This window comes from Aquarana catesbeiana, linkage group LG05 (assembly GCF_042186555.1).
Source record: "Aquarana catesbeiana isolate 2022-GZ linkage group LG05, ASM4218655v1, whole genome shotgun sequence".
NCBI classification, from domain to species: Eukaryota; Metazoa; Chordata; class Amphibia; order Anura; family Ranidae; genus Aquarana; species Aquarana catesbeiana.
In genome coordinates, this window is record NC_133328.1 from 294,388,410 (window position 1) to 294,532,588 (window position 144,179).

The 144,179-nt window shown below is 44.2% G+C and overlaps 1 protein-coding gene across 1 annotated transcript; it reads left to right on the forward strand.

Moving 5' to 3' along the window:
* Positions 1-23,550: 23,550 nt before the first annotated feature.
* Positions 23,551-78,973, forward strand: INO80C (INO80 complex subunit C). Its single transcript, XM_073630781.1, has 4 exons — positions 23,551-23,748; positions 41,349-41,460; positions 64,859-64,926; positions 78,727-78,973. The coding sequence occupies exons 1-4, from the start codon at positions 23,656-23,658 to the stop codon at positions 78,856-78,858; spliced, it is 405 nt and encodes a 134-aa protein (XP_073486882.1). The 5' UTR covers positions 23,551-23,655; the 3' UTR covers positions 78,859-78,973.
* The last annotated feature ends 65,206 nt before the right edge of the window (positions 78,974-144,179 follow it).

The window sequence follows — 144,179 nt, forward strand, 5'->3', positions numbered from 1 at the left end:
CTCCCCTCCCCCTGTTCCTTTCTGTCCCACACTCTGCTTTTCACTTCACCCTCTTACCCCTTTCCTTCTCTCCCTTTTTCCCCTTTTTCTGTTTCTTCCCCTTTTTCACACAATTCATTCTATTCATTTTCTCCACCACTCCTTTTTGGTGGATTTTCCCCTTCCCCCGTTCTCTCCCCCCTTCCCCCACTCTCATTCCTCCTTGTCCATTCACTGGAGGTTTGTCAGCGCTTTTACCTATTGCTCTTTGCATATACTTTTCACGGTACATGGGAACTAATTGGCAGTAGGGCATTTGCTATTTTCCATTCGTTCTAGCTTCACTCACACTGCGTTGGGTTACTTCTTTTTTCTATCACTCCTCTTCACTTCCCTTCTCATCTCTCTGTCTTTTCCCCTTTCCTATTCCCTTTCTCACACCTTCTCAACATCTTTTCTTCCTCTTTTCCCCTTTTTCCCCTTCCCCCAGCTATGCCCTCTGCACACCTATGTACCCACCATCCAACATCTTTATAAATCTCCATAGCTGGGAATCCTTCCAATCTGTGTGGATTAATCTAGTGACTCTCTGCTTTTTAGCATTTAACACTTAAATACCTTTCTATTTTTATTTCTGGCAATAACGTATACCCCTTTTAGGTGCCTTTCGGGTTGTTCGCTGCCCCTCCCTCCTTAAACTTCCCCGTCCTATACGGGGGTTGTTAGATGTGATCCCTCGCAAGACACACTTGGCCCACCGCCCGCTCTCCCGGGAGCTGCTCCGACACGGGGGAGACAGGGGAACTAAAGAGAAACTGCACCACCTAAAAATATAACAACTTACAATGCTTAAACTGCACGCGGAAACGTCATAATTTCTATAATAGGTAACTATATGATTTAGACAACTTCAATAGATGGTGCATATACATAGGTTTGGTACTGTTGGTTTTGATGCTATGTCTGACACATGTTGACTTTTTCACAGTGGGCAACCATCCTCTGAAGAGGACCCGGGAAGGGTTGAAACGCGTCAGGATTTACGTATACAACTTCTGTTGCCCCACACACATGTATGGTATCACAGGCAATATCTGTTGCTACCGCTTTTAAGAATTTTACTTTTAAGATAACGTTGGTCGCCATTTAATGCATTGTGCCTAGTGCCTGGTTTAATTGTATGCCTTGTTTATTGTAATGGTATGCCGTACTCAGATCATGTCGTGACTCGAATAGTTAGTACCTACCTTCAGTGATTTTTATATTATGCTACTTATATACTTTTTGTACTAATAAAACTGAATTTTTTCAACCATCATCACTGCATTTTTCTGGCTGCTTTAAAGCCCCGTTAGGGGGTTCTCGTACAGTTTTTTGCACTTTTGGGGTGTGCGGCCTACCTGTCTACACTCATGTGAGTGCCTTTGTTATTTGTCTTAGTTTTTTGAAACTATTGATGCCCCCTGCTGAGACCACCGCCTGTGGAAGGGAACTCTACATCCTTGCCGCTCTTACAGTAAAGAACCCTCTACGTAGTTTAAGGTTAAACCTCTTTTCTTCTAATTTTAATGAGTGGCCACGTGTCTTGTTAAACTCTTTTCCACAAAAAAGTTTTATCCCTATTGTTGGGTCACCAGTAGGGATGAGCCTGATGTTCGAGTTGAACGTAACATGGGTTCGACTTGAACACGAAGCTCATCCCTACTTATATGCATGGTATTGTCATAAAAAAGTGTTTGACAACCTGGGTCCTGCCCCAGGGGACATGTATCAATGCAAAAAATGGACGTTTTTTCCGGAGCAGTGATTTTAATAATGCTTAAAGTGAAACAATAAAAGTAAAATATTCCCTTAAATGTTGTACCTGGGGGGTGTCTATAGTATGCCTGTAAAGTGGCGCATGTTTCCTGTGTTTCGAACAGTCAGAGAGCAAAATGACATCTCTAAAGGAAAAAAAGTCATTTAAAAGTACTCGCAGCTGTAATTAATTGTCGGTCCCGGCAATACACATAAAAGTTCATTGATAAAAACGGCATGGGATTCCCCCACAGGGGAACCCCAAACCAAAATTAAAAAAAAAATGCGTGGGGGTCCCCCCAAATTCCATACCAGGCCCTTCAGGTCTGGTATGGATATTAAGGGGAACCCCGTGCCAAAATGAAAAAAAAAATGGCATGGGAGTCCCCTTCAAAATCCATACCAGACCCTTCAGGTCTGGTATGGATTTTAAGGGAAACCCTGCGCCAAAATAAAAAAAAATCCATACCAGACCCTTATCCGAGCACGCGACCTGGCAGGCAGCAGGAAAATAGGGGGGGACGAGAGTGCCCCCCCTCCTGAACCGTACCAGGCCACATGCCCCCAACACGGGGGGGCTTTGGGGTAGCCCCCCAAAGCACCTTGTCCCCATGTTGATGGGGAGAAGAGCCTCATCCCCACAACCCTTGCCCAGTGGTTGTGGGGGTCTGTGGGCAGGGGGGCTTATTGGAATCTGGAAGCCCCCTTTAACAAGGGGACCCCCAGAGCCCAGCCCCCCCATGTGAAATGGTAACGGGGTAATGTACATGTAAATATACCCCTACCATTTCACAAAAAAGTGTGAAAAAGGTAAAATAAACACAAGACACAGCTTGGGACAAGTCATTTATTAAGAAAATAAAAAAATAAAACTGTCCCACGAAGTCTTCTTCTTCTTCTCTCGCTCCGACGGACCGAAAGAAAAAAAAAAGCCACACGCCGCCTACGATCTGCCTCCATGGGAGGCACCCGCCGTAATGACTGGCCTCTCAGGTGACAGATCTTTTATAACAGAGGGCGGGGCAACATGATGACATCGCCCGGTGACCCCTCCCCCCTCTGACGCACGGGGACATCCCCATGGCTTCCCTGTAGCGTCAAAGGGGAGCGGGGCCACCCGCTCTGCCCCCTCTGAAGCACGGGGACATCCCTATGGCCTTCCCAAAGCGTCAGAGGGTGCGGGGTCACTCGGTTACATAACCGGGTGGCCCCGCCCCCTCTGATGTTACGGGAAAGCCATAGGGATGTCCCCGTGCGTCAGAGGGGGCGGGGACACCCGACAACATCATCGTATGGCCCTGCCCTCAGTTATAAAAGAGCTGTCACCTGAGAGGCCGGTCATTATGGCGGGTGTTTTTTTTTTCTTTTCGGTCCGTCGGAGCGAGAGAAGAAGTAGATGAAGAATTTGTTGGACAGTTTTATTTTTTTAATAAAGGATTTGTCCCAAGCCGTGTCTTGTGTTTTTTTTACCATTTTCACACATTTTTTGTGAAATGGTAGGAGTACATTTGTACCCCGTTACCATTTTTACACGGGGGGCGGGATCTGGGGGTCCCCTTGTTAAAGGGGGCTTTCAGATTCCGATAAGCCCCCTGCCCGCAGACCCCCACAACCACTGGGCAAGGGTTGTGGGGATGAGGCCCTTCTCCCCATCAACATGAGGACAAGGTGCTTTGGGGGCTACCCCAAAGCACCCTCCCCATGTTGAGGGCATGTGGCCTGGTACGGTTCAGGAGGGGGGGGCGCTCTCTCGCCCCCCCTCTTTTCCTGCGGCCTGCCAGGTTGTGTGCTCGGATAATGGTCTGGTATGGATTTTTGGGGGGGCCCTTTTTTTTTTAATTTTGGCGCAGGGTTCCTCTTAACATCCATACCAGACCTGAAGGGCCTGGTATGGAATTTGGGGGGACCCCCACGCATTTTTAAAAAAATTTTGGTTCGGGTTCCCGTGTGCGGGAATCCCATGGCATTTTTATCAAAGAACTTTTATGTGTATTGCCGGGACTGACAATACATTATAGCCCCGAGTACTTTTAAATGACTTTTTTTCCTTTAGAAATGTAATTTTGCTCTCGGACTGTTCTAAACACCGGAAACATGCGCCACTTTACAGGAACACTATAGACACCCCCCAGCTACAAAATTTAAAGGAATATTTCACTTTTATTGTTTCACTTTAAGCATTATTAAAAACATTGCTCACAAAAAAATGGCCATTTAAAAAAATTTTTTTTGCATTGATACATGTCCCCTGGGGCAGGACCCAGGTCCCTAAACACTTTTTAAGACAATAACTTGCATATAAGCCTTTAAAATTAGCACTTTTTATTTTTCATGCTCATGTCCCATAGACTTTAATGATGTTAGCGTGTTCAAACAATTTTTTTGCCTGTTCGCATGTTCTGCTGCGAACCAAACCGGGGGGGTGTTCAGCTCATCCCTAGTCACCAGTACAGTATTTGTAAATTAAAATCATATCCCCTCTCAAGCATCTCTTCTCCAGAGAGAATAAGTTCAGTGCTCGCAACCTTTCCTCATAACTAATATATTCCAGACCCGTTATTAGCTTTGTTGCCCTTCTTTGTACTTGCTCCATTTCCAGTACATCCTTCCTGAGGACTGGTGCCCAGAACTGGACAGCATACTCCAGGTATACACCGCTCCCGCACTGCCCCAAAGATGCTGCTTGCAGGACTTTTTTTCCTGTCCTGCAAGCGCACCGCCCCAGTGTGAAAGCACTCAGGCTTTCACACTGGGGTGGCTTGAGAGGCGCTTTCCAGGCGCTATTTTTAATGCTAAAATGCCTGAAAAGTAGGGTTGTCCCGATACCGATACTAGTATCGGCATCGGCACCGATACCGAGCATTCGCCCAAGTACTTGTACTCGGACAAATGCCCCCGATGCTTCCCCCGATACCTTGAGAGTCAGCAGTGATCGGCGCGTGGAGGAATTACAAGCTTCTCCCCCAGCGGCTTTCAGCTGCTTTAGTAGATATATATATAGTGTAGCGCTATGTGTATGGGTAGATCAAGGTGAGATGTTGAAATCGGGCCAACTGACAATGGCCAGAAAACAAGCAAAAAAATTAATTTAAAAAGGTGAGTTGAAAAAGAATTTGGTTGCACAAATACAAATTTATGTACGGAGCATAATAAAAAACGCCTGTGGAAAAGTGAAAACAACAAACACAATATAAATCAACATTAAATAAAGTCCATGTAAATAAATTGTGTCCTTAATGGAAATCGAAAAAAGGCCACCACCAACAGTCTCTGAGGGTAGGTTGATGAGAGCAGCGACAGGGTGTTACTGGTGGGTGAAACGGAGGAACACCAAATCCAATGTGACATCTATGTATGTGTCAGAACCACCACCATAACATCTGAGGAGGCTTACCGGACGTAGAGGACTTGGAAAGACATACGTCTTGCAAGTCACAAAAAGCTTATTTAGCAACCGGGGCTAGCAGGGTGAAAACATCAGTATCCAAAGCTTCAATAGGTAAGGAGGAAAGATCTGTAGGCAGCTTCGACCGTCCAGAGGTATCAGCAAACCATCCGGATGTATAATTGGAACGATAGGGATGAGCTTCGAGTTTGAGTCAAACTCATGTTCGACTCAAACATCCTCTGTTCGCCTGTTCACCGAACAATTTGGGGTGTTCGCACCAAATTCCAAAGCCGCGGAACACCCTTTAAAAGTGTGTGCCTTATAATGATAAGGCATATGCAGGTTTTACTATAGCAGTCAGCCGCCTTAGACAGGAGCAGATTCAGTGCAGTACACTGTGTGAAACTGCTGATCTGCACAGAGCTTCCTTGGCTCCTCCTCGTGGGAGGAGCCAAGGAAGCTCTGTGCAGATCAGCAGTTTCACACAGTGTACTGCACTGAATCTGCTCCTGTCTAAGGCGGCTGACTGCTATAGTAAAACCTGCATATGCCTTATCATTATAAGGCACACACTTTTAAAGGGTGTTCCGCGGCTTTGGAATTTGGTGCGAACACCCCAAATTGTTCGGTGAACAGGCGAACAGAGGATGTTTGAGTCGAACATGAGTTTGACTCAAACTCGAAGCTCATCCCTATCGTTCCAATTATACATCCGGATGGTTTGCTGATACCTCTGGACGGTCGAAGCTGCCTACAGATCTTTCCTCCTTACCTATTGAAGCTTTGGATACTGATGTTTTCACCCTGCTAGCCCCGGTGGCTAAATAAGCTTTTTGTGACTTGCAAGACGTATGTCTTTCCAAGTCCTCTACGTCCGGTAAGCCTCCTCAGATGTTATGGTGGTGGTTCTGACACATACATAGATGTCACATTGGATTTGGTGTTCCTCCGTTTCACCCACCAGTAACACCCTGTCGCTGCTCTCATCAACCTACCCTCAGAGACTGTTGGTGGTGGCCTTTTTTCGATTTCCATTAAGGACACAATTTATTTACATGGACTTTATTTAATGTTGATTTATATTGTGTTTGTTGTTTTCACTTTTCCACAGGCGTTTTTTATTATGCTCCGTACATAAATTTGTATTTGTGCAACCAAATTCTTTTTCAACTCACCTTTTTAAATTAATTTTTTTGCTTGTTTTCTGGCCATTGTCAGTTGGCCCGATTTCAACATCTCACCTTGATCTACCCATACACATAGCGCTACACTATATATATATCTGTTGAATTCTTTACTTCTTTGTCTTAGAGGTGTGTTAGCTGCTTACTGTATTATATATAATTAATTTTTTTAGCATCTCTGTAGCAGCGCTGTACTCATCCCTTATCTGTTTCAGCTGCTTTAGTGAAATCTATACAGTGGTGATCGGTGCTTGTAACTCCCCCACACGCGATCACCGCTGACTGTCACCGCATCCTCCATGCCCCCTCCGCTGTCCCCTTCCATTCCGCTGTCCCCCTCCGATATCCCCCTCCGCTGTCCCCTCCGTTCTGCTGACCCTCTCTGTTCTGCTGTCCCCCTCCGTTGTGCTGTCTCTTTCCATGTCCTCCTCCTTCCTTTGTGTATGGACAGAGTCAGCTGACTCTGTCCATTCACATAACTGAAACATTGTAATCTCCTGTGATTACGATGTCTCAGTTTATGAATGGAGAGGAGCCGCTGTCTTCTCTCCATTCATTTTCAGTGCAGCTGAGGCTGCAGAGAAAGGGACTGGGGAATCTCTATCCTCGGTCTCTTTCTCTCTCAGGAGGGAGATATCAGGGGTCTGTTAAGACCCCTGATATCTCACCAAAGCCCTCCCAACAGGGTTGATAAAAAAAAAAAAAACACAAAGTATTGCAATAAATAATAAAAAAAAAATTATTGTAAAAAATAATAAAAATGTAAATAAAAAAAACACACAGACAGCGTCCACCCCCCCCCCCCCCCCTAAAAAAAAGAAAAAAAAGAAAGCATTGTAAAAAAACCAAAAAAAAATTGTAAAAAAAAAAAAACACTGCCACGTGACATTAAAAATAAAAGTATCGGTAATCGGTATCGGCGAGTACTTGAAAAAAGTATTGTACTTGTACTCGGTCTTAGAAAAGTGGTATCGGGACATCCCTACTGAAAAGCACCACAGTGTGAAAGGGGTCTAAATCACTTCACTCTTCTCTTCACTCTGCAGCATTTTTCCTTGTAGCAGGCTTTTTCAATTCTTTTTTTGTTTTTGTTGGGATATTGTGCAGAATGCTTCTCTATGCTAGTTCCTTATATTTATATCTTTGTAACATTTTTGTAATCCTTTTCTAATGTTTTATAATTTTATTGTTCCATTTGTATTCAGGAAGAGCCTGTGAAAGGTGGAGTGTGCATAATGCTATACTGCTATTTAAGCTGCAAGAAGTTAACTTTCTGTACTCTCTGCTCCTCCCCCTTTTCTCATCAGACATTACCCATATAATGTGCTGTTTTACTATCAATGTTTGTAATGACTAAGGTCATTTAGGACAGAAACACATCAACTTGTCTGTGAGCTTTTATCCCTGTGGATGGACTAATAAAAGGACGATTTTACTGCAATTCTCTAGTGTGCTGATCAATTTGTATGGATTTAAAGAAGAACTGCAGTCTGGTCTCATAATTCGTTATAAAAACATTTTTGCCATTCTGAAGCTTCCCTTCAACCACTTTCCATATTATTTTATATATACTGTGATTCTGTACTTGCCAGATATGCTGCAGAAATATCCCTCCACTGAGTCTGGCTGCATCCATTTTAACTGTGGGCAGCTGAAGCTGCTGCCTGTTCAGTTCCTGGATTTACACAGACACACAGAGGCACACCTCCAGCTCTGCAGCCCTGTAGCTCTGATTGGCCCTCTTATGACTCATCCTTCCTCCCTTCCTGGCAAACTCTTAGGAGAGGTACAAGAAAAAAGGGCAGAGAGGGTAGGACTTTAAATGAAACACGTAGCAGCAACTGAGTAATTAGGTGGACAAGTAAGAAGATATTTATTGGTACAAAACACTGATATACACACATAATATATATATAAGGGAAATAGGAAAATTTATCCCACATAATAACCATGATAATAATAAGGATATCAATTGCATGACATAATAAATCACCAGAATTAATGTATATACACAACATAATTTCAAGATTCTGCCTGCATGGCCCATGGCCTTGCTATTCCCAGTCAGAGTTGATATAGATAAACATGACTGTGAAAAGTTGACCACATGATGGTACAATACACGGCATATATTGTCTCTATACGTTTCGTGGTGTATAACCATTCGTAAGGAGCAGGCACGTGATGAATCTATAATAGGAAAAATGAAAAAATGGGTCTAAATAGTCTGTCATATAGCATAATGGGAGAGGGGAGACACCCCTACCACATGTTACTTACAAAAAAAAGCTGGTACTGGGGGTATAATGCTAGGAATCGCATGTCACTCAGGGACATCATGATCGGAAGCTGTGGTGTGGGCCTGCCCAACGAAAGCGCCCAAAAATGCATAGCCCCCCAGGGAACTATGGGTCCAGGCATATCCATGGTGCAGTGGGGATGGTATGTGAACCAACCAAATGGGTTTCTGTAAGGGAAAGGTGCAGGTGGTTAGGAAGGGGTACTACCAGTGGGACAACAAGAAAAGTGCAAGGATGAAACCAAAACCAAAGATCAGCTGGTGGAAAGGAAGGAGATGAAGTGAAAAAAACGCCAAGAAACCAAAAACCAAACTAGGGATCCAAGAGAGGACCGTGAGGAGACAAGGCAAGGGAGACAACACTGGACAAACCACAAACGCCACGTGCGCATACACAATAGGGAAGGGACGCAGGCACCGGTGACATGCCCGGCAGTCAGCGTCATCACAGTCTCCCTAATGGCCCACGAGAATGGAGACTCACCCCGGGTGCCCGATAAAGCAACGTCACAAAAGACGCTGCACGTCCGGAGTGGAAGACGTGAGGTTGATGCGCAGTGTCGGTGGATCCACCACCCTCAGGCATGACCAGCGGAGGGAGGGATGAAGCCCGCAGTGCACATCGCAGCTTCCGAACACGATGAGAAACAGGCGGCCCAATTTAACCACAGCACAGCCACCAGAACTGATTAGTTGAATAAATTATTGTTATACTTGATAAAAGGGTAAAAAGGTTTATATATGTCGTTAATACCTTATAGAAGTAAACAAATAAATGGGAAAGGGCTAACATGGGACCAACTAGTTGCAGGATAAATGGGATAAAAAAAGTATATCAACTTAGAGCTAACTACGTGTTTCCATCCCTGATTCATATATTAGTGCACGCGCATGCCATTGTGTACGCGCACGTGGCGTTAGTGGGTTGTCCGGTGTTGGCGCCTACATATACGGCCTCCCTGGGTTGGCTAGGCTTCCATGATCTCACATCCTGGTCTCCCTACATCCTGGTCTCCCTACATCACCTTGGACTCCTTTACTCTATTTACTCAATGTAAACCCATTTTTTATATTCCACCAAAAAATTGGGTATTATATTGTGTTCTACTAAAATACTATACTAATACTATACTATACTAAAATTAAAGAGGTTTCAAAGGTTAGTTTTTTTTTTCTTAATAACAAACATGTCACACTTACCTCCTCTGTTTGCAGAGTGGCCCCGATCCTCCTCTTCATGGATCCCTCCGCGGCGTTCCTGGCTCCGCCTCTTCTCGAGTGCCCCCACGGAGCATCGCTTTCCGCGGTGGATTCGCTGTGAGATCATTGTTATCGGCGGTGGGAGAGATGCCCGCCCCCTCCCGCAGCTCGACTGCTTACCAAAGCCATCAGTAGCTTTCTCCTCTGAGGCACTGTGTTGAGTGAGGGAAAGATGGCCCCCACTCAACTCAATGACTTCGGATGACGGAAGCGATGTCAAACATCACTTCCGCCCAACGGCCTTATTTGGATTTTTTTTTTTTTTTTTATTGAAAAAAAAAAAGACATTTATTTTTATCTTTTTATTGCATTTAAGTGTAAATGTGAGATCTGAAGTCTTTTTAAACCCAAGTCTCACATTAAAGAGGTCCTGTCATCATAGGCGTCGTTAGCATGGGGCAATTAAGGCTGGAACCCCGAATGTGTGGCCAATGGCCCCGAGTGTCAGAGAAGGAGAGAAAATAGGTCAGCAGCGGCAGCAGTTTGCCTGTGTCTGTGACACAGCCTCTGTGTGCTTCGATAATGCGGCGCCGCCCACTGACTGACAGCAGGCAGAGTGATATGCCTCAGAAGATCAGGAGACTGCCGGCGCAGCGACGCCCCCTCCTCCCTCAGCCTCAACCTCCAGTCACGCTGGATAATGGCCATAGTGGCTCTGACTGGGAGTGAGACAGAATGACGAAGAATAAAGAAAAAAAAAGTGTTTCTCTCACTCTGTCTCTGTGTTTGTGTGTGTGTGTCTCTCTCTGCCTGTCTGTCTCTCTGCCTCTGCCTCTGTGTGTGTCTCTCCCTCTCTCTCTCTCTCTCTCTCTCTCTCTCTCTCTCTCTCTCTCTCTCTCTCTCTCTCTCTCTCTCTGTGTCTCTCTGTCTCTCAATGGGCACAGTGGCTTAATGTGACGGGGCACAGTGGCTTCATGTCACAGGGCACAGTGGCTGCAATTGACAGGGCACAGTGGCTGCAATTGACAGGGCTCAGTGGCTTCATGTGACAGGGCACAGTGGCTTTGTGTGACGGAGCACAGTGGCTGCAATTGACGGTGCACAGTGGCTGCAATTGATGGTGCACAGTGGCTGCAATTGACGGGGCACAGAGGCTTCATTTAACGGGGCACAGTGGCTGAAATTGAAGAGCACAGTGGCTTCATTTGATGGGGCACAGTGGCTGCAATTGAAGGGCACAGTGGCTTCATTTGATGGGGCACAGTGGCTTTATTTGATGGGGCACAGTGGCTGCAGTTGACGGGGCACAGTGGCTGCAATTGACGGGGCACAGTGACTACAATTGACGGGGCACATTGGCTGCAACTGACGAGGCACAGTGGCTGCAATTGACAGGCATAGTGGCTTAATTTTACGGGGCACAGTGGCTACAATTGAAGGGCACAGTGGCTTCAATTGACAGGGCACAGTGGCTGCAATTGACGGGGCACAGTGGCTGCAAATGACGGGGCATAGTGGCTGCAATTGATGGGGCACAGTGGCTTCATGCTCAGTGGCTGCAGTTGATGGCACAATGGCTGTATTTGATGGGGCACAGTGGCTGCACTTGACGGCCACAGTGGCTTCATTTGACAGGGCACAGTGTCTTCATCTGACGGGGCACAGTGGCTTCATTTGACGGGGCACAGTGGCTTCATTTGACGGGGCACAGTGGCTTCATTTGACGGGGCACAGTGGCTTCATTTGATGGGGCACAGTGGCTGCAATTGACGGGGCACAGTGGCTTCATTTGACGGGGCACAGTGGCTTCATTTGACGGGGCACAGTGGCTGCAATTGACGGGGCACAGTGGCTGCAATTGACGGGGCACAGTGGCTGCAATTGAGGGGGCACAGTGGCTGCAATTGACGGGGCACAATGGCTGCAATTGACGGGGCACAGTGGCTTCATTTGACGGGGCACAGTGGCTTTGTGTGACGGGGCACAATGGCTTTGTGTGATGGGGCACAGTGGCTTTGTGTGACGGAGCACAGTGGCTGCAATTGACGGGGCACAGTGGCTGCAATTGAAGGGAACAGTGGCTTCATTTGATGGGGCACAGTGGCTGCAATTGAAGGGTACAGTGGCTGCAATTGACGAGGCACAGTGGATGCAATTGATGGGGCACAGTGGCTGCAATTGACGGGGCACAGTGGCTTAATTTGATGGGGCAAAGTGGCTTAATTTGACGGGGCACAGTGGCTACAATTGAAGGGCACAATTGCTTCATTTGACGGGGCACAGTGGCTGCAATTGATGGGGCACAGTGGCTGCAATTGACGGGGCACAATGGCTGCAATTGACGGGGCACAGTGGCTTCATTTGACGGGGCACAGTGGCTTCATTTGACGGGGCACAGTGGCTTTGTGTGACGGGGCACAATGGCTTTGTGTGATGGGGCACAGTGGCTTTGTGTGACGGAGCACAGTGGCTGCAATTGACAGGGCACAGTGGCTGCAATTGAAGGGAACAGTGGCTTTATTTGATGGGGCACAGTGGCTGCAATTGAAGGGTACAGTGGCTGCAATTGACGAGGCACAGTGGATGCAATTGATGGGGCACAGTGGCTGCAATTGACGGGGCACAGTGGCTTAATTTGATGGGGCAAAGTGGCTTAATTTGACGGGGCACAGTGGCTACAATTGAAGGGCACAATTGCTTCATTTGACGGGGCACAGTGGCTGCAATTGATGGGGCACAGTGGCTGCAATCGACGGGGCACAGTGGCTTCATACACAGTGGCTGCAGTTGATGGCACGTGGATGTATTTGATGGGGCATAGTGGCTGCAATTGACGGGGCAGAGTGGCTTCATTTGATGGGGCACAGTGGCTGCAATTGATGGGCACAGTTGCTTCATTTGGCAGGGCACAGTGGCTTCATGCACAGTGGCTGCAGTTGATGGCACAGTGGCTGTATTTGATGGGGCAAAGTGGCTGCAATTGATGGGCACAGTGGCTGCATTTGATGGAACAGTGGCTGCATTTGATGGGGCACAGTAGCTCCATTTGATGGGGCACAGTGGCTGCAATTGACGGGGCACAGTGGCTGCAATTGACGGGCATAGTGGCTTCATTTTACGGGGCACAGTGGCTTCAATTGACAGGGCACAGTGGCTTCAATTGACAGGGCACAGTGGCTGCAATTGACGGGGCACAGTGGCTGCAAATGACGGGGCATAGTGGCTGCAATTGATGGGGCACAGTGGCTTCATGCACAGTGGCTGCAGTTGATGGCACAGTGGCTGTATTTGATGGGGCACAGTGGCTGCAATTGACGGGCACAGTGGCTTCATTTGACGGGGCACAGTGGCTGCAATTGACGGGGCACAGTGGCTGCAATTGACGGGGCACAGTGGCTGCAATTGACGGGGCACAGTGGCTTCATTTGACGGGGCACAGTGGCTTTGTGTGATGGGGCACAGTGCCTTTGTGTGATGGGGCACAGTGGCTTTGTGTGACGGAGCACAGTGGCTGCAATTGACGGGGCACAGTGGCTTCATTTGACGGGGCACAGTGGCTGCAATTGAAGGGAACAGTGGCTTCATTTGATGGGGCACAGTGGCTGAAATTGAAGGGTACAGTGGCTGCAATTGACGGGGCACAGTGGCTGCAATTAACGGGGCACAGTGGCTGCAATTGACGGGGCACAGTGGCTTAATTTGACGGGGCAAGGTGGCTTAATTTGACGGGGCACAGTGGCTGCAATTGATGGGGCACAGTGGCTGCAATCGACGGGGCACAGTGGCTTCATGCACAGTGGCTGCAGTTGATGGCACGGTGGATGTATTTGATGGGGCATAGTGGCTGCAATTGACGGGGCAGAGTGGCTTCATTTGATGGGGCACAGTGGCTGCAATTGACGGGCACAGTTGCTTCATTTGACAGGGCACAGTGGCTTCATGCACAGTGGCTGCAGTTGATGGCACAGTGGCTGTATTTGATGGGGCACAGTGGCTGCAATTGATGGGCACAGTGGCTGCATTTGATGGAACAGTGGCTGCATTTGATGGGGCACAGTAGCTGCATTTGATGGGGCACATTGGCTGCATTTGATGGGGCACAGTGGCTGCAATAGACGGGCATAGTGGCTTCATTTTACGGGGCACAGTGGCTTCAATTGACAGGGCACAGTGGCTTCAATTGACAGGGCACAGTGACTGCAATTGACGGGGCAAAGTGGCTGCAAATGACGGGCACAGTGGCTGCAATTGATGGGGCACAGTGGCTTCATGCACAGTGTTATATCCTCTGAGTTGTGAGAGACACAAGACTCTGGTCTGGAACAATGGATGTTTATTTCAGTACACACTGTACACTGCAACATGCATCTCAGGACAGGTACATCTTATATGCTTCCTTACATGTGCTCTAAGATGGCTACTTTACCCCTTGACCCTTGTCATCACTCCTGGGTGGAGCCAGCCTTAAAGTGACAGTACATGTGGAACCTTTCAGGTATAACACCTTCCATCCATCCCTAAAAAAAAAAAAAATTACAACAAAACGAGAAAAGGCACAAAACATTAACTAATAACTGTCCAATAACAGTCCTCCAAACACAGGAGATGCACCGGATATTTCCTGCATCCAGATGTGAGACCAAGCTTCCAGGGACAGTTGCGGGGATACAATGTCATCGGATCACTTTCGGCGGCCCCGTCGAAAGTCTCGTAACCGGTCTGGAAGCTGAAACCGATCGTTGAGGTCGGGCACCCAGCGACTCGGGACTGGAGGAAACAGGGCTGGCCGGAATGGGCACCGGCGGGGCCAAGAAGGGATCCACCAGCTCAGTGGGTGAACAGACCTCCGGACCAGGGCTGGAGGGCTCTGTTGGAGCTGAGTTCAAAAGTTCAGAGTCCCCCCAATCATCAGTCCCCATGCATTCTGATCCGCTGGGAGCAGATCCTTGCGACACTGGTGGTTCAGCTGGCGTCAGGGATTCGGGCAATTGAAAACGAGGACGCAGTTGGTCTGCATGCCGTCTGCAAATGGAACCATCTTCCAGGCAGACCCTATACATCTTGGATCCCAAAGTCTCTGCAATGACAGCAGGAAGCCACCGGGCGTTGGAAGCCCCATAAGATCGGGCCCATACCTTTTGTTGGGCTGTGAATCGAGGGAGCTCACCATGTTTGACCATCTTGTCTTGCGACTGCAGTACATGTTCCTGGACTGTTTGAGGACGGAGCATGTCCAAAACAGTCCATGGCTACCGACCCAGAAGGAGTTCTGCTGGAGTTTTCCCGGTGGTTGCATGTGGTGTGTTTCTGTAAGCAGAAAGAAAGGAGTCCAGCTGCTGGGGTGACAGGGACTGTTGTTTACTTGCAGCCACTGTAGCTTTGAAATAGCGTTTAAAAGTCTGCACAAACCGTTCTGCTTGACCATTAGTAGCCGGGTGGTAAGGTGCAGTCAACTTGTGCTTGATGTTTTGGGCAGTCAGGAAACGCTGAAACTCCTGACTGGTGAATTGTGCACCATTGTCAGTGACGATCTCTCTGGGGTATCCAAACATAGCAGCGAGATGTAACAGTATGGAAACCGTTGCCTTAGTCGTTGGCTGAGTAACAGGAATTACCTCAGGCCACTTTGAATGGGCGTCCACTATGATCAAGAAGGTGTGTCCTCTGATCGCGCCTGCAAAGTCCAAGTGTAGGGGAAACCAAGGAACCGTGGGCCAAGTCCAGGGCTGGACACACCCTCGAGGAGGGTCTCTTGCAGTTTGTGCACATCCAGCACAAGCATTCACATATGTTGTGATATCTGAGTCTAGGTTTGGCCACCACACATAGCCTCTGGCTTTTTGTTTCATACGTGTGCCCCCGGGATGACCAGTATGTAGCAAGCCCAGAATGTGTCTCCGGAGGGTCTGTGGAATGATCACTCGGTTTCCCCATAAAACACAGTTGCCAGCCACAATTAATTCCATACGCCTACGAAAATAAGGTTCATAATCCTGTGTGACGGTTGCAGGCCAACCGGACCGTACCCAGGAGAGTATTGTTTTCAGAAAGGTATCCTTGGCTGTATGGGCTGCTATCTCCCCAGAAGACAAGAAGGACAGGCTGGTGTAACGACAACTCTTGACCGGTGGAGAAGAGTCCATCGACTTCCCTGTCAGTCGGGACATTGCGTCCGCATTCGCATTGGCATCATGACCGCGATACTGGATTTTGTAGCTGTATGCTCCCAAGAATAGGGCATAGCGTTGGAGGCGGGCCGCAGTAGTCTGAGAGATGCCTTTGTCAGGGCTAAAGATCTGAAGGAGTGGTTTATGGTCTGTCAGTATGGTGAATTCCCTACCATACAGGTAAAGATGAAACTTCTTAATTGCCCATATCAGCGCTAGAGCCTCTTTGTCAATGTGTGAGTAATTGCTTTCTGCTTTTGTCAAAGACCTGGAGGCAAATGCCACTGGTTTTTCTGACCCATCTGGTAAGATGTGAGATAGTACAGCACCCAGACCATAGGGTGAGGCATCACAAGCCAAGGTGAGAGGCTTCTGGAGGTCATAGTGCACGAGCATGCGTGACGCCAACAGCTTCCGCTTAGAGACTTCAAAAGCCCGTTGGCATGCAGCCGACCAGTCCCATCTTGAATGTTTTTCCAAAAGCTTGTTCAGCGGAAACAAGGTGTGTGCCAGATCTGGCAGGAATTTGTGGTAATAGTTCAGCAAGCCAAGGTATGATCGCAACTGCTGGACGTTGGTTGGGGCTGGAGCTTTGACTAAAGCATCAACCTTGGCTTCCGTGGTGTGTATACCCTCTGCATCCACAAGGTGGCCTCAAAACTCCAATTTAGACACCATGAATTGGCATTTTGCTAAGTTCACTTTTAGACCCTGTTCTTGGAGTCTCGCCAACACAAGCTCCACATTCCGCTTGTGTTCCTGCTCTGTCCGTCCTGTGATGAGCATGTCATCTAGCAGGCACTGCGTGAAAGGAATGTCCGCCAAAATCTCGTCCATTTTTCGCTGCCAAATGGCTGGGGCGGAGGCTACACCAAACACCATCCGATTGTATTCATACAGTCCCTTGTGGGTGTTGATGGTTAGAAACTTGCGGGAAGAAGGATGGACCTCAAACTGTAAATATGCTTGTCTGAGATCAAGCTTGGTGAACTTTTGGCCCCCTGCAAGAGAGGCAAAAATGTCATCTACTCTGGGTAGAGGATACTGGTCTATCTCCAGTTGGGAGTTCAGTGCCATGCGGAAATCGCCACAAATGCGTAAGTCCCCATTCGCTTTCTTTACTGGTACAACTGGTGATGCCCACTCGCTGTGCTCTACCTTGGAGATGACACCTTGTTCCTCCAGCCGACTTAGTTCTGCTTCCACTCCTGCTCGCAGTGCGAAAGGTACTGTCCGAGCTTTGAAGAACTTAGGCTGAGCGTTGGGTTTCAGCTTGAGTCTTACACAGTCGTGCTTTATTTTCCCCAACTGGTCATCAAAGATCTTTGGGAAATGCTGCTTCAGGGACACCACCCATCCCTCATTATCTCCTAATGGAATTGTAACAGTGTTACAGGGATTTATGGTGATGTCTGGCATACCAAAGTGAGCAATCCAGTCCCTCCCAAAGAGAGGGGGTCCCCCATTTTCTAGGATGTATAATGGCAGTCTCTTTGTCTGACCCTTGTATAATACCTGTACTTTCGCATAACCCAGTGGGTGGAGTATCTGCTTTGAATATGTCTGCAGTTTGACTGGTGTTGGGCGGACAGTTGTTTGGGTCTGAAGTTGTCTCCATTGTTTCTGGGTGATAACTGAAACTGCTGCTCCTGTGTCTACATCCATTTTGAGTTTCTTTCCCTCCACAGTTACCTCTACAGTCATTGCGGAGGGTGCTGAATGCATATGATGTATGTCTAATCTGTGGAGCACTTCCTCATCCTCTGACTCAGATGATGATGTATATCTTCCCACCATATATGTCTTTGTCTTGGGGTTCAGAGGTTGTTTATCTCGCACCTTCTTGCTACGGCAAACTCGTTTAAGATGGCCTGTCCTACCGCAATTATGACAGGTCTGATCCTTAAACCGGCAGACTTTGTGGTCATGGTCTGTATTGCCACAACGGTAGCAGGCTGACTCCTGGCTTGGTGGTGGTCTGTATTTCCAGTTTGCGGCAGTTGGCTTGACTGCTGTTCTGAAAACTTCCTGTTTCACCTCTTCTTTTCTGCCCTGGGGGTTCAATTCCTCTGTATCTTTCACAGCCATTTCCATCACTGAAGCTATTTCAATTGCCTTTGTAAGGGTAAGATCTTTCTCTGTTAACAGTCTCTTTTGGCTAGACTCACAATTCAGTCCCATTACAAACTTATCTCTCAGTGCAGTAGTTAGATACTCCCCAAAAGAACAGGTAGAGGCTAGTCTGCGAAGGGCGAGCACATAAGCTTTAATTTCTTCACCTGGCTGCTGCTGCCGCTGATAAAACCGAAATCTTTCTGCAATCTCTAATGGTTTAGGCTGGAAGTGATCCTCTAACAGTGTCAGGAGCTCTGCCAATGTCTTAGTTGCTGGCTTTACAGGGAAAAGGAGATCTCTAAGAGTGTCATATGTCTTAGCACCAACCACTGTCAGGAATACTGCTACTTGCCCGTTGTCTGTGATGGCATTTGCACTGAAATACTGTTCCAGTCTCTCAACCCAGGAACTCCAGGATGTCTGTTCCCCATCAAATTTACCTAATGTCCCAATCAGTGACATTTTCCTGCTGGGCTCTGTGATTGCTTTTATCCAGATGACAATCCACACTGCCTTGGTCTCTCTCTCAGACTGATAGACACTTTGTAAATCCCATCCTCGTCGCCACTGTTATATCCTCTGAGTTGTGAGAGACACAAGACTCTGGTCTGGAACAGGGACACAGTGGCAGCAATTGACAGGCACAGTGGCTTCATTTGATGGGGCACAGTGGCTTCATTTGACGGGGCACAGTGGCTGCAATTGACGGGGTACAGTGGCTGCAATTGACGGGGCACAGTGGCTGCAATTGATGGGCACAGTGGCTGTATTTTATGGGGCACAGTGGCTGCAATTGACGGGGCACAGTGGCGGCAATTGACGGGCACAGTGGCTTCATTTGACGGGGCACAGTGGCTTCATTTGACGGGGCACAGTGGCTGCAATTGATGGGGCACAGTGGCTGCAATTGACGGGGCACAGTGGCTGCAACTGACAGGGCACAGTGGCTTCATTTGACGGGGCACAGTGGCTTCATGTGACGGGGCACAGTGGCTTTGTGTGACGGGGCACAGTGGCTTCGTGTGACGGAGCACAGTGGCTTCATTTGATGGGGCACAGTGGCTGCAATTGAAAGGAACAGTGGCTTCATTTGATGGGGCACAGTGGCTGCAATTGAAGGGTACAGTGGCTGCAATTGACGGGGCACAGTGGCTGCAATTGACGGGGCACAGTGGCTGCAATTGACGGGGCACAGTGGCTTAATTTGACGGGGCAAAGTGGCTTGATTTGACGGGGCACAGTGGCTACAATTGAAGGGCACAGTTGCTTCATTTGACGGGGCACAGTGGCTGCAATTGATGGGGCACAGTGGCTGCAATGGACGGGGCACAGTGGCTTCATGCACAGTGGCTGCAGTTGATGGCACGGTGGATGTATTTGATGGGGCATAGTGGCTGCAATTGATGGGGCAGAGTGGCTGCAATTGACGGGGCAGAGTGGCTGCAATTGACGGGGCAGAGTGGCTTCATTTGATGGGGCACAGTGGCTGCAATTGACGGGGCACAGTGGCTGCAATGGACGGGGCACAGTGGCTTCATGCACAGTGGCTGCAGTTGATGGCACGGTGGATGTATTTGATGGGGCATAGTGGCTGCAATTGATGGGGCAGAGTGGCTGCAATTGACGGGGCAGAGTGGCTGCAATTGACGGGGCAGAGTGGCTTCATTTGATGGGGCACAGTGGCTGCAATTGACGGGGCACAGTGGCTGCATTTGGCGGGGCACAGTGGCTGCATTTGGCAGGGCACAGTGGCTGCATTTGGCGGGGCACAGTGGCTGCATTTGGCGGGGCACAGTGGCTGAATTTGGCGGGGCACAGTGGCTGCATTTGGCGGGGCACAGTGGCTTCATTTGACTGCCCCCATTTGACTGCTAATAGGCTGTAAGGGGCCAAGGGCAGGTAGGTCAGTGTATGCCAGGTAGGTTAGTGTGGGTCAGTGTGTGTCAGATAGGTAGGTCAGTGTGTGTCAGGTAGGTCAGTGTGTGTCAGGTAGGTAGGTCAGTGTGTGTCAATGAGATCAGTGTGTGTCCGGTAGGTCAGTGTGGGTCAGTGTATGTCAGATAGGTAGGTCAGTGCATGTCAGGTAGATCAGTGTGTGTCAGGTAGATCAGTGTATGTCAGGTAGGTCAGTGTATGTCAGCCTAGATAGGTCAGTGTATGTGAGATAGGTAGGTCAGTGTATGTCAGATAGGTAGGTCAGTGTGTGTCAGGTAGATCAGTGTGTGTCAGGTAGGTTAGTACGTGTCAGGCATGTCATGTAGGTCAGTGTATGTCAGCCAGGTAGGTCAGTGTATGTCAGATAGGTAGGTCAGTGTATGCCAGGTAGGTTAGTGTTTGTCAGCCGGGTAGGTTAGTGTGTGTCAGCCAGATGGGTCAGTGCATATCAGCTAGGTCAGTGTATGTCAGGTAGGTAGGTCACATAGTTGCCAACAGTCCCGATTTTCCCGGGACAATCACGATTTTTGGACCCTCGTCCCGATTTAAGCTTGTCCTGATTATTTTCCCGGGATTTTGCTTTTGTCCTGGGAAAATCGGGAATGTTTTGGGCTAAAAACGGCAGCGGCTACACAAAAATGGCCACCGCCACGAGTGTTGCTTCCTCTTGTGTTCAGTGCAGAGGGGCGGTTTCTCTCTTCAGTGTACAAATAGAAAATGCTATTGTACACTGAAGCCTATTGGCTGCAGGGATTGGTGACCCCTTCCCGCTCTCCACTGAACACAAGGAAGTGATCAGCCTCCACCCGCTGCCGCCGCCAACCCTCCGCTCCGTGTGTCCGACGAGCGGGGACACTGATGGTCCTGGCTCCCCCCTTTCACAAGGCTCCGTTTGGAAGACTCCTCAGACCCCCAGCTTGGCCTAGGTCAGCCTCACATCCTCAAGCACCGCAGGTACCATCTTCTGGACACGGCTCTGCTAGGTATTGTAGTGTAGTAATCAGTGTAGTGTAGTGGTAATCAGTGCAGTGTAGTGGTCAATGTAGTGGACAGTGTTGGACAGGTAGGTCAATGTTCTTGTCAGTCTAGGAATCATGTAGGTCAGTGTAGTGGATAAGTAGGTCAGTGCAGTGGACAGGTAGGTCAGTGTAATGGTCATTCTAGGAATCAGGCTGGTAAGTACTATTGTAGGAAGGGAAGGGACTCAGGGAGTGCTAAAAGTTCATAGGTTAGGGGATGCAAATTTCTTGCCTTGCACCGGGCACTGACAACCCATTCTACGCCACTGCTGCGGGGGGCACCTGATGTAAGGACGGACTCTGCTGGGGGAGGCTCCTGATGCAAGAACGGACTCTGCTAGGGAGGCACCTGATGCAAGGACGGACTCTGCTGGGGAGGCCCACCGATTGCAAGTACGGACTCTGCTGGGGAGGCGCCTGATGCAAGGATGGACTCTGCTGGGGAGGCACCTGATGCAAGGACGGACTCTGCTGATGCAAGGATGGACTCTGCTGGGGGGGCACCTGATACAAGGATGGACTCTGCTGGGGGCACCTGATGCAAGGACGGACTCTGCTGGGGGCACCTGATCACAAGGATGGACTCTGCTGATGCAAGAATGGACTCTGCTGGGGAGGCACCTGATGCAAGGACGGACTCTGCTGGGGGCACCTGATGCAAGGACGGACTCTGCTGGGGAGGAACCTGATGTAAGGATGGACTCTGCTTGGGGCACCTGATGGCATCTTGTGGTAGGTGACACGCTCGGGGTTTCCACTGATTCTGCATTATGGTGAGTTGAATGATTTAATTTTATATTACTATGTAATAATAGAAATAATGCGCTTCAATCACCCTGACACCATAACAACCATGGTGCCAGGATGACTGAAGCGCCAACCCCAGGTGTTTGGAGTATCTTTATCTGCTGATTTGTTAAACTTTCTGGAATACACATATTTCTATTGTGGGGTAGGATCTGGGCCTGCTGTCCTTTTTCTTTCTCCCTCATCCCTCATTCATCTCAGACTCTAACCACACCCCTTTCAAGCCAGGCCAATTTAAGCCACGCCCACTATTCCACGTAAACCATGTCCATTTTTTCGCCGGGGAGCGCTTTACTATTTTGCTATGTCACGCCTACAAACGAATAGCCCACCTCCTAATTATAGCAAGGCTCCCCCTACATGCAAAAAAGTGTCCCCAAAATTATTTTTACAATGTTGGCAACTATGAGGTCAGTGTGTGTCAGGTAGGTTAGTATGTGTCAGGCATGTCATGTAGGTCAGTGTATGTCAGCCAGGTAGGTCAATGTATGTCAGGTAGGTCAGTGCATGTCAGGTAGGTAACACCCCCCTCCATACAACCCCACCCGCCGCCGCCCCATCCCCCCCGGGGCCGGGTCTGATTTCGGGCTGAAGCCCCTGGTCTTTTTGCCACCTAGCAACGCCCCTGCCTGTCATGCTTTTTTTCTATTACAAGGGATATTTACATTCCTTGTAATAGGAATAAAAGTTATCCAAACATTTTTTTTTCCAAGGGACAGTGTAAAAATAAAAAGTTGAATAAATAAGACAAATTTTTTTTCTTAAGTGCCCTGTCCCTCTATGCTCGTGCGTAGAAACGTCCGCATATGTAAACGGTGTTCAAACCACACCTGTGAGGTGTCGCCGTGATTGTTAGAGCGAGAGCAAAAATTCTAGCAAAAGACTTCTTATGTAACTCTAAACTGGTAACTTGTAGAAATTTTTAAACGTTGCCTATGGAGATTTTTAAGGGTCAAAGTTTGTCAGCATTCCACGAATGAATTTTGAAGCATGACATGTTGGGTATCAATTTACTCGGCGTAACATTATCTTTCACTGTATAAAAAAAGATTTGGCTAACATAACTGTTTTCTTATTTTTTAATTCAAAAAAGTGTATTCTTCCCCAAAAAATTGCGTTTATAAGATCACTGCGCAAATACAGTGTAACATAAAGTATTGCAACAACCGCCATTTTATTCTCTAGGGTGTTTGTATATTTGTATATATAATGTTTGGAGTTCTAAGTAATTTTCTAGCAAAAAAAAAAAAAAAATTATTTTAACTTGTAAACAAGTTTGAAAAATAGGCCTGATCCATAAGGTAATTTCTACAAAAAAAAAAAATCAGGTTTTAACATGTGTGAAAAGTACACAAAAAGCCCCAGAAGACAAAGGGTTACTTTATGGCAATTCTAGTATCATTAGCAAATTGGTTGGAAAAATAAATTGTTTAACCACTTTTTTTTTTTTTTTTTTTATTATTTATCCTACAAAGGTGGAAAAGTTTGCAGAGGAGTAAAAAGCAAAGAGAGAATTTGAGAAGCTCTAGCTTGTCTTCCCAGGCACGCTCATTCTAGCAAATCACTTTCCTCGCTGAGGCAATGCCTGCCTCTTCATAAACATGTACACAGCCGCAATAAGCCAATCGCCGATGGCCTCTGTAACGCGCACGAGAGCCGCGCTGAGAGGTGAGCTGTGATTGGCGGCTGTGAGTAGGCGGACTCATTGGCTTCCAGGAAGAGCATTGCTTGTGTTGTTGTGGCCGGTGAATGATATTGTACCGGAATGGGGGACGGCAAAGCTGTAGCAGCTGAAGGAGCGGCACCACAAACGGAGACAACTGGCAAACCTTTGCCGTTTAAACAAGCGCATTTCCTTGTAAGTGTCATTTGAAGTTGGTTTGTGGAGTTTGGTGCTGGGTTTCTGTACACAACTTTGTATAAGTGACGTGTATTGTGTGATATTCCTTTGTTCTGTATTATGGATATTATAGCAACACTCCACAGTATTACAGAATGTTGAGGTTATACATGGCAAAACTTTGTACTTCAAGTATATCATTGATGTTAACCACTTGACCTCCAGAAGATTCCACCCCCCCCCCCCATTACCGGGCCATTTCTTTGCAATACTGCACTGCGTTAATTTAGCCGCTTGCGGACCAAAACTGCGGCAGGTTGGCTCCGCTGCGCAAAATCACGTTATTGTACGTGATCTCGTGAGGCCTGCATAGCATGCCGCGCGCCCCTGCTGCGAGCTCCGTGAGTCCGACCACGAGTGCCACGGACTCTATGTCCGCGGGGATACCCGCGATCGTCTCACGGAGATGAACGGTGAAATGCTAATGTAAACAAGCATTTCCCAGTTCTGCCTAGTGACACTGTCACTGATCACAGCTCCCTGTAATCGGGAGCAGTGATCAGTGTTGTGTCACACACAGCCCCTCCCCCCACAGTTAGAATCACTCCCTAGGACACACTTAACCCCTGCAGCGCCCCCTCCTGGTTAACCTCTTCACTGCCAGTCACATTTACACAGTAATCAGTGCTTTTTTAATCGCACTGATCGCTGTATAAATGTGAATGGTCCCAAAATAGCGCCAAAAGTGTCCGACGTGTCCGCTATAATGTCGCAGTCACAATAAAAATTGCAGATCGCCTCCGTTACTAATAAAAAAAAAAAAAGAAAAATTAAAAAAATGCCATAAAACTATCCCCTATTTTGTAGACGCTATAACTTTTGTGCAAACCACACAAAAAAATGTAGAAGAATACGTATCGGCCTAAACTGAGGGAAAAAAATGTTTTTTTCTATATCATTTTGGGGGATATCTATTATAGCAAAAAGTAAAAAATAATGCGTTTTTTTTTTTTTTTTTTTTCAAAATTGTCACTTTTTTTTGTTTACAGCACAAAAAATAAAAACCGCAGAGGTGATCAAATACCACCAAAAGAAAGCTCTATTTGTGGGGAAAAAAGGACGTCAATCTTGTTTGGGAGCCACGTTGCACGCCTGCGCAATTGTCAGTTAAAACGACGCGGCGCCGAATAACAAAAACTGGTCTTTGGCCAGCCAAATGCTTCGGGGCTGAAGTGGTTAACTGACACTGTGCGACATTGTACCCAAACAAAATGTGTGGCCTTTTTTTTTCCACAAATAGAGCTTTCTTTTGGTGGCATTTGATCACCTCTGCGTTTTTTATTTTTTTGTGCTATAAGCAAAAAAATACCGACAATTTAAAAAAAACAAAAAAAAAAAACATTTTTTTTTTTTTTTACTTTCTGCTTCAAAACCTATCCTTTAAAAAAAAAATTAAGAAATCACATTTCTTCATAAATTTAGGCCAATATGTATTTTGCTACATATGTTTGGTAAAAAAATCCCAATAAGTGTATATTGATTGGTTTGCACAAAAGTTATAGCGTCTACAAAACGGAAAATTGTATCCTCACCTTTCTGTAATTTTCCTTTTCTGACGCATCTTCATGGCAGCACACACTGGGTTGTAACTCCGCCTCCACAACCTGACAGGATTGGACTAGCTATAAAAGTTGAAGAGAAATGACCCCCACCATTCTCTGTATATATCATCTTAAGAGCAGGGTGGGGACCTGTGTGCTGCCGTGAAGATGCGTCAGGAAAGGAAAATTATGGAAAGGTGAGTTTACAATTTTCCGTTTTCCTGACGCCTTCATGGCAGCACACACTGGGAAATAACTCGCCAGTCGGGAGGGTGCAAAAATGAAGGTTTTATTATTATTTTAAAGAGCTGTGGAATTGGCTTTAATAATGGATCTGCTGTTGTAAGTTGAGCAGAGTCAATTTTGTAGTGAGAAGCAAATGTATGTCTAGATGACCAGGTCGCTGCTTTACAGATTGTTTTTGGTGAAACCCTGCAGTATGCTGCTCATGAAGTTGCCACTGCCCTGGTTGAGTGTGCCCTGATGCCTTCTGGGATAATTAGTTGCTGAGTAGAGTGTGCCTTTTTGATGGTGCTAACCAGCCAGGATGCGATTGTTCGAGAAGTTGCTGGATGACCTCTCCTAGATCCATGTGGGATTATGAGAAGAGTATCCGACTTTCTGAAGGAAGCTGTAGTTTCCAGATATTTGGTAATGACAGTTTTGACATCTAATGCATGAGGCTCGCCTTGGTCATTTGTAAAGGATGGAAGGGTGATATCCTGATTATAATGAAAGGAGGATGATACTTTGGGAGTGAAATGCTCCGAGGGCCTCAATACCACTCTATCTGGATAGAGGGCAAGGTATGGTTCTGTTATCAGTAGTACTTTAAGTTCTGAAACTCTTTTCGCAGATGTAATGGCGATAAGGAAGGTTAACTTCAAAGTCAGGTTCCAAATTGAAATGGACTCAACCGGAAAAAAAGGAGGTTTTGATAATACGTCAAGTACTGTAGAGAGATCCCATGCCGGAAATGTGGGTTTTCTTGGAGGTCTGATTTTTAGGCAAGCTTTCATGAACTGGATCACCAGAGGGTGTAGAGCCCATCTAATGCCTGTTTTAGCTGATAGGGCAGAAATCTGGACTTTAAGGGTGCTTGAGCTCAATCCTTTATTGATTCCCAACTGAAGGAATTCCAGAACTTCGGTGGCTCTGGTGATACTGGGTTCCAATTTTTTTGTTGGGCCAGTGAACAAAACCTATTCCAGACTTGCGAGTATGTTTTGTTGGTGGTGCTTTTCCTTGCCTATAAAAGAGTTGAAATTACCTCCTGCGAGCATCCTTGCTCTAGCAGCCGAGTCCTTTCAATTTCCATGCTGTCAAGTGTAATTTCTCTGGTGCTGGGTGTAGGAATCGACCCTGGGATAGGAGGTCTGCTGTTTACGGAAGAGGCAGCGGTTGTTGCAGGCTGAGCTGTAGTAGGGTTGTGAACCAAGGTCTCCTCGGCCAAAGAGGAATCACTGCTATTACTGTGGCTGATGATCTCCGAAGCCTAGATAAGAACCACGCTATTAAGGGTACTGGTGAAAAAATGTAACCTAGCTCTAAATTCCACGGATGGGTCAGACAATCCATTCCCTCGGCTGACGGGAAAGCCGCTCTTGACAGAAATCTCCGACATTTGGTGTTCGCAGGGGTAGCTGCTAGGTCGATCTCCAGTATTCCCCAAGTTCTTGAAAGGAAGGAATAGGCCTGTTGGCTCAATGACCACCCATTGTTTGAGAGAAGTTCCCTGCTCAAATAGTCGGCCAGCATGTTCTGAGCTGCTGGGACATACACTGCTTTCAGGTCTATTAGATGTACTTGTGCCCAATCCATGATGGGGTGAACTTCCTCCATAAATGTGTAACTCCTCGTACCCCCTTGCCTCTAAATATATGCTACAGCGACTCTGTTGTCCATTTGGATTACAAAGTTCTTCCCTGCCAGGTATGGAGTGAAGGCCAGGAGCGCCTGAAAGGCTACTCTGAGTTCCAGTATATTTGATACTATACCGTGAGCTTGAAACCTCCACTGCCCTTGGGCTGCTAGATCTTGGTAATGAGCTCCCCATCCCTTCTGGCTCCACCTATGGCTGAGGAGGAACTATAGGTTTGTACCTCTTGAGGTTGCTGGACCGCGTCCACCACCACATCGATTGCTTCACATAGCTGTGTATGTAGATTGTCTGAAGCATTGATACTCCATTCCACTGCCTCAGAAAGGAATTCTGCAAGATTCTCGTGTGCCACTGAGACCACTGGATCATGGGCAGGGTTGCAAACATGGAACCGAGGACACACACACTCTGGCTGGTAGGCGTGTAGCTGAGATTAGCCTTTGAATTTTCTGGATCAGAGGCATGATCTTCTCCTGAGGGAGCTGTACTCTGTTCTGGATGTTGTCTAGTTCTGCCCCCAGAAATACCATCTTCTGTGTGGGCTGAAGTTTGCTTTTCTGCCAGTTCACTAGCCACCCGAAACCTTGCAGGGTTGAAAGTAAGATTTCTCGGTGTTGTATCAGGACCTGGCGACTTTCTGCTAGAAGAAGTATGTCGTCCAAATAATGGTGTACTCTTAGACCTCTCTCTCTGAGGTATGCGATGACAGGCAGAAGAATTTTTGGTGAAGGTCCTGGGGGCTGACGAGATGCCGAAGGGTAGGCACTGGAACTGGAAGTGATGCTGGTTGATTGAAAAAGGGAGACATTTTTGAAAGGAGGTATGTATTGGAACGGGAAGATAGGCATCCGATAAATCTACGGACAGCATCCAATCTCCTAGATTCACAGCTAATAGTATGGACTGTAGGCTTTCCATTTTGAAGGATTCTAATTTGATGTTTCTGTTTAGTTTCTTTTAAGTCCAGCACTGGCCGTAAATCCCCTGTTTTCTTTTTTACAAGAAAGAGGGGGGAGTAGAATCCTCTGCCTCTTTGGCACAGCGGAACTTCCAAAATGGCTTCCTTTTGTTTTAGTTCTGTTATGTATTTCAGAAGGATCGTTCTCTTGCCTGGAGAAGACGGGAGTTTTGTTTGGAAGAAAGTGGTTTCTGGGAATCTTGTTCAAGAATCTCCACTTGTGACCGAACTTGATTGTGGAAATGGTCCAAGGGTCCTTGATGTTTTCTGACCATATTCGTATGAATTTTTTTAGTCTGGCGCCCACCCTCGGAGGATGGGCGGCGTACCTTCAAAAGGACTTCTGCTGTTCGCCAGAAGGGGTGGCCTTGGTTTTCCGCATCCTCAGGAAGGATGATTGTGTGTTCCTCCAGTTTCTGTTAAACTCTTTTCCTGGTCTATAGGTTTTGGCTTCTCTGTACCTTTCGGGAAGGTTACCCTTGTAAGCAGGACCCCTTGATCTCTTGGGTCTCCTGTCAGAGGGAATGAGGCCCGATTTTCCCCCCGTCACCTTGGAAATGGCTGCATCCAATTTGGATTCGAAGAGATTCGAGCCATCATAGGGGATCTTGCACCAATTTGTTTTTGATGCTGCGTCGGCTACCCAGGCTTTTAGCCACAAAGCTCTCCTTACCATCACCGAGGCTAGCATTGCACCAATTTGTTTTTGATGCTGCGTCGGCTACCCAGGCTTTTAGCCACAAAGCTCTCCTTACCATCACCGAGGCTAGCATAGCCCGAGCCAAGCACCTGATAACGTCCACGGAGGCTTCTGCGATCAAATTGCTTGCTAATTTAAGTTCCTGTAGAGACGAAATTACTTTTTCTAAGTCTGCTCCTTGCTGGAGAGACTTCTCAATATTGACAGCCCAGCCCGAGATGGCTATACCAACTGCTGCTGTGGTGACTGCTGGTCTACAAGCGCCTCCTGCTGTGGAGTAGGCTTTTTTAAGTTCCAGATCAATTTTCCGATCTAGAACGTCACGGAAGGTGACGCGTCCTCGATGGGTAGGGTGACATGTCTTGCCAGACGCATCAGGCATCCACAATAGGAGCTTTAATTAAGGAGTTGACTTTAGGCTCTTTTAGAGGATACATTTTGGCTAGTCTGTTGTTTAGGCTAGGCCTCTTGTCGGATATTTCCCATTCGTCTTTGATTAAATCATTTAACTCAATGAAAGGGAAGGTCTCTGGGTCCCTCTTTAGGTTTGGAAAATATTTCCGAGTCTTCTGAGGTGCTTCCTCAGACTCCTCCCAACCTATAGCCTCCTTGACTGACTTTGCAAAGGGTTCGACCAGAGTGAAGTCAAACCCTGTTGGTACTTCTGGATCCTCGTCCTCTGAAGGGGATTCTGGATCCATCCCTACCTCGATTGCTGAGCGAGGAGGAGCCATGGAAGTACCTGGGTCTGACCTGGCCGGCAGGGGTGTTGTTGATTCCATTATGGATTCTTGCACAGATTCCTGAATAAGTTTGGTTACTTCTCAGACGTCTGATTCTTTCTTTCGTGGCCTCATTGAAGCACGTGCGACATGCTAATTTATCTGGCAAAGCGGTGGCGCCACATACCCAGCAGGTATTAGCTGCGGGACGGGTGTGTTGGCTTCGTCCGTGACGTGATGAAGGTGATCTTTCATGACGTGATCTGCTACGTTGAGAGTGACTGTGGCGTGAGTGCCTGTGACGAGATGAGGAGCGTGACCAGCTTCTGCGGGATCTCCTGCCTGAGGTATGGCTTGGTCTCTTTGCGTCTTGATCCAGACCTGGAAGGGCTGTCAGAAGGAGTCTTGTTAGAAGATATGCTCTCCTTTTTTTTTTTTTCTCTCTTCAATACTTACCACTGAATGCGGATAGCCCCTTACCTTATTGGCTGTGGGTGGTCTGCTTGGGCAGTGGCCTCCATGAGGGTAGGCAGGAAATAGAGGAAGTCTGGAAGGAGTTTTTAGAAGCAGAAATATATAATACATACATAAAATTATTTATATATTAATAATTTTTTTTTTTTTTTTTTAATTATAATATACCAGGAAGTCCCTGTAAAATTTAAATGAGAACCTTAAGAGTACCTTCCTGGCTTCAATGAAGAAATCCTGAGCAAGGATGTGCAGTCTGGAGTCATAAGAAGGAAACACACATTTTTCTCAGCCCAGAACCCTCTTTTAAATAGACTGCTGCCGTTCGCGGCAACATGACGCTTCGCGCATGCGTAGAAGCGTCGTGATGACTCCGGCGCCATCTTGGAAGCTGGAGAACTGCTGTGAATGGCCCTCCACAGCCTCCCGCACATGCGCACTGCGGGAAGAGACACACGGCGGCCATGAAAGACCTAGCAGTGCGCTGTGGGACTACAGGTCCCAAAGGAAGAAAAAGAAGAAAAAATACATAAAAAAAAAAAAAGTAGAAGGGGAAGAAAAATGACTGTAAGAGAAAGTGGAGACCACTGCAAGTATGAAGCTTCTTTAAAGCTTACTCTGTGCCAGATGTTTCGTGCTTATGCCCCTGAGACCACCAGAGTGGGGGTTTCCTCCATAAAAGCTCCTTTAGAGACTGTACAGGAGGGAATTCCAAACAGGAGAGGCTTGAACCTGCTGGGGTGATGCGGTAAGAGGCTTGCGATCTCCATCCGTCTTGTCAGGTGAGGATAAAAAAGAGAATGGTGGGGGTCATCTCTCTTCAACTTTTATAGCTAGTCCAATCTTGTCAGGTTGTGGAGGCGGAGTCACAACCCAGTGTGTGCTGCCATGAAGGCGTCAGGAAAATATGTAGTGTGTATATATACACTGGAACATTTTTTTTTTTTTTTTTTATTTATTTTTTACTAGTAGTTGTGGCAATCAGTGACTTTTAGCGTGACTGTGATCTTGCGGAGTGCATTTGGACACTAACGCTTTTGACACATTTTGGGAACCAGTGACACTAATACAGTAATCCAGTGCTAAAAACATGAACTGTCTGACTTTACTAATGACACTGATGGGGTTAAACATCTAGGGTGAGCAAAGGGTTAAATGTGTGCCTAGCCAGTGTTTTGGTGTACTATGTGTGGTGCTTTTACTAGGGAAGTGATGGATTTGATTCCCTGCTTTGCGGGTAAAGAAAATCCATTACTTCCCTGCTGACAGGACAACGCTCTGCTTTGTTTACATAGGCAGGACTCTGTCCCGTAAGAATTCCCAACGATCAGCGGGTGCCGGCAGTAATCCATTGTTTAATCACAGCACAGCCGGGTTGGCAGCAGCGGTGCATGCCCCCTACATGGAAGTGCCAGATCACGTACCTAGTACGTGATCTGGCACAGGAGAGCATCCTTGCCACCGTATATGTTTGTTATACGGCCAGCAAGCGGTTAAAGAGACATTTGGCTGACAAACCAAGAGAAGTAGACTTATTTTTAAAGTGACAGTCTTAAATAAAAGATGCTTGTGTTAGGGCGTGATCAAATAGGCGGTTGAGACACGGTTTTACCACACCATTCCCCCCCCCCCAAAGTTGAACTATAGGCAACAGTAAGAAGGAAAAATCTCAGCACTTAACGCAATTTTTCCTTGTTACTATTGTTTTAATGCTTTGTATATCTCAGGAATCTTCAAACTACGGCCCTCCAGCTGTTGCGGAACTACACATCCCATGAGGCATTGTAAAACTGACATTCACAGACATGACTAGGCATGATGGGAATTGTAGTTCCTGAACAACTGGAGGGCCATAATTTGAAGACCCCTGGTATATATGTTCTAATTGCAAGCAGCTGTGTACACCAATAAGAACTATAGGCAAAACCCTTTTTTTTTTTTTTTTATTATTATTATTATTTTGGATAGCGTAAGGGAGGGGTTATAACCCTTGTCTTTTTTTACCCCTTATCTACAGTTGTGCTCATAAGTTTACATACGCTTCACTTCTAGCCTCACTGGACTCACTGCCCCCCACACACACACACACACACACACACACACACACACACACACACACACACACACACGCAGAATCAGGCCCGACAACCTTGGGAAACAGATGATACTGAAAAAATGTAGTCGCGCTCATGCGCGCCTTTGGCGTAAGACTAAGTCTCAGAGAGATTTCAACCAATATAAATCTGCCTTCCAAAAATACAATTCGAGCCTCCTCTCTGCCAAGTAGACCTATTTTATCACTCTCATTAGCAACTTATCATCCTGTCCCCGTCAACTCTTCTCTACGTTCAACTCTCTACTTCGTCCTCCAACACCTCCACCCGCCAACTCACTCACTGCCCAGGAGATCGCCAATCACTTACAGAAGATTGATACAATTTGCGAGGAGATCTCTACTGTTCCAATACCCTCCACGCTTTACACTTCATGCCCACAGGCACAATCATTATCATCTTTCAACCCCACCACTATAGACGAGGTTGCTAAACTACTTGGTAATGTTCACCTTACCACCTGCCCTCTGGATCCTGTTCCCTCACAAATGCTACGTTTACCCTCTGGCTCTATGCTACACTCTCTAACCCACATTTTCAATCTCTCCCTCTCTTCTGGCATCTTCCCCAACTCTCTAAAACATGCACTTGTCAGACCCATACTTAAAAAGCCCGCACTGGACCCATCCAATCTTAACAACCTATGCCCCATCTCCTTGCTCCCCTTTTTATCCAAACTCCTTGAACGTCTGGTATACAACCGGCTAAGTGTCCCCCACTCTGATAATAGCCTTCTTGATCCCCTTCAGTCTGGATTTTGTCCTCAACAATCCACAGAAACTGCTCTCCTAAAACTAACAAACGATCTACTAATGGCCAAAAGCAATCAACACTATTCTGTACTCCTACTCCTGGACCTCTCTGCTGCCTTTGATACGGTTGACCACCCCCTCCTCCTAAAAAAAACACCACGCCTTTGGTCTCCGTGACTGTACTCTTCGCTGGTTCTCTTCCTACTTATCCAACTGCACCTTTAGCGTTTCTTACAGCTCTACTTCCTCCTCTCCTTCCTTTCTCAGTTGGGGTCCCCCAAGGTTCTGTTCTTGGACCTCTCCTATTTTCAGCCTACACCTCCGCCCTGGGTCAGCTGATAGCCTCCCATGGCTTTCAGTACCACCTCTACGCTGACGATACCCAAATCTATTTCACTACCCCTCAGCTCACTCCCTGTGTCTCCTCGCGTATCATTCATTTACTATCAGATATATCAGTCTGGATGTCACACCACTTCCTCAAACTCGATCTATCCAAAACCGAACCTATCATTTTTCCTCCCCCTTATGCCCCTTCCCGTGATCTCTCTGTCAAAATCGATGGCACAACTGTAAGCCCATCCCCACATGCCAAGGTTCTAGGTGTAGTACTGGACTCTGAACTCTCCGTTAGGCAACACGTCCAATCACTGTCCAAATCCTGCCGCCTCAACCTCCGCAACATCTCCAAAATATGCCCCTTTCTAACCAATGACACAACAAAGCTCTTAATTCACTCGCTGGTCATCTCTTGCCTAGACTACTACAACTCCCTTCTCATTGGCTTACCGCTACATAGTCTATCACCTCTTCAATCCATCATGAATGCTGCTACCAGACTCATCCACCTTACCAATCGCTCTGTGTCTGCTGCTACTCAATGTCAGTCCCTCCACTGGCTTCCGCTCGGCCAAAGTATTCAATTCAAAATACTAACAGCTGCGTACAAAGCCATCCACAATTTAGCCCCCAGCTACATCACTAGCCTAGTCTCAAAAATACCAACCTACTTGTTCTCTTTGTTCCTCTCAAGACCTCCTGCTCTCTAGCTCCCTCGTCACCTCCTCCCATGCTCCCCTCCAGAACTTTTCGAAAGTCTCTCCAATCCTATGAAATGCCCTACCCCAATCTGTCCGCTTATCTCCTACTTTATTAGCTTTTAGCTTCCCTGAAAACCCTTCTCTTCAGAGAAGCCTACCCTACCCACACCTAACAACTGTATTTTCATTTTCTCAGTCAGCTCATCCCCCACAGTTATTACCTTTTGTTTCCACTTGACCCTCCCTTCTAGATTGTAAGCTCTAATGAGCAGGGCCCTCTGATCCCTCCTGTATTGATTTGTATTGTAAGTGTACTGTCTGCCCTCATGTTGTAAAGCGCTGCGCAAACTTTTGGCGCTATATAAATCCTGTATAATAATAATAATTCCCTGGCAGAATTTATGATTTCTTGGCCATTTTTCAGAGAATATGAATAATAACGCAAAAACTTTTCTTTCACTAATGGTTAGTGTTTGTCTGAAGCCATTTATTATTATTCAACTGTGTTTACTCATTTTACATCATAATGGCAATAGAAACTACCTAAATGACCCTGATCAAAAGTTTACATACCCCAGTTATTAATACCGTGTATTGCCCCCTTTAACATCAATGACAGTCGAAGTCTTTTGTGGTATTTGTGGATGAGGCTCTTTATCTTCTCAGATGGTAAAGCTGCCCATTCCTCTTGGCAAAAAGCCTCCAGTTCCTGGAAATTCTTGGGCTGTCTTCCATGAACTGCATGTTTGTGATCTCCCCAGAGTGGCTCAATGATATTGAGGTCAGGAGACTGAGATGGCCACTCCAGAACCTTCACTTTATTCTGCTGTAGCCAATGACAGGTCGACTTAGCCTTGTGTTTTGGATCATTGTCTTGTTGGAATGTCCAATTATGTCCCATGCGCAGCTTCCTGGCTGATGAATGCAAATGTTCCTCCAGTATTTTTGATAACATACTGTAGTCATCTTGCCAACAATTTTGACCAAATTTCCTGTGCCTTTGTAGCTCACACATCCCCAAAACATCAGCGATCCACCTCCGTGTTTCACAGTAGGAATGGTGTACCTTTCATCATAGACCTTGTCGACTCCTCTCCAAATGAAGCGTTTATGGTTGTGGCCAAAAAGCTAAATTTTGGTCTCATTACTCCAAATGACTTTGTGCCAGAAGGTTTGAGGCTTGTCTCTGTGCTGTTTGGCGTATTGTAAGCGGGCTACTTTGTGACATTTGCATAGTAATGGCTTTCTTCTGGCGACTCAACCATGCAGCCCATCTTTCTTCAAGTGCCTCCTTATTGTGCATCTTGAAACAGTCACACCACATGTTTTCAGAGAGATCTGTATTTCACTTGAAGTTATTTGTGGGTTTTTCTTTGCATCCCGAAAAATGTTCCTGGCAGTTGTGGCTGAAATCATAGTTGGTCTACCTGACCGTGGTTTGGTTTCAACAGAACCCCTCATTTTCTACTTCTTGATTAGAGTTTGAACACTGCTGATTGGATATCCAATGTATTTGTTTTATACAGTTCAACTACCTTTTCCCGCAGATCCTTTGACAATTCTCTTGCTTTCCCCATGACTCAGAATCCAGAAACGTCAGTTCAGCACTGGATGAAAGATGCAGGGGTCTGTCAGGAGTCCAAAAACTCATTGACCTTTTATACACACACACACTAATTACAAGCAAACAGATAACAGGTGAGGATGGTTACCTTTTAATAGCTATTCAAACCCCTTTGTGTCAACTTGTGTGCATGTTATCAGGCCAAAATCACCAGGGTGTGTAAACTTTTGATCAGAGTCATTTGGGTAGTTTCTGTTGCCATTATGATATAAAAAGCGTAAACACAGTTGATTGATAATAAATGGCTTCAGCCAAACACTAACCATAAGTGAAAGAATTGTTTTTGTGTTATCATTCATATTCTCTGAAAAATGGCCAAGAAATCATAAATTCTGCCAGGGTATGTAAACTTATGAGCACAACTGTGTGTACCATTGCAGAGAATTACCTTCCTGTCCCATAGCTAAAACAGGAAGTGAGTGGAAATCCCTGCAAATTAAGGGAATCTCTTGGGCTGCACAGATAAGAAAAAGAGGGAAATGCGTGGCTTAGAAGGGAAATTAAAATGTAGCATGCTCTATAGAGGACACTGGTTAATCTACACAATCTCAACCTGCAGTGGTGACACAGAGGGTGGAAGGGCCTGCTGAAGACAAGATCAACCTGGTATATTGCCCTCTATACAAAACTAATGCTTTAGTGGTTTTGTGGGTATGCACACTCTGTTATATAGCATGTAATGAAAGTTTTTTTTATAGTCTGGGTTTAATGTTACTTTAAAGTGGAGTTCCAGGCATTTTTTGTTTATTAAAAGTCTGCAGCTACAAAAAGTTTAGCTGCTGACTTTTAATAAACAGACACTTACCTGTTTCACGGTCCAGTGATGCAGCCGCACTGAGCCTCGCTCCTCTCCCCCTCCTCTCCCCCTCCTCTCCCCCCTCCTATCCCCCTCCTCTCCTCCTCCTCCTCTCCTCGGCTCCTCCACTGAAACTGTGGGCACCCAGCCGTGACAGCTTGTGGCTTCACGGCAGGGCGCGCGCTGCGCTCTCCCAGTGGACAGGCAGTCTTCTGGAACCTGTCACATGTCCCAGAAGATTGCCGAGAGGGAGGGGCCGCCTAGGAGGAGAGGAGTCGCCTAGGTAGAAGCAGGAAGTGGTACAGGAAGTCCCACTCAAAGCTAAGCACCCACCCCCCTCCCCACCCCTAAAAAAATTACATGCCAAATGTGGCATGTAAGGGGGCGAGGAGTGCTTAAAGCTGAAGTTCCACTTTTGGGTGGAACTCCGCTTTAAGGTGAAGTCTGAGTTGGCGTGCACAGGGATGTCAGTACTCGGAGTGAGGCATTTCCTGCTGGGAAACTGCCACGAATATGACAGCTTCCCTAGTTGCCATGAAGTTGGTGGCCTCTAACATCCTACCAACCAATGACACATCCCATTTGCTACCCAAGAGATTCCCCAATAGACAGTTGACAGAAAACAAAGTGGTAGGGATGGATAATTTGATTACCCAAATGTGGCAATGATGTCAGCCAGCATTCCCGCCCATTTGTTTACTTTTTAGCTGTGAGCTGTAAAGGTAAATGGGGCTGGGTATGAGTCATCAGTTTGCTATGACATTCTTGGCTGCAGAGCTGACAGTGTCCTAGCTAGCAAGGGACTAAGCATACACTAACGAAAAATGTTTGTGCTATGGGCGCTCCAGCCTCAGTGCCGCGTCACCCCCTCCATGTGACAGATTCATGTACTTCTAACCAACATTTGTGAAAACAGAAGGCATGGGTCATAAGGCATTGGGATAGGAAATGGCGTGTGAGTACAGTGGCAGTAAACCTGTTTTAGGGAAAAATATACAAACATAAGCCTCTCTGGAGTGATGTACTGAATAGTGCCAATATGCAGACATCTCAGTGACCATGTACCATTAACTCAGTGGCAGCTCAATGTCATATACTGACACATACACCTCCAAACCTTCTTCTCCCCTGCAACAGCTGTCACTTTTTAAATCTGCAGGGCTCCACCTGAGCAGCAGATAGACTTGTAGTTTCCATTAGAATACAATTACGGTAATTACCGCGCTTGTAGTCCATTGACACTTCTTTCAGCTCTCCAACTGAAGACCCGCGCCTCATTCCCAAGAACCCATGTGTCGTTCCCCCCCCCCCCCAATACCCCGGAAACAAGAGTCTGTAGGAGCCTGGCATTGCACCTGCGATCCACTGATCACGGGTGCAATACTTTGCAGGCTCCTGTGACTCTGTCACAGCCAAACTTTCCCATAAGGATAGTATTGTCGGGGTTATGAGCAGAGTTATTACCCATACACACGATCCAAAAATTGGAAAAAAATACCGCTTTTGATGCGATCGTACGATAATCGGATCTTTATTACAGAGCTTTTGAGAGCCGATCACGACAGTTCATCCGATATTATTTTCGTAACTTTAGTAAAGTCTTCAGGTTCGATATACAACTAGCATGCAAAAAAAAAAGGACGATCTGTCATCCGATTTTCGGATTGTGTGTTTGGGGCATTAGCCTTCTGCTCTACATAGGGTTTTGTGTTTTTGTTTTTTCTACATGTCCTTAGTCACCGGAGTGGAAAAGTCCTAAACATGATTCATTGTTTTTCCCCAACCATCTTTAATCACTTCAGCCCCGGAAGATTTTCCCTCTTAATGACCAGGCCATTTTTGCTATACGGCACTGCATCGCTTTAACTGATAATTGCACAGTCACGCAACGCTGTAACCAAACAACATTGACATCCTTTTTTTCCTCCACAAATAGAGCTTTCTTTTGGTGGTATTTGATCACCTCTGTGGTTTTTATTTTTTGCGCTATAAACTAAAAAAGAGCGAAATTTTGAAAAAAAACTATTTTTTTTTTTTTTTACTTTTTGTTATAATATCCAAAATAAATTTCTTCATTGGTTTAGGCCAATATGTATTCTGCATATTTTTGGGGAAAAAAATTGCAATAAGCCTATATTGATTGGTTTGCGCAAAAGATATAGCGTCTACAAAATAGGGGATAGATTTATGGCATTTTTATTTATTTTTTCATTTTATTTTTTGTTTTTTTACTAGTAATGGTGGCAAAATGCGATTTTTAGCAGGACTGCGACATTGTGGTGGACAGATCGGACACTTTTGACACTTTTTTGGGACCATTGACATTTATACAGCGATCAGTGCTATAAAAAGTGTCACTAGCAGGGAAGGGGTTAACACTAGGGGGCGATCAAGGGGTTAAATGTGTTCCCTCATGTGTGTTTCTAACTGTGGGGGGATGGGACTGACTGGAGGAGATAGATCGCTGTCCCTAATTACTAGGAACAGCAGATCTGTCTCTCCCACCCTGTCATAATGGGAATTTGTGTGTTTACATACACAGATCCCAGTTCTGGCTCTCATGCCCAGGATTGCGGGTGGCTGGCAGACATCGTGGCCGCCGGCCACGTGCATCGGGTCCCCCGCGCACCTGCTATGGCTCTTAAAGAAGCCGACCTGCTGCCATATAATTACTGCAGCTGGTCAGCAAGTGGTTGTAAAGGCTGAAGGTTTTTTTTACCATCATGCATACTGTAAGGACCGCTCAGTTCACGGGTCTGATCTAAACACAGAGCGCTGTCCTTCACCGCTCTGTGCTGTGCCCTTCCAACGCTCGCTAGAACATCAGGCTGCGGAGGGGGTGTCAGCAGCTGGCTCGGGCTCTCAGTGCCCCACTGAGCCAGCTGCCGGTCCAGGCATCTGAGTGGATCCCGGCTCTTGTGATGTCAGCTGACAGCGGGCTTTAGCCCACTGTTGGCTGAATCTGGGTCACAGGAGTGCAGAACGCAGTACACTAAGACCCCATACACACTATTAGATTTTCTGAAGATTTTTGTCTTCAGATTTACCAAAACCATGTAGTGCAAGGGCCTGCCTGATTGCATACAAATTGAAACTCTTACCCCCGGTTCACACAGGGGTGACTTGTCAGGCGACTTAGCCGCCTGACAAGTCGCGTCCCGTTCTGTACTACGGAACCGTTCTAATAGGAGCGACGCAAGTCGCTCCGACTTAGAAAAAGGTTCCTGTAGTATTTTGGGGGCGACTTTAGGCGACTTGCATTGACTTCTATACAGAAGTCGTTTTGCAAGTCGCCGCTGAAGTCGTGTGCAGGTCGCCTCGGTGAGTCGACCTGCAAGTCGTGCCTCCCCTGTGTGAACCGGCACTAAAGGTTTGACCTCATATTATATGGTTTTGGTAAATGTGAAGACAAAAATCTGCAGAAAATCTAATAGTGTGTATGGGGTATTAGTAAAACAGATTCTCACCTATGAATGAGAACTGCAGCTTGGGGGTGTAGGGAAGCGCAGTGATTGTTTATTGTTATGGGGTATTAGGCTGGCCATACCAAGCCTTCAATTTCACCTCATGTTGCTACAGAAAATAATTTTCGTGGCTGGGAATCTTCTTTTCTTTCTGGGAATTTTCTTTTCTTGCACATGTGCATTTCTTTTTCGAATACATTTCTCACACGATTCTCCCATCATTGATTAAAAAATAATTTGCTTTTCAAAAAATTTCCAACATGTCCGATTACTCAAATTTGATTGCCGCACAAAAATCGGCTGTTGCTGCAGCCCACTAATGGTGCGAAATACGAATGAAAATTCTTAGATAAGATTTTCGAAAGAAAATTCTTTCGAAACTCGACCCATGTATGGCCTGCCTTAGAGCTGTGGCCAGAGGCAGGATTCTAAATCCCACCTGCCAGAGGCAAGTCTGGAGTTGGATTAGAAGTCTTTTTAAGGTCCAAGAAGAACAGCTTTTTTTCTTCTTGAATTTCTTCATAAGCAGAACGGGTTTTGTATATTTCTTCTTAAAGGGCCAGTTCGCACCAGAAAGCGATGAGGGAAACTGCACTGCAATCTGCAGCAGGTGTCATTCTTAAAGTGGAGTTCCACCCCCCCCCCCCCCCCCCCCCGGTGTCACATTTGGCACTTTTCAGGGGGGAGGAGGGAGCAGATACCTGTCTAATACAGGTATTTGCTCCCACTTCCTGGCATAGATCACTGCGGAGCTTGCGGTGACCTACGCCACTTCCGGCGCCTACGCTCTCCTCCACCTCTTTGTTCTGTGAGACACAACACAGCAGGGACTAGAGAGGACACGCAGCACAACTCGCGCATGCGCAGTAGGGAACCAGGAAGTGAAGCCGCACGGCTTCACTTCCTTATTCCCTTACCAAGGATGGCGGCGGCGGCAGCAGCCGAGAGCCGAAGGATGGATCGGCTTCGGCTGCCGACATCGCGGGCTCCCTGGACAGGTAAGTGTCCATATATTAAAAGTCAGCAGCTGCAGTATTTGTAGCTGCTGACTTTTAATAATTTTTTTTTAGCGAACCTCTGCTTTAAGTTAATGACACCCCAAACTCAGGTCACGAAGGCAGTTCATTTGCCCTCATCCGATTGCATGGTACCATGGTGACTACTGCATGCACTACTTTTGGTGCGGTTTGATTTCAGCCCATGAAATGAATCCATGGGCTGAAATCAAATTTATATCTCATGTTTGTCAGAAAACAGTTTTCTTTTAAAGGAATATGCCATATCTTCAAGTTGATTAGTACCAGGCAGAACTCTAATTCATTAACTATTACCTAGGCTGTGAAAACATAAATGTTGTTTTTATGTGATTTGTTTCTGGTTTGTTGTTCCATTCTTTGTATAACCTGGAATCTGATATGTAATAACAATAGCCCTTTTATGGTCCATAATTAAGCTCAATAGATTTTTAATTTTTTTTTACTTTGTCTTCGGCAGCATTCAGGAATTGGAGGAGCGGCAGCTGGCAAGAAGAACAGGACCTGGAAGAACCTGAAACAGATTCTTGCCTTAGAAAGGGCATTGCCATGGCAACTAAATGATCCGTGCTGTAAGCTGCTTAGCGTGTCTTTATAAATAATAAAATCCAACAAATAACTTTCACTGAAACCATGACGGCTTACATCACTTTCCTGTGTGTTAGGCATTTGATTGTCTTTAGAGTATAAGCTAGATCAGCTTAATATGGAGCAAAAATGGCGCTATCTTGTGTTTTATTTATTTCATGCATTGATTCAGCTTGTAGTCTGCCACTGAGACTCCAGACACACCAAAAGTAAGCCATGGTGCAACTGACTCTTTTTGTAGTATTTTAAAAGGTTAAAATAATGTGTGCAGGAATTGTGGTCTCATTACTTACTGATGTAGCTATATTGACTTTGCAGGAAAGCACAAGTCATGCTATTTAGGTGATTATTAGCTGCATCAAACTGTAAATTATTTAGTATAATTAAAATAATCATTTAGTATAAATAATCCAAAATCATTGTCGTGTTTACTGTCTACAACTCTATTTCTAAAACACTGGCAACACCTAACATCTTTTTTGCTTTTATTTATACAGTATTTGAAAAAAACATATTTAGCACATCTCTTCTCTTCTTTACATTTTGTCATGAGCACTGCCAACACAGACCATATCTGTTTATTCTTGCCAGAAATCTGTTGTGTGCACAAGTTCTGTATCCATTGGGGTTGATTTACTAAAGGCAAATATACTGTGCTCCAGAGCTTAGAAAATTAGGTAATGAGGTAAAGCTTCACTTTACAAAGGATACTCAATCATAGGCAAGGAAAATGGAAAAACAACATTTTTGTTTTCACATAATTGGAGGATGAAAGTAAGCAAAGTTTGGCCTTATTTACTAAGCTCTAGATCAACTTCACTTGCAAAGTACATAGTCTATTTGTCTGTAATAATTCAACCCCACTAGCTTTGCTACACTGAAATATCAGGCAGCGTTACCCCTGCCCAATTCTCCTTTCCATTACTGAACACCTCTTCATTATGTTAGTGAGATGAGGAGAGAGGGAGCTGTGCTATAGACCAGCAGAAGAGAACTAGGCATAGATGACAGCACTACTTGGGATTTGAATGCAGCGGAGGCAATGTGTTGTCGGCTCACTACAGGACGCTAGGAGCACAATGGATTTTTGGCAGAGCAACAGATATTTTTATGTTTTTGCAGGACTTTCAAACTGACAAACTATGGGGAAGTGTGCATGTATTGTAGAGATGTACTGCATATTTTTCCTCAGTCATCTTCCAGAACAGTCTTTTTTAGTGTGGCTCCAACCACATAAAACCGGAAACATAAGGCTCACACACAATAAATGAACAAGCTCAGACTAGCTGTCTCTGTTCTGTGTTTACAGGAACAACATCGGAACATCAATATGGCAAGCCCTTTGTGATAGTTGCAAGGGCATCCATACGCTATTCAGCTCAGTTTCTACCCCAGGAATAGTGGACCTATCTGCTTTTTTTTTTTTTTTTTTTTTTTTTTAATTTAATCATTTCTTTTTATTGCACATATGCCAATGAAATTATAACAATGCAAGGCAAAAGCCAGGTCGGCCCACACAGGGGCTATGTCTGGCAAGAAAGGAGGAGCATAGTTTCAGTCATTCACATTATATTGTACAGCAAAACATGGTATAAAGTGTGTGGTTTATGTAATCCTATTCTCGTGTTCCCGCCCTTCCTCCATACAAAATCAAATCTCTATTGCTAGTTCATTCCTCCATTTCCCTTCACTTTGTTCCAACCCTCCCCTCCACCCCTCCCCACCCCACCTCCCCTCCGTCACAACAGACCTTTCATATTACCTTTGATGGTTCTTGCACCACCTGTACAACTACCGCAGGTTTCCCTCCTATCCAATGTTCTTATTTATCTGATTTTGTTGTCATTAATTTTACAAGCCAACTTCCTATTCCTCCTTCTTCTCCCCCCCCTATGTACTTACTCTCGCTTTCCTTCCCCTCGGGTATCTCAGTCTCGTTCTTCCTCTCTACGTCACCCCCCCCGATCACTACATCTGAAGCCTTTCTACTATCAATTGATGTGGGGCCAGGTCCACATCCCCCAGCCATGAGTGCCATATCTTGTTAAATTTACTCCGATCGCTTCTACGGGCGTACGCCAGTCGTTCTCTAGGGAGAAACGAGTTAACGTAGGCAATCCATTGCTTAACTGTAGGGACAGTTGGAGCCATCCAGTACTTTGCAATAAGTTTCCTGGCGAGATACATCAGTCTAGATAACATGAAGTACTTTCCTCCCGGGTACATCTTTCCATTTATAGCTCCGAGCAGGTATACGGTCGGATTAAGGGGAATGTGGACCCGCGCCACCCTGGAAATATGTTGGGAAACCTCATCCCAGTACCTATGCAGCTTTGGGCATCTCCAAATTAAATGAATAAAGTCCCCTCTGTGTACCTTACACTTGGGGCACAGTGGGGAGTCTCCTCGACCCCATTTATAAAGCTGTACTGATGTCCTATAGGCCCTATGAAGAATGAATAATTGAGACAGTCTTTGGGTTGCGGAGAGTGACACCACTGGAATAGCCTCGAGCGCCATTTCCCATTGTTTTTCATCTATTTCTCCTATGTCCTCTACCCATTTATTTCGGCACTTTAACAGTGTATGAGCCTGGGTTGACTTCAGCAACTCCTTATATATTTTGGATATTAACCCTTTCCTTGTATCTGCCAAAAAGATCTCATTCAAAAGTGAAGCTGCTGGTGTTGTCTGGGAGTGCGTTATTTGTTGTGCCTGTATCGCATGGCGCAATTGGAGGTACTGGAAAAAGCCCCTCGGGTTCAAGTGGAATTCCCTACATAATTGTTCGTATGTCTTCAGCACCTCTCCCTCATATAGTTGTGGGAAGAACTGAATCCCCTTTTCTTGCCATTGTGTGAACCCCTGTAGTCCCTGGATCTCAGAGTATCTACTATTGTGCCAGATCGGCGTAAATGAAAGCACGCCTGTTATCTTTAAGATTTTCCGAACCTCACCCCATACTTTTTTAAAAAGCGTACTTATTGGGTCTACCCCCTTCATACTTGGCAAGTCCATTTCCAGGTGAGAGGCCGCTTCTAGTGTGGGTTCCGTCAAGGTCACCAATTGGTATGTAGGGTCCTCATTGCCCTTTCGACCCCATCCTGCCATTTGTTGAAATTGTGATGCCAAGAAATATAGCCTAGAATTGGGTATTGCAAGCCCTCCTCTATCCTTTTCGTATTGCAATGTTTCTAGGCTAATTCTAGGTGTCTTTTTTTTCCATATCAATTCCCTCATTAGTGTGTCAATTTGCTTAAACCATTTTTTTGGTATCCATGTCGGAGAGTTGTGGAAAACGTATAATTGTTGGGGTGCCCATACCATTTTTATTAGGTTTGCTCGTCCTATAACTGATAGGGGGAGCCTACACCAGCTGTTGCTTTTTTGTTTCTGCCTAGAGAGCAGTGGTTCCAGGTTCAGCCGGAGGTACTCGGCCGGGTTTGGGGACACCATCACTCCCAGGTACTTAAAACTGTCAACTATTGTTATTTGTTCCGTTCCCACTGGTAGTCGGTCCCTCTGCTGGTCTATGGGCATTAGCGTTGATTTTGACCAGTTAATGACAAAGCCTGAGAAGGTGCCATATTCTCTCACTATCTCCATTACTGCCCGCAAGGATGAGGTCATGTCGCCCAAATATATAAGTGCATCGTCTGCATATAAAGATATTTTTTCTTCTCTCTGATGTCTACGGAACCCCACCACCTCCATTGAATTCCGGATCTTTATAGCTAGAGGCTCTATTGCCAGGGCAAACAGTAATGGAGACAATGGGCAACCCTGTCTCGTCCCCCTATGCAATTCAAATGGAGGCGAAAGGTCACCATTAATACGTATTCTGGCTCTAGGTTTAAAATAGAGTATCTCTACCCAAGCTACAAACCTGCTTCCCAACCCGAATCTTTTCAGTGTTTCCATGAGGTAGGGCCACTCCACACTGTCGAACGCTTTTGAGGCGTCGAGAGATAGAATGGCCCTACTCCCCGGATTGTCCACTGGCATCTGAAGGTTCATGTAGAGCCTCCTTATATTATCTGATGTAGATCGGGTAGGTATAAAGCCAGACTGATCACGATGGACCAACCTGCTAATCACTCGAGATAGCCTATTGGCCAGGACACTTGCGAACAGTTTAACATCCGCGTTTAATAGCGAGATTGGACGATATGAGTCTAATAGAAGATTATCCTTCCCAGGCTTTAAAATTACTGTTATTATTGCCTCACGCATACTATCCGGTAGATACCCCAGTTCCTCAGCCTCCCTTATAGCCTGCAATAGTGATGGTAAGAGGTCCTCTCTATAGTGGGAGTATACCTCTGCCGGAATCCCGTCTGGGCCTGGTGATTTATGGCGACCTGGACCTATCTGGCTTGAATAGGTGGGATTGGGAAGAGGAAACCTCTTTTGCATGTCACAGAAGATATCATTCTGCCCTTCGCCTTTATCTCTCTGAGCATTGTCTTTACTACCTTGAGGCTTCCTTCTGGCAGCTAGGTCCACAGGCCAAGTGGTTTTAATTGTAACCCCTAGGAAGATTTAACAGACCTGCTTTTGCCTAGGTTTGGTGTCCAATTAAGAGATATGTTGCAATGCTGCTTTGCTGGATTTGAGCAGCAACTCTGTTGTGCATCTGTTGGCAGTTCCATCCATGTGCCACAAAGGGGATGAGCTATATCTGATAGTTGCAGGTTAGTGGCTGGCCTGTGGGTCTGGGCATGTGCCACATATTCTATTCCATTCCCTTCCGCCCTTCTTCTGGCATCTCTTGACTCCCAGACATCAAAATGCTGGTGACTGAGGGCCAGAGTAGTGAATGGGTTTGCTTCTTAAAGATGCAGGACTTGATTGTGCTAAGTGTTCCTGTCTGCTATTGGCATGGCAAGTTGGAGGTGCAGGTTGCAATACTAGCACCTCAACCTGCAGAGCAGAGTGCCATCCGCTCTGATGTAGGCAAGAGTTTCAGCTTTCTTACTGTTATGTCACACTTGTGGGTGTGCACGGGTGCTGGGGCTATTTAATCTATTTTACCTTTTACTTATGCTCCTCTTTGTTTGCAAGTAGGAAAAGTGACAGCCTAAACAGTGTCTTTTGTGGTAGGGCTCTTTGTGCTGTATTTTAAGCACAATAGACCAAAACCTGGACTAAACTAAAACATAAAATGTGGCTCCTGCAACAGCAACATTTAACGGACAGATTGCTGAGCTAAACCTGTGTGCAAATGCTGCATAGACATACATGTATTTAATAAAAGTTAGTTAAAGAGGTTCTTCACTCTGCAAAAAATCTACTTTTGTAGCTGCTGACTTTTTAATAACACCTGTCCAGGGATCCAGCTCTGTCCTCACTCGGGCTAGCTCTTCACTAGCAATCAACATAGGAAAAAATTCTGGACAGCCGCACTCCGGAAAAGTTTTTGCCTTTTATTCAAAGAATATTATCAAAAATACATGCCACAGCAGAATGGACAAAAAAGCTAGCTTTTTTCTCCATTCTGCTATAGCATGTATTTTTGATAATATTCTTTGAATAAAAGGCAAAAACTTTTCCGGAGTGCGGCTGTCCAGAACTTTTTCCTATGTTTTTTTTTTTTTTCTCAGAAAATGTTTTTTAATTTTAATTTAATACATATACTTCACAAAACAGTTATACATAATATATAATAATACAATTTCTATAAAATTATACAAATTCTCTATTATTATATTCTCAATATCATATCTTATCCCTTGCCCGCCCCAAGCCTTCCCCCCTCCCACCCACACATCTACCTGTCAATCATCACTTTAGGGTTGCTTTATTTTATTTTAATTGCCACTCCCTCATTTGCCGCTGGCTTCCCCCCCAACCTATTCTTTGTTGTGTAGTTATCACCCCTTGGGTCCACTCGCTATCTTACTCCTCCTTCTCCCCTTTCCTTTCCCCTCCTTTTGCTTCTTCCTTTTCCGACTATTTCTTTGCCTGTTCTTTCCTTTCTACGCAATTCCCTCTGCTCTACATCCGGAGCTTTTCCACTACCAGTTGATGGGGGGCCACTTCCGCCTCCCTCAACCAGGGTTGCCATATTTTGTCAAATTTCCCCTTGTCGTTTCTACGGTTGTAGGCCAGTCTTTCTCTTGGAAGGAGGGAATTTACATATGAGATCCATTGCTTCCCAGTGGGCACCGTAGGAGCCATCCAGTATCTTGCGATAAGTTTTCTAGCTAAATACATCAATCTAGTTATCATAAGATACTTTCCTCCAAGGAACCTTTTTTTTGCCTCAATGGCGCCAAGCAAGTAAACCGTCGGATTCAAGGGAATATGGATTTGCGCCAACCCAGAAATGCGTCTGGATACCTCTTCCCAGTACCTATGCAACTTTGGGCATCTCCACATTAGGTGAATAAAGTCCCCCCTGTGCACTCCGCACTTGGGGCACGCAGAAGAATCCCTACCTCCCCACCTGTGGAGTTGCACTGGTGTCCTGTAGGCCCTGTGTAAAATAAATAATTGTGATAACCTTTGTGATGCAGATAACGAGACCACTAGGATGGCTTTGAGTGCCGCTTCCCACTGATTATCGTTTATCTCGCCTACATCCTCTACCTATTTTTTCCGACACTTTAATGATGTATGATCTTGGGTCCTAATCAATAATTCCCTGTATATTTTTGTTATTAGTCCTTTCCTTGTGTCTGCTTTCAAAACTTCATTCAGTATTGGGACTGTTTTTACTCCTAAGGAGTGGGTTGTTTGTTGTGCCTGTAGCGCATGGCGGATTTGAAGATATTGGTAGAAGCCCCTAGGGTGCAAATGGAATTCCCTACATAGTTGTTCATATGACTTTAATACGTCCCCCTCATAGATTTGTGAGAAGAACCAAATCCCCCTTTCCTTCCAGTGTGAGAAACCTCGCAACTCCTGAACCTCAGTATATCTTTTATTATACCATATTGGTGTGAATGGGAGCACGCCGTTATTTTCAATATTTTCCGAGTTTCCCCCAAACCCTTTTAAAAAGAGAACTCATAGGTTCTAATCCCTTCATACTTGGTAGATCCATTTCTAAATGGGTGGCCGCCGCCAATGTGGGTTCCGAGATGGTCACCAATCTACATATAGGGTCCTCATTTCTCACTCTACCCCATCCTGCCATTTGTTGCAACTGTGATGCCAAGAAATATAACCTGGGGTGGGGTATTGACAGCCCTCCTTTATCTTTTTCATATTGCAGTGTTTCCAAGCTAATCTAGGCACCTTTTTTTTCCATATCAATTCTCTCGTTAATGTGTCTATTAGTCTGAACCACTTCTTTGAAATCCATATTGGTGAATTGTGGAGGATATACAATTGCTGTGGGGCCCAGATCATCTTTACTAGATTTGCCCGCCCTACGACTGACAATGGGAGCCTACACCAACTGTTACATTTTTCTTTCTGTCTGGTGAGCAGTGGCCCCAAATTCAGTCGAAGATACTCGGCTGGCTCTGGGGACACCATCACTCCCAAATATTTAGAGCAGTTAACAATAGCAATTTGTTCAGCCCCCTCTGGGAGTCCCTCCCTCGTCTGATCTAATGGCATTATAGTTGATTTCGACCAATTAATTGCAAAGCCCGAAAAGCTGCCAAAGTTTCCCACTATCTCCATCACTGCCCGCAAAGAAGAGGACATATCGCCTAGATATATAAGTGCATCATCTGCATATAAAGATATTTTTTCCTCTCTCTGAAATCTGCGAAACCCCACTACCTCAGGTGAGTTCCGGATCAGTATAGCCAGGGGTTCAATCGCCAAGGCGAACAGTAATGGAGACAGCGGGCAGCCCTGTCTAGTCCCCCTATATAATCCAAATGGGGGGGAGAGGATCCCATTGATGCGCAACCTGGCTCTAGGTTTGGAATACAGTACTCTTACCCAGGATATGAATTTACCTCCCACTCCGAATCTTTCCAGTATTTCCATGAGGTAGGGCCACTCCACACTGTCAAACGCCTTAGTCGCGTCAAGTGACAGAATGGCCCTACCCCCCGGATTGTCCACTGGCATCTGCAAATTCATGTATAACCTCCTTATATTATCAGACGTAGAGCACGTTGCTATAAAGCCAGACTGGTCACAATGAACCAGTTTGCCAATTACCTGAGAAAGCCTCTTAGCCAAAACACTGGCCAGCAACTTAACGTCTGCATTCAATAACGAAATTGGACGGTATGAATCCATTAGAAGTCTATCTTTTCCTGGTTTCAAAAGAACTGTAATTATTGCTTCTTGCATACTATCTGGTAACCTTCCCACTTCCCCAGCCTCCTCTATTGTCTGCAACAATGACGGTAAGAGGACTTCCCTATAATGGGAGTATACCTCTACCGGTATTCCATCTGGGCCTGGTGATTTATGACGCATTGCCCCCTCTAATGCTTCCGTTAATTCAGCCAGTGAAATTGGGGAATTCAGAGTTTCCCTCTCCTCCTCCGTTAACCGCGGAAAAGGACAGGTTTGTAGGAACTGTTCCAAGTCCGATGGTTTATACCTGGTTTTACTAGAGTACAAATCCCTGTAGAACTGCTGAAAACTATTTACTATGTCTGAGCTGAGAGTTAGCTTCTCTCCAGTTTCAGTCCCTATAGCTAGTATATTTGTAGATTCCCATTGCTCTCTAGCTATTAGAGCTAATAGGCGGTCAGTATTTTCCCCCTCTTCGAAATAACTTTGTTGCTGAAAATATCTTCTCTTCTCTGCTGCAGATAGCCATACCGCATTGTGTACTGCCTGCGCCTCTCTCCATAGCTCTTGATTAGATTGTGATGGGTCAATTATTAAGGCCTGCTCCCTTTCTTTCAGTTCTTCCCGTACCCTGGTTTCCCACTCTCTGGATCGGGATTTAACTCCCGCAATTTCTTTGATGAGGTAACCCCTCAAGAATGCTTTGAGTGTATCCCAGACTACCGCTTTACTGGCTGAGCCTCCATTTAATTGTAAAAATTCCCGTAAAACCTCTCCCGTTCTATCTGCCTGTGGAAGCAGAGTCAACCAATATGGGTTCATTTTCCACAGTGGTTGTCTCGAGGTACCAATAATGCCCAGCCGTACCCAAAATGGGGAGTGGTCAGACAGAAGGCGCGGCTCATATGCAGAGTCCTCTACCCACTGAAAAAGTGACTCATTCCCCAGGCCCAAATCAATATGTGAGAAACCATCATGTGTTGCAGAGTAACAGGAGTAACATCTATCCTTGTCATGTCTCTCCCTCCATACATCCCTAAGTCCCAATTCCTCGAGGAGGGCGGCAAAAGCCGTCCTCCCAGAGGTATGTCTCATATTTTTGGATGTCAAAGACATTCTGTCCAGGGAATTATCCAAGATATTATTGTAGTCTCCTACTGCTAACACCGGGACCCCCGGATGCAGAGCCATGAACTGCGATAGGCACCCAAGGGGAACTGCTGAAAAAGGCGGAGGAATGTATATGGAAGCTATTATACCCGTTAGTCCATTAAGCTTACATAGTAGAAAAACAAACTTTCCCTCCTTATCCACTCTCTGTTGCAAGCACTCAAAGGAGATATCCGAGGAGATCACAATACTAACCCCCCTTGAATATGAGGTATGCATAGAATGAAACTGTATCGGGTATCTCCTTGAGCGCAATAAATGTACAGAGTCAGGCCGCATATGTGTTTCTTGCAAACAAATTATCTGGGGTTTCATTTTATCAAAATATTTAAACATTGCACTTCTCTTATCCCTATCCCCCAGCCCCCTTACATTCCATGTCATTAATAAAATACCCTTTTTTTCCCCCCTTTACTCATACATGATAGCTCTCTATTTTCTGCATTCATAGAATCGAAAACAGCTACATAAATAGTAAATCATAACACCGTTGGCCTTCTGGGTTTTAACCATTCCAAGGACCCTGCCAGCATACAATACATTTCTACATAACTTTATTTTTTCCCCCCATTTGTCAGTTGTGTGATACAAAAAATATTTGTGGCAAAACTTATACTTGTGATAACTTCCCTTTCTTAATTGCATAAATCCGCCCCTTCTTGTGCCTACCCTACCCCCCCCTCCCCTCCCTCCTCTCCACCCCACTCCCTCCCAAACCTTCCCACCCTTCTTCTCCCCCCCCTCCCCTCCCGCCCAACTGGGCCTACCCTAGGGGCTTGTATCTTGACCTCCCACCTATATTCACTCCCCAACATACTCCCTCCCATCTTTTCCATACCATACATCTCTGTATCCCCCTATTCTACGGGGACCTACCTCCCCCCTCCCCCCCTCTCCAACCTTTTTTAGTGCCACTCCTGTGCGATGACTTTTGTGTTTGTGAAGGTAAATACTCATATCAGCCCCATTTTAATCTAATTAATATATCAATCTTCCACTATTTTATTACATTCTAATCCCCCTCCTAATCCGTGTTTTACTTGCCAACACTAAACATTTATTTAATTTTTATTTTTTAATTAATTATTATCTGTGATCCCTTTTCTTCCCCTTTCCTTCCCACTACCCCTATATAATAAAAAAAAAAAAAAAAAAAAAAAAGTCTAAATAGTCTCTGATCTCTCATCTTCTGTATTCCGTGCTGTTTTCCCGTTGTCCTTCAACCACTCTTCAACACTCCGTGGGGAATCAAAAAAGTGTATACCATTTATATTAGTCACTCTCAATCGGGCTGGGTATAGCAGTGCATAGTCCATCTTGATTTGCTGTAGCGTATGTTTGATTGGTATGTATGCCGCTCGGCGCTTTTGTAGCTCTGGAGAAAAGTCCTGAAATAATAAAATTTTGGCCCCCTTGTATAGAATCTCTCTCATTTCTCTTGCCTTCCGGAGCAATGATATTTTATCTCCAAAGTTGAACAATTTTATGATTATGGGCCTTGGATATTCTTTTCCCTGACGAAGTCTAGAGGGAATTCGGTGTGCACGCTCAATGCCAAAAAAAGGAGAAAAAGTCGCAGCCCCAAATATTTCTTTGGCCCATTCCTCCAAGAACTCTATGGGGTTAGACCCCTCACTCCGCTCAGGCATGCCAATTATTCTTACGTTGTTTCTTCGATTTCTATTTTCTAATTCGTCCATTTTGGCTGCTTGTTCTTTTATGCGTTTTTTCATCTCAATGACATCCTGTTTGAGTGGAGATAACGTATCTTCTACTGCACTTAATCTTTCTTCTAAAGCCGTTGTTCTTTCCTCCATCTCCTTCAGCTTGCCGCCTATCACTGCGATTTCCTCCTTTATGCCTTTCAATTGGGCATCCACCCCTGCGATTGATTCCTTGCATGCGATTATCGCATATAGGAGGTCCCTCATTGTGGGTTCTTCTGCTCTTCCCCTTTGTTCTCCCTCCATATCTGCCTCTGTTATGTTAGAGAGCTTTCTAGTTGCTCTGTCACCGCTTGATGTATCCACTTTCCCTGCTTCTTGTTCCTTTATATGCAAGGCAGTCGTCGGGCTTGGCACCACCGGCACTGGTCCACTGCTTGAACTTTTCCCAGTCCCTGATGGAACTGTGTGGGTTAGTTGTGTAGATTTAGCTGGTGAAAGAGATGTCCTAGCAAATCGCTCTAGTTGCTGCTGCAGCTTTTGCTTGATTTGTCTGATTTTTTGTAGAGCGTGTGACTTGGGATCCTTCTTGTTGGGGCTGGTTTACTTTCTCCTCAGCAGCTCGTTTCCCCACCATGTTGTTTTCCTCCTTTCTCCTTCTCCTTTAAGGATTAACCAGTTTACACATTGTTTCAAAGCATTGCCCAGTGTTGCATCATCACTTGTTATTTCACCCTGTTAATTCCTGTTGGACTCAAAAAGAACGACAAAACAAACCAAAAAAAAGGGGAAACACTGTCCCTTTTACATATGTCCAGAGTTTACAATGTCGTCCTGCTCAACTGAGCCTGAGATTAAATAATAGGCGGTGAAATACTGCATTTTAAATTGCCACTTTAGTCATAATAGCCAGCTTTTAAACACCATTCCTCTATTTACATTGATTTGTACTATTGCTGTTTGGTTTAGTTGGCCTCCCCAGCTTGCTCCCCTTCTGTCTCACACCCGGGACTAGAATTGCAACTTTCTGAATCGCAGATATAATGTCTTTAACGGCAAGGGTTAAATAAAGAAAGGCAGCAATGGATTCAGCTCAGCCCCAGTTCCAGCTGAAAGTTTCTATTAGTTTCAGCTATACATTCAGGATAAACAAACATATATGGCAGATATGTAGGTTGAAAACAGTAGGAAGAGCTTTCACCTGCATCAGACGTCTTCACACATGATAGTCAATCTCCAACGTTACCTTATGGATTTTATATGTATAGAGTCTTTAATAACAACCGCTAAGCAGTAGATCAGCTCAGAGAAGGTTCCAAGTGAGAGTGCAATAAATTTATATTTATGTTTCTTCTGTTATGGGCTAAGCTTAAATAAGCATATGTGGCAGATATGCGATTCGAGACAAATAGAAAAAACTTTCACCTGCATCAGACGTCTTCACACATGTCTGTTGGTTTTCAGCATTACCTTATGTTCTTAACTACCGCTCACCGCTTCACTCCCCTCAGCCCCAGTTGCTGAGGCCAATTCGTTACTTAGCTGCTGATGTCTCAAATGGGAGCCTTTCACTCTACCCCTCTGGTTCCTCTCACCAAGCGTTCGCTCCGTCCCTCACACCGGCGCTGTTGTTGCTCTTAAAGCCGGTTTTCTCGCCGAGCGCCAGCAGGTCTAGGAGACCAACTTTTTCCTATGTTGATTGCTGTATGCATTGCCAGCACCTGGGCTTCTAAAACTGGAGGAGAGGTTTTCTACTTTCATTTGACCTACCTGGAGCGGTGATATTCCCTCCCCCCTAGCTCTTCACTAGCCTTTCCCGGGCTGGTCATCTTAACTGTGGGCAGCCAGGTGTGTGAATGAGGCTTCACAGCCAGCTGCCCACTGCACATCTGTGAGCCATGCTATGCATTGTGCATGGTCCGGCAGTCTTCTGGGACGTGTCCCATAAGACTGCAGGGAGGTACGTAGGCGGAGAGGAAAACTTCTGCTTGGATCGCCTAGAATGGGTACGGAAGGGAAGTTATGCTTTAAGTCCCCCCGCCCCCGCCCCCCCCGCCACATTTAGTATGACATTTTTTTTGGGGGGGGGGGGGGAGGACTTAAAGCATAACTTTCCTTTTTGAGTGAAGCTCCACTTTAAGCGTGGGACTGATTGCATTGGTAACAGCACCAGGCTAGTATGTTTACCACCTCTTTTGTTGATTATTTAGTATCAGGTCTGGCCTTGTTAAGACCTTTTGAGTTGAAGGGTTATGACTGTTTCTTACCCAAGTGTGGGCTCGGAAAAACTACTCTTATGTACTGCAGTGTATTGGTGAATCGCTGTCTATATACATTGAGTATACATGTAATATTTGGCTATGCAGTATTCTGCTTCTATTCCAGCTAAGATCTTTGGTTATGTTCAGGTCTAGAGGCTGAAGCTGTGCCTCTAGTTGGATACCAGCATGTAGAGATGTATTGGTTCTTGGCAACTAGGTTATACCTATATGTAATAATTTGCATGTGTTTGGTGGCATAAGCCTCATTTACATACTTGTCTGTAAGGCCTCATGCACACTGAATGTTTTTGGACGTTTTTACAGCTGCTGTTTTTGGCATCAGACTTTTTTTTTCTACAGTAAATAAACTCTCCAGCATGTTATCCTATGTGTCCATGCACGCATAGGCTGTTATCAACTGTTTTTGGCTGGGGCATTTTTTGACTGGAAAAAAAACCCCCAAAACTAGTGGGTTCTGAGAGGAGCTTTTCTGCTGTAAAAATGCTCTAACGTCAAACGCCCAAAAAAGCACAAACGCCGATAAACACTCAAAAATGCGTCTCGTCAACATTTTTTAACGTTTTTGATCCATTGTAAAAAAAATAAAGCGTTAAACGCTAACGCTGAAAAACACTAAAAACCGCTATTGCAAAAACATTGCAAAACTCACTGGAAAGCCACTGGTGTTTTTTTAACATTATTTTAACCGCCAGTGTGCATGAGGCCTAAATGTTGGGCCTTTCTTGGATGATTACATCATAAACCATGAGCTTATTCTTTCTGCAGTATAGTCAGTGTCTGTATTATTTGAAAACATAACATTGTAGTCGGTTCACTTATGTATTATTTATTTTGTCTGTATTTACATTATATTGTTTGAGCACGAACATGTACATGGAATAGGTGACATGTGCAGAACCTCTAGCTGCTAGAGTAGACTATCTCTATGCTGACAATCAGGCCTTATATATGGTTTTAACTATGTTGCCTTTGTGTCGCGGATCAGTACTCGTATATGAAATTCACTGTATGTGATATTTCTAATTGTCTACTTTGTGGCAGATGGTTAATTTGCTTGAGTTGCTTAATTATGTGTTAGACTTTTCTACATAAAGTCAGTACTGAGGTGTATGTATGTATATATGTGTGTGTGTGTGTAATAAAAAAAAAAAAATATATATATATATATATATATAAATAATAATAATAATATTATATATATATACCTCAGTACTGACTTTATGTATTCTGCAATATGTTTTGTCTCTACGTATTTCTATACATGCAATTGTGCACGTATGCATGTACTATTTTGATTATATTCATATTTTATTGTTTCATCATGAATGTGTTAATGAAATAAATAGCTCCACGATAAACTGCCTGGCTGCTGAGGCTTGACTAGGTTTTCTTTTATGTTGTAGCTCGGCCTCATATATGAAATTTATGACCTGTTACATAGTAGGTGAGGTTGAAAAAAGACACAAGTCCATCAAGTCCAACCTATGTGTGTGGATTTTTTTTTTGTCAATATTACAGTTTTTAGAATAGATTCTCCCAGCTGAAACCACCGCCCGTGGAAGGGAATTCCACATCCTTGCCGCTCTTACAGTAAAGAACCCTTTACGCAGTTTAAGGTTAAACCTCTTTTCTTCAAATGTTAATGAATGGCTAAGTTTCCTATTAAACTCCCTTCCACAGAAAAGTGTTATCCCTATTGTGGGGCTACCAGTACGTACTTGTAAATTGAAATCATATCTCCTCTCAAGCGTCTCTTCTCCACAGAGATTACGTTCAGTACTCGTAACCTTTCTTCATAACCAATATCCTCTAGTCCCTTTGTTAGTTTTGTTGCCCTTCTCTGTACTCATTCTATTTCCAGCAACTCCTTTCTGAGGACTGGTGCCCAGAACTGAACAGCATACTCTAGGCGCGGCCGTACCAGAGTCTTGTAGAGTGGGAGAATTATCATTTTATCTCTGGAGTTAATCCCCTTTTTAATGCATGCCAATATTCTGTTTGCTTTGCTTACTGCAGCTTGGCATGGCATTGCATGCCATTGCTGAGCCTGTCATCTACTAGGACCCCCAGGTTCTTTTCCATCCTTGATTCCATCCCAGTGGTTTCCCCCCCCAGTGAGTAGATTGCATTCATATTTTTGCCACACAAATGCATTATTTTACATTTTTCCACAATAAACCTCATTTGCCATGTAGTTGCCCACTCCATTAATTTTTCAGATCTTTTTGCAAGGTTTCCACATCCTGCAGAGAAGCCATTGCCCTGCTTAGCTTAGTATCGTTTGCAAATACAGAGATTGAACTGTTTACCCCATCCTTCAGGTCGTTTATGAATAAATTAAATAGGATTGGTCCCAGGACAGAACCCTGGGGGGGCCCCACTTTCCACTCCTGACCATTCCGAGTACTCCCCATTTGTCCCCACCCTCTGAACTCACCCTTGTAGCCAGTTTTCAATCCATGTACTTACCCTATGGTCCATGCCAACTGATCTTACTTTGTACAGTAAAAGTTTATGGGGAGATTTGTCAAATGCTTTTGCAAAATCCAGATACACTGCATCAACGGGCCTTCCTTTATCTAGATGGCAGATCACCTCCTCATAGAAGGTTAATAGATTGGTTTGTCAAGAACTATTCTTCGTGAATCCATGCTGATGACTGCTAATGATACTGTTTTCATTACTAAAATCTTGTATATAGTCTCTTATCCCCTCCAAGACCTTGCATGCTATTGATGTTAGGCTAACTGGTCTGTAATTCACAGGGATGTATTTTGGCTCTTTTTTAAATATTGGTGCTACATTGGTTTTTTGCCAATCAGCTGGTACCATTCCAGTCAGTAGACTGTCAGTAAAAATTAGGAACAATGGTCTGGGAATGACTTGACTGAGTTCCCTAAGTACCCTCAGGTGCAAGCCATCTGGTCCTGGTGACTTATTAGTGTTAGGTTAAATATAGCGCTGTTTTACCGCTGACGCCCCAGTGTGAAAGGGGCCTTATTGCTTAAAAGTAAAAATCCTGTATTTTCTGCTAGAAAATCACCTAGAACCCCCAAACATTATATATATTTTTTTCAGCAGAGACCCTAGGGAATAAAATAGCGGTAAATATTTTATGTCACACGGCATTTGCGCAGCAGTCTTTCAAACGCAATTTTTTTGGAAAAAATACACTAATGAATTAAAAAATAAAACTAAAACAGTAAAGTTAGCCCATTTTTTTCGGCCAAAAGTTTTGATTACCTGTTTTTGTGTATTTAATATTTAAGATATAAATTATACATACAAGTGAACTGATTGGAGGTTTGTTTTGTTTAATAAATGTTTAAATGTAAGATATAAAACGCTGCTACCGTCATTTTAGCGGCACTATTCGGCTGCTAGCGGGGCACTTAACCCAGCTAGCGGCCGATGAAGGGGTTAAATGCGCCAGTGTAGCGCCGCTACCGAATCGCTTTTCAGGTGCTTCGGTAGCGGTGCCCATTCATTTTAATGGGCAGGAGTGGTGGAGGAGCGGTATGCACCGCTCCAAAGATGCTGCTTGCAGGACTTTTTTTTTAACATCCTGCCAGCGCATCACCTCAGTGTTGAAAGCACTCGGGCTTTCACACTGAGACTGCAGGGGAGCCGTTTTGCAGTCACTTTACAGGCGCTATTTTTAGCCCAAAAGCGCATGAAACGCGCCCAGTGTGAAAGGGGTCTATCTGTTAGATTTTATGAGATGAAGGGGGAAAAAAAAAAAAATTGGCCCAAAAAAATCGGCATCATATATCGGCCATCGACCGCCGCGATTTCTAAATATCGGCATCAGCCGAGAAAAACCCATATCGATCGATATGAGACATCCAGGACTTCTGTTTGCTCTTTTAAATTTATTTCCCAAAGGGATGCACTGGCTAATGCCCTTACTTAATATGCTCTTAAAGCAAACCCATCTCTCCTCCGTGTTCTTTGTTCCTAAGATTTTCTCCCAATTTATATCTTCTAGCAAGGTTTTAATTTAGGGAAGTTGGCTCTTTTGAAATTCAGTGTCTTTGTATTCCCCTTATGTTACCTATTTGTGTTATTTATACTGAAGCTAATTGAAGCTGTTTCCTAAATTGCCCCTTATTTCCACATCCATGATCAGGTCTATATAGTTGGTAATAAGTAGGACTAGTAACGCTTTGTTTCTAGTTGGTGCGTCTACCATCTGACCTATGAAATTGTCCTGCAAAACATTTAGGAACTGGCGAGCCTTAGACGAATGTGCGGTTCCTTCCGCCCAGTCTGTCTGGATAACTAAAATCCCCCATTACAATGACACCTTCCATCCTTCCTTACCGCTGATCCAATTTGTGATAGGAGGGCCATTTCCCCCTCCTCCCTCAGGTTAGGAGGCCTCCCAGTATTACTTTCCCCTTAGTTTCATCCCTTTGGAGCTCTACCCATAACAATTCCACCTCCTCCCTAGCTCCTAGTGATGTCATCTCTCACATTCACTTGTACATTATTCTTGATATACAGGCATACCCCCTCCCCCTTTTTTACCCTCCCTATCCCTGCAATAAAGGGAAATACTCTTTAATGGTTACCAGCCAATCATGAGAGCTGTTGAAACAAGTCTTTGAAATTCCCACAAAATCCAAATCCTCCTCATACAACAGTATCTCTAGTTCTCCCATATGGTACGCCAGGCTCCTGGCATTGGTGAACATGCCACATAGTTTAGAACGGTCGCCTACTGTCTTCTTTTTGGGTGTTCCAAGGTTGCAAATAGGACTCATTACTATACTTACCTCAGGTTTATGTGCTTTAGTCAACCTACCACTAATGCCCCCAATACTACCCTCTGGAATATGTTTAGCGCTGACTATCTCTACCTCTGGACCCTCCCATCCCGTCGTCTACTTTAAAAGCCCCTCTAACTTTTTGGTCACCTTCACTCCCAACAGATTTGCACCTTCCTCGTTTAGGTGCAGTCCATACCTTCTATAGAACTGGTGACCGACTGAGAAGTCGGCCCAGTTCTGCAGGAACCCAAACCTCTCCTTACTACACCATCTCCTCAGCCACTTGTTTACTTCCCTAATCTCCCTCTGCCTTTCTGGTGTGGCTCGAGATACCGGTAATATTTCTGAAAATACTACCTTGGAGGTCCTTTTCCTCAATTTAGCTCCTAATTCCCTAAAATCATTCTTTAGGACACTCCATCTGCCTCTGACTTTGTCATTGGTGCCAACATGCACCATGACAGCTGGGTCTTCCCCAGCCCCTCCCAGTAATCTGTCCACCAGATCCGTGATGTGCCGAACCCGAGCGCCTGATAGACCACATATAGTTCGGTGTTTCAGGTCTTTGTCACAGATTGCCCTCTTTGTCCCTCTAAGAATCTGTCTTTCCTTTCCCTTGGCTCTCCCCCCCCCCCCCCCCACTCTCACTGTTATTCTGTACATGTGATATTTTTAATTGCCTTTGAGGCATAGGCCTTTCTTGCCTTTTTTTTAGTAGGCAATACACCTCTATACTGCCCTCATGCATTCCACAATATGCTTTAACCTTTTGTAATAGTTTTTTCTACACCGTATTAGAGTTAGTTTCCTTATGAATATCATTTTGATTATATTCAGGTTGTAGTTGTCCTTGAATATGTTCATGGAAAAGATGGCACAGGGGTTGTTGCTGCTGAGGCTTCACCCAGCAGAGTTAAATCCTTTCACAATCGGGCCCTACCAAATGCACTCACTGTGCCTGAAAGCAGGGTTATAGGACATGGTTCCAGTTACCTAGCACATGACAAATTAAATCTCTTTTCTTCATAAGGAATATAACACATGAAGTAACTTAGGAGTGGGCACTTTTATAGGTTATTCCATTTGATGCAATGATGTAATAGTGCAGTGCATTATACACTACTGTGCAAAAGTTTTAGGCAGGTGTGAAAAAATGCTTTAAATTATGAATGCTTTCAGAAATAGGAGTGTAAATAGTTTATTTTGATCAATTAACAAAATGGAAAGTAAATGAACAGAAGAGAAATCCAAATCAATATTTGGCGTGACCACCCTTTGCTTTCAAAACAGCACCAGTTCTTCTAGGTACACTCGCAAACATTTTTTTGAAGGCACTTGGCAGGTAGGTTGTTCCAAACATCTTGGAAAACAAACCACAGATGGGGGGGGGAATCATCACTTCCAGGACACCTTGTTCTTCTTTAAACTGAATGTTCTTAATTACATTGCTATATGTTTGAGGCCATTGTCCTGCTGCAGAATATATTTGGGGCCAATGGCATGTGCCTCTGATGGTATGGCATGATGAATAAGTATCTGCCTGTACTTCTCAGCATTGAGTACACCATCAATCCTGACAATCTCCAACTCCATTTGCAGAAATGCAACCCCGAACTTGCAAGAAACCTCCACCATGCTTCACTGTTGTCTGCAGACACTCATTATTACACCGCTTCCCAGCCCTTTGGAGAACAAACTGCCTCCTGCTACAGCCAAATATTAAAAATGTTGAATCAGTCAAGAGCGCCTGCTTTCATTTTTCTGCTCCCCTGTTCCTTTGTTTTAATCCATAGTTGAGTCGCTTAGCCTTGTTTCCACGTTGAAGGTATGGCTTTTTGACTGAAATTCTACCATGAAGATCACTTCTGGCCAGAATTCTCTGAACAGTAGATGAGTGTTCCTGGGTCCCACTGGTTTCTGACAGTTCTGTGCTGATAGCACTGCTGGACATCTTCCCATGTCAAAGGGATGTAAGCATATGTCTTTCATCTGATGCATTAAGTTTCCTTGGCCAACCACTGCGTGTACGGTCTCCAACATTGGCCGTTTTGTTGCTGTGCTCAGTCTTGCCATGGTGTATGATCTGTGACATGAAGCTCTCTTCCACAACCTCACCTTAATAGCAGAGTTTGGCTGTTCCTCACCAGGTTTTAAGCCTCTTGCATAGCTGTTTCTGTTTCAGTTAATGTTTTAACCTGTATCAGAAATTGATGATCATTAGCACCTGCTTGGCATAATTGGTTAATCATACAACTGACTCTAATCCTATAAAATCCCTAACTTTGTGCAAGTGTAAGAATTGATGCTGGTTTGAAGCCAAAGGGTAGTTACACTAAATATTGATTTGATTTAGATTTTTATTCTATTTGCTAGGCCTGATTGGATACAGAGTGCGACAAACTGCACCGTAAATGCGCATTTGTTACCCACATTTGGGGAGCTGTTAACATTTAATGCCAATGCAAGCAGCATGTGCATTTGCAGCGCATTTCTGAAACATGCGCCAAAGCACGCATTTTCTGTTCAGGAACGCGCAGATGTGAATGTAGCCTAATTCTTGTCTAAACACACCAGTTTTACTTTTAGGCCCCATTCACACCTAGCTTAGTAGGAGCACACGTTTTTGACTCGTTTTTCCCGTAACATGCATAGGGCAGCCAATTAATTTCAATGGACTGCCCTACACGTGGAAAAGTAGCTCATGGGACATTTTGGGGTGTTGTGGTTTGCATGTTTTTTTACTGTTCTTTTTGCTGCTTTTAACTCACACATTTTGCTGTGTGAAAAAATGAGTTTGCTTTTGCATTTGGGGTGCCATTAACAATTAATGGCACTGAAAGCGTGACTAGTTCATTTTGGGTCTATACAGGTTGCCATTCTCACATCTGTACGATCTTCTTTAGATTTATCAAAATGATATAATAGGAGGACACATCTGTCTATCCAGTCACTCTGTATCCAATCAGGCCAGTCCTTGCACTACATAGTTGATTGTGTATATATAAAGGAGATTGTATAATCAGATTGTATAGTGTGTGGGGAGGGTTACAGACTGCCAAGAGACACACTTTTGTTTTCAATACTACTACCTGCATGTGAGTACAGAGGTGGGTGAGAGCAATCTCCTGGAGGGGAGGGCAGGTGCAGGGTGTGTGCCAATGAGGTCATCTAGTGAATTACTTCCTGTGCCTTTAAAAGTTTTAAATGTACATACCAGGAAGTCATTGACATTTATATGGAACAAGCTGGAGGCTGAGGTATGCCTGTCCTAAAATACATACAAAGCTTTTTCTTTTCTGCAACAGAAGTACATTTAATGGTATATTGGTACACAAGGCAGCTGGAATTTGGCAAAAAACAAAGAAGGTGCCTTTAAAAAATTCAGACCATGGAAAAAATAAAATGTTATTTGTATTCACAGTACCTAAGAGAGCTGCTAAGATTTAAAAAAAACACTGTAGAGAGGTGATCCAGTCCAGATATGTCATTTCAGGGCATACTGTACATACTGTAATCCCCCCCCAATAGTATTAGAGGTAATTTCAGAGTGCTTTGGCCTCTACGTGGATAGAAAACGAATGGTTTCTGTGAACAGCTTTGCAGAGGTGCCGTCTGGCAAATTTTCCTACAGTTGTTCGACACAATCCTATTGCCCTACTCTCCAGTCAAGACTAAAATGACCTATACAATGTTCAAAATTCAGCGGGTTCATCAGGAGATGACCAAAAGCTGCTTAGTGGGTGACCCTGTTGATCCTCTTCCCACCTGACAGCTTTTGATTTGAAAAATTGAAAGCCATCCAGAAAATTGTCAGCTGAACAGACGCTGCTGTCCTGGAAGATGACTGGGGAAAACAGTATTAGTTACATGGTAACTCAGTTTCCAGGAATAGTCCAGGACAGCAAAGAATTCCTTGCAATTATTTTAGCAATTAGGGGTTTAAACTTAATTCACAGTAGGTTCTACTGTTTACCTTTCAGTTCTTTAATATTACTAAAGCAGTGAATCTAAGCAGTGCCTTGAATTTCCTGTTTTAGGTAGATGGAGCCAAGCTGTCACATGCTGTCCTGGCAATGGGTAACTCACATGTTGTGTTTTTTTTTTTTTTTTTTTTTTGTGATCACTGAGTAAGATTGGGAGCTGCTGCTTCCTCTGTCACTCCTCTCCTGATCCTGTTGACAAAGCCTATATGCTGGCTGTTTGCCTTGCAAGGAGGTGTAGTTGATCCAAACAATTTGGCCTGCAGTGAGATTACTATGAAGACCCCTGCAGCTGCAGAGCCAAGGCCTTTTTATGTATATAGTTACATACAGTAGTTTGGTGGAAAAAAGACACCAGTCCATCTAGTTCAACCAATAAAATTTATGTATCTATGTATGTATTAGAGCTGCACGATTCTGGACAAAATGAGAATCACAATTTTTTTGCTTAGAATAAAAAGATCACGATTCTCGCGGCGTAAAATCTTTCACATTATACAAAAAAAATGGGCTAACTTTACTGGTTAGGTTTTTTTTTTTTAAATTAATTAAAGTAATTTTTTCCCAAAAAATTGCATTTGAAAGAACGCTGCGCAAATACAGTGTTACGTAAAATATTGCAACAACCTCCATTTTATTCTCTAGGGTGTCTACTAAAAAAATATACAACGTGTGGGGGTTCTAAGTAATTTTCTAGCAAAAAAAAAGAAAAATATTTTAACTTGAAACCAACAAATGTCAGAAAAAGGTTTAGTGTTTAAGTGGTCAAACTTTTTTCACTTACAAACGAAGTCTATTCCATTGACGAATTGTTACAATGTTTATACTTAAGTTCAACTGATAAAGAATGTTTTGATTCTTGGCAGACTGCCCAGTTTTTCCTCTTCCTTTCTTTTGAGGACTGTGGCTTCAGAAGAGCAGAAAGAATTATTTGCATAGAAAGAATTGTGAAACACTTTAGTCAAGATCGCGATAACGATTCTTGATGATTAATATATAATTATGTATGTGTGTTTATAAATACATAACTGCTGTAGATCCCCATCAGCTCGGGACAGAATGTGAGCTGAGGAAAGAGTAGAAACAGACAGGGAAAACAGGAGCATATGTAGCTCTAGCAACTGTTCTGCACTGTGACTAGACACAGTACAATATGGGTCTTAATTAACAGTCATATTGTACAGCATGACATTATACAAATGCACACAGATGCTTTTAGATTGCGATGTTCTGCTATATGTATGTTGTATGATCATGTTAATGTATCTTTCCATTTTTTTTATTTATTTATTTTTTAAATCAGACTTCAATATTGATGCACCACCTTCGTGCAAACCTGCAAAGAAGTATTCCGATATATCAGGACTTCCTGTGAGTACAAGTTTCTAGTCTTGAAAACAGAGACAAAATATGTTAGGAAGGCACTTTGATGTATTCAGTAATGATAATTATTTTTATTTTGAGTTTGAACTTCGAATTTTTTTTTTTTTTTGTAAAACAACTACATGATTCATACAACCAGTCCATAAACCTTCTTCTTCTTCTTTTTTTTTTTTTTTAATCCTTGTAATGTTACTGACGCTATTATTGATGCTGCCAGTGCTACTGTATAGCATTTGGTTTCTACATAGGGTCGACAACACTGTTGAATTGCAGCAATGTTGCCAGCCCTCCGATCCACATTTCCTAATCCTATACAGCAGTGATGTCATCACAGCAGTGTGTGTAGCCTTGCCGTTTGCTTTATCTCTTTCACTGCTGGGCCCAGCCTCCCACTTTTCATCTCTGGAAACTTGACCGTCTTTACTATTTTTCACTTTTTGGTATTGTTTACTTACAGCTCGTAACGTTAGTAACCTCTCAACTGTCACTGTTTATATTGGGAACTGGTAAGATGGGCTCACAATCATGTAACCACTGTGACCGCCAATCAAAGTGCTTGATCAGGAAGACTAGGAAACCCTTAAAAGTCCTTGAAGCCAACTTCATACCTTTTGCTTTGTGATAATTCGCAATCTGCAGTATAGTGACTGGTGGTGCAATTAGTTTTGAATAGGACCACCACAATGCACTAAAGCTGTGTGAAATAAAGTGTTCAAGCACCGCAAAGATATAAATGGGCTCTGTGAGATGTTGCCTGTTGGGTTGTGTACCTAATGTGCATTGTAGCCAATCTTCTTTTAAATTTCAGCTTATTCAATTCAAGTGTTACTAAACCCACAACTGTAAAATCAGTCTGTATATGCAGTAAAGCATGCTTGTTATACTCACTGTGGAACCTAAGGGGTTAATCCTCCACATTGTGTAAAAAGGCTGTTTGATCTTGGCTTCTCTGATTCCACCACCACCACCACTACCACCACTGACGCCTAATAATTTCCTGATTAAAACAGAGTCTATGGAGTCAGGCCGCGCATGCTGAGTTTGGTGTGTATTGCTAGAGAGAGATTTTTTTTTTTTTTCTTGGGAGGCTGCATGTGATCAACACAGGGCCAATCAGCACTGTTCAGACAGAGGGTCAGGAGACTGCTATACCTGCTAACGAGGAAAAGTTGTTTAGCGGTTTATATTTACTAAAAAAAAATTCCATGTTCTGTGTACTGTGGGAGACCAGATATTTTAAATGCAGGGTCCTGGGTTTAGTAACACTTTAAGCTTTGATTAAAAAAAAGAGCTGCACCAGATTTTGCACGCTCCAGTTAGTAAATCAAACCCAGTGCGCTGTAACATGTTTAGTAACGCACCACAACACAGAGTAAACATTGTGTGGGTACAGGGAAAGGGGGGAGAGTTTGTGTATTTTTTTTTTTAATTATTATTTATTTTTACTTTCCTTAAACACCTTTAACTTAATTACTGTCACCAGGAGACAAAACTTTTGTGACAGACATCATAATAGGCCACCATGGGTTGCAAGAAAGAAATTTGCAAAATTCCCCCTTTAACACAGAGAGTGCTGATGGGAATTGCCTGCTGCCAGCGGAGATGGCTTCCGTAGAAGGTTGTGATTATTGCCAGCATCTATAGCAGCCGCTTGCGATAATTGCAAGTGAATCCGGCAGGCTGGTTGTACCCAAGTTGATCGATTAATCAACTTGGTACATTCAGCCTGACCATTAATAATTCGAACCATCTATGGCCGGCCTTAGTCCTATTCTGACTTGCTATGTGGTATTGTTTGGTTTTTGCCCATATTATTCTGGTGAGTATGGGAAATTCTTCTAGGGACATGAGATTCCAAAGCAAACAGTGGCCACTGCTTTTTGAGCCTTACATAAAATTTATCGAACACTTAAATGAAAGACGGCTTTCTACTTTTTTTCTTCCCAGACTAAGTAAAACATTATTTATGTTAACATCACAAGGTGGCTTTGAAAAGCTTTTGATTTCCCCGATATACAAGCAGAGGTGGCAATCAAAACAGTTTAGTTATGTGGCATAAATTTATTTGAAGGCCATGTATCCTGCTTGTACTGTTCAGACATTTTAATGAGATGCAAATATATGGCTTCAGCTAAATTATATTTACAAGTCATATCCTTTGGGAATGAGCCTGTCTGTTTATGGCACAGAGTATTTTATCACCTTGGTTGGCTGTTTCATAATTACGTAAAACTGTAGGTTGTATTTTAAGTTTTTTGGTTTATATACACATCATATTTATCTGCTAAATGTTGTTTGTAACTTGTTCATCTTACAGATGATTTGCTACGGAAGTTAGTCATGTTAAGAATCAGTCTGTCTATACAGTGAGAGTGTGTATATGGTTCCACATTTATTCACTTGTGGTATTTAACTGCTAAACTATATTGAGCTAAGAATTTGTGATCTGATTTTTTTTTTTTGCAGTTCTTTCTACTGTTTTCTAATTGTGGCTTCCTCTGGCAGCACTAATTAAATAAATACTAACATCTGCTGAAGAAAAACAGATTGCTATTAATGAAACAGAACAATTACAGTTGGTTCTCCGCGTCTACAGTCGGAAATTCAATAAAGCAGTAACTTTACTTTTTTGGCAGTATGGCCCCTTTAAGATGACCTGTGCCTTATTCAAGACAGCCTTGCACCTATTTCAACAGGAACTGCAGTCTTCTCACATAATTTGTAATAAAAACATCTTTGCGATTCTGAAGCTTCCCTCCAACCACTTTTCCCTAAGGCCCCTTTCACACTGGGGCGGTGGGGGCGTCGGCGGTACAACAGCGCTATTTTTAGCGCTGCTGTACCGTCGTTCTTGCAGCGGTATTCGGCCGCTAGCGGTGCGGTTTTAACCCCCGCTGGCGGCCGAAAAAGTCGTTAAAATCCCTCGTACAGCGCGGCTATAGCCGTGGTATTGCCGCGGTATAGCCGCGCTGTCCCATTGATTTCAATGGGCAGGAGAGGTTTAGGAGCGGTGAATACACCGCTCCTTCACCGCTCCAAAGAAGCGGTTTGCAGGACTTTTTTCACCGTCCTGCCAGCGCACCGCTTCAGTGTGAAAGCCCTCGGGCTTTCACACTGAACAAACAGCGGTGGCTGTTTAGGGGCGGTTTGCAGGCGGTATTTTTAGCGCAATACCGCCTGCAAACCGCCTCAGTGTGAAAGGGGCCTTATCGTCTTTCAGGACAGCACTTGAGAGAGTGACTCCTCCCCTTGCAAACAGGAAACACCTCTTCCACCAAACTTTAAAAGGAGGCTCCTTTCCACACATTGTCAGTTTTTGTGTTTCCTCCGGAGGGAACACTTCATGGGGAAGTCAGGGCTCTCAGGTGCTGTCCTGGGAGCTCAGGTTTCCTGTGTTTTTTCACCAAATACTTCTTTTACCTCATGAGAGCTGTTCCTCCCATTCCACAGCTGATGAAGGTGCTGCTGGCTGGGCTCCCTCTCCCTCTTCATCTGGGCTCAGGGTGAGTCTGACTGTCGTGGGCATCGCTCCTGGGCGGCGGCAGGACAGGCGGTGGCCGTTTACTATGCTTTTTTTCTCAGGTCCACCGCCTGTTGCTTACAACACCGCCGCCATCTTGGGGATGGCAGCGGGGCTCCATCCGCCGGAAGTGAGGCATCCGGAAAGGGGGCGGCGCCCACGGAACAGGTGTGCGGCGTCATTTCCGCCGGAAATCGCAGAGGGAAAGGGGAGGAATGGGGCTGGTGCTTATTTAGCGGTTCCGGACTGGCGCTATTGGAGTCCGGAACCGGCGTTTTTAGCCACAAACACAGCAAGCGCTCCTCGATGGAATCGATGGCGGCAGCAAGTGGGACAGGCACCAGCAAGGCCCAGGTAAGGGGCAGTTGTATACTGTCCTTGTACTGTGGGGTCGGTCTCTCTCTCTCTCTCTCTCTCTCTCTCTCTCTCTCTCTCCCCCCCCCCCCCCCCCCCCCCCCGGTGGCAGGGGCCTGTCTGGGCACATAAGGCAGTTTACTTCTTACTGTGCACCTGTGGTGAGCATTCTTGGGAATAGGACAGGTTGTCTCACTGGGATGGTTTCTTCTTTTGTCTCATGGCAGGCCAAAAGCTCTGATCCAGTGGCAAAAAGAAAATGCCCTTCATGTAAATCCAAGCTACCTGAAGGATGGAAGAAGACGTTATGTCAAGCTTGTATCGATTTGCTAGTTAAAGAAAAAGCTTCTTCCGCTTGCAGCGACTTGATTGCATCTGTTAAAAAAGAACTTGATGCGACTATCCAATCATTTCGCTCTTCGCTAGCAAACCCATCCCTGAGTCAGCCTACTACCTCACAGTCCTCTCAAGGCTCACTTATAGTCCCGGCGGTGGAGACTGAGGCATCTCCTACCCCAGAGGGACATTCCCCCTCTCAATCTGAGGATTCTGATGAGGGGGAGGAAGGAGAAAATTTACCTTCAAAATTTAAATTGTCTTTAGAACAGGTAGATGGCCTGTTAAAAGCAATCTATACCACACTGGGTCTGGAGGAGGAAAGAAAGGAGTTATCTCTGCATGATAAAATGCATGCAGGGCTTAGCGAACACAAAAATCGCAATTTCCCAGTACACTCTGTTATCTCTGAAACTATTAAAAAAGAGTGGACAGAGCCAGAGAGAAAGCCTTTCTTTCCCAAAACCTTAAAAAGGCGTTTTCCTTTTGATGAAGATCCAGCGGCGGTTTGGAACAAAAATCCCAAACTAGATGCCGCATTTTCCCAAGTCTCGAGGTCTACAGATTTGGCATTCGAGGACATGGGGGTGTTGAGAGATCCCATGGATAAAAGGATGGACCAGCTACTAAAGAGGGCTTGACAATGCATCATGGGAAATCTTAAACCTACTATGGCAACTACAGTGGTATCCAGAAATATGGCGTTCTGGTTAGAGCAACTTAAGGCCCATATCTCAGCAGACTCGCCAAAACAAGAAATTTTGGATTCATTTTCAACTCTGTCTGCCGCTGTCGCATTTATATCTGATGCATCAGCGGAATCCATTAAAATGACAGCTAGATCTGCTGCCCTAGCCAACTCAGCCAGAAGGGCTCTGTGGTTGAAAATTTGGCCGGGGATGCGGCATCCAAAAACAAGCTTTCTGATAAGAAAACCATCCGGAAACTTCCATCTTATCCTCAACCTAAAACCCCTGAACAAGTCAGTCCTATACAAAAAGTTTTGTATGGACTCAATTTTCACGGTCAGAAACATTCTGACAAAAGATTGTTTTATGGCATCAATCGATCTGAGGGATGCTTATCTTCATATTCCTGTAGCACCTCAATCCCAGAAGTTCCTCAGGTTTTCGGTGAATATGGGCAAGGAGATTATACATCTTCAGTTCAGGGCCCTTCCCTTCGGCCTGTCGTCAGCTCCTCGTATTTTTACGAAGATAATGGCGGAAGCTCTCGCCCCTTTTCGACTTCAGGGGATTGCGGTAATTCCATATCTGGACGACCTCCTCTTTTTTGCCCCATCCAGGGAAAAGTTGCAGGAGGATTTGAACAAATCCCGCAGTCATTTGGAGTCACTAGGGTGGATAGTGAATGTTCAAAAATCAAATTTCATCCCAGCTCAGCAAGTACTGTTTCTGGGTTATTGGATAGATTCAGTGGAGCAAAAGATTTTTCTCCCAGAAGAGAAAAAGATCAAGGTCCAAAGGGTAATAACGGCACTACAAACAAATCAACTGATTTCAGTCTGAAAGGTTATGTCGGCTCTGGGGACATTAACCTCTTCAATGCCAGCCATCCAATGGGCAAGGCTGCATTTCAGGACTCTCCAGAGGTTCCTTCTAAGGACATGGAACCACAGGACGGAGAGTTTGGATACAACAGTAAAGATTCCCACCAGAGTCAAACGTTCACTTTGGTGGTGGAAAAGTCAGGTGGTACTGCAAAGAGGTCTTCTTTGGTCTTTTCCGACTGGGAAAGTGGTCACAACAGACGCCAGTTTGCAGAGATGGGGGGCCCACATGGGTCAGGCCTTAGCGCAGGGAACATGGTCCCAGTTCGAGGCCCAAAAATCCTCAAATTGAAGAGAGCTGAAGGCAGTTGCCCTAGCATTAGCTTTCTTCTCTCAAAACCTCATAGGTTGCCGTGTCCAGATTTTGTCGGACAATGCCACGGCCAAAGCCTACCTGAACAAACAGGGAGGCACAAGAAGCAGGGCTCTTCACTTACTGTCAGTAGAGATTCTGGAGAGGGCTGAGAACCACTTACTATCTCTATCTGCAGTCCATCTAAAAGGCACATTGAACAAAGTAGCGGATTATCTGAGCTGACAGAAAGTTCAGGAATCAGAGTGGAGTCTGAACAGGAAGGTGTTTGCATTAATCACCAGTGTTTGGGGCATTCCGCAGGTAGATCTGTTTGCTTCAAAACAAAACACGCAGCTCCCAAATTTTTTCTCCCTTCAGAGAGACATTTGCTCTCAGGGGATAGATGCTCTGGCACATCCGTGGGATTTTCACCTAGGGTATGCTTTTCCTCCATTCCGGTTGATCCCTCTAGTGTTGAGGAAAATACTGAAAGAGAGAGTATCAATAATTTTGATTACTCCATATTGGCCAAAGAGAGCTTGGTTTTCCATGATTCTGCAGTTGGCAATCAAACCATGTTGGCATCTCCCGCTCAGTCAGGATCTGTTGATTCAGGGGCCAGTGCTTCATCCAGAGGTAGGCAGGTTAAAGCTCACTGCCTGGTATCTGAGGAGCAGTTAATGAGAAGCAAAGGCTTTTCAGAACGTTTAACTACTACGTTGCTTTCCAGTAGGAAAAAGGTAACCAGGGATATTTACACCAAAGTGTGGAAAGTCTATGTTTCTTTCTGTCATTCAGAACATAGGGAGGTTAAAGACCTAGTTTCAGTGCTGGAATTTTTGCAAAAAGGTGCAGACAAGAATCTGGCGGTCAGCACTCTTAAGGTGCAGGTGGCCGCCTTGGGAGTTTATCTGGAGAGATCCTTATCTTCAGAAACTCTGATCATGAGATTTTTCAAAGCACTTTCCAGGTCTAGACCGGTCCCGGTGAGGCATTTCCCAAATTGGGATCTCTCGGTGGTTCTGCAAGCTCTGGCAAAAGAACCATTTGAGCCTTTACAGGCCATATCCCTGAAGAATTTAACTTTGAAGACTATATTTCTGGTTGCAATTACTTCAGCAAGAAGGATTAGTGAACTGCACGCCCTATCAGTAAAAGAGCCTTTTTTGTCAGTTTTTCCTGATAGAGTTGTCCTTAAAGTAGATCCGGGGTTTTTGCCAAAAGTGGCAAGCTTTAGTAACGGGTCTCAGGAGATTACTCTACCAACCTTTTCTGCTAACCCTTCGGGTGCAAAGGAAGAGCAGTTTCACAATTTAGATGTAAGACGTATCCTATTACATTATTTGGAAGTAACAGGAGGGTTTAGAATTTCAAATTCATTATTTGTTCTTTTTTCTGGAAACAAGAAAGGCCAACAAGCATCAAAAGCATCATTGGCTAGATGGCTTAAGACAGCTATTTCTGTAGCCTATTCTCAAATGGGTTTATCTTCCCCGCTGGGAATTAGGGCTCATTCAACGAGAGCCCAGGCCACTACATGGGCAGAAAGAGCTGGTGCCACCCCAGATCAGATTTGTAAGGCGGCTACGTGGTCAAGCTACTTAACGTTTGTCCGTCATTACAGACTGGATCTCCTATCAGCAGGGGATCAGGCTTTTGTCAGAAAGGTTCTGTAGGCTGTGGTCCCTCCCTAGGGGGGGTAAGTCTCTATTATCCTCTCAAGTGCTGTCCTGAAAGACGATAAGGGAAAATTCAAGTTAGACTTACCGGTAACTTGTTTTCCTTGAGTCTTTCAGGACAGCAGCATCCCGCCCTATTGTTTTTATATATATATATATATATATATATATATATATATATATATATATATATATATATATATACTGTGACTAATCATATCTCGATTATGTGTTCCAGTTTGGGGCTGGAGGTTCTCTACTACTACTGACAATGTGTGGAAAGGAGCCTCCTTTTAAAGTTTGGTGGAAGAGGTGTTTCCTGTTTGCAAGGGGAGGAGTCACTCTCAAGTGCTGTCCTGAAAGACTCAAGGAAAACAAGTTACCGGTAAGTCTAACTTGAATTTTCATATTATTTTATATATACTGCAATTCTGTACTTGCCAAATATGCTGCAGAAATCTCCCTCCTCTGAGTCTGACTGCAATCATTTTAACTGTGGGCAGCTGAAGCTGCTGCCTGTTCACTTCCTGGATTTACACAGAGGCACTCATTGGCCCTCTTATGACTCACCCCCCCTCCCTTCCTGGCAAACTCTCACAAGAGTGAGAGAGAGCTGTGCATGATGTCATAAGCCTAGGCTTTTTACCAGACAAGAAACAGGAAGAGTGGGCTGTATAAGGTATTTACTGGCAAAAAAAAATGTTTTACTATCCAAAGTTAAAACAAGGGCAGACAATTTAATAGATGAAAAAATTACTCAAGTTCCGCTTTCAGTATAAGTATCGACACGTGCCAGAAACTAATAGTTCTTACTACGGCCACTTTTAGAATCTGTTACTATGGCTGTGAACATTTCTAAAACAAATAAAACTAGTGGTAATTAGTTGGTGTTCTCGATGCGTAGGTGTTGTGTGTTCATTATTTTATTAAAGAAGAATTCCAGGCATCGGTGTATTATACTGTACATAGTTACACTGGTCCAGCTTAGACCAATGTCACTATGTATACACCATACCTTGAAAATATTCAAAAGAATCAAACATAGAGTAGTTCTTATGAAGAAATATCAAGCGATATAATTCAGGTGCTCTCACTGCTCTAGTGCTTCAATCACCCAGTGCGAACTCCATCACTGTCAGAAAAACGCACTCACCAGATATTGTTGCTGTCTAATGAATAGAACAGCAAAAATTGCATATGATAAGATCCAGGTCATCAGATTTATGCAGTCATCATTAGCACGCACTTATAGTGGGGACGGAAAGTATTCAGACCCCCTTCAATTTTTCACTCTTTGTTATATTGCAGCCATTTGCTAAAATCCATTTAAGTTCATTTTTTTCCCTCATTAATGTACACACAGCACCCCATATTGACAGAAAAACACAGAATTGTTGACATTTTTGCAGATTTATTAAAAAAGAAAAACTGAAATATCACATGGTCCTAAGTATTCAGACCCTTTGCTCAGTATTTAGTAGAAGCACCCTTTTGATCTAATACAGACATGAGTTTTTTTGGGAAAGATGCAACAAGTTTTTCACACCTGGATTTGGGGATCCTCTGCCATTCCTCCTTGTAGATCCTCTCCAGTTCTGTCAGGTTGGATGGTAAACGTTGGTGGACAGCCATTTTTAGGTCTCTCCAGAGATGCTCAATTGGGTTTAAGTCAGGGCTCTGGCTGGGCCATTCAAGAACAGTCACTGAGTTGTTGTGAAGCCACTCCTTTGTTATTTTTTTTTTTTTAATAATCTTTATTCATTACACACTGTTATACAGTAATTTCCATCAACGATAAACATTCCAAACTCATATGCACAACACTCCAAGTGTAAAATATCCTAAAACATTATTCACCCGTTTTTTTTTTTTTTTGTTTTTTTTCCCCCGTGCCTATCCCCCCACCCTCCAACCCAAGGGTCTAACTGTTTTTCCTTCGGTAGTTCTTTAATCCTCTGTGTACGTCTACAACACCTCTTCCTACACACACTTTACAAGGGATACCCTGTTTCTTCTAACCATGGGTTCCAAATTTTTTTGAACTCCTTCAAATTTTTCCTCCTTACGTATACTACCTTTTCTTTCCATACCGTTTCTGTCACTGTTCTAATCCAGTCATCCTTTGAAGAGGGTCTCTCCGCCTGCCACCTCAGGGCTATTAATTTCCTTGCCTGAAAAAGGCATCTCACCACTGCTTTGTTTATATTATTTCCTCTCCCTTGGCATTCCCCAACTCCCAATACACATAACTTTGGATCCATTTTCAATCCTAATTTAAAGATCTTATTTATAAGTTCTAATATTTCTGTCCAGTACCGATGTAATTTTGGGCATTTCCATATCATATGGATCAAGTCCCCCGTATTCTGGCATCTTGAGCAATTTGCATCCGCCCTCCGCCCAAATTCAAACAGTCTCTTTGGTGTGTAATATGCCCTGTGTAGGAGCATTAGGTGTGAGAACTTCTGCGCAGGTGATACCGAGACCTGATGTCCTCCCTCCAACATCTTTCTCCACTGTTCATCCGATATGTTGCCCATGTCTCTTTCCCATTTGCTTCTACACTTGAGCTTTTCTGGTCTCTCCATCCCACCTCTGCATATCAATGGATACATTTCTGCTATGGAACCTTTGTGTCCATCCGCCGTTGGTGGACAGCCATTTTTAGGTCTCTCCAGAGATGCTCAATTGGGTTTAAGACAGGGCTCTGGCTGGGCCATTCAGTCACAAAGTTGTTGTGAAGCCACTCCTTCGTTATTTTAGCTGTGTGCTTAGGGTCATTGTCTTGTTAGAAGGTAAACCTTCGGCCCAGTCTGAGGTCCTGAGCCCTCTGGAGAAGGTTTTCATCCAAGATATCCCTGTACTTGGCCGCATTCATCTTTCCCTCGATTGCAACCAGTCGTCCTGTCCCTGCAGCTGTAAAACACCCCCACAGCATGATGCTGCCACCACCATGCTTCACTGTTGGGACTGTATTGGACAGGTGATGAGCAGTGCCTGGTTTTCTCCACACATACCACTTAGAATTAAGGCCAAAAAGTTCTATCTTGGTATCATCAGACCAGAGAATCTTATTTCTCACCATCTTGGAGACCTTCAGGTGTTTTTTAGCAAACTCCATGTGGGCTTTCATGTGTCTTGCACTGAGGAGAGGCTTCCGTTGGGCCACTCTGCCATAAAGCCCCGACTGGTGGAGGGCTGCAGTGATGGTTGACGACTTTCTACAACTTTATCCCATCTCCCGACTGCATCTCTGGAGCTCAGCCACAGTGATCTTTGGGTTCTTCTTTACCTCTCTCACCAAGGCTCTTCTGCCCCGATAGCTCAGTTTGGCTGGACGGCCAGCTCTAGGAAGGGTTCTGGTCATCCCAAACGTCTTCCATTTAAGGATTATGGATACCACTGTGCTCTTAGGAACCTTAAGTGCAGCAGACAATTCTGTCTCTGAGCTCTTCAGGCAGGTCCTTTTGACCTCATGATTCTCATTTGCTCTGACATGCACTGTGAGCTGTAAGGTCTTATATAGACAGGTGTGTGGCTTTCCTAATCAAGTCCAATCAGTATAATCAAACACAGCTGGACTCAAATGAAGATGTAGAACCATCTCAAGGATAATCAGAAGAAATGGACTGCACCAAGAAGAAATATGAGTGTCACAGCAACGGGTCTGAATACTTATGGACCATGTGATATTTCAGTTTTTCTTTTTTAATAAATCTGCAAAAATGTCAACAATTCTGTGTTTTTTTTTGTCAATATGGGGTGCTGTGTGTAAATTAAAGAGGAAAAAAATAACTTAAATGATTTTAGCAAATGGCTGCAATATAACAAAGAGTGAAAAATTTAAGGGGGTCTGAATACTTTCCGTCCCCACTGTATATCCAAATCACAGGACCCTTTTCAGAATGTATCCAAGTGCATGGATCATGACCTGGAAGTTTTATTTTTCATGGTAAAAACAGCTCAGCATATCCCATCTGTAGTAATAAGTCACCAACGACAAATAAGAAAAAAATCTCATTTTGCACTATTTATTGCTGAACCAGCATAAAAACAAACACATAAAACAATTGTGCCTAATAGTGATAATGGCGGCAGGTCCTCAAATGCAAAACATCATGTGTGAAATAGTAAGCTTGCATGAAGCGCCGCCAATCTGAAACAGAGTGGTGGCCAGGACCTCAGGCGCTTGTATAGTAATAAACCTCTACAGGTGTTTCGCGCGCACACACACACACACACATCATCAGGAGTATAAAAAGTTTTGCAGACATAAAGGAGCAGTGATTTATATAGCCCAGGTACATAGGAAATTCTTGGGGCACCTGGGCATTTCCTATGTACCTGGGCTATATAAATCACTGCTAGTTTATGCCTGCAAAACAGTGGAGGTCGCACTGGGAGATCACTTGAATCATATCGCTTGATATTTCTTCATAAGAACTATTCTATGTTTGATTCTTTTTGAATATTTTAACTGTTGGTCTCCCTTTCCTTTACAGTTTAGGTGTTTTTTTTTTATATTGTGCTGAGCGCTGCAATTTTCCTTTGTTATTGTTATCACAGTGTTTTATAAATCTACACTAATTGCTAGGAGCTATATACCATTAAGCGATGACACCATTTTTTTTTTATATACTATACCTGGCTGGTGCCCTTGGAAGCTGGAACTCACCGAAGTAGAAACCACTACTTCAGTGATCTCCATTTGCTTCCAGGTCCCGCGCCAAGCAGCTGTTCTCCTTCATTGTGAACATAGGAGGCCAGCTGTTTGTCACAGGCTCCATTAAAAAAATGCATTGCATCTTCATATATACTGTGTTTCTGTACTTGCCAAATATGCTGCAGAAATCTCTTTCCACGAAGATTTAAAAAGAGTAAACACAGTTGATTGATAATAAATGGCTACAGCCAAACACTAACCATGTTTTTGTGTTATCATTCATATTCTCTGAAAAATGGCCAAGAAATCATAAATTCTGCCAGGGTATGTAAACTTATGAGTACAACGGTATAATATTTTGGGGTTCTAAGTAATTTTCCAGTAAACAAATGCAGATTTGTATGTGTGAGAGAAATTTCAGAATGGCAAGTGGTTAAAACCACTTCCCGCCCGCCGGCTGTCATATGACGTCCTTGACTTTGAGCGGGTATATCTGAATGATGCCTGCAGCTACAGGCATCATTCAGATATCAGCTTTTTCAGCCAGCGATTTCCTACACCAAAAGAACGATAATAGCGGCTTCCCAGCCTAGAGGTGAGATGCGGGGTCTTATTGACCCCATATCTCACTGTAAAGAGGACCGATCATGCCATATTTCTATTACAAAGATGTTAACATTCCTTGTAATAGGAATAAAAGTAATCAAAAAAATGTATTTTTTTTAAAAAGTGTAAAAAAAAAAAAAAAAAGTAAAATTAACAACAACAAAAAAAAAATGTAAAGCGCCCCTGTCCCCGTGTGCTCGCACGCAGAAGCGAACACATACGTAAGTCCCGCCCACATATGAAAACGGTGTTCAAACCCACTTGAGGTATCGCCTCGTACGTTACAGCGAGAGCTATTATTCTAGGCCTCTGTAACCAGTAAAAATTTTTAAAGCGTTGCCTATGGGGATTTTTAAGTACTGAAGTTTGACGCCATTCCACGAGTGTGTGCAATTTTGAAGCGTGACATGTTGGGTATCTATTTACTCGGCATTACTTCATCTTTCAGATTATGCAAACACATTGGGCTAACAGTTTTTTTTTCCAAAAAAAGTGTTAGAAAAATTGCTGCGCAAATACCGTGCGAGATAAAAATTTGCAATGACCGCCATTGTATTTTCTAGGGTCTTTGCTAAAAAAAATATATAATGTTTGGGGGTTCTATGAATTTTTTTTGCAAAAAATGATGAATTTACATGTAGGAGAGAAATGTCAGAATTGGCTCGGGTGGCAAGTGGTGTAAAGCATTATACTTCTAAATTTCTAAAATAATCTCTAAATAAAGCTGAATGATACAACCTATTCATTTTTCTTTGTGTTTCCTAGGCCAATTATACTGACCCTCAAAGTAAGCTTCGATTCAGCACAATTGAAGAATTCAATTACATCAGGATGCTTCCCACTGATGTTGTCACTGGATATTTGGCACTAAGAAAAGCAACAAGTATAGTATCGTGACCATCTAGAAATGCAATTTTTTTATTATAAAATATTCTGTATTATAGAATTCATGCTGTAAAATGTATATGTATACAATGTAAAACGATAAAATTAAAATTTCCTTTTTTTTTAATTTTGTTTACCATCTCTTTGTGTTTTAAAATAGTTACTTCTACCATTAAATTAATGCCAAAACAAACCTAAAACTACAATGTAGTCTTATTGTATCTGAAAAAAATAATATATAATCGGTCACACCAAATTTAATTTAACATTACAGTTGTTTTCATGTTTGATTGTAGCTGCCAGGGGTGAGTGAATTGCGTGCGAGGGGGGGGGATGGGGGGGCATGACCGGATGCTGAGGTGAGAGAGGACGCCGTGACTGAATCCAGCCCTCTCCCCTCTCTCCTTCTCTGACATCCGTCACAGCGTGATCCAGGAGACCTGCCGCAGAACGCCTGAAGCACTGAGCGAAGCTGCCGCGGACGTGACCGGCCGCCGCACTGAGCCGGGCCAGCTGCACGGCGCTCTCCCGGAGGAAACATCGGCGGCGCCTGTCCCAGTGAGAGTGGGGGGCGCCGATACCCGGGATTGAGCAGGCGGCGCTGGAAATCCCCTGGAAGGTCCAAGCAGCAGAGGAGCCTGCCCGGAGCACCAGAGGGGTGAGTCAGTGGCTGTGTGCACACTCACATACAGCACATCCTTAACATAAAAAGGCTCAGCAGGAAAAAGACATCGTTTCTGTAATTTCAGCAGGGGAATGGTGGTCATACAGGTCCCATGGCAGGGACTAACACTGTGCAGAGTTTAACAGAACACTATTGGAAATGTCTAGGAAGAAGGGGATGGAGGACGGGCCAGTCCAACAAGGGACAGGGGCCCTCGGAACCCGCAGTGCCAAGGAGAAGGGGAACCAAGCAGCCACCAAACTAGAGCGCTTTGCGCACACCCCAAATCAAACCCCTAACAAACCTAGCAGCATAGGGGGGGGGCAACAACAAGCGGGCCACCCTGGGAGGAGAAGTCAGACCCAGGAAAACGGGACTTTGGCAGCTATACCATCAGCTATACCACCGGCGGGCCCAGCAGCAGGAGGGACCCTGGATAAGCAACAGGTTTTGGGCCTGGAGGGGGCGGCAGGGGGAGGCCAGGGCAGCCCGGTAAATGAGAGGGAGCCATCCCTGCATGATATTCTTGTAGCCGTCAACACTTGCAAGCAATCAATCAACGAGCTGTCTGAGCAGCTTAAAGGCATTAGAGATGAACTGTTTAAGGGGGAAGTGCGTACAGTTTGTACTCAGACAACAGCGCTTGAGGAGAGATTTAGTCAAATGGAGGATGATGTGTATCCGCTAAAACAAGAGGTAGCACTTATGAAAATCCAATTGAAGGACTGTTTGCAGAAAATGGATAGCATGGAGAACAGGCTACGCAGAGAGAACCTGAGGGTACTTGGGCTCCCAGAGGTATGTGAGGGGAATAACCCCATTCAATTTATGGAGGACTGGCTGAGGGAGAAACTCGGCAGGGACTCATTCTCCAACACTTTTGCTATCGAGCACGCACACAGAATAGGCCCTAAAGCTCTAGCTCCAGGAGGCCATCCTAGGCCCTTTATTTTTAAGCTTCTATGTTTTCGGGACAAGGTCACTATTTTACAGAAAGCAAGAGAGTTAAGGAATATCCAGCACAACGGGGCCAGGATTTCAATTTACCCAGATTTTTTCCCCCGAGCTACAGAGACAAAGAGCTAAATTTGGAGAAAGCAAACGGAAGCTTCAACAACTCAGAATCAATTATGCGCTCTTGTTCCCGGCACGATTGCGTGTCTCAGCTCTGGGGGAGGTCAGGTTTTTTTCTACCCCCAATGAAGTGTCAATTTGGCTAGAGAACAACGAAGAGAGAATTAGGCGAGGAGAAGGAAGTTAGGCGTCTTTTGGAACTTTTGCCTATTTGGTTTCCCTTTTTATGGTGTCCTGCTCTTCCCGGACTTTTTTTCTTTGGCCTACTGGATTTTTTCTTTTTCCTTATTTTTTTTTTGTTTTTTTTTTTGTTTTTTTCCTTTGACGATGCAAATTGGGAATGGAGTGGGGGAGGGGGGGGATTAAATAAATGGAATTATAATACACTATTAGTGATAAATGCACAAATTACACACACAGTAATAAGCACAAATATTCCTAGGGGGATTGTCCCCCCCTACTGGGTTTGGTTCACGGTTCTTTTCTTATATCTCAAAAGGTTTGGAAGGTCACAATAGAAGCTCGAGGGATAGGCCCAAAAGTGGGCACGGGGGTGTGGTGTGGGTGGGGGGGCGAGGGGAGGGCGGGGGGGAGAAAGGGAGGGTTGTTGGGAGGGTGAGGGGGTACGGGGGGTGGGGGGTGGGAGGGAAGATGCACGAACACAATCAGAGATGGAAGGTAGGGAGTGTTGTTGTGAGAGGATGTGAGTGGATCCAGGTTGCCAGATTAAAGGGGCGGGAAAAAAATAGGGCGGTATTCTGTATATTCCCCTATTGTACGCACAACGGGGGAGGGTTTGATAAGAGACTAAAATATTGCAAAGGCATTAGACCTAACGGCCCATGAGCATTGTAAGGAGTGGTAGAATCCCGGATACGGGAAAACGGATTAATATATGCTCATGGAACATTAGGGGGATAAAGGATAAACTTAAAAAACAAGTAATTTTTTCAACAGCCAAAAAGGAGAACGTCAAGATACTCTGCCTCCAGGAGACCCATTTGGTAAAAGATACAACTGAAACATTAGGAAATAAGCAGTTTCGCATACAGTTTCACTCCACTCACTCATCATACTCAAGAGGGGTGAGTGTACTGATAAGCACAGATTTGGCTTTCTCCTGTGGGCAGAGCAGATTGGATGAAAATGGAAGGTATATTTTTCTCTCTTGCCTAATAGAAAATAAAAGATACATACTGGCCAATGTGTATATCCCCCCCCCATTTAGCATGGAAGTAATGGAAGACCTAGCCAGGTTCATAGCAGATTTCCCCGGGACCCCGGTAATAGCATTGGGAGATTTCAACATGACGATGAACAGGAGCATAGATAGGTTTCCGCTAAGGCATGGAGCTGGAGTGGTCAATAGGAGCCCCCTTTCGCAATACTGTGATGAAATAGGGCTGGTGGATATCTGGAGGAGGAGGCATCCTGGAGAGAGGCAGTATTCATGCCACTCTAGGACTCATGCCACCTTATCTAGAATTGACCTTGTACTGGGTAACGAGGAGGCACTAAATGTAGTGGAGGAAATAACTTATGAGCCGAGAGGCGTCTGGGACCATACGCCAGTTATTGCCTCCATGAAGGTAGGGGGGCAATATAACTGAGGGAGCTGGAAGATTAAGCCCTTTTGGCTTGAACTTATAGGAGAGGAGGAAAAAATGATGGAGGGGCTGTTAGAGTTTATTAATATAAATCTAGGTTCGGCCCCACTGGGGGTGGTTTGGGATTCCCTGAAGGCAAACCTTCGAGGAGTTTTAATTCAGAGAATCGCCTATGTTAAAAAACAGTCACAAGCCGAGGAACTGGGAGCCAAAGAAAATGCAAGATGGGCAGAGGCGCATTTCGTGGCAACATCATCCCAAGCTAGTTATGAGTGTTGGGTGAGGAGACAGGAAGAGTATAGCAGGTTACTCCGAGAGAAGATGGAGAAGATTAGATCTTTTCAGAGGCGGAGCTTTTTTGGAGAGGGAGAACAAATTGGGAAAGCTCTGTCTCTGACAATTAAGGCAAATGGCCCCCCGAGTGCGGTGCCAGCGATTGAGGGGAAGGAAGGAGTAATAAGAAAAAGCACCCCAGAAATAATAGACGAGTTCAGGACATACTTTGAGAAGCTATATAGCTCCTCCAGGGGAAACGTAGAGGGGGAAATGCAGGGCTTCTTTGAGGGGCTGGGGATAATTCCGGTATCAAATGAGGACCGGGAAATGTTAGATGCCCCACTGACTCTCAAGGAATTACAAAGGGCTGTTGGAGATATGGCGGCTCAAAAGTCCCCAGGCCTGGATGGCCTGCCCATAGAATTATTTAAAAAATACGGGGAGGTATTGCTACCCTTATTACTGGAGGTATTCAATGGAGCTAGGGAGGAAGGGGCTTTGCCCCCCTCTATGTTAGAAGCCATAGTAATAATTCTGCTAAAAGAAGGGAAGAATCCAACAGATATGTCTTCATATAGGCCCATCTCGCTCTTGTGCTCGGACGTGAAGATCCTGGCCAAAGTACTAGCCGCAAGGCTGAATAAGATAATCTCCAAACTAATACACACAGACCAGACCGGGTTCATCCCGAACAGATCTACAAGCACGAACATAAGACGGGTATACCTCAATATGCAAATCCCTATAGAAAACAGCGGTAGGAGAGCAAGTCTTTCGCTAGACGCAGCCAAGGCCTTGGATTCTTTGGAATGGCATTATTTATGGAAGGTGTTGGCAAAATATCAGTTTGGCCCTGGATTTGTTCAGTGGCTAAGATTGTTATATAACAAACCGAGGGCCAAGGTGAAAATCAACGGGCAGTGTTCGGAGTGGTTTCAGTTGAATAGGGGCACGAGACAGGGGTGCCCTTTGTCCCCCCTGCTCTTTGCCCTGGCAATTGAGCCCTTAGCGGTTGCTCTGAGGACGGCACAGGGCGTACAGGGGTTTAGGAGAAAGAGAGGGGTGGACAAAGTGGCCTTGTATGCCAATGACATCTTGCTGTTTTTGGCGGATACGCAGGATTCACTGGAAACAGCTATGGGGATTGTAAAAGAGTTTGGTGCTGTCTCTGGGTTACTGGTTAACTGGGAGAAATCAGTGATCCTGCCCGTAGACGCCCTGAGTGGGCCTCTCCCCCACCAGGCATCCCAAGTTCAAGTGGTCAGGCAAATGAAATACTTGGGGATTAATATAACTAGAGATCCAGGCCAGTACATATCCGGAAATCTAGTCCCATTGATGAAAAAGCTGAAGCAGAAGTGTCAAGTGTGGAGACGCCTGCCCCTCTCGGTCGCCGGGCACTGTAACCTGATTAAAATGGTTTGGCTACCCCAAATCTTATACGTCCTGCAGAACTCTCCTGTTTGGATCCCCAGGCATTGGTTCAAAAAAATGGACAGCGTGTTCAGGGAGCTCATCTGGAAAAACGGGGCAGCCAGGATCGGGTTGCAGGCGCTGCGGCGACCAGAGGGGAAGGGCGGCCTGGCGGTACCTGACCCATGGGGCTACTTCCTGGCAGCCCAACTGCAACAAATGGGAGGCAGCAATAGGTTAGGAGAAGAGGGTATGGGGGGTAGCGTTTTGTTGAACGACATCAGACACGATACAATCGCAGAGGGATTAGAGGCAGATTCATTCTGTACTAAATGCCCCACCACCCAGATGATGGTTAAAGTTTGGGTACAAGCTAAGAGAACCTTGAGATATACTGGTTTTGCGGATTTCTCGCCACTTTGGGATAACAACAGCCTTAATGAGCTTAAAAAAATGGGGCGTTTTGAGGAATGGGACCGTCAGGGTATTCATTACTTGGCACAGGTATATAGGGCGGGGAGGTTGAAGTCCTTTCAGGAGCTTGTAGAGGAGTATGCGATCTCCAACAGGTCATTTTACAGATATCTACAAATTAGGCATGCCCTGGAGGCACAATTTGGGAGGGAAGCGCCAGTGTGGTGTGAAATGGCCTCTTTGAGAAAGCTGATTGATGCAAGCTCCACAAAGGGATTGATTTTGGACATGTATGGATGCCTGAAGGCAGCAGCCCAGGAAGGTCCGGTGGAAAATAAAAATAGGATTAAATGGGAAAAAGATGTGGGAGCACTGTCCGATGACCAATGGGAGCATGTCCTGGCGTCCGGGCCCAGGGCCACTCTCTCCCCCTCACAAGTGATGTCTCACCTGTATTTATCCTACAGGGCATACTATACACCCCTGAAACTATTCAAGTGGGGTAAGAGACCTGACCCGAAGTGTCAGAGATGTGGAGGGGGGTACGGGGATTTGATCCACATGTTCTGGCGATGCCCCAAATTGCATAGATACTGGGAAGGAGTGGTGGGGAAAATAAACCTGGTGTTTGGGACGTCGCTGAGGTTGGAGGCGAGAGAGTGCCTGTTGGGATTGATGGGGGATGGAGTGACCTCGGGGGACACACAGACGGCAAGAGTTAGATGCCTGTTTCAGGGAAGAAAGCTTATTGCACAGCACTGGCAGAGGAAGGAGGCTCCGACAGTGACGGAATGGGAGAATGCAGTAAGGGAGGTGATTTGCAGGGAAAAGTATATTTATAGGAAGAGGGGCAACTACAAGAAATTTGTGAAGATATGGAAAGCATGGTTGGATCGGGATGGGGTTGGGTCGGAGGGGTGAAGATGGTACGAGATGAGACTGGTATAGGGTGTATGTGAGGGTGCATGGCAGAGGGGTAACAATGGGTGGGGGGAGGGGGGGGGAAGGGGAGCAGGAGTGGGGGGGTTAAGTGAGGGGAAAAGTGAAGAAACCTTTATCTCCCCTTTTTGAAGGTTACAGCTTATGGGTATTTTGAACTGGCACATATTAGATATAGAAGTATACATGGGAAAAACGGATGATTTTAATGTGTTTTTCTTTTTGTATTTTGGTGGCTTTGTGTAAGCTGTAATGGATAATTTTTTTCAAATAAAGAGAGTTACAAAAAAAAAAATGAAAGGGAAAAAGAAAAAAAAAAAAAAAAAAGAAAGAAAAGAGGGAAAAAGGAGAAAAAAAAAAAAAACAGTTGTTTTCATGTTATAACTATACACAGCTCAAACTTCTGCGTAAATACATTGTCAGACTGTGATTTTTAATGTTCAGTTTTGAGCATTTCCCACATACTCGCCATTACTCGGTGCACATCTGCCCACATCAGCAGTGCTTAAATGGACTTCAGCATATACTTAATCTGTGCCTTCGAACATAGATAAAACCACATTTTTAGAATATTGGGAAAGAGTTCTAACAATGTTTGTATTGCTGTCCGTGTGACTTATTGCCCTGGTGCCCTGGTGACAACTGCTACCCTACTATTTGTCCTTTTTTGGTATAGCATCAGGAAGTGATGGAAAAAAACTCCCTATGAAAAATACCCTTATCTAAAACTAAAACGTCTAGGGTTGACCTTTGAAAGCTCCTTGTAAATAAAATGCAGGGTTAGTTTTAAACCTTCAAACATGCTGTTTTATAGAATAATAAGCCACAGAAAATAAGTTTTACTTGTCTTCAGAATGATATCCTTTGGTCCCAGAGTCCTAATCTGATGATGTGTACCAGTTCAATATGAACGCAATGGGGGAGATTTACTAAAACTGATACACACAGAATTTGATGCAGCTGTGCTTCTAGGTTTTATTGTCAAAGCTTAATTGAACAAGCTGAAGTTAGAAGGTGATTGGTTATTACACAGCTGCACCAGATTCTGTATGGACCAGTTTTAGTAAATCTCCCCAATGACTGCTAAAAGTAAATCCCTTCTTTACAGTTTCACTCTTTAGTCATTACAATGTTTTTAGAATGCATCCACCCGAACAGTTTTTGAAAATTAGCAGTTTGGGCAATCAAAAGTACCTTCAATGATTAAAAATTAGTAGTACTTGCAAAGCAGTTTGAGTGGAAAAAATATTGAGAGAACTCTCTCTAATTTTATTTTTTTTAAGTTTCTGATATAATGGGAAGAGCTGAAACCTTTCTCAGCTTTTACTGGTGTGAGAAGATTTCTTTTCTGTCACGGGGAAGTAAGTAATGAAAATGTCTTCAAAAGAAATAACAGATATCAGTAATACCACTTTTCTTAGAGGGAAGAATTAGAACCTTGGTCAGTGTCCCCACTGGTTGAATCAGGACAGGAAGTGGGACAAAACATAATTTCCCTATTATGGACACAGGCAGCAATAAAATCTTGGCTGAGGTTCTACTGAATCACTTTGTACAGATTGCTAATAAAAACAGGAGTCGGACATTCATATAAAAAAAAAAAAAAAAAGAGAATGGCTTCTTAGCTACCAGCCATCTAGCCAATTGAGCAATCCTGAACTTGGTGTAAACCAACATACTAGGCAAAATAAGGTTTGCTCTGTAACGGCATTGTAAACAAGCGGCACTTGACTTTACCATGCTCCCCTACTGCCAGACCACTTAAAATATCCATGCAAGTTTGAACTTGGTGATAGTCAAAATTTGCATAAGAAGCTGCACTCCCCAATTCAGTGGAATGGAAATTGGTTGCTCAGGCACCAAACACTGTGTGGGGGTTATGTGTTCCTGTGGGTTTTGGTGATGGGGAGGCACATATAGCTTTTTTATGCTTCCTCTTATGCAAAAAACATGTTATTTAAACCAATAAAAAATGAATAAACAAATAGAAAAGCCTCCATATACAGAACTCTATACCTACTGTTGATCCAGAGGAAGGCAAAAAAACCTATAAAGAATTGTCCAGCTTTCTCCAGCGAGGGAAAAAAATCCTTTCTGATCCTCCAAGTCAATCAAATATTTCCTGGATCAAGAATCTCTGGATGTTATTTCCCTATAAATGGTAAAATTCAGTTATATTCTGTGCATTAAAGAATGCATCCAGCTTTTTTGTTTAAACAGCCAACTGAGATTGCCAGACCTAGTTCCTGAGGGAATCTATTCCACATTTTCACAGCTCATACTGTGATGAAGCCTTAGAGGCTAAACCTCTAGCTTTAATTGTACAGTATAGGACATAGGCAAAGTATTCACAGACCCTGTGTTATAGGCTCATACCTTCAGGTGAATGGACACTGGCAAAGCTTTGGACACAGCCAAATGGGTTTACCTCTATAGCTCTACCCCATTTTGTGAGACCTCTGCTGAGGTGATGGACCTCTTCTCCCGAAATCACTTGCTGAGTTTATTGATGTACTTTGGATTTTGGATTGGACTTTTTAATCAACTCCTCACTGTCTTCTAAATCAACAATAGAAGCAGTGCATCTGGATTGATGCAACCTCAATGTAACCTTGAGTGTTGCACCTGGCCCAAATGTTGTGGGGACAGCATGTACTATTGCTTCAAGCACTTGTGCTTTTTTTTTTTTTGTTGGCACTCACCTTGAAAAATATGTGTAATTAGCTGCAAGGTCCTGTACAGTCCCAGGGCTGTGGTCTATCCCTGAAACCCAGACCCTGAAGACCTCCAAGGGTATACCCACCGTTACGGGCAAAGCCTGAACCTTTGATTATGGACCAGCAGCATGGACAGATAAGACAGGTTTACCCTGTACTGCACTGATACTCTAGCCTCACTTAGTGCAAGTTTCCACAATAGTATTCAGTCTAAAACTGTAAGGAAACTGGGAATTGTGTTTTGAAATGTACTTGTGTAGTGTTAAACTTTTTAAACCATTGCCTGTGGAAATTATAGGGTTCTGAAGTTTGTTGCAGTTTCAAGGGTACATGCAATTTTAAGCCTTGACATGATGGATATCTGTTTACTCAGAGCCATCGCATCTTTTATATCGTACATTAAATGGTCAATATATTGCATGAATGTGCTCTAAAATTAACTTTTTAGTGTATTTGTTTATTGAAAATTTCTGCTTTAAAAACCATTGACATATCTTGTAACGTAAAAAAAACTGTACCTATTACTATTTTATTCTCTAAGGTTTCTTCTTTTAGAAAATATATGATGTTTGGGGGTTTTAACTAATATTCAGGCCTAAAATGATTTGTCTAAACGTGTGCAAAAATGGCTCTAGCAGTGAAAAGGTTAAAGAATGCATCCAACTCTGGATTATGGGCTCATACCTTCGGGTGACTGGATGCCTCCCCTATAACCCTACCCCACTCCATGAGTCCTAAGTCCTATGATGTACTATTTCTCCCTTGTGAAGAATTCACTCTTTTCTTAGTTTTATTATATCATCTTTGGATTCTTCAATGAACTATTCAAAATTCTCCTTTACTACCTTTTTATGCCAAAAATAGAAAACAGTGTATCCAGCCCAGAACAACCTCGATAAAATGAAATGTTGGGAGCCATATCTGGACCCCTCATTGGGGACGGCCTGTAATGTTGCTATGGGCACTGGATCCTGCATGGGCACTAACCTCGGCACCTAATGTCCATAAAACACAGCCCTGAAGAGACTTTTGTTCTATGCCCACTTTTACAGAAGAAGCCTGGACACTATATATATATATATATATATATATATATATATATATATATATATATATATTTCAGTCTCGTGGACAGGTAAGACAGGATTATTCTGTATTTATGACCGTTACTGTAGAAACCGGGGCCATGCTAAAATGTATTCACTTTACAGTGTAAACTTTAAAACTTGTCACAAAATTCCACCACTCAGTTTAGTCTCAAGTAGATGAACAGGTGTTATATCACACCACTAGTCACGCTTTAGCACCACTTTCGCTTGGAGCTCTTATTTGATAATTAGACGCTTCCTCCTTCCCTTCATCATGAGGACTGCACTACAGGATGGTCTATGCCCAGGTTGTTGTTGCTCTTCTGGACATACTTACAGGAGAATGCCCACCTGTATCTATTGCTTATACCAGGCAAAAGGGAGCCACAACAAAACCTCAGGCAAACAAACCTCAGAGTAACAATGCTTCTCTTGCACTAGAAGAGGAAACGCTTTTTAAAACTGATCTCTGCATCCAATTCTAGTTCTATTTCAGGCATGCATCAAGCAGCCTACCTGACAAAAGCCACATTAATACAGCTATCTCTGTCCAGGGCTACAAAATGCCATGCTCCTCTGTTTCTATCTGAGTTGGATTGGGATATGTCCACCCTAGACCAGGCAGAGAGAGAAGGGAATGGGGAGGATATAGAGGCAGTGTTAGAGGAGACTGCAGAAGACGTTTCTCTCCCACACTTTTACACCTGAAGTGGGAGCTTTACGCAGCATGCTTGTGAATGTGGATAAGCCTAGGCATTGTACAACTTGATTCTCTATCTTGGGTACAAATAGACCTGCAAAATCCATAAATACATTAGCTCTTGATCAACAAATAGAATGTGCAATCTATGAGAAATGGATCGCCCCTGAAAAAATGTTCACTCCTCCAAAATTCTTTGCTGTACTCTATCCAGTGAAAGAGGTGTTTACTAAAAAGCGTTCTGCTCCTGTAGCTGATCCTCTCGTCTAATTCTTAACATCTTCCCGCCCAACCTATAGCAGATTGAGAACTGGGGGGGCCTTTCGTCCTTCCAGGTAGACATCATATGACATCCTCCCAGTCTTGTCGCTCATGCGCGCCCCGGGGGGCAAGCAGAGCGGCAACCGATTGTGAGCTGTGTCCCTCGCATCACCAATCAGGGTGACATGGACGTTGGCTCTTTAGCACATGATCGCTGTGTTCAATCACAGCCCATCATGATTGTCGACAAAGACCTGTACAGTAACTCGCTGTGTGAGGAGGAGAACCCAGAAACAGTGAGTTACCACAATAACCACTTGTATACTGGGGTGATTGCACTGGAATAAAGTGTACAGTGTATTAGTGCAGCCTATCCGTGTACCTGTTGCCACAGTCATCAGTGCAGCCTATCCGTGTACCCATCACCGCAGCAATCAGTGCAGCCTATCAGTTCACCCATCACCGCATCCATCAGTGCAGCCTAATCAGTGTACCTGTCACCGCAGCCTTCACTGCAGCGTATCCGTGTACCTGTCACTGAAGCCATTAGTGCAGCCTAATCAATGTTCCTGCCACCACATCCATCAGTGCAGCCTAATCCGCCACAGACCCGCCATCACTGCCACCCATCAGCAGTGTTCCCGTCACAGCCACCTGAGGGTGCTCCTTGAATTTTGGGCCTCTCTATGTAGCTAGGCTGTAAAAAAAAGTCTCACACATGTGGCTGCATGTGAGAAATAACTTAACCACTTGCCGACCGCCTCACGCAGATATACTGCGGCAGAATGGCACTGGCAGCCAAAGTAACGCGGTCGGCTTCTGTCCCCGAGCGATCCGTGCTGAGGGGAGGCCATCCATTCGTGGCCACCCCCTCGCGATCGCTCCCAGCCAATGGCAATCTTCCTCTGCTGCTGTATAGTAAACAGCGGCAGAGGAAGTGATGTCATCGCTCCTCGGCTCGGTATTTTCGTTCCGGCGCCGAGGAGAGAAGACATCGATTTGAGTGCACAACACACACACATACAGTAAAACACACCAGGCACAATTAGACCCCCCATCACCCCCTGATCACCCCCTAATTACCCCCCCCCCCCCCCCCATCACAGTGACACCAAGCAGTTTTTTTTTTTTCTGATTACTGCATTGGTGTCAGTTTGTGACAGTTATAAGTGGTAGGGCAGTTAGTGTTAGCCCCCTTTAGGTATAGGATACCCCCTTAACCCCCCCCCAATAAAGTTTTAACCCCTTGATCACCCCCCCGTCGCCAGTGTCACTAAGCGATCGTTTTTCTGATCGCTGTATTATTGTCACTGGTGACGCTAGTTAGGGAGGTAAATATATAGGTTCGCCGTCAGCGTTTTATAGTGTCAGGGACCCCCATATACTACCTAATAAAGGTTTTAACCCCTTGATTGCCCCCTAGTTAACCCTTTCACCAGTGATCACCGTATAAGTGTTACGGGTGACGCTGGCTAGTTAGTTTATTTTTTATAGTGTCAGGGCACCCGCCGTTTATTACCTAATAAAGGTTTAGCCCCCTGATCCCCCCCGGCGGTGATATAACTTAGGTTTTAGGGTCTGCGTCGCGCCAGGTTAGCGCCAGTACCGCTAACACCCACGCACGCAGCATACACCTCCCTTAGTGGTATAGTATCTGAACGGATCAATATCTGATCTGATCAGATCTGTACTAGCATCCCCAGCAGTTTAGGGTTCCCAGAAACGCAGTGTTAGCGGGATCAGCCCAGATACCTGCTAGCACCTGCGTTTTGCCCCTCCGCCCAGCCCAGCCCACCCACGTGCAGTATCGATCGATCACTGTCACTTACAAAACACTAAACACACATAACTGCAGCGTTTGCAGAGTCAGGCCTGATCCCTGCGATTGCTAACAGTTTTTTTGGTAGCGTTTTGGTGAACTGGCAAGCACCAGCCCCAGGCAGCGTCAGGTTAGTACCAGTAGCGCTAACACCCACGCACGCACCGTACACCTCCTTTAGTGGTATAGTATCTGAACGGATCAATATCTGATTCGATCAGATCTATACTAGCATCCCCAGCAGTTTAGGGTTCCCAAAAACGCAGTGTTAGCGGGATCAGCCCAGATACCTGCTAGCATCTGCGTTTTGCCCCTCCGCCCAGCCCACCCCACCCAAGTGCAGTATCGATCAATCGCTGTCACTTACTAAACACATAACTGCAGCGTTCGCAGAGTCAGGCCTGATCCCTGTGATCAGAAAAAAACAATAGAATCGCGCTAATTAAATAATAAATGTGAAGTGAATCAAATTGATATAAACAAACGTGATGAATACAGTGATGACTCTAGACGACTCACTTCACTCATGTATAGTAGTGCTGAACCACAAAAAATTGTGACGTGACAAAACTAATGTAAATCTAATATATATTAAAGAGGAAAATCAAGGAATATGTTCCTCATACATAAAAAGTCCCAATGAATAAAGTGACTTGTGCCAAATAGATCTTGAAAAGAATAAGTCCGCCACCAATACAGAAGGGGTAACTGCTTACCGGAACCCCATGATCCCCCGCTACAGAGGATCAGGGGAAGCTGGCATATAATAACTCCTGCAGAGTATGGCCAACAGGACAGCTGCTGGGCTATTTTAGAGATGGTTGTTTCAAGACCTCCTCTGGAAGGTTCCTAGTGTTTCCAGCCCTCCTCATACACGATAGGCTCAACCACAGGTGTGCATGGTGAAAGAGAACATAGGCGCTAGTTCCAAACTGGTCTTGGTGATACAATATCCCCACTCTTTGTCTCTGTCATAGTTATGTGTTGTAGCACACCAATCTCTCTTCATGAAAAGACCTGAAATGCTGTAAAAATGCAGACGTCCACCCAGCCGAAAAGGAAACTTGCACAATTTACCGTCCTCTGTGAAGACTATTCTTCTTTGTCCGACACTGAACAGTCTATGAGAAACGATTCCTCCATGGTGTCTGATGTTAGAGCTCGCTGGTCTGTACTGGTGGTGCCTCCTGTCAACTCGACATGCCACGTTAATTTTGAACAGTCTCTTCCTGCTGTATTTTAGACTTTAGGTGGGTGGCCAGACTTAGCCAGAGAGTCTGCATAACTGCAGCATTCGCAGAGTCAGGCCTGATCCCTGTGATCGCTAACAGTTTTTTGGTAGCGTTTTGGTGAACTGGCAAGCACCAGCGGCCTAGAACACCCCGGTCGTAGTCAAACCAGCACTGCAGTAACACTTGGTGACGTGGCGAGTCCCATAAGTGCAGTTCAAGCTGGTGAGGTGGCAAGCACAAGTAGTGTCCTGCTGCCACCAAGAAGAAGACAAACACAGGCCCATTGTGCCCATAATGCCCTTCCTGCTGCATTCACCAATTCTAATTGGGAACCCACCACTTCTGCAGCACCCGTACTTCCCCCATTCACATCCCCAACCAAATGCAGTCGGCTGCATGAGAGGCATTTTCTTTATGTCCTCCCGAGTACCCCTACCCAACGAACCCCCCCAAAAAAGATGTGTCTGCAGCAAGCGCGGATATAGGCGTGACACCCACTATTATTGTCCCTCCTGTCCTGACAATCCTGGTCTTTGCATTGGTGAATGTTTTGAACACTACCATACACTAGTTGAATATTAGCGTAGGGTACAGCATTTCACAGACTAGGCACACTTTCACAGGGTCTCCCAAGATGCCATCACATTTTGAGAGACCCGAACCTGGAACCGGTTACTGTTATAAAAGTTACAGTTACAAAAAAAAAGTGTAAAAAACAAAAAAATATATAAAATAAAACAAAAATAGTTGTTGTTTTATTGTTCTCTCTCTCTATTCTCTCTCTATTGTTCTGGTCTTTTTTACTGTATTCTATTCTGCAATGTTTTATTGTTATGTTTTATCATGTTTGCTTTTCAGGTATGCAATTTTTTATACTTTACTGTTTACTGTGTTTTATTGCTAACCATTTTTTTGTCTTCAGATATGCCATTCAGCTGCAGCGTGGATTTATTTATCTTGACAGCAACAGCGTTTGCTCCCACGATATATAAAGCCGTGACTCCAGCGGAGGTGATATATGCTGAAGCATGGGGGCAGCAGGGGCGGAGGAGCGATTTGCTCCTAACTTTTGGGGCGGATGCCCCCATGCTTCAGCATATATAAATGGTGCATGTATGCCCATCATTAGAAGTGGGTGGATGAAGGGAGGTATTCTAATGGTGGGCATACCCACCGATCAGGCTGCATGAAAAAAAAAAAAATTACAATATATGCCCAACAAGGACCAGCAACGTCCTCGTATGTTGCTGGACTTTGAGTGGTTATACCAGAATGATGCCTGCAGGTTTAGGTATCATCTTGGTATCATTCTTTTCAGCCAGCGGTTGGCTTTCATGTAAAAGCAATCCTAGTGGCTAATTAGCCTCTAGACTGCTTTTACAAGCAGTGGGAGGGAATGCCCCCCCCCATCTACCATGTTTTTCTCTGGCTCTCCTGTCCCAACAGGGAACCTGAGAATGCAGCCGATGATTCAGCCAGCTGACCATAGAGCTGATCAGAGACCAGAGTGGCTCCAAACATCTCTATGGCCTAAGAAACCGGAAGCTACAAGCATTTCATGACTTAGATTTCGCCAGATGTAAACAGCGCCATTGGGAAATTGGGAAAGCATTTTATCACACCGATCTTGGTGTGGTCAGATGCTTTGAGGGCAGAGGAGAGATCTAGGGTCTAATAGACCCCAATTTTTTCAAAAAAGAGTACCTGTCACTACCTATTGCTATCATAGGGGATATTTACATTCCCTGAGATAACAATAAAAATGATTAAAAAAGCGTCAGTCTGGCGTCAAATGTAAACAGCAATTGCACCATGCATGTGAGGTATCACCGCGAAGGTCAGATTGAGGGCAGTAATTTTAGCGGTAGACCTCCTCTGTAAATCTAAAGTGGTAACCTGTAAAGGCTTTTATAAAATGTATTTAGTTTGTCGCCACTGCACGTTTGTGCGCAATTTTAAAGCATGTCATGTTTGGTATCCATGTACTTGGCCTAAGATCATCTTTTTTATTACATCAAACATTTGGGCAATATAGTGTGTTTTAGTGCAATAAAATTTTAAAAAGTGTGTTTTTTTCCCCCAAAAATGCGTTTGAAAAATCGCTGCACAAATACTGTGTGAAAAAAAAAAATGAAACACCCACCATTTTAATCTGTAGGGCATTTGCTTTAAAAAAATATATATAATGTTTGGGGGTTCAAAGTAATTTTCTTGCAAAAAAAAATAATTTTTTCATGTAAACAAAAAGTGTCAGAAAGGGCTTTGTCTTCAAGTGGTTAGAAGAGTAGGTGATGTGTGACATAAGCTTTTAAATGTTGTGCATAAAATGCCAGGACAGTTCAAAACCCCCCTCAAATGACCCCATTTTGGAAAGTAGACACTCCAGGCTATTTGCTTAGAGGCATTTTATATTGTGACACAAGTTGCGGGAAAAAGACAAATGATTTTTTTTTTTTTTTTTTGCGCAAAGTTGTCACTAAATGATATATTGCTCAAACATGCCATAAGAATATGTGAAATTAAACCCCAAAATACATTCTGTTGCTTCTCCTGAGTATGGGGATACCACATGTGTGAGACTTTTTGGGAGCCTAGCCACGTACGGGACCCCGAAAACCAAGCACCGCCTTCAGGCTTTCTAAGGGCGTAAATTTTTGATTTCACTCTTCACTGCCTATCACAGTTTCGGAGGCCATGGAATGCCCAGGTGGCACAAACCCCCCCCCCCCAAATGACCCTATTTTGGAAAGTAGACACCCCAAGCTATTTTCTGAGAGGTATAGTGAGTATTTTGCAGACCTCACTTTTTTCACAAAGTTTTGAAAATTGAAAAAAGAAAAAAATTTTTTTTTTTCTTGTCTTTCTTCATTTTCAAAAACAAATGAGAGCTGCAAAATACTCACCATGCCTCTCAGTAAATAGCTTGGGGTGTCTACTTTCCAAAATGGGGTAATTTGGGGGGGGGTTGTGCCATCTGGGCATTTTATGGCCTTCAAAACTGTGATAGGTAGTGAGGAGTGAAATCAAAAATTTACGCCCTTAGAAATCCTGAAGGCGGTGATTGGTTTTCGGGGCCCCGTACGCGGCTAGGCTCCCAAAAAGTCCCACACATGTGGTATCCCCATACTCAGGAGAAGAAGCTAAATGTATTTTGGGGTGCAATTCCACATATGCCCACGGCCTGTGTGAGCAATATATCATTCAGTGACAACTTTTTGTAAATTTTTTTTTTTTTGACATTATTCAATCACTTGGGACAAAAAGAATTAATATTCAATGGGCTCAACATGCCTCTCAGCAATTTCCTTGGGCTGTCTACTTTCCAAAATGGGGTCATTTGGGGGGGTTTGTACTGCCCTGCCATTTTAGCACCTCAAGAAATGACATAGGCAGTCATAAACTAAAAGCTGTGTAAATTCTAGAAAATGTACCCTAGTTTGTAGACGCTATAACTTTTGCGCAAACCAATAAATATACGCTTATTGACATTTTTTTTACCAAAGACATGTGGCCGAATACATTTTGGCCTAAATGTATGACTAAAATTGAGTTGGATTTTTTTTTTATAACAAAAAGTAGAAAATATTTTTTTTCAGAAAAAAAAACGCAGAGGCGATCAAATACCATCAAAAGAAAGCTCTGTTTGTGGGAAGAAAAGGACACAAATTTCGTTTGGGTACAGCATTGCATGACCGCGCAATTAGCAGTTAAAGCGAAGCAGTGCCAAATTGGAAAAAGTGCTCTGGTCAGGAAGGGGGTAAATCCTTCCGGGGCTGAAGTGGTTAATATGACAATTTTTGTGAAAAAAACTCACCAATGCTCCAAAAAGGGGTCATTTGGGAGGTATTTGTACTTTCGGACCTCAAGAATTGACATCAGGATTGATCCATATTTAATGATACATACCATAGCTTGTAGATGCTATGATTTCACACAGACTAAATAATATACACTAATTGGGATTATTTTTACGAAAGAAATGTAGCTGTATAAATTTTTGGGCTAAATTTATGAAGAAAATCACTTATTTGTAAGTTTTTATGTTAAAAACTAAGAAAAAAATGTTTAAAAAAAATTTTTTTTCTCTTATCGCAAAAAAATCTAGTGGTGAATAAATACCACCAAAAGAAAGCTCTATCTGTCTCAAAAAATGCTAAATTTTTGTTTGAGTACAGTGTTGCATGATTGAGTAACTGTCATTCAAAGTGTTAGAGCACTGAAAGCTGAAAATTGGCCTTGGCAGGAAAAGGGTAAAAGTGCCCTGTATTGAAGTGGTTAAACAAACGCCTTAGTGTACCAGCTTAAGATGTTCCTTTATTTAGAGAGAGTTTGAGATACTCATTAAAGTATATTTAAAGACAAAACTTTTTTTCCAGTTTTGGACAGAGTAGAGAGGGATTAGAACACCTATTTTTATATTTTATTATAGGGTTTTATTGGTGCCTGTGCCCAGTTAGGGAGATTCAGCCTGTGTATTTGTCCAGTTTTCCATTAACCTGAAAGTAAAAGAAAATTCCAAATTTAGGGTTGTTCCCAGAAAAGTAATAGAGGGAAAATCTTCAACGCTAGTTCTGGTGACTGGAAGGGCTTGGCTAGGGATTTCCTCTTCTTGTTTTGCTTATGGGACAGGAAGTGAAGGTAAATCTCCCCAATGAAACACACATGGTGAAAAAAAACCTCCCTTATTCTCTCCAATTTTTTTTTCTTAAAGTTTGCCTATAGTTCTACTTTAAAACTTTCTTTACTATTGCAGGCCCAGTCCTGCAACCAGCTCTCAATGCAAAGGGGGGGGGGGTCAGAGGACACCTGTGTGTGTGTGGGGGGGGGGGTGATGTGAAGGGGCAGAGGACACTGTAATGGGCAGGGTCACCCCCCATTACAGTATCCTCTACCACCCTTCACATCACCTCCCCCCTGAACCCTGCATTCTGAGCCTAATACACTCCTGATCCCTGCATTCTGAGTGCAATGCACTCCTAATTCCTGCATTCTGAGTGCAATGCACTCCTAATTCCTGCATTCTGAGTGCAATGCACTCCTAATTCCTGCATTCTGAGCACAACACACTCCTGATCCCTGCATTCTGAGCGCAACGCACTCCTAAACCCTGCATTCTCAGCATAAAACACACTCCTTAACCCTGCATTCTGGGCATAAAATGCACTCCTTAGCCCTGCATTCTGAGCATAAAATGCACTCCTTAACCCTACATTCTGAGCACAACGCATTCCTTAACCCTGCATTCTGAGCACAACGCACTTCTTAACCCTGCATTCTGAGTGTAATACACTCCTAAACCTTGCATTCTGAGCGCAATACACTACTAAACCTTGCATTCTGAGCATAATACACACCTAAACCTTGCATTCTGAGTGCAACGCACTTATGGTCACTGCATTCTGAGCGTAATGCACTGGTGAACCCTGCATTCTCTGCATACCACACTCCTAAACCCTGCATTCTTGTAATACTTATCTTATATTAGTTGTGAGTAAAAATATTTTATCACAAAAAAAAGTCGGGCTTACTGTTTTTTTTTTTTTTTAGGAGTGGCGGTGATCTTTGACTTTATTAGTGTTGTTCAAGTAGGTCTCTCGAAGGTTGCCTACCCCTGCCCTAGAACATATGATGACACAAATTTTCAGAATATCTTTAATCTCATGTATGTAGAATGTTGTGGCACAAAGCCTGGGCAGCTGAAGCTACCTACAAAAAGCACCTCACATGTATACTCATTCAACGCAGATGGCTTGGCACTTCATCAAAAAGGTCACAGGTGGGAAGGTTTTACTCCAACAGTGGAAGATTCTAAAACATCCCTAACAGGAGCTTCTACCTCTTCAAAGCTCAGAGCACCTAAAAACTGTAACCAAGATTTAACTTCAAAATCTGTTTTAGCCCTTTCTTTCGGTGCAAGACTTGGGCTTACAAAGCCCACCAAGTCTTCCCCAAAGCCTTTTTCCCCACTGAAGGGGTGCTTTCACTCTTAAGAGTGAGGGGGATGTGTGTTACAATTTCCCTATCTCTAAGTCCCATACCTCCCAGACCTGAGTTTGATTGTGTGTTTCTAAGGGTACAGAATATCGTTCAAAACTCTACAGCCACACAGCTTTCTTCTCTCAAATCAACCAAAGCCTATCTATTAACAGTCATATTTGCAGAACCATCTCTTGTCCAGCGTATTAGTTGTGCCAGTACTCCCACTAGGTAGGTTCAAAGTTTATATTCAAACCTGTTCATGGTCCATCCTGCTCTGGACCTAAAATCCCCTGGACCTCGATCTGGCCCTAAGATACCTTTTAATATTCCAAAGTTTTGCATGGAATCCGTAAGATTGGTGATTGCCTTTCTGAGACAAGGGCATACCTGACATCTATAGACATCTAAGATGCATATCTCCATTTTTCTCATCTATCCATCCATGTCATCAGCACTTTCTACACCTCGCTGGGACAGACAGTCATTTCCAGTTTGTTGCACAGCCTTTCAACCTATCCTCTGCTCTGAGAAAATTCACAAAGGTTCTAGCACCTCTTCTTACCCTTCTCAGAACTCAGGGCATTCAGGTCACAAGTTATTTAGAGGACCTACACTTGAAAGACTAATCTCTTTCCCCGTTATCTGCAAAAATGCACAGGACAATTCAGCTGCTTCGTGCTTTTGGCTGGGTGATCAATTTTCAAAAATCTGCTTTCCAGCCGTCTCTGTGTCCGGAATACTTTGATCTGATCCTGGACACATCCCAATCAAAGGTCTTTCTTCCAGAAAAGAAGATTAATTCTCCTTTTCTTTGACTCTCTCTCTCTCTCAAAAATTATACACAATAAACTCCCCTTCTGCAAGGGCACCCAATGCACTGGGTACAGTCCAGTAATGCCACAGCTGTGGCGTATATCAATCATCAATCGGCACCAGGAGCCATGCAGCCTTGAAGCCAGGTAATCGCATGGACGGAGATTCACTATCCAATGATCTGTGCAGTCCACAATCAGAGGAGTGTATAACTAAAAAACAGATTACCGCAGCTGCCACCGCCTGAATCAAGGGGAATGGACCCTTCACTCAGACATCTTCAACCTGATATGTCAAAGATGGGGGATCACAAATGTAAACATCCTGGTCTCTGAATTCAACAACAAAATACTTCTGTGGCCAGAACCAAGAACTCTTAAAGTGATATTAAAGCTTCTGCTGTTTTTACATTAAAATAATAAACATGTCATACTTACCTGCTCTGCAATGGTTTTGCACAAAGCAGCCCCAATCCTCATCTTCTTGGTTCCCCCCGCTGGCGCTCCTGGCCCCTGCTTGCTATGGGGACACCCAGGTAGGCTCACTCCTAAGCCGCTTCTCTGCGTGTCCATTCACACACAGAGCCACGGCTCAGCCCCATCACTCTGCCCTGCTTAGCTTAGTATTGTTCGCAAATACAGAGATTGAACTGTTTACGCCATCCTCCAGGTCGTTTATGAACAAATTAAATAGGATTGGTCCCAGCACAGAACCCTGGGGGACCCCACTTAAACAAACATCCTATTATACCTATAGAAGATGTTCCTTAATTTCAAAAATTCCACAGACAGAAAATTTAAGAAACTTCTAAAAGCTTTTACCTGCTACAATTTCTATTTGCTAGACCACAGCTAATTGGACTAGAGCAATCAACAACCAGCAGGATCCCGTCATCCAGAATCAAATTTTGGCATAATACTGACAGACACTGCCTTCTGTTTTACCTGATCAAGATTCTATCCAAACCTATTTACAGTGCCAAAACACAGCAGGGTGTTATTTGTTCCATCCTGGACCTAAAATCCTAAACTAGCTCCTTCACATTCCAGTTTCACATGGAATTTACAAGGTTGGTTATTGCCTCTCTGAGACAAATGGATTACTTGCCATCAGTAGACAATCAAGATACCTGTCTACATATTCCAATTTACCCTCCTCATCAGCTCTTCCTGTGCTTCACAATAGGAGACAAACACTAAATTTGCCAACCTTCTTCTGAAGGACTCTTCTCCCCTTAACTATCTGCAAACATCGAAAGGACTATTCAGATTCTTCAGACCATCTGTTGGGTCATGCCTGCTCTCCAGCCTTTACTTCACCTGGAATATTTAGGCCTCATCCTTGGATCATAAGATCAAAGAGACATCCCTTTGTAAGATTCTCATTCAAGGCAATCCCCTTCGCTCAAGTCCATTCAAGGCCTCAACATTTTGCCTTGCCTTGAACTTCCTATGCGTCTCTCCAACCAAGCAAGGATCTCTCTAGCTTGGTGGTTTTCCAATCTAACCTTGACTATTTGGACGTTGTTTCTACCACACCCATGGAAGGTGATGTCAGAAACCAGGAATCAGACCGAGACAGAAGTGCAGTTAATCACACTTGTTTAATAATAATAAAAAGGTAAACAGTAAGCGTAGTCAATACATAGCCAGAGTTCAGTAACCAGATCTGGTAGTCAGCCAATGCCAATGTCAGAGAGCCAGAGATCAACATAGTAGTACAGCAAGCAGGATCAGGAGCCAGAAGGGATGTCAGCCAAGCAAGTTTTCAACAGGAACGCAGGAGAAAGTCTCTGAGATGTGACCAAAGGCAGAGATGAAGTGAGCTGGATGACTTTAACCACTTCAGCCCCAGAAGGGTTTACCCCCTTCCTGACCAGAGCACTTTTTACAATTTGGCACTGCGTCACTTTAACTGCTAATTGCGCGGTCATGCAATGCTGTACCCAAACAAAATTGGCGTCCTTTTGTTCCCACAAATAGAGCTTTCTTTTGATGGTATTTGATCACCTCTGCCGTTTTTCTTTTTTGCGCTATAAACGGAAAAAGACCGAAAATTTTGAAAAGAAACAATATTTTCTACTTTTTGTTATAAAAAAAAAATACAATAAACTCAATTTTAGTGATACATTTAGTCCAAAATGTATTCAGCCACATGTCTTTGGTAGAAAAAATGTCAATAAGCGTATATTTATTGGTTTGTGCAAAAGTTATAGCGTCTACAAACTAGGGTACATTTTCTGGAATTTACACAGCTTTTAGTTTGACTGCCTATCTCATTTCTTGAGGTGCTAAAATGGCAGGGCAGTACAAACCCCCCTAAATGACCCTAAATGCCCCCATTTTGGAAAGTAGACACCCCAAGGAAATTGCTGAGAGGCATGTTGAGCCCATTGAATATTCATTTTTTTTGTCCCAAGTGATTGAATAATGACAAAAAAAAAAAAAAAATTACAAAAAGTTGTCACTAAATGATATATTGCTCACACAGGCCATGGGCATATGTGGAATTGCACCCCAAAATACATTCTGCTGCTTCTCCTGAGTACGGGGATACCACATGTGTGGGACGTTTTGGGAGCCTAGCCGCGTACGGGGCCCGGAAAACCAAGCACCGCCTACAGGATTTCTAAGGGCGTAAATTTTTGATTTCACTCCTCACTACCTATCACAGTTTTGAAGGCCATAAAATGCCAGGACAGTTCAACCCCCCCCCCCAAATGACCCCATTTTGGAAAGTAGACACCCCAAGCTATTTGCTAAGAGGCATGTTGAGTCCATGGAATATTTTATATTTTGCCACAAGTTGCGCGAAAATGACAAACTTTTTTTTTTTTTTTTTTGCACAAAGTAGTGCATAGGTAGTGAGGAGTGAAATCAAAAATTTACGCCCTTAGAAATCCTGAAGGCGGTGCTTGGTTTTCGGGGCCCCGTACGCAGCTAGGCTCCCAAAAAGTCTCACACATGTGGTATCCCAGTACTCAAGAGAAGCAACAGAATGTATTTTGGGGTGTAATTTCACATATTCCCATGGCATGTTTTGAGCAATATATCATTTAGTGACAACTTTGTGCAAAAAAAAAAAAAAAAAAATGTGTCTTTTTCCGGCAGCTTGTGTCACAATATAAAATATTCCATGGACTCGACATGCCTCTCAGCAAATAGCTTGGGGTGTCTACTTTCCAAAATGGGGTCATTTGGGGGGTTTTGAACTGTCCTGGCATTTTATGCACAACATTTAGAAGCTTATGTCGCACATCACCCACTCTTCTAACCACTTGAAGACAAAGCCCTTCCTGACACTATTTGTTTACATGAAAAAATAATTTTTTTTTGCAAGAAAATTACTTCGAACCCCCAAACATTATATATTTTTTTTAAGGCAAATGCCCTACAGATTAAAATGGTAGGTGTGTCATTTTTTTTTTCACACAGTATTTTTCAAATGCATTTTTTGGGGAAAAAAAACACACTTTTTTTAATTTTAATGCACTAAAACACGCTATATTGCCCAAATGTTTGATGAAATAAAAAAGATGATCTGAGGCCGAGTAGATGGATACTAAACATGACATACTTTAAAATTGCGCACAAACGTGCAGTGGCGACAAACTACATACATTTTTAAAAGCCTTTACAGGTTACCACTTTAGATTTACAGAGGAGGTCTACTGCTAAAATGACTGCCCTCGATCTGACCTTCGCGGTGATACCTCACATGCATAGTGCAGTTGCTGTTTACATTTGACGCCTGACCAACGCTTGCGTTCGCCTTTGCGCGAGAGCAGGGGGGGACAGGGGTGTTTTTTTTTTTTAATCTTTATTATTTTTTTTGCTTTTTTATCTTATTTTTAAACTGTTCCTTTCATTTTTTTTTTTTTTTTTTTTATCATTTTTAGTGTTATGTCAGGGAATGTAAATATCCCCTATGATAGCAATAGGTAGTGACAGGTACTCTTTTTTGAAAAAAATGGGGTCTATTAGACCCTAGATCTCTCCTCTGCCCTCAAAGCATCTGACCACACCAAGATCAGTGTGATAAAATGCTTTCCCAATTTCCCAATGGTGCTGTTTACAGGCGAAATCTAAGTCATGAAATGCTTGTAGTTTCTGGTTTCTTAGGCCATACAGATGATTGGAGCCATTCTGGTCTCTGATCAGCTCTATGGTCAGCTGGCAGAATCACCGGCTGCATTCTCAGGTTCCCTGTTGGGACAGGAGAGCTAGAGAAAAACATGGAAGACAGTGGGAGGGGGGACGTTCCCTCTCACTGCTTGTAAAAGCAGTCTAGAGGCTAATTAGCTGCTAGGATTGCTTTTACATGAAAGCCAACCGCTGGATGAAAAGAATGATAACAAGATGATACCTAAACCTGCAGGCATTATTCTGGTATAACCACTCAAAGTCCAGCAACATACCAGTACGTTGCTGGTCCTTGTTGGGCATATATTGTAATCTTTTTTTTTTTTTTTTTTTTCACGCAGCCTGTGGGCTGAACGAAAAAAAGAGATTGATTGGTGGGTATGCCCACCATTAGAATACCTCCCTTCATCCACCCACTTCTAATGATGGGCATACATGCACCATTTATATATGCCGAAGCATGGGGGCATCCGCCCCAAAAGTTAGGAGCAAATCGCTCCTCCGCCCCTGCTGCCCCCATGCTTCAGCATATATCACCTCCGCTGGAGTCACGGCTTTATATATCGTGGGAGCAAACGCTGTTGCTGTCAAGATAAATAAATCCACGCTGCAGCTGAATGGCATACCTGAAGACAAAAAATGGTTAACAATAAAACACAGTAAACAGTAAAGTATAAAAAATTGCATACCTGAAAAGCAACCATGATAAAACATAACAATAAAACATTGTAGAATAGAATACAGTAAAAAAGAGCAGAACAATAGAGAGGGAATAGAGAGAGAGAGAGAACAATAAAACGACAACTATTTTTGTTTTTTTTTATTTTATATATATATATATTTTTTTTTTTTACACTTTTTTTTGTAACTGTAACTTTTATAACAGTAATCAGTTCCAGGTTCGGGTCTCTCAAAATGCGATGGCATCTTGGGAGACCCTGTGAAAGTGTGCCTAGTCTGTGCAATGCTGTACCCTACGCTAATACTCAACTAGTGTATAGTAGCGTTCAAAACATTCACCAATGCAAAGACCAGGATTGTCAGGCCAGGAGGGACAATAATAGCGGGTGTATGGCCTATATCCACGCTTGCTGCAGACACATCTTTTTTGGGGGGTTCGTTGGGTAGGGGTACTCGAGAGGACATAAAGAAAATGCCTCTCATGCAGCCGACTGCATTTGGTTGGGGAATTGAATGGGGGAAGTACGGGTGCTGCAGAAGTGGTGGGTTCCCAATTAGGATTGGCGAATGCAGCAGGAAGGGCATTATAGGCACGATGGGCCTGTGTTTGTCTTCTTCTTGGTGGCAGCGGGACACTACTTGTGCTTGCCACCTCACCAGCTTGAACTGCACTTATAGGACTCTCCACGTCACCAAGTGTTACTGCAGTGCTGGTTTGACTATGACCGGGGTGTACTAGGCCGCTGGTGCTTGCCAGTTCACCAAAACGCTACCAAAAAAACTGTTAGCGATCGCAGGGATCAGGCCTGACTCTGCGAATGCTGCAGTTATGCGTTTAGTGTTTTGTAAGTGACAGTGATCGATCGATACTGCACTTAGGTGGGCTGGGCCAGGCGGAGGGGCAAAATGCAGGTGCTAGCAGGTATCTGGGCTGATCCCGCTAACACTGCGTTTTTGGGAACCCTAAACTGCTGGCAACGCTAGTATAGATCTGATCGGATCAGATATTGATCCGTTCAGATACTATACCACTAAGGGAGGTGTACAGTGCGTGCGTGGGTGTTAGTGCTACTGGCAATAACCTGAGGCTGCCTGGGGCTGGTGCTTGCCAGTTCACCAAAACGTTACCAAAAAAACTGTTAGCGATTGCAGGGATCAGGCCTGACTCTGCGAACGCTGCAGTTATGTGTTTAGTGTTTTGTAAGTGACAGTGATCGATCGATACTGCACTTGGGTGGGCTGGGCCGGGCGGAGGGGCAAAACACAGGTGCTAGCAGGTATCTGGGCTGATCCCGTTAACACTGCGTTTTTGGGAACCCTAAACTGCTGAGGACGCTAGTATAGATCTGATCGGATCAGATATTGATCCGTTCAGATACTATACCACCAAGGGAGGTGTATGCTGTGTGCGTTGCTGTTAGCGGTACTGGCGCTAACCTGACGCTGCCTGGGGCGACGCAGACCCTATCTGACCCTAAAACCTAAGTTATATCACCGCCAGGCGATCAGGGGGCTAAACCTGTATTAGGTAATAAACGGCTGGTGCCCTGACACTATAAAAAGTAAACTAACTAACCAGCGTCTCCCGTAAAACTTATACGATGATCATTGGTGAAAGGGTTAACTAGGGGGCAATCAAGGGGTTAAAACCTTTATTAGGTAGTATATGGGGGTCCCTGACGCTATAAAAAGCTGACGGCGAACCTATATATTTACCTCTCTAACTAGCGTCACCAGTGACACTAATACAGCGATCAGAAAAACGATCGCTTAGTGACACTGGCGACGGGGGTGATCAAGGGGTTAAAACTTTATTGGGGGGTTAGGGGGTACCCTAGACCTAAAGGGGGCTAACACTAACTGCCCTACCACTTCTAACTGTCACAAACTGACACCAATGCAGTAATCAGAAAAAAAAAACTGCTTGGTGTCACTGTGACGGGGGGGGGGGGGGTGTAAAGTATGCCTGGTGTGTTTTACTGTGTGTGTGCACTCACTGAGATGTCTTCTCTCCTCACCGCCGGAACGGAAAATACCGAGCCGAGGAGCGATGACATCACTTCCTCTGCCGCTGTTTACTATACAGCAGCAGAGGAAGAATCTCATTCGTTGGGAGCGATCGCGAGGGGGTGGCCACGAATGAGTGGTCTCCCCCTCAGCCTGGATCGATCCCCTAATGAAGCCAACCGCCTCAGGCACCGGGGGGGCGCGACGCGCCCCCCCCCCCCCCCCCCCCCCCCCGGGAGGCAGATCACGTACCAGGTATGTGATTTTGCCTGCCCGTGCCATTCTTCCGCAGTATATCTGCGTTAGGCGGTCGGCAAGTGGTTAAGTAGCCAGGACTGACGAGCAGATCATCAACAGCTGAGCCACTGTGGAGAGAAAGGAGCTGGCAATTAGCCGACCGCTGAGCGGCCAGCTCAGAGAAGGAAGGGCTGAACCCAGCCCAGACAGTACCTCCTCCTTAACGACCCCTTCCCCTCAGAGGACCACTGGGCTTAAGGGAAAAAACGTCTATGAAAATCAAGGAGGAGGACTGGGGCATGCACGTCTGAGGATGAGACCCAAGAGCGTTCCTCCGGACCGTACCCCTTCCAATGCACCAGGTACTGTATGCTCCCACAGAACCTACAGAAGTCAACAATGGATTGTATGGACGTGGTATGGACTGGGGGGGAGGCAATTGCAACCACAAGTTCATTTAAATGGGATTTGACTTGTTTTTTTCCTTTTAGAAATGTCATTTTTGCTGCAGCATGTTCTATGCATACGACAGATGCACCACTTTACAGGTAGACTAAGAGGACCCCCCAGGCACTATATTTGATGGAATTTCTCATTTTTATTGTGCACTTTAAGCATCATTAAAAGCACTGCTCCTGAAAAAACTATTGTTTTTTTTTTTTTTTTTAAATGTGCTTTAATACATGTCTCCCAGGGCAGTACCCAGACCCTGCAAACCAAACAGGGGTGGTGTTCGGCCCATCTCTACATGGCACCTCAACTAAATAAGAAACCTGAAAAAAGAAAACCACGCACTTCAGAGTTGATTGTGACAACATAAAATTAGAAGGCAGCTTCTGCCTCCTTTGGTTAATTATTAACAACAAAGGATCAAGCAGTCAAAAATTATGATGTAGACTGGAACTTTTTGGAAGATCAAGGATGAAAGAAAAAAAAACTATACAATTATGCTTGGAAAATGATGTGTGAGTGCCATTTAGTACAGTGGTAAAGTGAGGATAGGCTGCCTGAATAATCTAAACTCCAGGGGCATATCCATGAGAGCCTGAGCTCAGAGGAAGAGGATGTGGAATGTTGCTGGGTTTCATTCAATCAAGTTGACCGACAACAACTAGTGCAAGGAAGGAATTACTGTGGAAGACTGGTTTGAATTAAAATTTTGCAGCGAAGGTGGCTTCACTATTTTTTAATAAGCTATCCATTTTTTTTTTAACTGAATGTGTTTTAAGTTTTAGAACCTGCCTTCTGTTTAATAACAATATCTATATTTTAGTGAAATTACTCTTGTAGAAAGCATATGATGTAATAAAGGATTATTACTATTTACTTGACGACTTCAGCCCCAGAAGAATTTACCCCTTTCCCGGCCAGGCCTTTTTTTGCGATACGGCACTGCGTTGCTTTAACTGACAATTGCATTGTCCTGCGACGCTGTTCCCAAACAAAATTTACATCCCTTTTTTCCCATAAATAGAGCTTTCTTTTGGTGGTATTTGATCATCTTTTACATTTTGCGCTATAAACAAAAGAAGAGCGACAATTTAAAAAAAACACTATATCTTTTACTTTTTGCTATAATAAATATCCCACATTTTAAAAAAACAAAAACAAATTTTTTCCTCCGTTTAGGCTGATATGTATTTTTCGACATTTTTGGTAAAGAAAATCGCAATAAACGTATATTGATTGGTTTGCGCAAAAGTTATAGCGTCTACAAAATAGGGATAGATTTATGGCATTTTTATTATTATTTTTTTTTTACTAGTAATGATGCGATTTGTAGTAGTACTGCAATATTGCGGTGGACAAATCGGACACTTTTGACATTTTTGGGACCAGTGACATTTATACAGCGATCAGTGCTATAAAAATGCACTGATTACAGTATAAATGTCACTGGCAGGGAAGGGGTTAACACTAGGGGGAGATCAAAGGGGTTAACTGTGTTCCCTAGGTGTGTTCTAACTGTAGGGGGGATGGGACTGTCTGGAGAGGAGACCGATCAGTGTTCATATTTAGTAGATCTGTCTCCTCTCCCCTGACAGAACCGGGATTTGTGTGTTTACACACACAAATCCCGGTTTTCGCTCTGTCACGAGCGTTCACGGGGGTGCCCGCTGGGCACTCGCTTTGGCTACTAGGATACGCTGCGGGCGCAAGGGCACACCTCCTACAGCGTCTTAAAGAGCCGACGTACAGCTAAGACGGCTCGCCCAGGAGAGCCAACCTGCTGCAGTATAACTGCGGCGGCTGGTCAGGAACCGGTTAATATGTACTTGTTATTACTCACTAAGCTACTACTACTTTCATTCATTATGCTTAGCCAGCCCAATAATTTGAATGGGCTGCCAACTTCACCAAAAAAGTTGCATACACTATTTTTACCAACATGGTAGTGTGTAGAATGTGTGTTCCTGCAATGTAACAGTGTGAATCTAGCCTAGGTGTATGTACCTTTACTGTTATCTTAAACATCTCATGTTGACCCAGTTAACTTATCATATTTAAGTTTAAATACACTTATTTCTCTCTCAATATAGCAGCAGAGAAAGAATAGTAATTATTCAATACAAATTTGTACACAAATGCCATTTTTTGTCACGGTTTAAAGGTAATTTGGACTGTTACATGCAAAATACAGCAACTGCTTCTTGCTGCCCCCTCATCACAGTGTTTGGCCCTTAGAAATAAATATAAGGAACGTCCACCTTGGTCCAGCAGGCAGATGGCCCTTCAGGTAAATTCTAATTGACCAGGCCCACACTAGAACAGGAGCACCAGATTCTAAAGGTTTTCTGGTATTTGTACTATCCTCATCTTTAGATTCATTCAACTTCTAGAGCCTAAATGCAGCCAAAATCACAAACATGAAATGAGCGCAAGGGACATAACTTCAGTAGGATGTGTCCCTTGTACCGATTCTTCTGTGAAACCTTTCTCCATCCTGCCCTCCCAACCCAGCCGCTGTAATCTTCCGGTGTGGTGGGGGTTAGTACAACTAAAGACGGCCATAGACGGAGTGATTTGCTTTCCTACAACTGAATCTCTAAAAAAATGACATTTGCATCCGAAAAACAAATTGAAACAAAACACACAAGTCTATTTAACTCTAACCCCTCCATATCCATCCTCCCACTCTGTGACCAGTATATTAACCACCTGCAGCCAAACGATATACTGGTACGTTGCAGTAGTTTGGTTATACCGGGGCCATGGCTGCAGCTGCAGTCATGACCCCAGTATCTTTTTTTTATTTATTTATTTTTTTTTAGAGCCGGCGATGCCCTACAATATAAAAGAGATCCTAGCAGCTAATTAGCACTAGTTAGGGGTTGCCCCCCCTCCTGTCACCCTCCAGTGCCTCCCTGGATACTCCTGTCCCACCTGGGAGCCTAGGAATGAAGCTGGAGGTTCACCTGATTGATCATAGAGCCGATCGGGAACCGGAATGTCCCGATCATCTGTATGGTCTAAGAGCCTGAAAGGGATGAGTATTTTACGGTTTGGGCATAATGTAAACAATCCCTTTTTGGATTGGGAAAGCAACTGTTCAAACTGATCCTGGGTTGATCAGATGAGCAATGATGTTTTTAAGGGCAGATGAGCAATCTGGGGTCTAACAGACCCCAGATGTCTCAATAAAGAGGACCTGTCTTGCTTCATTGCTATCACAAGGGATGTTTGCATTCCTTGTGATAGCCATAAAAGAAACAGTGTAAAAATGAAAAAGTTCAAATGAAATAAATAATAAAATAGTATTTTTTTTAAGCACCCCGTCCCACTGTGCTTGTTTGCAAAGACAAACACACACTTTAGTCCTGCACCGGTACTTAAATGGCAATCGCATCACACATGAGATGTAGCCGCGAACGTCAGATCGAGAGCAATAATTCTAGCACCAGACCTCCTGTGTAAATCTAAAGTGGTAATCCTGTAGGCTTTTAAAGCATTGCTGTCCCATGGGCCTGCGCATATTTAAAGCGTGACATAATATTTTATCATATTTCATCTATTTATATTTGATGCTAAGACCAACTTTTTCTTTTTTACAAAAATGTTGGCCTTTTTTTTCTTTGTATTGTATTCATCTCAGTACAGAATAGAGGTACTGTGTATAGCCACCCATAGAAATTAATGGCTATGCGCAGTTGTATGCGGGTATACACCAGTACTTGCATAAACATGAATACAGCATACGGGTATGTGACAGGGGTTTTTGGAGGGGACTGCAGGGTACCCTCTTGCCTATTCACTATGAGCCCTGGCTTTTTAGGGGGCTATATTTGGAAGCTGTGTGCCTGGGGGACCTTTGGAGTGGTTTTGCTTTAGATTTGGGTCCATGCTTCCCGAAAACGCACAGACTGTGGGAACCTAAGACATGGATACAGATTTGGGGCCTCCTTGACTCATAGACTCTAAGCAAAAAATTCTAATCAGCTTCAAACATCCTGATGCTGGTGACTCCTGCTGTTATGTGTAATCTGTTTATTAAGGTGTCTTTCTCTCATTATATAATTCCCCATTGTGTGCCCCCTAGGTGTGAATCCCCATCAATTGAGTCACCTATTGTCTCTGTGTGTCTACTAGTCCTGTGTTCACTTCACCTCATTACCAACCTTTTGTGGGATGTTTGTGTTTATGTTAGCTGTTCATTATGAAAATGAGAAGGCAAGAAGAAAAAAGGCAAGGTGGGACATTATATGAGGCGGCGACCTTGTAAGGTCTAGTGCCTCCATCCCTAATCTAGTTAAAAAGGGAGGGGGTGGGACTTTGAATGAAGCACATGGGTATAAAAATATAGATTTATTAGTGTATATGGATAATATGATACATAATGGTAATCATGTCATATGATAATAACAGTCAATGTAAATACATATATACATACAATGGAGGCAATGAGCCACGTGATTGCACACAGTTAATCACACAATACTGAGCACAGTCTGGTAAAACATAAAATAGATTAAGACACAGCATATAAAATCTCTACTCGTTTCATAGATTGTTCTACTCTTCAGGAGCATGCACGTGGATTGAGTCTGAAATGTACTGATGAACTGAATAACTGTGAGATCTGACCCTGTCAAGGAAAAGGGGGGGAGTTAAAAATATTATGATAAAACTTAAGCTAGTATAACCCGCACTCTCTGAGATACTTACAGCTTTATGAAGTAATTAGAGAAAGTATAAATCATAGCTATGATTAAGCACTGACTACAGTGTGAAATACATTAGCTTTCCTGCATTTTTCTGCTGTGGCATGCATCTTTTTTATGACTTTTATTCAATAAAGGCAACATATCAGTTTGAGTGCGGCTGTCCAGGACTTTCTCTAATTACTTCATTGTACCACCATTGCCAGTACCTGTTGCTTCCAGCATGGAGGAGATGTTTGCTTTCGTTCGGCCTTCCTAGAGCGGTGATAATTTTCTCTTTCTGCTACTTCTGGATTTTATACTTACAGATTTAGCTAGATTATAGGGATGTAGCACTTGAGATTGGAGACCCCCTAAGGGCATCACCTTCGGGAGCTGAGGTATGGGCGACCTTGAGCCCAACAAGGAAAGCATCTGTGGAGGGCAAGTGTCCAGGAAGTGAGAATGGTCATTAGTGACCATAAGTGCTAAAACATCAAGAGAGGGACTGCGTAAAAAGGCATAATTATAATGTGTAATATATCCAATACTTGGTAAAGGACAGGACAGATTGGTAGGTAATGTAAATGAGGTTCAACCATAAAGGTTGAAAAGAATAGGATGGTGAAGGATAGAAATCAAAACACCGAGAGAGTAGGCAAGAGCCCACACCTGAAACGTGCCAATAGAAATAATAGTGCTAGATTACCAAGTTGTCTAGTGCTGGAATAGGGACCTAGAATCCAAAGTTGTGTGAAGTGAATCAAAAACGACAAATGAGACCACCAACGTAAATGAGCCATCCAAGAATGGAGCCTATAAGGGCACGGCTGCCGCACGCGCACCAATGTCACGTAAGCATGCATAGGAGGAGGGAGGCTCCTCCAACCGGGTGGGCAAGTCGGTCAGGATTGGCGTCAAAAATTCCTCCAATTAGCCGCTAGATGTGAAGACGATTGTGACACGGCACCTCCAGCGCAAGGGACGTGACGTTGATGCGTGGTGCAAGGACATCCACCCACCCTGGTGGGAGGGGGTAGGAAAGCCCACAGCACGCATTGCAGCTCCCATGACCAAGAATAGGGAAATGACTATTAAGCCTCATTAAGAGATGGGAGAAATCAATCCCATCCCTTAGGGATTAATCCTATAAGGAGCGGGGGGAATTAAAGAACTCATAAACCACAATAAAGAATAATAATTGTTATATGCAAACAGACCTATCTGGAAATAACCCACGTGTTTCCATCCATGTATTTCGTTTGAAAAGGAGAAGGTAAGAAGCAAAAAGCCAAAAGGCAAGGTGGGACTTTATATGAGGCGGCAAACTGGTAAAGTCTAATATCTCCATCCCTATCTAGTTAAAAGGGGAGGGGACGGGGGGGGGGTGGGACTTTGAATGAAGCACTTGGGTATAAAAATATAGATTTGTTAGTGCATATGGATAATATGATACATAGTAATCATGTCATATAATAATAACAGTTGATGTAAATACATTTGTACATAGAATGGAGGCAAGGAGCCACATGATTGCACACAGTTAATCACATAATACTGAGCATAGTCTGGTAAAACATAAAATAAATTACGACATGGCATATAACAGCTCTATGTGTTTCGTAGATTGATCTACTCTTCAGGAGAATGCACGTGGATTGAGTCTGAAATGTACTGATGAACTAAATGAACTAGTGTCTCGTACGCACGGTTGGAATTTCCGACAGAAAAAGTCCGATGGGAGCTTTTCATTGTATATTCCGACTGTGTGTATGCCCCATCGGACTTTTTAAGTCCAAAATTCAGACGTACTTAGATAGAGAACATGTTCTATATTTTTCCGACGGAACAAATTCCTATCAGGAAAATCGCTCGTCTGTATGCTATTCCGACGTACCAAAAATAACACGTGCTCTGATGCAAGTACGAAACATCGTACGTGTTGTCCCGTCATACGAGTTGTACGTCACCGCGTTCTTGACGGTTGAAATTTGGTGTGATCGTGTGTATGCAAGACAGCTTGAGCTGAATTCCGTCGAAAAACCTTCAGAGTTTATTCAGACGGCAAAACCGGTCGTGTGTACAGGTCATTGCTATTTATTAGATGTACTGTTATACGTACTGATGATATTATTGTTTAAAGTTTGCATTGTTTAGGACAATGTGATCAAGCTCTTGTCTGATTTTGTGTAGTATAAATTCTGGGTGAGTTTTCAATAAAGAGTTCCAGTTTGCACCTAAGCTAGTGCCGTTAGTTGGGTTTAACTATAATACCTTTCTGGTTCCAGAATTTGGTTAGCCGGATTGGGATCTACTTCCTCCCTATGGAGCAGTTCCAAACTACCACTGGGACACATCTTCGGGAAACCACTGCAGAGCAGTGCTGTTCCCCACATGGAAGCAGAGTTTCAGTGGCGGATGCAATGAGAGCTCACCCAGTTTGGTGGGCCTAGCTCTGTACGGAACGTACTGGTGTGGAGGGATGTCATGCACCAAGGGCTATGGAGAGAAGCCCTACAGTTGGAGCAAGAGCATTGCTGAAAGGATCTTGCTACCCCAGAGGAGCGATATTAGCTCCAGCAGGACTTACGGATGCTCTTCCTCAGTGAGCATCCCCAGCAGGAATGTGCGACCCAACTGGAATATCTGGTCTGCATCGAGATGATGTTGGATGAAGGATACTAAGTGCTTCATTGGTATGTTACCCAAGTTTGTCCATGGCTGAAGGATGATATGCCCATGAAGGGATATGATTTTGATGGCCCAGGACTATTATTTGAGAGAATTTAGGAAGATCCGGACTTTGGAAGTACAGCCAAGTGGCAAAGATATGACATCCAGAATTTTAGGGACATGGATTTTCCCAACAATCTACAATTGCAAGTAAATTTAGATATTTTAATACTGCAAGAGTGGGAGCTAAAAGAAGCATATAAAATACTGTTCAACGAAGCTCAGCAGTATACCCCAGCACCCATAGATGTTATGGATTATGAGTCACCCCAAAGCGCTGGCACTGGGCCCAAGTGCCGCCAATCCGTGCCCTGGATTTTCAGCAATTCCAGATACTGGGGATTTCATAGATTTTTCTGCTGAGGAGAAACAACCCAGCGAACCTGCAGCAGAGGAGCTTGCATTAAGGCAGAGTGTTGCTGACCCCTGCCCACAACAATTGGTGGCCCTGGAGGATATGTACAGGGCCACCAAATTTTCATTTTGTTTCCCAGTGGAAGAACTGGCATCAAGGCAGAGTACCACTTACCTCTGCCCAGTGCCCACAGCACTTCCAGAGCTCCAGGGAGCCAGAGCGGGCAGCCCTTCACCCAAGCAACAGGCCAATGCTCAAACTCGCAGCTGAAGTGCTGGCAACCGGACAGAGGTTCCAAGACCTCTGTCCCACACCCGCAGCAGTTCCTAATGCCCACGGTGAGAAGGTGGAAGTCTTCCTTCCCCAGTAGCAGTCAGAGAGGCAGGGAGGGCAGGAAGCTGTCCTGACTCCCTAGCGGCAGTCCAAGATGAAGGCAGATGCTCTAAAGCACCCCCCCATGTTTAGGGCATGTGGCCTGGTAACCAGGAGGGGGGGCTTGCTTGTCCACCCCCTTTCCTTGTCTGCCAAGCTGCATGCTTGGATAAGGGTATGGTATGGATTTGGGGGGGGGGGCACATATTTATTTTTTTAATTTTGCCATGAGGTTCCCCTTAATCCATACCAAACCCTAAGGACCTGGTATGGATTGGGGAGGGGGTCCCCATGCTGTTTTTGTTTTTTTTTATTTTTTCACTTTTTTATTGTCAGCAATATTTTTTTTTTTATTCAGTTGTCAGTGAGGAAGCCGATGACTCATCAGTTGTTAAGGACGCCATGGCGTTGTATGCTTTCCTGTGCTCTTAGGTTGATCTGAGAGCTAGGGGTAACCAGGCTGTAAAAGTTAATGCTTTTCCCACCATTTTCAGCCTGGTTACTGCCCCCTACAAGTCAATCAACATAAAAAGGAATGCCGCCAAGCCCCTAGGGCGATTCCTGGGGAAATAATGCCAAATTGTAGCTGGTTGCTCTGCTGGAGAGGTCACCCCCTTAGGGAGGGGTGGGGGATATAGGGGCCTAATTAGGTTTTCTGGAGAGGGTCTGGAACCTGGACAACTTTTGAACTTGTAGCTGCTAATCATGGACTTACGGCCTTTATGGATTACTCCCAGTCATGGACTCTAATGGACTTGTAGTGGATTATTGCCTTAATAGACTTTTCTCTTGAAAAGAATTGCTTTATGGTCTTGCTTTTCTTTATAAGGTATGAGCACTCTATGAAATGTTAGAAAAGCTCTGTACAGGAATTGTGTTGAGCTGCTCTTGAGAACTGTACTCTATGCAGCAATTACCTCAGTAAGGGATCTTGTTTGTTTACTTGCTTTGCCTAGTTTGAAGTTTCTTAAAGGGGTGCATGCACAGTGTATCTAAAGAACAGGGCTTGAAGTACAACAAGGAGGCTGAGCTAGAGGAAGATACAATAAATGGGTCTAATACACAGATTACTGTCCAGTGGAAGTTAATGTGTTGTTTCTAAGAACTACAGTTTTTGTGTCACGTCAAAGCAATCAGTCAGCCAGGAGACAGGTGTTTGGCAGGGGTGATGGTTCCTCTGGTAGTGGAGGGGATTAAGTGCTTAGTTCCTCCACTAGCAGACGGTTACCCACTCTGTGGGACCAGACCCGTGGCACAGAGTACCTAGGGATCCAGCCCAGAGCCACAAAAGAGAGTGTAAAGGGGGGCTCCAGGAGAAGAGAGCAAGCACGGAGGTTGGATAGAGAAATAGAGAGAGTTTCCTGTATTCCATTGAAACTATGGGATGGGTCACTGGGAGAGTGCTGGATTGGTGGAGCATGGTACAGGCTCAGTAGTACCGACCTCAAAATGCTGCACACCTGAGAGTGGTATTCTTTATGCATGAGAGTGTCTAACGTGTACAAGTGTCTTCGTGGAAAGGAGTCAGCACAGAGAGCAAGGAGTTAACAGTGTTATTGCAGCTCGCTTCTAAGTCTGGGAGACCTGCCTTAATGTTGACTGTCACATGAACGCCGCTCCCAGCCTGAAGTTCAGGCATTAGTGAGTGCAGTTTCACTTGTCCTACAAGGGCACCTAAGCCCCACCCAGAGACCAACATGTGAGCTGTGAACTCTTCTTAATTCTTAATGTGGCAAACACCTATGCTTCATCTATGGAGGGATTGCATACAGTGGATATAAAAAGTCTACACACCCCTGTTAAAATGTCATACTTCTGTTATGTAGAAAAATGAGACACAGATAAAGCATTTCAGAACTTTTTCCACCTTTAATGTGACCTATAAACTGTACAACTCAGTTGAAAAACAAACTGAAATCTTTTAGGGGGAGAAGTAAAAAAAAAAAAAAACTAAAATAATGTGGTTGCATGAGTGTGCACACTGTCTTATAACTGGAGATGTAGCTGTGTTTAGAATTAAGCAATCGCATTCAAACTCATGTTAAATAGGAGTCAGTACAGACCTGCCATCATTTAAAGTGCATCTGATTAACCTCAAATTAAATTCAGCTATTCTAGTAGGTCTTTCCTAACATTTTCTTAGTCACATCCTATAGCAAAAAACCATGGTCCACAGAATGCTTCCAAAGCATCAGAGGGATCTCATTGTTAAAAGGTATCAGTCAGGAGAAGGGTACAAAATCATTTCCAAGGCATTAGATATATCATGGAACACAATGAAAACAGTCATTATCAAGTGGAGAAATTATGGCACAACAGTGATATTACCAAGAACTGGACATTCCTCCAAAATTGATGAAAAAACAAAAAGAAAACTGGTCAGGGAGGCTGCCATAAGGCCTACAGCAACATTAAAGGAGCTGCAGGAATATCTAGCAAGTACTGGCTGTTTGGTACATGTGACAACAATCTCCTATATTCTTCATATGTCTGGCTGGGCTATGGGGTAGAGTGGCAAGTTGGAAGCCTTTTCTTACAAAGAAAAACATCCAAACCTGGCTAAATATTGCAAAAACACATCTGCAGTCTCCCAAAAGCATGTGGGAAAATGTGAAAATGAAACCAAGGTTGAACTTTTTGGCCATAATTCCAAAAGGTATATTTGGTGCAAAAACAACACTGCACATCACCAAAAGAACACCATACCCACAGTGAAGCATGGCGGTGGCAGCATCATGCTTTGGGGCTGTTTTTCTTCAGCTGGAACAGGGGCCTTAGTCAAGGTAGAGGTAATTATGAAGAGTTCCAAATACCAGTCAATAATGGCACAAAACCTTCAGGCTTCTGCTAGAAAGCTGAACATGAAGAGGAACTTCATCTTTCAGCATGACAACGACCCAAAGCATACATCCAAATCAACAAAGGAATGGCTTCACTAAAAGAAGATTAAAGTTTTGGAATGGCCCAGCCAGAGCCCAGCCCTGAATTCCATTGAAAATCTGTGGGGTAATCTGAAGAGGGCTGTGCACAGGAGATGCCCTTGCAATTTGACAGATTTGGAGTGTTTTTGCAAAGAAGAGTGGGCAAATATTGCCAAGTCAAGATGTGCCATGCTCATAGACTCATACCCAGAAAGACTGAGTGCTGTAATAAAATCAAAAGGTGTTTCAACAAAGTATTAGTTTAAGGGTGTGCACACTTATGCAACCATATTATTTTATTTTTTATTTTTATTCCCTCCACCTAAAAGTTTTCAGTTTGTTTTTCAACTGAGTGGTACAGTTTATAGGTCACATTAAAGGTGGAAACATTTCTGAAATGATTTATCTCTTCGCTGATAACTCCAACTGTGGCAGGGAGTTCCACATCCTTACCACTTTAAAAGTAAAGAACCCCTTACACAGCACATTTTAACTACAAAAAAACAAAAAAAGGGAAGGAGCAAACCCCTAGTGCATTATCCGAGTAAAAAATAATTTATTGATATGAAAAGTGACCAATAAAATGCATACTCACAAAGGTACACAGGTATACAACATGCACATGGAAGGCTAACATGAGGTAGAAAAATCCAATGTTTTTTCAACCTCACATGCACGCGTTTCAGGGCTCACCCCCTTCTTCAGAGTTGTACTAACCAATACCACCCAATGCTTCATGTTAAAATGCAGCAATGCACATCAAAATCCCCAACGAGGGAAGGGTGGAGTCTTACAAACCAAAATAAAAAGGGTGCTGGTACATTAAATGTATATGTGGACCGAAGCTATGAGATTACCTGCTGCCAATGTAAAAAACGGCAAGCTGTCATCTGGCTGTGGACCACAAGCCGCCAGAATCCCAAAAACAGAAAGTGGAGCCGCACTTTCGGTCTCGGGTGTACTGCTGCATTCTCCCCTGTGTTCCTCACGAGGCATGAAAGAGCAGAAACTGGGGGCACAAGGACCAAATACCAGGGGGAATAGCCGCAAGATCAGCAAGGATGCAAAGGACAACAACAATGATCATCCTTGTCTGCTGGCCTAATGACAACCGTGTCAATGTTAATAAGGGAGTCTAGAACTTTCCTGTCAATCTAGGACATGTGAGTCCAGTGCTCATTAGTGGCACCACTGCACATTTGGGTTAACTCCGAGTAGACTACTTCATAGAAGGTGGTAATGTACTTTCCTTTAGCCAAGTGGGGATGGAACACTTTTTTGGGCTTGAACTGAGTATGCGTGATTGCACAGATAATCAGACATGGATAAATTCATATGCGGTGCGCCCTCAGACCACAACTCCTCCAAAACTTACAGAATGTCTGGATCCACATCTTGGTCAAACGATTCCTGTGGCATGTCGGGAATGGGTGCATCCTCCACCTCCTTTTTCATTTGAAAATGATGCTTGATGGTGAGATTTCAGGTGATTTGTTAAAGTCTTCAAACAATTCGAACATGTCCAAGGGACTGGGTGGGGCAAAGTTGAGTCCCTTACATAGCAAGGCAAATTTATCCTCACTGAACATCACTAATGACAAGTTGAAGATTTTGATGATTTCACACCCAGCTGAAGTATTTTGCCTTTTTTGAGCTTCTTTCCTCCTCGTATTCTTCTCTTGGTTGTTCTACCCTTTTTTCTCCAATTGACTCCCTCCGTGGGTGGGGGTTTCTCTAAAAAAGAGGGTGATAGAGGTGGTGGGATGGATCTGGTGGAAGTACCTTACTGAGTGAAGGTATATGTTCTGCTATGTGGAAAAGGGAAAAATGGAAGCTGGGTGCCAAGTGTCACATCTATCATCATGCTGTGAGGGAGACATGCTGGACTAGATAAAGGACTTGACCCCTTGGACCTCTCTTCCTTCACTGTCAGTGTGATGGGGGCTCTTGAGGGCTTCTGCTACCTCTTGGTGAGGTTCTGGAAGATTACTCCTTACTAATGCTTGGTGATTATTGTGAACAGATTTTTTCCCTTTTAGTCCATGGGACCAATGGATGTCACTGGATGCTGTGGTCCCCAGACCCTTGGTGGGTGATGCATAGGTGTTGGGTGGCGGCCCTCTCTGATGACGGGGACGACACCTGCCTTAGCAGTGCCAGCTAGGATGACTCCCAGCCAATGACGATGCATGGGTAGAACCCTTATGCACTAGTTGGTCCTGGGGGGCCCCCTGTCTACCACCGCCCGGATGTCTATCCTTTCTTCATCAATGTTCTTGGCCCTAAAGGTAATCTTCCCTATCCCTTTCAAACTTGCTTGATTTCTTAGTGATAAGATTGACCTTAAAATCAATGATCTGGTCATTGATATGGTTGTCCCATGTAGAAAAGGTAGATAGATGGACAAAGGAGTTGAGCTCCTCTTTGACAGACTCCATCCGTGATCGAATGAGGGTGAAATTCCTCTCACGCTGCTGACACATGCCAGACACATGCCAGACACACATGCATGATCATTCATGTATAGATGTGTGTGTGTGTGTGTGTGTGTGTGTGTGTGTGTGTGTACATGTACATGTACATTTACTGTAATTACATACATACAGTACATCATTTTTAATTGTATTTTTTTTCCATTTTTATCCATTCATTCTTTATCTACTTATATTAAAATTATAATCTCAATTTATATTAATATTATTTTTTTTTCCTTTTATAATGTGACAAAAATTCAAAAAGTAGAGGAATGTGAAAATGTAGCGCTACAAGTGATAAACGGTAATAAATAACTGTGAAAACTCAAATCAATAACATTCTGAGTCCCATCTATGTGCAGATAAGAGAACAAAACAAGTCCCAGGTAGGTCAGTCCAAGCAGATGGCAAAGTCCACCGCGGCTGAGTCAGATAAGCTGAGTGTGTAAAATATCCAAGGAAATATATCATCCAATATGATAAGGTTAATTACTCTTACCAAAACCAATGGACCTGAATGTCAACGACAACAGGTCAATCAGGCATGGATATCTAAATCAGTGGATCCACAGGAAAGATCCAAGGGGTCCAGGAAAGTCCAGAGGACACTCGGTAGGATCTCGATAGTGAAAACAGCGACTGGAAGGTTGGTGACCAGATCAAAAGCCGAAAAAAGCTCACATCCAGGAAGGTATGTAGGGAACAAAAGGGAAGCTTCCAATGGTGCAGATCAAAAAGGTATATACAATGAATAAATACATGAATAAAATGTGATCACAAGTAAAAGCAATATGGGGAGCAATGAAACCAAGCCTGACACGTTTCATTCTACTAGGACTTCTACTGGGGCATCTAACAGCTCCCCCATATTGCTCATTTATATAGATAACAAGAAAATTGTAAAACCAATCTAAAAATGTCAATAAAAACATTAGTAATAACAAGGTCTGTGATTGGAGGGGAACTGGTCACATAGAGACCTGCATTCCAAGCCTCGATGCAGGGACCAATCATCAATCACAAAACCTTCTAGAGTGTATAACCACCCTGAAATGTCACCCGAAAGTTGAGTGGTCCACACTGGGTACAAACAATGTCCGAAAAGCCTGCGAAAACGGATATAATTCCTCACGTGACCGGCAACAGCCAACCACGATCGGAGCTGTGGACAAAGATCCGGGTTCGACGTCACTCGCCTCAAAAAGAGGCTTTGAGCGACGTAAGAAGACCAGCTCACGTGTTAATAAAGGCGGGCCTAAATGGACGGCTTAAGGCAATGGCATCATACGTCGGTGACGCCGGCAGCGTGACGTGTGTATCGCGTCAGGCGGCAATCGTGGAACAACGTACAGAGTCATGTGACATCGCATGTCAGAAACACTGGAGACACAGCGCGTATGACGTGCCAAGCGACTAGCAGGAAACCACGCACGGGGTCACATGACCAAATGGGATCCGCCTGTGTGACGAAACAGCGCGCCGTGCGGTCGGCATAATGGTAAACCAAAAAATCATGGGACTCACAATTGGCCAATCAGATCGAATGATTGAACATAGAACATCAATTAGCAAACTGGCACCAATAAATGACAATATGAATAATAGGGTACAAATATACCAGATAGCGACTGGAACATGGTGCTACAAAACTAACTAATATAATAAAAGATTAAATGATAATGATGACTATTATGTGGGAACATAACAGGAGCATCTAAGGAGGAGGGCACATAAATGGTGTAAATGACAGCAATGGTAATCCCACACAACTTGGAAAACCGAACCGTCACAACCCCCTAACCTATATACCCCCAATAGAAAGGACACCCAGCAAAAAATAAATAAAAATACATCAGAATCGAAAGGATACTAATAAAGAAAAAAGAAAAAAACAAAATAATGTAAATGTAAATAGAAGAGTAGATGAATACTATTAAGCTTTGTTGATAAATGAGTTAGCATCCCACTCGACATTCATGCAGAACGGCGAGTAGGTCCTAAGCTAATAGATCCAATAAGTTTCAAAGCGAGATACCCCGCGAAGGCGGGACTCGCCCCTCTAATGAGGGACAAACTTATCAATGATCAAAAATTGTGTTCCAGTGGGGTCTCGGTTATGGTATTTCAAATAGTGATGAGGAACGCTGTGATTAATCTTCCTATTTTTAATATTGGTCAGATGTTCATTGACCTGAGTGGAAAATGTTCTGATGGTATGTCCTATATACAGCTTGTTGCAGGGGCAAGTCAGTAAGTAGACTATAAATTTGGTGGCAAATGTGGTGAAATGTTCCATAGAATAAATGCGTTGAGTGATCAAGGATTGAAAAGTATTGCTCTTACGTCTACCACAAACATTGTGATGACAAACGTTACACCTTCGACATGGATAGTAAACCTTACATTGTTGAAACAAGGGGGTGTTTTTGGGGAGTCTATCACACTGGGTGCAATTTGCCCCTGTATAGACCGTGCTCCCCTAAATATAACACCAGCCCTTTCAGGGATAGCTACCGCGTGTAGACCACTCAACTTCCGAGTGACATTTCAGGGTGGTTATATACTCTAGAAGGTTTTGTATGATTGGTCCTGTTCCAATCACTGACCTTTTATTACTAATGTTTTTATTGACATTTTTAGATTGGTTTTATAATTTTCTTGTTGTTATATATATATGAGCAATATGGGGGAGCTCTTAGATGCCCTAGTAGAAGTCCTAGTAGGACGAAACACTTTAGGATTGGTTTCACTGCTCCCCATATTGCTTTTACTTGTGATCACATTTTATTCATGTATTTTGTTTTTTATAAATAAAAACCCCACCTTTTTGATCTGCACCATTTGAAGCTTCCCTTTTGTTCCCTACATACCTTCCTGGATGTGAGCTTTTTTCGGCTTTTGATCTGGTCACCGACCTTCCAGTCGCTTTTGTCACTATCGAGATCCTACCGAGCGACCTATGGACTTTCCTGGACCCCTTGGATTGTTCCTGTGCATCCACTGATTTGGATATCCATGCATGACTGACCTGTTGTCGTTGACATTCAGGTCCATTGGTTCCGGTAAGAGTAATTAACCTTATCATATTGAATGATATATTTCCTTGGATGTTTTACACACTCAGCTTATCATCTGTTTCCACCCGAGAACAACTACTCGGCCGTGGTGGACTTTGCCATCTGCCTGGATTGACCTACCTGGAACTTGTTTTTTTCTCTTATCTGCACATAGATGGGACTCAGAATGTTATTGATTTGAGTTTTCACAGTTATTTATTTCCACTGTTTATCACTTTTAGAGCTACATTTTCACATTCCTCTTGCCTGTGACACACTGCTGTGGGGACGCTTATGTGTTTACTGTGTGAGACCGGAAGTGACGTGCAGTGCCACTTCTGGTTTCCAGACAGTATACTGGAGCTCCTAAGTGCTGATGCTTTTATCATGTTTGTTGTCCTTTGCATCCTGGCTGATCTTGTGGCTGTTCCCCCGTCTTGGGGTCAATGGACAGATGACGGCTTGCCAGTCTTTGCACTGGCAACAGGGAGACGGAGCACAGAGGGGGTCCCCTGTGCTGACAATTCCTGCAAGGCCCTACCATCTGGAGCAGGTAATATCTCATAGCTTTGATACACATACACATTCAATGTACCAGCCCCCTTTTGTTTTTGTTTGTACGACTCTGCCCTTCCTGATGGTTGTGGCGGATTTTGGTGTGCATTGCTGCATTTAAACAGGAAGCATTGGGTTGTAGTTGTTAGCGCAGCTCTGAAGAAGGGGGAGCACCCCCAAATGTGTTAGCGTGCATGTGAGATTGCAAAAACACTTGAATTTTCTACCTCATGTTACCCTTTCATGTACATGCTATATACCTGTGCACCTTTGTGAGTATGAATTTTATTGGCTGCTTTTCATACCAATAAATCCCTATTTGTACTTGGATAATGCACTAGGGGTTTGCGCCTTCTCCTTCTTTGTTTTTTGTAGTTCCACATGGGATATCCCCATCCAAGGAGAGCTGCATCCACCGGGATGCCTATTGGATGCCTAGAAGGTGGGGAGGAGACACACGTCGTAAGTGAGGAGGAGGAGGAGACACAGGAGCCTCTGCCCAATGCCCGCCACAGTCTGATGTCCACCGATGCACTGATTCCCGCCGCTGCCCAATGTGCCCACCGCTGCCCAATGTGCCCACCGCTGCCCAACGTGCCCACCGCTGCCCTGATTCCCGCCGCTTCCCAATGTTGCCGCTGGTGCCTGATCCCCGCCACTGCCCAAGATGGGGTAAGTGCCGGTGGACCAGCAGAGAGTGAGGGGGGTTTGAGGTGCCTCAGGGGGGGTTGTTTGCCGCTCCTCCAAACAAAAAAACACCAGCCACCACTGCTACAAAATTATTCTTGCTAAAATCAAGATAGTTGGGACCATATCACTTTAAACTTCCAACACATTTTCTCTCTGGTTTGGTTTGTTTGCTTTATGGCACAACTTACATTTTTTAAGCAGTAGAAATGCAATAATTTGGTAACATTTTCTGCATTTAAAATTTTCATTTGATTGAGATGAATGTCCATGAATGCAAATGACTTTCAAAGCACCATCAACACATTAAAAACTGACAGGCTTTTGATTATGTTAGCTTTGAACAAAACTTAATTGAGAAAATGCCAAGGTTTAGAGAGTGAAGAGACAAAAACAAGATGGAAAAATATTTGCAGTCAGAAGCTAATATAGTAACAGATCTTTGGTGTAACAGTAAACAACACATACACTGTACAGAATCACAACAAAATCACAGTAATAGATATATTCAAGGACAGAAATAACAATGAGAAAGAAGCATGAGATACAGAGCGAAAAGATTTATAATGGTAGCATTATAATACACAAACATTGCAGTATTCAGACCAACATAAAATATGTATGTAGTGCTACCCCTGAAGAAGCCGTTTGATAATTTGGGCTCTCTGTTCTGCGCCTCGACTCCAATAACAACTTCAGCCCCTCTGACACACCTGGTTGAATGAAAGTTACTGCAAGCACTAGTATAGATACATTAACTTGGTTGTGAGTTAGTACCAGGAAATAGACACAAGACCTTTTAGTGGTAAATTAACTCAATGTATTGGTACGGGTTAAAATGAAATGTGGTTAGAGCATAAATGAGTATACAGAAGGTAGGCCCACACACAATCTGCTTGACCACTAGACTGGAATCAATACATAAATCAGCAAAATCAAAATTTAACAATGCATATAAGCATTAACTGCAAGTTGAATAATAATACTATACCTAGTTTACAGTGTAGCCTAGGAGAATGGCTAGTATATGGTGCAATGTCCCCTAAGGGGTACCTCTTAGCATAAGCAATAAGTAAAGATCACTGTTTAGCAGTTGTAAAGGAACAGTCTTTAGTTCTAACTCTTCATCCTATTAGCGTTGGGGCCCATTTATACTGTTGATGCACATGAAAACAGTACCAGTCAAGCCTGCAGGCAGCAATAAGACTACTAGATGGCTGTATGGTCAGTTCCTAAAGGGTTCAGTTTCTCTAGCAACAGTTAATAAATCTCCACAGTAGCAGTTCACCAGTTTCAGCAATATTGTAGCTTACTGCCCAGGCACAAACAGCAATCAGTCCACTCTCTGCTCTACACCCAGGTGACTTTGGATATTCGCACTCCCGAAACTGAGCACTCCAGATCCTGCTCAGGCCTCAGATATGCAGCAGTGAGGGCGCACACTGGACAGCAATTTGCACTCATTGGTCTTCCTCATGGCAAACAAAGGAAATTGTGTCCTGTACAGCCTGAGAAAATGCAGCTCTTTGCCCTCCTGGTAATCTCTCTTTGGGAAATGCAGTTGAAAAGCTATTGATTACAATAGAGTCTCTTTACTCTGAACTAAAGTTCATGCATTGCAGTGCTGCCTGAAACTATTGAACTTATCCTGCTCAGCAGTTATAGCTGTTAACCAGTTCAAAGCGTGGCCAATTCATATGTAGGTAATATAGTGTTACTCCCATAGGGGCTGCTGGTATTACTGGCTCTTCCCTGGACAGGCTGCCTGTCCCAGCAAGCATGAGTCCATTCACACTGGCTTCAATAATACAGTCTAAGGGATGTTTCTTCAAGATTTATCACTTACAACTTTGACAGGAGAGGGGTTAGGACATGATATATTTTAAACAATTAGTCTAATGCCCCATACACACGGTCGGACATTGATCGGACATTCCGACAACAAAATCCTAGGATTTTTTCCGACGGATGTTGGCTCAAACTTGTTTTGCGTAAACACGGTCGCACAAAGTTGTCGGAATTTCTGATTGCCAAAAACGCAGTGACGTAAACCACGTACGACGAGACTAGAAAAGGCCAGTTCAGAACCAAGCGCGGCACCCTTTGGGCTCCTTTTGCTAATCTCGTGTTAGTAAAAGTTTGGTGAGAGACGATTCGCGCTTTTTTAGAATCATGGTTTTCAGATCATTTTCTGCTGTTCAGTTTGTGCTTGTGGGTTTGTATCTGCTCTTCAGTGCGTGCAGCGAGTACCATTGACTTGTCAGTGTGTTCTTGTTCGTTCGTTACTGTTCTTCAGGTCGCTCTTCACAGGCCTTGGTGTTCTTCAGTGCGTTCTGTTACTGCGTTCTGAGCAGCCGACCGTTTTCTAGCCATGTTGCGTATACGTACTCCTCGTAGAGTTCGTGCTGTGCGGGGGCTTGGTGTTGGGGTCCTGACCTTGACACAAATCCTGTCCATGAACAGGGTGGGGAGGAGTTCATGGACCAAGAATTGGTTGCTTCAGCGTGACCAGTTCTGTCATATGCTTTTGCTCCGTGAGATCTGTGAGAATAATCCTGATGATTTCAGGAACTTTCTCCAGATAACGGACCCCGTATTTCACCGTTTGTTGGCTTTGCTGACCCCCTATATCAGCAGGCAGGATACCTGCATGAGGCAAGCCATCACTCTGGAGCAGAGGCTCGTCGCCACCCTGCGGTACTTGGCGACGGGGAGAAGCCTGCAGGACTTGAAGTTCTCAACAGGCATCTCCCCCCAGGCTCTGGGGATCATTATCCCGGAGACCTGTTCTGCCATCATACAGGTCCTGCAGGAGTATATTAAGGTAACATTTTTATCCTTTAATATCACATTTTATTGTATATAATGTTTGTTAATATATTGTATTTCTTTCCTCATTCCCTAATTACCATGATTGGAATATGCTGTGAATGTCCCCTTTGTCCTCATGCATGCTGGATTTTTATGTAATTGTTTTTTTGGTCCTTCATACTTATTTGCCTTCACTTACCTCCCCAGCATGGTCTCCTGCCCCTATATTCACCTCATGTAGTCACTTAACAATGTATTTTATCAGCTCCATAGTAGTGCTTTACCCCAAACACCACCTAAAATGTTTTTAAATGTGATTTGTACTTTAAATCCAGGCAGAGTGCCAGAGGCTTTTTTTGGGGGGTCCCCAAATCATTTGGAACCCTCCCTCCCCCCAACTGCTAAGTCAGCTGATACCAATTCTCCATCTATCCTCAATCATCTATCTGCTGACTTTGCCAAACCCATACACACTATAGCCATCTCTTTTGTGGTCAGATTTATGGATGAATTCCCCAAAGCATGTAGTGCAAGGGCCTGCCTGTATGCTTTCAAATGGTACTGTTTCAAGTTTTTGTATCCTATTATTATCTTGCTAGGTAATAGCAGAGTGTCCAAATGTGCTCAAATGTGTACAGTGTGTATTTATATCTTTGTATTATGACACTTCTTACCTGTCCAGTGGGCTGCCAATAGTGTAACTAAGGAGGGGCTGTTCCAAGTAATACACATTATTTACGCATTCAGCTCTCAATGAAGTGGAGAGGGTTACCTGTCCAAGAGCCCCCCCCCTCCCACCTATAATGTTAGAAATGGCCCATGAGAGGGGGGGAGGGGGAATATGATAGGTGTACCTTATACTTTGGTCTTTAAAAATTCCCATAAATCAATGTTATCTTATTGTTGGCCAAGAATGTTTGTGTCTAATCTGCTTTCCATGTTTATGTGCAAAAAGCCTAATTTTTTTTTTGTTTTCCTTAACAGTTTCCTTCCACGCCACAGGAATGGCAGACTGTGGCCTCCCACTTTGCCCAATGGTGGGACTTTCCTAACTGCGGAGGGGCAATTGATGGGAAACACGTCCACATCATCCCACCACCCAACTCGGGGTCGTACTATTATAATTATAAGGGCTTCAATAGTATTGTGATGTTGGCGGTGGTGTCGGCTACTTATGAGTTCCTGTATGTGGACATGGGGAAGAATGGCCGGATGTCCGATGGTGGAGTCATCACCCAGACGGAGTTCTACAGGCATCTCCAGAATGGCAGCTTGGACTTGCCACCTCCAGAAGACAATGTGGAAGGACTTCCATTCGTCTTCATTGCAGATGAAGCCTTTGCGCTGGGGGACCATCTTATGCGGCCATTCCCGATGAGGACCCTCACCCCGGACCAGAGGGTTTTTAATTACCAGCTGGCCAGAGCCAGAAGAGTGGTGAAAAACAGGTTTGGAATCATGGCCAGCCGGTTCCGCCTATTTCTTACACCCATTCATATGGCGGAGTATAAACTGAATCACATTATCCTGGCGTGCTGTGTTCTACACAACTTTTTACGGCAACATTCTGCCAACTATGCTGGCTCAGTTGGGCCTGAAGCCGGAATTCAAAATGAACCAACCCTGACGGCGCTTGAAAGTGGCCGTCCTGGCTTGCCCTCCCTGAGTGCCTGTGATGTCCGGCTAAGATACCTTGAATTCTTTGCGGGTAGGGGGGCTATCAATATGCCAGACAATGTGTGAAACCTTTATCAAATAAAAAAAACATTAAGCAAATCTTTGGTGACATTTACTGCTTGTGTTTGTTTTAGCTGACCCTGACAGAAATGTGTGGAGTCCTGAAAATGGCGTGATTGTGTAACCTTACAAAGCACTGTTGGGTGTTATTTACTAAAGGCAAAGACACTTTGCACTACAAGTGCAGTTGAAACTGCACTTGTAGTGCAAAGTGGATTTGCCCTTAGGAAATAACTCCCATTGTCACAGAAAGCAGCAATTAGAGCACAACAAAAGTGTTGGAGCGTTGAGACAATTATCCACACATTCTTGATTAACAATCTTTTTAATACCTGCACAATCACATGTGCATTTAGAAACGGTTTTTAAAACAAACCAACATGTTTGTTGTATAACAATTTTTGGGGTGGCATTAGAAAAAGTAGAAATGTCCATTTAAGATAAAACAGGCATGTTTAAAACCCACAAGAAAGACACAAATCTTGAACTTACAAAGTTCACATTTGGTAGAACTTGAAGGCAATATCAGACATGAGTATTTAGGAACTGTGTTTGATATTGCGTTCAGATGGGGTGAAGTCACCCCAGGAAAAGCCAAATTTTGAAGATGCACACAAATTTATGAATGTCAACATGTGCTACCTGCCATCACGGGGGATCAAGGGACGTGTTTTGGGGGAGCAACCCCTTCCTCTCAGCTACTTTATTATTGAGGAAGGGGTTGCACCCCCAAAACGCGTCCATTGATCTCCCGTGATGGCAGATAGCACATGTTGACACATTCTGTGCCTCTTCAAAATTTGGCTTTTCTACAATTCGACAAAAAATGTTAAAATTGTAGCACACCATAAAAGAAAGGGATTTGGAGGAGTTTTAAACTCTCCCCAAAACATCAATGATGTTCTTATTTTTTTGAATAACATAATTGATGTTTTTCTTGATGTTTTCCAATGCAACATTACACCCCATGATCTCCCCAATCAGGATCTGTGCACTTTCCGAGGTGAAATGCCCTGGATCCACAACATCACGATCACCTAAAAAGATAGAAACCAAAAAAAAAAAACATGTATTATAAATCTGCCGGCATCCATCTCTTACCTGAGCCTGTGGTCGCAGACCTCACCTGTTGTGGTGACTAGTTCCACCACGTCTTCCTCCTCCTGCTCTTCTTGTCTTTGGGGGATTTCCCCTTCTTCCAGAGGTGGGGGGTCTCTGGTCTCCTCGGATGAGGGGTGTCCTCCGAGTCTTTTCTCCCCTATGTAAAAAAAAAAAATGGTATACTTCGCACACAGATATTTGATGGCAGAACTATAAATATGAAACATTGTTTGTAAGTGGGGTACAATTGTCTATTTTGGCAGAGTTCCAAGATGTAGAATTTTTAGTGACCTTTGTCAAGCTTCAATACTTTACCTGTTTTGTCCAAGCTTCACAGATGGAGACACCCCTATAGTATACACTGAAGCACCTGTGTGGCCCCCTAATAAAAAGGGTGTTCTTGTGTCCCACACTAGTGCTCCAGTGTCCAGATGTGAAAACTGCTGCTGAGTGTCTTCTCCTTACACAGAATCGAGTTTGCATTTCATTCTAGTAACAAACCCATCTACACAACCAAATTATTTTCATACAAGTAGGCCCTAAAAAATGTGGTCAAATGCATATGGCCAAAACAATGGTGTTTTATAGGCCGAAAGAAAAATGTTTGATATGAACGAATAATGTGCCCATGAACATGAAAGTTGCCATTTTAAACTGTACAACAGTTAAGAAAAGCACATGGAGCAGCACAAACGTAATAAACACAAAAAGAATAGGAACACAGCACAACTACTTACTTTTTTGCAGCACTCTCCGGATCTTTCTGTACTGCTCATGTTCTCTTAATTTGAGGTCCGACCACCGCTTCCTGAGCTGATCTTTCGATTGTCATACCCCGAAATTCCGGTGCAGACTCTTGACCACTTTCACCATTATCTTGGCTTTTCTGACATTGGGGTTGGGGTAAGGTCCATACTTTCCATCATAGTCGGCCTTCTTCAGGATATGGACCATCTCCAACATCTCCCCAAAGGACATATTTGAGGCCTTAAATCTTCTCCTTCTGGATCCAGACGTTTCCGGCTCCGGGCTTTCCTCCTCCTCCTCGTTGCTGTAATTAGCACGCACCTGCTGTGTCTCCGCCATGTGCTCTTCCCCCACTGCCCCGAACAAAAAGGGGCGGGAAATAGACTAGAAAGAATGTCAGGGGCGGGCGGAGATACACGCATGCGCAGTGTCTATAAAGCGCAACACGCGTGCGTAGTACGTACGATCTGTGAGAGGAGGAAGGAGTATCGGAGGCGCCGATCATGAAAACGAAGGTAAGATCTAAACTTGGGCCTATACTGCTTCCAAATTGAGGCCTATATTGTAACTATATTAGGAGAGTTTCGCCTGACATTAGGTTTGTCTTGTGTTGTGTCTTGCAGAGAAAATGGATGGCTTCAATGACCACAATTTCCTCCCCCTGATCATAGACAAATACAGGGAGCTGGCCTGTCTGTGGCAAGTGATACACCCCCATTACAACAATAAACAAAAGAGGCAGGCAGCGCTGGAGAAACTGCTGGAGTTGGTGAAGCCGGTTGTCCCCACGGCAACCATCCCCTATTTAAAAGCCAAAATTGGTGGCCTGAGGAGCACTTATCTTAGGGAGCGCAAGAAAGTCACGGATTCCCAGAGATCAGGAGCTGCAGCAGATGAGATTTATGTCCCCAGGCTGTGGTACTATGAGAGACTGTGATTTCTGTCAGACCACACTGAAGTCAGGGAATCCCTCTCCACTCTTCCTTCCACTCTTCCTTCCACCCCAGCTGAGGCTTCCGATGTCCAACCTGGGACTTCCAGCCAGGAAGAAGTGGAGGAGCCCAGCTTGAGCCAGGTATAGCATTGTTCTACAGATTTCTGGTCAATAAATAAATGATGTTTAATAGATGTTAGTATTGATCACTAATTGCTGATTTAATAAAGTGTTTGACATATCAATAGACAGTAGTGGGCAAAAATAATTGGGACAAGAATGAAAAATGCTGGGCTCAGAATGATAGTCTGTTATATTTGTTAACATTCAATTTGCAACAGTCATGAGGTGAAAATTGTGTGTGATTGATGAATAAAAAACTAAAACTATGTCCCTTTTTCATACGCAGGAAGACGTCAGCCAGGAGGAGGCTGTGGAATGTGGCACACAGGAAGAGGCTGTGGAATGTGGCAGCCAGGAGGAGGCGGGGTTAGTGGCAGCCAGGAGGAGGAGGCGGGGCTAAGTGGCAGCCAGGAGAAGCCTGGGACCAGTCGCAGCCTGACAGAATCGCAGGTTCCTCCCCTCCGCCTTCCATAGAAAAGAGCAAGAAAGGCAACTCACATGCAGGATTCAGCACTCAGGCTCATTCAGGAGGCTTCTGCGTCCCTCAGAGCCTTCCCCACTCCTGAAGAGGCCTTTGCCTGCATGGCTGCCACCAAACTGAAGGGCATGCAGGAGGGCCAACGCCGGCTGTGTGAGGACCCTCTGTATAAAGTCCTAAGTAAGGGGGTGAGTGGTGAACTAACACCCAATACCCACCTGAGTGAGTTGGCCCCTTCTCCTCCTCCTCCTGCTGCCACAACTCCACCACCACAGCCACAGCGTGGAAGGAAGTGTGGAAGGAACACCAGAGAGTGATGACCCTGGGTTCAGTCTGGTCTGACAAAAGATGCAGTCTCTTGTATGACCACAGCCTGGAGACACAGATGTCATCTGCTGCTTTCCGGATCTCTGGGACTTCTGGACCAGACTGCACTCCCTTAGATATGGACTCCTCAGGTCACCAATTTTGCTTGCAAATAGTTGATGTGTGCCCTGGGGGTCAAAGGCTTCACCCATTTCATCTGTTTCTCCAGCGTTGCCTCCCTCTTTGTTTAGTTGTGAGCCCTTAATAAAGGAATTTTTTGTTCAATTATACTCGCCTATGTGTGTTTTCCTTCAAAAAGGACAGTTTGTTTGTGAGTAGGCAGGTACATTTGAAAAATACAATGTGAAATTAACAAGAGATACAAACACCAAACAATCTCCTACAGATTAAATAATACAAGATATCAATGGTGTTGTGGTAACTTGACACACAAAACACACACAAAAATATTATAGAGTAAAACACAACAAAAACAACAATAAAAACACAGCCTTGAAAAAAAAACAAACCCCCCGAAAAATACAAAACCAGCCTGGAATAAAACAAAAAAAATTAAAAACAACACAAAACAAATTTGGCCAGATGTGAGAAATCTAAATATATTGAGAGAATCACAATAAATAATAAAGAAAGAAATTTGTGAGAAGTCTGTCTGAATATGAGCAGCAAAACTACTTCATTCTTCTCACATTATAAAAAAGAAGAGAGTGCACTGCATTAAACTATTTTTGACATTGCAGCGTGACGAAAGTGCTGTATCCATTCCAAACGCTAATTTTATCAGACCGAGCTGTTCTGTCTCGGAATTTCTTCTGAGCATGCGTGGCACTTTGTGCGTCGGAAATGGCCACACACGGTCGAAATTGACGCGATCGGATTTTGTTGTCGGAAAATTGTATAGCCTGCTCTCAAACTTTGTGTGTCTGAAAATCTGATGGAAAATGTCCGATGGAGCCCACACACAGTCGGAATGTCCGACAACACGCTCCGATCGGACATTTTCCATCGGAAAATCCGACCGTGTGTACAGGGCATTAGGCCTCACCGCAGAAGACTATGAGGCAAGTCTCTTTGGCATCTGGGTACTTTGTTCCAATGCCCAACTGTTGATACCCAGTGCAATCTCCAGAACACTACACAGTCACAAGGATTTTTACTCACAAGTCCTCAGGACAGCTGTCACCTTTCAGCTTCCTCCGGACATGGTCCAGTGAATGAGACAGTCCTAGATCCCTTGTGGTGAGGTCCTGCAATCAGCTTCCAGCAAGGTCTATCCAGGCCCTCAGCCCTGACACAGCTGAGGCTTATAAACAGCTGCATAGTCCATGGCCTGCATGCAGACAGCAGCCCCTCAGGCTCGGGAACCCTCCTGTGGAGAAAGAACACAGCTCTCCAGTGCTATAGACTATTTATCACCTTTCCAGACTCCTACTGGACACTCCTCTCTAGGGACTTACTGGAGCATGACAAATATTCAGGCTGGTTATTTGCATCTCCTTCCCTAAGCTTTGGAAGCGTCTTCCAGAGACAGGGGGACACAATCAAACTCCCAGCCTGTGAAACACTTAACAGACCAGGACATACAATCACAGCATACTACTCTAGGAGGGTGCTACATCATCATTATTATAGCTTTTACTTATTTAAATCTGGCAGTTTTTTTTCCAGCTCACTATTGGAACTTGATCTCTGCTCCATTTGCAGATGGCAAGGGGGACTCTCCTGATAATGTTTATGGCTTGTATCCTATAGAAGGGGAGTTTAGGAAGAAATGAATGGTTCCCACTGTGGACCCAGTCGTTCTTGCACCAAATAATCAATCTGCTGTTTCCATTGAGGGCATTCCCTTTTTTAGGGATTCAGTCGATAGCAGTTTGGAGACTCTTTAATCTCAAAGTCTTCCTTTGCTTTGGCAGGTCCAGCCCTATACAAGTTGCTCTTCTTTGTCACATTTGTGATTTTCTGTGCCCATTTTGGGGCCTTCATGAGGTGCTCTTGCCCACCCTTTGCAGTGTTTTACTTGCCACTGTTGTCTGCCACCAGATACAGTGTGTCACTTGCCATCTGTAGCCTGCCACCAAATGCAGCATATCACCTGCCATCTGTAGCCTGTCACCAGATGCAGCAAGTCACTTGCCACCTGTAGCCTACCACCATATGCAGCAAGTCACTAGTCATCTATAGCTTGCCACCAGATGCAGCGTGTCACTTGCCATCCATAGCCTACCACCAGATGCAGGGTGTCACTTGCCACCTGTAGCCTGCCACCAGATGCAGCAAGTCACTTGCCACCTGTAGCCTGCCACCAGATGCAGCAAGTCACTTGCCACCTATAGCCTGCCACCAGATGCAGCATGTCACTTGCCACCCATAGCCTACCACCAGATGCAGCGTGACACTTGCCACCTGTAGCCTTCCACCAGATGCAGCGTGTCATTTGCTACCCGTAGCTTGCCACAAGATGCAGTATGTCACCTGCTACCCATAGCCTGCCACCAGATGCAGCCTGTCACTTGCCACCCATAGCCTGCTACCAGATGCAGTTTTCTCTTTGCAGTAAAACTTCTCAATGTATGGCTATGCAGCCTCTCCCCAGCGCTGCCAACTGAGCCAGATCAGCAGGCAGCTGGCATTAGATTCTCAAGGAGGGAACCCTACAATCTGCACATGCTCAGTTGAGAATATGTAAACAAGCAGCCTCTCTCCTTCCAGTGGCAGCACGTCCTGGTGTCTAACAGGCCACGGACTGGTACCAGTCCGCGGTCTGAGGGGTTGGGGACCCCTGACATAGATGCTCAAAGGGAGTCAATGGTCTGGTATAAAGCTTAGAGAGGAAGTAAACCTTCCTGTATACTTTGTACCTATAGGTAAGCCTAGAATTAGGCTTACCTAAAGGTACTGTAAATATCTCCTAAACGTGCGCCGTTTAGGAGAGATTTACTGTATACTGCGCCGATTATGTCATTGGCGCATGCTCTCTGAAGGAATGGCAGCCTGTGCTGTTTCTTCAAAGCGTGTTTCGTGACCAGCGGCTCCCATGTGCATGCACGGGTGTGACATCACACGGCTCAGGCCAGTCACACAGCCGGAGTCTGCGGCCCCGGAAGGAAGACAGGTGAAGATGGATGTGGCCTCCAGCGGGGTCAACCGCGGGCTTCGTTTACAGGTAAGTGTCACATAATGTGCTAGTATGCATACTAGCACATTATGCCTTTGCAGGGAAGAAAAAAAATCTGAGTTTACTTCTTCTTAAGGTAAGTCCATATCAAAAGAAGTTCCATAAAGGAACAGGTTGCGGCATTTTTAAATTGCTTTTATTTGGAAAAAAAACACAAATGAAAATTGATACCACATTAAACTTCTTCACCGCATGTCAATAAAAACAAGTATGACAATGTTGTCTAATACTGAAAAACATAGCCTGGGCTCACAGTCACAGTCAATACCCAAACCATTCTGGTGTACAGGCTTGGATTGGGTATCGACTGCAGATAATGGCGCAATTGATATGCTGACCAAGAATTCAGAGGAGGCTGAACCAGGGCACAAATGTCCTGTGATGTCATCCAACTATATAGGGTTGTCTAGTGTATGCTTCTAGATCTACCAAACTCTACTAAGCGCAATAGCTATCTATTATCTGTACCTAGTGGGAAGTCGGATTAAATAACATTGGTGTTAATGGAGAGGGATGAGGGCACAACCCCTTGGGAGAAAGTTTTCAAATTACTTCTATCGTTGTGGCAATGGTAGGGTGCGCCTTGAGTGATCGGTAACGTTTAACAGGGACCCAGGGAAGGGCCAATTTCCTTTTAAACATTTTAGCATACTGTGCAACACGGTTCTCTGTTCCGCATCTATCACACCTTACATGCTTCTTTGATGATTCACTTTCTGCTAACCATCTTTACCACCTTTTTTGTTTTATCTTTCCTGATTTATCAATTTCTCTTCTGTTTTTATTCCCTTCTTGTTTTTAAATGTTTGGATTTTTCTATAATTTGGTGACAAATTTAATAACATGGTGTTTTATTAACCACTTCAGCCCTGGAAGAATTTACCCCCTTCCTGACCAGGCCATTTTTTGAGATACGGTACTGTGTCATTTTAACTGACAATTGCGCAGTTGTGCGATGTTGTACTCACACAATATTTATGTCCTTTTTTTCCCACAAATAGAGCTTTCTTTTGGTGGTATTTGATCACCTCTGCGGTTTTTATTTTTTGCGCTATTTGTTTAAAATTTTTTACTTTTTGCTATAATAAATATCCCAAATTAAAAAAATAATATTTTTTTCACCAGTTTAGGCCAATATGTATTTTGCATATTTTTGGTAAAAAAAATCACAATAAGCGTATATTAATTGGCTTGCACAAAAGTTATAGCGTCTACAAAATAGGGGATAGATTTATGGCATTTTTATAATTTTTTTTTTACTAGTAATGGCGGCGATCAGCGATTTTTATCGGGACTGCAACATTGCGGCGGACAGATTGGGACCATTGACATTTATGCAGCGATCAGAGCTAAAAATAGCCACTGATTACTGTATAAATGTCACTGGCAGGGTAGAGGTTAACACTAGGGGGCAATCAACGGGTTAAGTGTGTCACCTAGGTGTGTTTCTAACTGTGAGGGGATGTGATTGACTAGAGGAGGAGCCAGATCTACTAAGCAGAAACAGACGATCTGTTTCTCCTCCCGTCAGAACTGGGATTTGTGTGTTTAAACACACAAATCCTCGTTCTGGCTCTCGTGCCCATGATCACGGGTGTCCAGTGGTGATCGCACCCGCCGGCCATGCACATTGGGTTCCCCGCTGTGCAGTGGGCATGCGGTTGCACTTCCGGCAGCGCACGTGCACCTGCTATGGCTCTTAAAGGAGCCGCCGTACATATACGTTGATTTGCGCAGGAGAGCCATCCTGCCGCCGTATATGTACAGGAGCTGGTCGGGAAGCGGTTAATGAAACATTCTTTTGTTAAATGCATTATTTTTTTTTTAAGGTCTGGAAGGGCAAGCACTCCCTGTCCCAAAGGCTCCTGCAGTGTTCGAAGGCTGATCCTGGGATGTGTTGCGGACCAAAGGAGAGACCCAAACAGGCTGTTCACACGTTTAAAGAACGACGATGGGACCCAGATCGGAGATTTCCTTTAAAAGTATAAGAAGACCGGTAGAACCTTCATCTTAAGAAGGTTAACCCTTCCAATAAGTGAAAGTGGTAAATGCTTCTAAGCATCCAGCTGTATTTTTGTCTTAGCCAGTACTGGAAGGAGATTCAATGACATGTAATCACTTACTTTAGGTGTTATATGAATACTGAGATATTTAAACTGCGATACCCAGGCAATGGGGACCTGTTTTGTCGCCAGAGCCTGAGCACCCGAATCCATGGCCATTACACTAGACTTCTCCCAGTTCACACACAACCCTGAGAACCGGGAGTACTCTCCCAAGATCTTGAATACCGCCTCTAAATATGGCCCCGAGTCTTGTAAAAAGAGAAGCAGTACACTCGCAAATGCCTCCCACCTCTAACGCCTTCACATCAGGTGATTTCCTGAGTGCTATGGCCAGGGACTCTATCCCTAGAGCGAACAGTGAAGGTGAAAGGGGGCATCCCTGATGCATTCCTCTGCCTACTGCAAACTGTTGTGAGACAGACATACCCAATTTGATAGCTGCCATTGGCTTACTATAAAGCAAAGATATCCATGTCCTGAATACGTCTCCAAACCCCATATGTCGCAGCACCACTATCATGTAGTTCCAGTCTACAGAATCAAAAGCTTTAGCCATATTGAGGGACACCACCACCCCTGCCCCTTGATTAATATGGTCAATTTGGAGATGTGTGAACAGTCTGCGCAGGTTTGTGTCTGTAGACTTCTGAGGGATAAAGCCTGTTTGATCTATGGTCACTAAAGTAGTAATAACTTTTGACAGTCTTGTGGCCAATATCTTTGTCGAGATCTTCAAGTCTTGATTCAAAATGCTATGGGTCTATAGGAGGAGCAGGCCAATGGGTCCTTACCCGGTTCAGGCAGTAGAATAACCTGAGCCTCCAACAGTGTATCTGGAAGAATCTTATTTTCTAGACAAAAGAGGAAAAGAGATTTAAGTCATGGGACCAGGGCCTCCAGGTGTGCTCTATACCACTCTATACATAGCCCGTCAGGACCTGGGGATTTGTGTGGAGGGAATGATCTGATGGCTGTTTCAATCTCCTTCTCTGTTATCTCAGCCTCCAAATCATTCCTATCAGCTTTCGACAGCATAGGGATATCTAAAGAAGACAGTTGTGTCTTTAATTCTTGTACATTGTAAGCAGGTATAGGAGCATATAGTGTCCTGTAATATTCAACGAACATATCCAAAACATCAGTTGGATCTGTAAGAAGAATACCATGGTCGTTTATAATACATGGTATGTTGGTCTGCATTCTCTGTTCTGCGACTGGAATGTCCAGCAACTTCCCATTTTTATCACCCTGTTCAAAGATGGACTCAGCCCTCCTTGTCCAGGAAGTGTGTGTTAACTGCAAGTGTGTGTGAAGTGCAGCCCCAAAAGACGACGCGCTTCCAGAAGTTCTAGGTAGGTGACATCTGAGTGGTCATTAGCATGAGCTAATTAGTGTGCCCTCTCCGCATCTTGTAGTTCTTGGGTTTTATTATTGAAAATTTTCCTGGCCTGTTTAATGGCCGAAATGTACTGCCCCCGCATACATGCCTTGAAGGCATCCCATACAACAGGCAAAGCAGCTGAGTCCAGATTATCTTCCCAGTAACTAGAGAGGACACCGACTCTACCTCCAACCAACCCGGATTTAACCTCCATGCTCCCCCCCTAAGCCGTGAGGGCCGACCTATATGCACAGACAAGGGTGTATGATCTGAGAGGCCACCAGCTAGATATTTTGCACCCCGTACCAGCTGTAGCATGGGGCCATTGGCAAATGCCAAGTCTATCCTTGAGGAAGATTTATGCATTTTTGATAAATAGGAGAAGATCCTGGTAGTTGAATTTTTCCATCTTCACAGCTCTGTTAAGGAAGCCGTGTCTGCCCATGCAGCCAACTCTACTGAGGCCGCCCTGGAGGCGTTAGATGGCGTTAAAGATGGCATTAAAGTCGCCTGCTATCAATAGGGGGAGATGCATTAAAGGGGCCAATTTGCCCAGCAAATCATACAATACCTGAATCTGGAATGGAGGAGGAACATAGAGGTTCACTAGCAGGATTTTATGCGTATATATATCAGCAACAACAATTAAATACCGACCTCCAGGGTCAGATATGATTTTATGAATTGTACAAGGTACCATCTTGCTAATTAAAATGGCAACCCCTCTGGAGTACGTAGAGTATGTTGCATGCAGCGCATGCTGGATCCAGGATCTGCGTAAGGACAGTATCCTGTTCCTGTCTAAATGCGTCTCCTTCAAGAACACCATCTGTGGTTTGATCCGTTACAAGTATTGGAACATCAAGGCCCTGAGGAACCTATCACTGAGGCCTCTGACATTCCAAGACACTACATTAACAATTGACCCCGCCATAATCATATATTACCATACCACATAGATTACTATATACCGTGACCACTGGCAAGTATAACCAAGGGATACCAAGATTTTGTACGTGTAGTAGATTATGCCCATCACCAAAAACCCAACATGGATTATTACACATTTGTTGAAGAAAATACCCAAGTCCATTGTAATCCCTTGCTGTAGTGTCAAAAAAAACAACAAAAACTATATACCCAGCTTAATCCCAGAATTTGACTCCAAACATTAAGAGAACATGACCAGAAAAAAAGGGTCAAAACAAAATTTAAAAAAAAAGAGTGAAAAGAGACGTTCCTGAGTCCGTCAGTCTGGAAGACATTATCGCCCGTGCCTGTATCGCTCCGTGTCTGCAGAACGAAAGTTTTGCAATCCCCCGGTTTGAGAGGGGTAATGTCCATGTAACCCACAGGAAAACCTCCTAATTTAGCAAAAGTTACTCTTGGGGACCGGTAATTTGCAGGGTACACTGGGAGCAAACAGACAGCTACGTGGTACCATGTGTAGGAGTATCATCTCCCAGTATCCCCCAGCCTGAGAAAGGGGGACAAGGGATCCTACTCCATGGATAGGTGAATGATGAGGAAAAAAGAAAACCAGTCCCACACTTGCAGATAGGGAGAAAAAAACAGTTGACTTAATAGTTGACTTAATAGCAGCTTGGCTCACAAACCGTCCAACCCAGTCGCTGGCCTCCATAGGTGTGTCAAAGAAGCGAACCGTGCCCTTGTGAGGAACTCGCAGCCTACTTGGGTATAACATACTATACTTTATATCCTTTTCTCTCAACCTGCGTCTCACCTCATTAAAGGATCTGCGGCGTTTCTGGACTTCGGCTGAAAAATCCAGGAAAAGCATCACTTTAGTATTCTCATATGGCAGTTCTGGGTGTTTCCGGGCCTCTGCCAATATCATATCTCTGTCCCCAAAGGTCAGGAACAGCACCAAAAATGGCCACGGGGGAGCACTCTCCGGACGACGGCGCATAGGGACTCTGTGAGCCCTTTAAACCACGTACGTGGGAGGCATGTCCGGTAAGCTCAGCAGGTTCTTAAATAATGATTCAGCAAATGCAGCCGGCCGGGAACTCTCAGCCCCCTCCGGTAGGCCCACCACTCGTACATTATTACGCCTCTTCCAATTTTCAGCGTCGTCCACTTTATGGACTAGAGACCTCACCACTGAATGCAGATCCGCTATCTGTGCCACCTGGGAGCCTTGCTGATCTTCCACCTCTCCAATCCGCTCCTCAGCCACCCCCCTGATTTTGTCCACATCATGGCGGATCAGTGTACACTCAGATGCCATGTGTTCCACCCGTACCATCAGCATAGATTTAAATCCTTCTATGGCTTCTAAGATAGGCGTTGTGATTGTGTCCGGTGGTGCCGCTAACAAAGTAGGGGACAAAGGGATGTCTTGTGCAATAACAGGAGACTCCATGGGTGCAGGCAGTTTCACAGGGCTCGTCCGCAGCTTCCGCTCATGCTGTGCGCCGGAGGTATTGGACAAGATGGCCCCTGGAGAGTCCGCAGCCCGCCCCTTCCCCGAGCGCTGTGGTTTTGGGTCTTTTATGGACTTACCCTGGCTTTTTACAGACATGATCGCTGCCTTCGGGGGATCCAGAACACTTTAGGAGGCAGAGCGGTGTCCTTTCAGCTGTGACAGAGTGAGGATATTCTGTGTGACAGACCTAGCCGGAAAAGAGACTTTTGGAGGAGACTGTATGCTAGCCTCTTGCCGATCGATCGGGGGCCCTTGCATTTGGGGGAACGGTGCTCTTTGTGAGCTGTATGCCTGGGGACTCTTGAGGTGGTATTACTGTGGATTTGGGTCCTGGTCCCCCAGGACACACAGACTCTGGGGACCCTGGATTTGCCATATTGGAATAGTGGCTGATTCATAATGCTGGGACAGATACTGTTAGGAGATGCTGATGTAAATGCCAACACCTGTATGTCTATTGTCTGCTAAAATGTGTATTGTAAATAAGTCTACTATGGGATCTAAGAGTCATTAGATCCCCATTGTTATTTATGCTAATTAACTCTGCTATTGTGTAACAAAGAGTCTATGTTGATTGTGATAATGTTGATTGGATTTTCTGAACTACAAGACGGCCAGTCTGGCCTAACGGTCATGTCTGAGTCATCTAGTCTGTCTAAAGGGATTCGTTAATTAGCTCATGTTAATTAGGTTAATTAGGTTACAGCTGTATTGTTAGAGTAATATGAGCAGGAGGTCTGCACCTACACTTTGAGTGTATAAAAGCCTGTATTTTGTCAATAAAGATAGATTCCTGTTTGAACTTACATACAGCCTGCCTGGTGTTTGTTCTGAGCTATCACAACTGGGTTAGAGTGGCACATAGCTGAAGTTCTAATCCTGGAGCATTGGATGACCGAGCAATCAGATGTGCGATCTGCAATCTGATTCAATAGCTGCAGAGGAGTGTCAGGAGAGTGGAACCGAGCGAGCAAGGGGCTCGTTACATTCTGTATATTACACGGATGTGCACGGAGCTCTGAAGGCACACGTCTTCTCCAGCTCACATCCCGGCCACGCCCCCCATTAAATGCATTATTAACAGATTACCATTATTCATTCAATCCCATCTCTCTTTTTGCTCTTGCCATTTCTTAGCAACACGTCTGCAGGTTTGCAGATCACCTAGTTTTTCTCTTGCTTTTTACAATTAGTAACCAAGTCCCAAAACCTCCAGGCACCTTTTCTCTTTTATTTGATGTTCTTCTGTCTCCTAAATTGTAACCTTGTACTTATCTGGAAGTTTATTATTCAGACCTTTTATTATTTAATATATAATTTTGTTTTGTATTGGGTGCTTTATATATATATAAAAAGTAATAATTAAAAGTGTTAGTAAACCATAAAAGAAACAAAAAGAAAATCTTGCCCCTGCAAGTTAGGAGCATAATGTGCTAGTATGCATTACACATTTAGGAGATATTTACTGTACCTACAGGTAAACCTCATTATAGGTTTACCTGTAGGTATAATTAAAACAGCTTTAAGTGGAGAGCTTAATTATCATATTCTAAGCTTTTGATGTTTTTATGACACTTAAAGTTATGTGCATTCCTGAATAATGCATTTTTTTCCTGAGTATGAAATTTTGCATATTTCAATATAAGT

Bases quoted from the DNA above. Each gene is read 5' to 3' on its own strand.
- INO80C (XM_073630781.1), top strand. From the start codon at position 23,656: ATGGGGGACGGCAAAGCTGTAGCAGCTGAAGGAGCGGCACCACAAACG. The intron at 41,461-64,858 runs GTAAGCTGCTTA...TTTTTAAATCAG, and splicing joins GCAACTAAATGATCCGTGCT to ACTTCAATATTGATGCACCA. The intron at 64,927-78,726 runs GTGAGTACAAGT...TGTGTTTCCTAG, and splicing joins CCGATATATCAGGACTTCCT to GCCAATTATACTGACCCTCA.